The sequence below is a fragment of the Psittacula echo genome, assembly GCF_963264785.1.
Source record: "Psittacula echo genome assembly, chromosome: 1".
In the NCBI taxonomy this organism is placed as follows: Eukaryota; Metazoa; Chordata; class Aves; order Psittaciformes; family Psittacidae; genus Psittacula; species Psittacula echo.
The window spans coordinates 111,666,341-111,782,593 of NC_137735.1; the positions used below are offsets into that span (position 1 = coordinate 111,666,341).

The 116,253-nt window shown below is 44.3% G+C and overlaps 2 protein-coding genes across 2 annotated transcripts; both read left to right on the plus strand.

Annotated features, from left to right (window-relative positions):
* Positions 1–41,538: 41,538 nt before the first annotated feature.
* Positions 41,539–75,475, plus strand: ARHGEF5 (Rho guanine nucleotide exchange factor 5; the record flags this gene model as incomplete). The annotated part of the gene is made up of 15 exons (XM_080609873.1): positions 41,539–42,033; positions 60,474–64,059; positions 65,880–65,961; positions 66,327–66,391; positions 66,696–66,958; positions 67,881–68,041; positions 68,940–69,092; positions 70,411–70,540; positions 71,416–71,490; positions 72,765–72,854; positions 73,156–73,310; positions 73,982–74,143; positions 74,554–74,624; positions 74,945–75,049; positions 75,321–75,475. The coding sequence occupies 15 exons, from the start codon at positions 41,539–41,541 to the stop codon at positions 75,473–75,475; spliced, it is 5,748 nt and encodes a 1,915-aa protein (XP_080465999.1).
* Positions 75,476–80,391: 4,916 nt separating this feature from the next.
* NOBOX (NOBOX oogenesis homeobox) lies at positions 80,392–97,584 on the plus strand (the record flags this gene model as incomplete). Its single annotated transcript, XM_080609896.1, is given in 10 exon segments — positions 80,392–80,437; positions 83,125–83,814; positions 84,229–84,335; positions 84,858–84,946; positions 85,311–85,444; positions 92,764–93,034; positions 93,578–93,833; positions 95,762–96,146; positions 96,854–96,885; positions 96,888–97,584. Coding segments are annotated over 10 exon segments (2,055 nt in total). The 3' UTR covers positions 96,933–97,584.
* Between the last annotated feature and the right edge of the window lie 18,669 nt (positions 97,585–116,253).

Sequence of the window (116,253 nt, forward strand, 5' to 3'; positions counted from 1 at the left end):
TAAACTGACCGATGGGACTGTTAGAAAAATCCTGAATTTTAGCTACTTGCCAGTTGGAAAGCTTAATTGAGAGACCAGTGTGATAAAAAGCACTGTTACCTGACCTCAACCCACCCTGTAACACCAACAAGGTCTGTCTGAGGGCGAAGGTCTTACTCTTTCCTTGGCCTCACCACCTCCCGCTTCTTCCCAATCTCTTCCAAGCAGCACCTCCGCCCGCCATCAATCCCCCCCTTCCCTCCAGAACCGCTCCACCCCTCTCCAAAACCTCGGAGCAGCACCTTCGGGCCTGCTCTCGGGTGGGCCCGTCCCGTCCCTTCCCTGCCGTGGGCTCGCAGGCCGGCTGTTACGACAGACGCCGTGGCTTTGCTCCTCCCCGAGCCCGCTGCTGGCTCTCCCTGGCCTGGGGCAGGCAGTAAGTGGCACCGGGGCAGCACTGCGCCCACCCAGCCCTGCCGCATGGGGCCAGCAGAGCCGGGGCCGCCTCCCTCCCCTGGAGCTTGCCGCCCGGGCAGTACTGCCGATCCCCTGCCCTACCGGCACCCCTCAAAATACGGCGGGGTTTTCGCCTTAATCGTCCCGTGGTGGGAGTTGGGTGACTCTGCGATTCCATTCCCTTGCATTCTGGCCGTGTTCACTCGTTGGGTTCACCCAGCCCTCACCAAGGCGTTGCTGTGAGTGGGGCTGTTTTGCTCATCGCCTGTGTGGCACAGAGTGTAAACAGGGCATCGTGCCGGCTCTGAGAATGGACAGTGCTTCCCTGTAGAAGTGTGAGCTTTTCTTCACAGGCTTTAATGCTCACTGGGGTGCAGCTTGGCAAGGTAAGGAAGGCAGGCAGGCAAAGAGGAAGACCTGCCCTCTTGCAGCAGAGAACATGCAGCAGATACCGCGGCAAAGAGAGGGCGCTGCTCTCAAAGACTCAGAAACGACGGAGAGAGGGAGGTGGTGGTCACCCTTTCACATGGAGCTCCAGCAACTAACCGCCCAGTAGTGCCTCTGCCCCCAAGCTCCCTCGCCGGCAGGCAGGAGCTGTGGTAAGGAAACATGCTGGAAGGGAAACATGCTGTGGGTAAGGAAGCATGCTGGAAGCCTCTACACCCTTTCTCCGAGCTGCATGAATTACACCTCCCTAGCAGCACACATTTCCTCAGAAACATGCCTTGATGGGTGTTGGTTTATGGACTTACATGCACTGCATATGTAATGCTTAAGGCTTGTAGCGAAGCAGGGTAGGAGAACCAACTCCTGGGTTCTGCTCCTTCCTTTCCTGGGTTCCCTGGGTACTGAGGTTCATCCAGTTTTTCCACAAGCTGGACTCCTCCACACCTTAAACTCCCTGTAGTTCTGCTTCCCCATCTTATCCTTGGGATATTGTCAGTTCTTTTTCACTGACCTTCATTTCCATACCATGTGCACACAGATCAAGAGCTCACCCTCCTATTCGAATACGGAAACAAAATATTCTAAACACACACATAATAACAGAATATTCTGTTTGCTTTTGACAGCCACTCTTTTACAAAACATGGTTAAAGTCTGTCAAAACAGGCTGAGAAAGTTGGGGTTGTTCAGCCTGGAGAAAGGAAGGCCTCATGAAGAGCTCATAGCAGCCTTCCAGTATCTGAAGGGGGCCTATGAAGATGCTGGGTTGACTTTTCATCAGGAACTGTAGTGACAGGACAAGTGGTAATGGGTTAAAACTTAAACACGGGAAGTTTAGATTGGATATAAGGAGGAAGTTCTTTACTGTGAGGGTAGTGAGGCACTGGAATGGGTTGCCCAAGGAAGTTGTGAATGCTCCATCCCTGGCAGTGTCTAAGGCCAGGTTGGACAAAGCCTTGAGTGACATGGTTTAGTGTGAGGGGTCCCTGCCCATGGCAGGGGGGTTGGAACTAGATAATCTTAAGGTCCTTGCCAACCCTAACTATTCTATGATTCTAAAACAGATATAATAAAAAGTATTTTGGTTTTGTTGAAACAGATTTTAGAAAAATAAATACTTGCTGTAAACCCCCCTCTTTGTAATTATACCTGAGAGTCAAATATAATTGCCTAACTCAAGAAATTAGGTTAAAACATAAAATATCATTGTATTTGTTTGCAAAGGCCATGACAGTTAAATGCCAATGCCTTCCTACCACATTTCTTAATCCCCTCATTTTCAGTGAAAAAAATTAAGGAATTCTCCCAAGAGGTGGCAGTTCACCTTACTCTCAAGGCAGAGGTTCAGAGGAAGACGAAATCTTGCTCACAATCCTTCTCTCCTCCAGAGAAGCCTTTTTTTCCCTTACAGTTCCTCCTTCTTTCTTTCTGAAAGGCAAACACTGACTGTATAAGAAATAAAGCATCCGCCATGTAAGCAGAGATCATAACTGACCTGTCAGAGAACCAAAAAGTAACCTGCAAATAATTATGGCCATAACAACCACCACAGACTCTCCTGCTGTAACCTACAAACTTTTTTTCTACCAACATAAAGCTTAAAACAATCACAAGGGAAAGATCCATGTATTTGCTCTTTGCTTACACAGAAGTTAAATAGAGAGCAGAATCAAAACTGTGTTGCAACTCATTATCCTACCTGATGAAAAGCCCATCTGGTTGCTTTTCCATCTCGGCAGTGCAGAGCTATTTGGAATGTGCAGGTGCCCAGGATCTCAATGGCACTTGTCAGGTAACCAGAGGATAACACATCTGGCAGCTTGAGTATTATGTACAATTCTTTCTTTCCTTAAATAAAAAAGCAGAAGTTACAGCCCAAATATTTTTTTTCCTCTCGAAATTCAGTGGTTGTCCAATTTTATCTGTAATGTATGAAAAAAACCAGCAGGTGGAGATCTACTATTGCACTCCATTTATACACTAGCTGCTTGGTGACTGTACTGGACCAAGACATGGCTGTACTTTGGTATTTTACAAATGCAAATATTAGTAAAGAATATCAGAACCTTGAATAAAGGCTTGAATAAACTTTAGGAGCAGGAAGAGGGTGAAAATGCAGAAAGATATAAGTTCTGCCTACAAGAAACAAGGAATGAGGCTGGGATATTGTGTGGCTACATGAGGTTCTCATTTAAAAGTCTCAGGGAGCATTCCCAGCACCAGTGGGCAGATAATTCCTTCTAGGAGCAAGTCCTGACCCACCAGAAACTTTAAGAGAAAAAGTCTGTGGGTTTTCTGGGTGGTACAACACATGCAGGAGTTAATTACACATACACTCTGTAAATCGATAGCACTTTAAAAGTTTAAGTAAGTAGATAAATTAATGAAAAGCTCTTTCCCAACAAGTTTAGTCATTAAAACTTTGATTTAGTAGAAATTTAATAAGAACTATTACAGCACGTAACACTTGCGTTAAGGATTAATTATACTCAAAAGCAGAGATTTTTTGGTTTAAATGAAAGGCATTTAAATGGCTTCAGAATATGAAAGTAAAATTTCAGAGAGGGCATCTTTAAACCACATAAGAAACAATTCAGTTCTGTCACAAAGCAGGTTGAAAGGCTGGTTTAATATCCTCCAAATCTGCCACCACCTAGGCAACCTACGAAACATCACTCTCAGTCTTGCTGAGTGTGGCAGGAAAAAAGCCTAACACCAAAGCCATGGGAGAATCCTGAAATGTCCCACCTGAAAGGCCAGAGGCTGAAAACATTGGTAAATTCCGAAAAGCCAGGTAGGATTTCCCCTGTGTTGAAAGCATTAGGTCCACCACTTGAGGTTACTAGAAATCATCCCATGTCTCAGGTAAATCTCAGTGGGACCTAGGAATTTAAAGCCTTCAGAATCCCTTGGCTTCTCAGCAGGGATGCACTAGCATCCTATGCTTATCCCATGTGTCCTGAGACCAGGAATATGAAGACCAGAAAAACTCCTTTGCCAACCTCACAGTGAAGAAGACAATAAATGGATTTAGAGTCCCAAATAAAAGGGCTTCTTCTTTCATGCTTAAAGTAACTGATTGAAAGGAAAATTATTTGAAACTACCACTGATTTTGGTGGAGACATTGTCACGACTCAGGAGACAAAGAATCACAGATGGGGTGGATGATAACACAGTCTTGCAGCCACAGTCTGGCCCTACAAAGTCGCTCTCTGAAATAATGACATCTTCATTTGCACCTGCATACTGAAGCATGCAACTCACTTGCAAATACGTGTTGTGACACACATATATATAAAAAATAACATTGTGCTGTTAGCATTAATAAAACACATGCATTCCCATTTTATGTCTGACGTCCTAAGAAGGTCTGATTCTCCAGATAATGTTTCTCAAAGTCTGCTTATTCCTAGATAATCTATTTCTTCTGGCTGAATTGGGACCAAAATACAGGAGAGAGAGCGAGTTCTGACACTGTGTGAAGCATGACTTTCACCACCCGTTCCTCCTCTTTATTTATTCAACAAAAATGGGGAATAGGATTCAGTCCTGGGTTCTCTAATGAAGACAGAAGCCCATAAATCCAAGTGCCAAAGTGCCAACACACATTTAGAGTAGTTACAGGCAAATGCATTTGAACACACACACCTGCTCACAGACCTGTCAGTATGCCATCTACCTTTGCTCAGCTACATTAGGGTCTACTCACAGTTTAGATAAGAAATAAAGCAAGGCATTTAGCAGTACCTACTGATGGGCAAATGTCAGTGTCACTGCTCTGGGACTCATTCTCCAGGATGTAACTCTGGAGATACTGATACATGGTACAAGTCTCACAGATGGAAAAGACACTTATAGATAAGCTAGTAAGAATTCTATCGTGCCAACATTCAGCTGGCAAGTAAGTACCACGCAGCCGCTCGCTCTCATCCCCTACCCTGGTGGGATGTGGAAATGAATTGGGAAAAAAATGGTAAAACTTGTACATTGAGGTAAGAACAGTTAAACAACTGAAATAAAGTCATAATAATAATACCCCTTCTAGGTAACTCCCCCCATTTCATATACTGGGCATGACGTGCTGTAGTATGGAATACTCCTTTGGCTAGTTTGGGTCAGGTGTCCTGTCTCTGCTCCCTCCTGACTTCTTGTGCCTCTCCTCAGTGGCAGAGCATGAGAGAATGAAAAGTCCTTGATCAGAGTAAGCATTACTTAGCAACAACTAAAACATTGGTGTGCTATCAGCATTGTTCCCACTCTAAAGCCAAAACACAGCACTGTACCAGCTGGGAGGAAAACTAACTCTATCTCAGCTGAAACCAGGACACATTCATATCCACAAATTAAATAAATGTTTTGGGATGTTCTCTTCAGGTTCTGAAGTGCTAGCTTCATTTCCCTGTCCTGCCAGTGGTACTTGCATAAGCTGTGCAGTGCTGGAGCCACTGATATTTAACCATCTGCCATTTGTTTACTGGTGCAACTAGACCTTAGCCTCTGTTCCCCAGTCAGGTATTAGTAAAAATCACATTTCCTTACCTCCCAGAGAAGAGGTAATTTGTCTAAGATTGTGAATGTAACTCATCTAAGACTGTTGAGTGTTTTACCTTATGCACAGTAAGGCTCCAGGTCCATATTCCAGGAGGGAAACAAGGACAAGGACTAACAAAAAAAACATGACCTCATGTATCTGGTGCAAAGTGTTCACTGCCTGTGAGATCAAAATGTAACTGTCATCCTGAGCTACATAAGACATCTATGCAGCTGGTAATCATTTATTGGCTACATCTGTCTGTAATGGTATCAGCTAAACTCTGGATGTCAAAAGCGAACCCAGGCACAAGAAAGACTCTCAATCATCAAGTCTGAAGATGACAAGATTATTATTGTGCGGGAGACCACATTTCAAACAGCATAAGATGATACTGACTAAAATTACACATTTTTCATTCTACCTTATGGTAAGGAGCAAGTGTTCCTGCTCCTCTGTGTGAAGTAAAAGCTGTATGTCCAACATGTGGTTTTGTTTAAAGAGGAGTAATCACTAATCCACACAGATATAAAGGCTAATACCACAAGGTGGATAGGATTTTCTCACTAGGGTGCCTTCTGTAGCAACAGATGCAAAAACACTATGCACAGATGAGCAACATCTGTATATAACCATGAAATAGCTACATTAGTAACCATCAAGCAGCACAGTTTCAGCAAATCAACACAGGGCAAGTGGTGCATATAAATCTGGGACAAAAATAGATAATGGCAAAGTACTAGCAGCAAGCACCTGGGCAGATAGGACCATGCCAAAATAAAACCAAGGGCTGAAAAAGCCTCAACTGTCACCTGACTTCAGAGTCCCAAAGGTGATGAGACATCTAAGTCTACAGGGAACCAACAAGACACTTTCCAATGCAACCAGAAGTGCAGAGGGCAGAAGGAAATTCTCCATCAGCGCAAACCAGAAAAGGGAAAGTGGTTTGCAGACCATTATTCTTCACAGCCTGTGGGACCTGGAGAGCCACATATCAATATTGCTGATGGCCATGAACCTGTAATAGATCATACTCTGGGACCCACGGCAGACCACCTAAGATTGGTACATATGACATGGTATGAACTGCTGAAAGACAGAGGAATCTGCACAGCATTTCAAAGGGAAAGAATGGAAGAACTTGGGGAGCTATCAAGAAGCCAGTGTCTGTGACCCAGTCCTTCAGTAAGAGTTTATCTTAATAAGAGTTTGGTTTGGGAACTAGAAGGATGCATATTATTTGTCAACATATCGGAGGACACACAGCACTTGAAATGGGAGAGAGTCTGGGAAGGGAATGGTGTGAAAGCATAAGCAGCCAGCCAAGTTGATAATAAATATTTTCTCTTGTGGTTCTGTTTGATTTTAAACTAGAAATATTTTAATGGTTTTGGTTGTTTTGGGTTTAGGTTGCCTTTTTTTTTTTTTTTTTTATCTTCAATCTGAGTGTAATTTTTTCCCTGGTTAAACCTATTTAAATTACACATGAAAAGATGACCATCAATTTTAAAGCCCAGATTTACAGTAACCTATAAAAATAATTTGGCTTATAATTAAAAAATAAATTGAAGCACAGTATACCTGTTGCAAAAGTCTTACAAAAGATCATCCGCAAACATACAATATTAAAGCTTAGTTTCCCTTTCCAGCCTGAAAAATCATTAGGTGTGAGACCTATTACAATTACCACCTCAGTTTATTAAGCATTGGTTAATAAATATCACAACTTTAAACATACAGCATTTTGTAGATCTATTCATCATATTTCACTTACAAGACAAATTCAAAATTCTAGTTTTTTTTTCTTCTCAGCTATTCCAATTCCACAACCATCTTGTCAGACCTGCAATAAAAAAATGATTTATTTAATAAATAGGAATTCAACAGTTTGCAATCATGGCACTGAAAATTTATGTGAGTTAAATAAACAAATGCATGTTAACTTATACAACTAATTGTATGTATATGTATCCTCCTCAATTAAAAAAAAAAAAAGGATTTTTTTTTTGTGAAAAGATTACTCTTAGTTTAAGATTTCTGAGTGTTCATCAAACAATAAGAATCAGTGTTTCCTTTAGGGAAGAAAACCCTTTAAAAGTATGCCTACAAAATATGATTAGCATCACTTACTTAATCCAGATTTGCTCACTTGGTGATTTAATGTATGATTAAAATCCATATTATAAATAATTTTGGTATGAATTAAACTACTATAAATTATTCGCAACAAACCATCCTGCTGTCATCCTCCAACATTTTATTGCTGTTATTCTTATGATGCTCACCTCTGTGAGTATTACATTTCAAAGCTTTAGCAATGTGTCCCTGGCCATCTTCCCAGTTTTTCCTTACTCAGTGAGCAACTGGCTCCATTTCCATTATCCTTAGCCATGCCACTTCGAAGATATGGAAGTACTGTGCAACAGAAAACACATTCCCAGACAACTACAGGTCCTCTTTCTTTTTCATACCCACTTCCTTTGTGCCTCCACCCTCTGTGATGTTGATGTTGTCCTGTCCTAGGATCAGCATCTTCTTTTGCACTGGCATGTAAATATGAATGGGACCCTCCTCTGTGCTGTACTCCTAATTGCCTTACTCACAATATGATCCCAGGTTCCATCTTCCCTACCTGTGGTTATTTTCCAGGTATCCATCCCAAGTACCAGATCTCCAGCTTGCAGATAACAGGCTGAACACAATTGCTACATTCTCCCCATTTACCATTTGCTTCTTAAAATTTATTCTTCAAGATTTTAAGCTGGTGCTCCCTTGCAGCCCCTGTGAAAAAGATATTAGCAAATGCTTTCTCTGCCTCCCACTGACTATACCAGGCAGTCTGAGGGTACGTAGTTCACTGATCCTCCCTTTTTCTTTCCATCTCATGAAACACATTATCTTTATATTTTTTTTATATTTTTTTATATTTATTTTATTTATATTTTTTTATATTTTTTTACACAACTTAGTTTCTCTCTTGCAATGGCTAATTCTCCTGGTCAACAACATTTATCTCAGTGGAGCAACATTTGGTATAAGGTCTGTAGAACAATTTCTAGACAGAGCTGTTTAAAAAGGCCTGAGAATAAACCAGAAAATAATTCAGGATATACAGTGGGGACAACAGAGCTGTCTTCCCACCATATTTGGTCAGAAGGTAAAGTTGTGGTAAATTTGTTCAAGGGCAGCAAAGCACAAAAAAGTTTTGTTTCTTCTGTTTTGAGTAACTGTGTATAATAGTAGCATTTAACTCTGATTATTTAACAATTATAGTAAATTTTTAAATGAATATTCCTGTCAATATTTAAGCATACAGAGCATACAAGTGTCAGTTTAGGTTCTGCAAACCTTTGCATCCTGAGCCAAAAGTAGGTGTGTCCTGTTCTCTTGGTTGGCTTGGTCCTTTAAAAAGATGTGACTCAACTGCACGAAAGTCTCATGAAAATGCAGGCTTCTTTCTTACCTTTTGGTAAACCCTTTTTTTGGCCTGTGGGCTCAAAGTTTCCTTTAATCAGAACAACCAACATCCTCATTTATAGAGCAGTTTGGGAACACATAAGGTGCTGAAATTTGGAATCAGAGAATGGTTTGGTTTGGAAGGGACCTTCAAATATCATCTAGTCCTACCATGGGCAGAAGCATCATGCACTGGACTAGGTTGCTCAAAACCCTATCCAATCTGAACACTTCCAGAAATGGGGCAGCCAGAACTTCTCTGGGCAACCTGTTCCAACGCCTCTTCACCCTCATGGCAAAAAAAAATCATTCTTATATCTGATCTAAATCTACCCTCTTTCAGTTTAAAGCCATTGTCCCTTGTCCTGTCACGACAGGCCTTGGTAATAACTGTTCTTTATGCACCCCCTTTATATACTCAAAGGCCCCAATAAGGTCTTCTCAGAGTCTTCTCCTTATTCTATAGCAAGAATAAACAAACATCAGGGAGAAAGTTGAGCCAGGTGTGATACAAGACATGCTGGCGAGTGCCAAGTGAAGAAAACAACCGAGACAACAGAAAAACGTGGTAGTGTGAGGAAGCTTGTGGGGCTGCAGGACAGCACTGAAGGAACTGGAGGTCATGGCACAAGAGGGCAGGACGGATGCCCAACTGAGGAGGCCCATGAAAGCTCAGTCCTTCTTGCTTTCTATTACCCGCTGCCCCCATCTAAGCGCAGATCCTGCGCTTCGAGCGAGCACAGCTGTATCTCTGTACCATGTCCAGGCCCGCTCCAGCCTCTGCCGGTTACACCCGAGTCCCTGAACAGGGCCGGGCACAGGCCAGGTCACACCGCAGGGTGGGCACAGACGAGCAGCAGCCGGAGCTGGGGCGGGTCAGGCCTCGCAGGGTGGCGGCCGCCCCGGGGGGAGCTGCCAGGTGCTCCCCAGCTCGGGAGCGGCCGGCGGCAGACACCCGCCCTGGGAGGGGCTCCACCGGCCAGCAGGCTGGGCCTCGCATGCCGGCGCCTCCTGCAGCCCAGCGCCCGGCCGGGAGTGGGGAATCTCCGACCGCCGCCGTGAGGCGCGGAGGGCAGGGCAGGCCGGGGCCGGAAGGGTTACAACCATAGAGGCCGGCCGGCCTCCTCCCGGGAGCCGCAGGAAGTGCCGGCAGGGCGGGCTCCGCTCGGGGAACTTCCCCTCCCGCGGCCGGTGGCCCCACCGCGCCAGCCGGGGCTGTGCCCGGCGTCCCCCTCCGCCCGCCCGGGCCGGGCTGGGGCCGTACCGCCGGGCGGAGGTGAGGCGGACACGGCGCGTCGATGGCCTCGGGAGCGGGCAGCTGAGGCACCGGGGTCTGAGCTGCGGGGTACGCCCGGGGCGGGGGGTGGTGTTTTCTTAGCGCTGCCGCCTGTGCTGCCCCCCCCGGCGGGTCTCTGGAGAGCTGGTTGGGTGCTGCCGCCAGGCCCCGCCGCTACCTGCCGGCCTCCCCGCTCCCGGCGCCCCTTCCCCTGGCCCAGCGCCTCGGCCTCCAGTGCCCCGACACAGCGTCCTCGGGCGCGCGCGGGGTCACCCCCTTCCCAGCGCCGCGTCGGTCGAGGGTGACGAGTGGCCGCGCAGGCGGGTAACAGCGAGGGAGGATGGAGCCGGTCCCGACACCTTCACCTCTTGCCTGGAAGCGGCGGGGCTGGGCCGGGCCAGGCTAGGCGGGAAGGCACAGGTGTGGGGTGGCCAGGCTGGGTGGAGAAGGGAGGTGTGCAGATTGTGACTAAACGCTTTGGTTGTGTTTGGCTTCTTCTGCCTCTGTAGGTGATGGGAGCATGAGTGAAAATGAGGGGGAGCTCCAGCGAGATGGGCCTGAGGCAGCCGAGCACTGTGGGACCCTTTCAGACTTTTTCATAAGAGAAGTTTCTCCAGGCTGTGAGCAGGAAGTGTCCCATCTGAGGGCAGACCCTCCCTTCCCAGACACGGGGCTGGAGAAGACTTCTCGTGGTGGCTTCCGGAAGCGTAAGGAGACTGTGGTGCACCAGCGGGCATTCATGGGAGAGAAGCCCTACATCTGCGTCGAGTGTGGGCAGAGCTTCAACCGCAGCTCCGACCTGATCCGCCACCAGAGGATCCACACCGGGGAGAAGCCGTACATGTGTGCCGACTGTGGCAAGAGCTTTGGCCGCCGCTCCCACCTCATCCAGCACCAGCGCATCCACACGGGTGAGCGGCCATACCAATGCAAGGACTGTGGGAAGAGCTTCAGCCAGAGCACCCACCTAGTGCAGCACCAGCGCAACCACACTGGCGAGAGGCCTTATGTCTGTGCCAAGTGTGGGAGGAACTTCTACCAGAACTCAGGCCTGCTCCGCCATGCCAACTTCCACACAGGCGAGAAACCCTATAAGTGCTCGCAGTGCGGGAAGCGCTTCAGCGACAGCTCCAACCTTATTGCCCACCAGCGGCTGCACACAGGTGAGAAGCCCTACAAGTGTGCTGACTGCAACAAGTGCTTCAGCGAGAGCTCTAAGCTGGTCATCCACCGGCGTGTCCACACAGGTGAGAAGCCATACTTGTGTCCTGACTGTGGGAAGAGTTTCAGCCAGCGCTCACACCTTGTCCAGCACCGTCGCACCCACACTGGGGAGAAACCCTACAAGTGCGCTGAGTGTGGGACCTGCTTCAGTGACAGCTCTACTCTCATTCGTCATCGTCGTACCCACACTGGGGAGAAACCTTTCCAGTGCTCCCACTGTGGGAAGGGCTTCAGTCGCAACTCCTACTTAGTCTCACACCAGCGAGTACATGTGTGGTAGGCAGCTAGGTGTTGTCTGGGAGCGATCTAGGATGTAGCTCCTGGTCTGGGCCTGTCTGAAATGTGCCTAAGGGGCAAGGGGTGGACAAGGATGTGACTATACCAGGGCCCCTGGATTATAGGCAGCTGGCCAAAGTAATGCCCTTGGCCCATGTTGCTCATCTCAGTCACCTGCTCCTGCCCTCAACACACCTTGGGCATGTAGACATACCTTGAACCAGAGAAGGAAGGCATGCCTGGAAAGGTTTTCTGCAAGATGCTGCTTGGATGGAAGGAATGAGGGGACTGCAGGATAGGTGTATGGCCTGTTCTGGAATCGCAGAACTGGTGGGTAACTGATGTAGAAAACTATCATACCTGAAGACTTTAAAAAACATTAATCAGAATTATACTTGCTGCTGCTGAGATTGCAGTACACAACCCGACAGGCATATGGAGGTTGCCTGTGAGTTTGTACTGGTAGCATCCTCATTCTTCAGAATTTGGGTTCACTTGTATGGTTCAAGTGGGCTGGTGTAAGCTGAGTTGCAAAATGGGACAGAATAATAGTGTACTAGGACTGACATGATTCCATACCAGTATTTCGCAAGTCCTGTTTTGACCAGTGTGTGTGTGCACAAGTGTGTAGATAACATCTATATGTATGTATTCGCATACATAAAAACTAGCTTTCGTACTAAGTGTATCTTCACACTCTCATGTGAGCAATCGTGTGTGCACACACCATGGCAGTAGTAAAAATGACCAGCTATACAACAGTACACCATATCGGTACTTCTCAAAACACAAAGCATACTGTATACACTTACATTTATCAATAAGAAGCTGGGAGATACAGATTTTGTACCAAAACATCTGAATTTTCATATCAGGACATTCAGTTTTACACTGAATACTTTGTGTGTGTGTATAAGATCTGGAATTGAGTTGTTTTATTTATATATCTATAAAAAAAAATTGTGGCTCCTATGGGTGCAAGTAATGACTTCTAAATGTCACTCAGTGTATAGTACTCTTCCTCATTTTACACAGGTACATACTGGTGGCAGTTGTAGGATGTACCCCCCCCCCCCCTGGTTTTGACTACAAGGAATTGCAGTGCAACACTTTACGTTGTTTATATGTTTGACTTTTGCTGCTGATCGTTTTAGTGGTGGTACTGACTGGTGTGCTTACCCAGCATTGCTGGAGCTTAGAAAAAGGTTTCTGGTTTTGTGATGTACATTACTAATCCTGCAACTGGCTTCATGGCTTCAGTAGGTCTCTGGAAAAAGGACTGCAGACTGAAGCCAGTGAAAGGACTGGAGCTGTGGTGGGGAAGAGATGAAGGAAATAGAGATGCTAAGAACATCCATGGATTTGAGCAGCTGTTGGCCAGTGAATGGTTTGCCTTACAGAACTTGCTACTTCCCAGGAGACTGCAGGGATCCTTTCTGTAAGCCCCAAGCCACTTTCTTGACACTCAGCTGCTGATAAAATGTTATTTTCATATAGTTTAATAAAAAGGAGCTGTAGGGGGAGCATGAAATTACTTGCTGCTTCTAGAGGAACAAGGAACCTTTATGTGCAGCTGCTCAGGGAAGTAGAAGGAGCTTTCAGAAATGGGGTGGGCTTTGTTTACACAGGAACCAAAGCCTTCATTTGCAAATGGACATTTTTGCTTTTAGTTTTGTTTGTTGTTGTTTTTCTTGTTCTATGAACAGCTTCAAACCAATGACTTACTGATTTCTGCCCACTGCTGGAAAGTGGTTTGGGAATGTGACTAATGGTCATCTAGTTGGTTCCAGAAGCATCAAGATTTTCATTTGCTAGCAGACTTTCAGAAGGGATACTATAGTTCTCTGTTGGTAGCCTCATTTTTAACTGAATTCAAAGGTTATGCTGCACTCCAGCTGTAGAACTGATCAATTTGTGTGTGTCTGTCCCATTCCATTTTGAGTTTCCTAAAGGAAATCTACAGCACTAAAACCGTTTGGCTGAGAAGTCCTGTTTGCCAGGGAGAAGAATCTTGTGAATGCAGCTTTTCTTCTGGCATCTGAACAGAGTCGCTCTAGCAGATCAATGAAATCATACCCAGGTCTGCACATAGCTGGGCTCAACTCAAAGGGAAACCCTCGCATCAAGACTGATTTGAGAAGGCGAGGCCAGCTGCCCCTGAATATGCCTTCACAGCAGTCTTCAGAGCATTTCTTTTCCTTCTACATGCTTTGTGAAGTGCTGTGTATACTTAACAGTGGTCTGTAAATGAAAGGGTTGAGATGCATTTATTTCTAATCTTTATGAACTTATTTAAAACTGTATGCCAAATCAAAGTGGCCTTAGGGTTCATAGCACATTGCCAGTGCAGTAGTCTTAGTGGCTAGGATGGGATTGCTCACCAGTGTAAGCACATTTCTGGAGTTCCTTTCCACAGCCACTGTTAGTTTTCCCTGTTCAGTGTCACTTGGCTGAAATAATTCACTTCCCCTAGCCTGTGTGCCCTTTACTGTTTGTGATCATCCAGCTGGAGAAGAGAATCTGGGCACCACCCTTCCTTTGCTGTTGCAGAAATTACAGGGTATGTTCCTCTTCTTCCAGGAATTTAGTTGCTTTATAGGCAGCACAAACTCGTGAGCCAAATTCAGAAGGCAGAGGTACGGGCATGTGCAAAAAGTCAAGAACCAGAAGGTTTACTTTCACAGCAGCGAGCTCACTGGCGCTCTACCAGCCATCTCCTCCATTAGGATTATAGTAGGAGGCCACTGGGGCAAAAAAAAAGCTGGAATAAAAAGTTTATTGGCTATTAAAATTCCAGCAGACCATCCCTAGCACACTCCATCCCCCACCCATGGTCACCAGCAGGTGCCCAGGTCCTCCTGCCAGCTGAGGGAGCTCTGTAAAATACTTACTGTAAATTCCTGCTGTGCTAATGGTGCTTAGATAGTGCAGTGAGACTATAGCACTTTAGAAATACCTGAGGCAAATGGATGAATGACATCTCTGAAATAAATTTTTTCACTCTTGTGTTGTCTGTTATCCCATCTTTTTTTCTTTCTTTCTCCCCAGAGTGACCTCTCTGGCATCAGTTTCTTGGCCCCTAGCAGGACCAGATTTGGAAATACATGTGTTGTCCCTCACAGAGGGATGACTATATACTTAGCACAGCTGCTGTGCAATGCCAATGAGAATCTGGAGGTGAGGGGTATTCTCAGAATGGGCTTTCATGTTCATGTAACATTTCTGCATGAACACAGTGCTCACTATTCCTTTATGAGAGAAAGTGACAGAACCTTACTGTGCAGTGACGCACTGTGCTGCTGGTAGATGAACCTGGTTCTATCATTGCTGCAGCTGGTCTGAGATTATCTTACTAGTTCTGTCACCTGGGTTGTATGGGGTCCAGTTTTCCAGTCCCCTGCTGAAAAAAAGATGTTGAATAGTGATGACTGAAATACAACTTCTTTTACATTCCTCTTCACTGTGTATGACTGGGAAACCAAACTGCTTTTGATCTTGGACAAGAGGTGTGTTTTGTGGGCTTAATACAAATAATAGTTTAGGATACATATAATATTTTAGGAGTATTTTATGTGTAATCTCTAAAGCATTTTTGAGATCTATCAAACAACGTGCTCCTGCTTGCACAGCAAACTTCTTTCTGTCCACATTTCCCCTTTACCTCAACAACAGTGATGAATAGCCAGAGACACAACAGCACCAGCCCCCATCTCTGTAAAAAAGGGAAATACAGTATATTTCAGGAGGTGGAGCAAACAGAGGCCCAAAGAGGCATTGCTGGAATAGTCTGCTTTGCTGCTTATGCCTTCGTATTCTGAACTCTGAAGGACCTTTATCCTTTCCGTGCCAAACCTGATATATCTCACAAGTAGGCTGATACACCTCTCAACTGTCCCCTCCCTTTTCTCATTTAAGTCCTTGCTAGCTTGCTTAGTAGAAAATGCATGAATCCAACTGATAACACTGCTTTTGCAGTCCTAATGGACTTTGACATATGTCTAGTTTTCTTCTCAGAGGGCTGGCCTGTCTGGGATGCTCATTCACGTGATAGGGACACTCTCACATGTGAGAGCCTAAGAACCAGAGAGCATCAGAGCCGGACTTCTTAAGGGAAGCGATGAAGAGACTTGCGATGGAGGTATCTGTATGTGAAGGGAGCTAGCTCTACCTGGGAGAGGTACTGGGTTGGGTGGGGCAGTACACAGTAACCCTTCAAGGGTAAGTGAAACCACCCATTGATTAAAGCAGGCCATACCAGGTCCAAACATCTTCATGGATGCAGAGAGTGCAAAGATATGCAAACTCGTTTGTTTCCTTCCCTTTGGCAATTGCTATACAAAGCACAGCCTGATTGGATGTAAGTCAGCATTGCTTACAACAGACTTGTTGAACAGCCATGCTGGACATGCAGCTCGAAATGACTCTGCCACACCACAGCACACGTTGGGTGCACAGCCTCTAAGAATTGACTGAAGTAACCTTCCTCTAACAAAGCAAAGCTACTCACAGAACTTGCAGAAAGTCTCAGGAGGCCAGACGAAGTAAGCTGCTTGGGACTGCAGCTGGTCTCATACCTGACAAAGCTTCCTTGGAGAGGTTTCTCTGGTAATAGTGCAAGCACAATACAAAGTAAAGGTGTTACAAGGCATTTTGCCATCACAAAGGTGAGTGGTTGAACCAGGCCACCATGTAAGGGAAAAGATATGCAGAAGAGATTGAAATGGGATGAAGAGCTAGGAAGAAGGACTGAGGAGTTGGATTTCCTGAAGCTGCTGGGAAGACAAGGTGATTTGGAGATGGTAAAAGCTGCATAGAAGAGTAACCATTCTCCAGGCCCCTTCCCCAAATAATTGGTCCCTCGTATCTGGACTTGGGTTTTTTTTGCCTTCCAGAGCTCTTGCAATTGTGCTGCTGATGGATGGTCATAGGTTGCTTTGGGCCATTGCCTGCTATGTCTCTACCTCAAGCTGACCTTCACCACAATACTGATGAACCCTACTTGGCTATGGTTCAGATGTCATCTTTAGGCACAGAACCACAGAGGAGGCTTCTCTGTGTCCCTATTCTGTCAGTGTTTCCCCTCGCAAAACAGCAGTTTCTCCTTGCTTACCCCACACCAGTCCAAAGCACATATAACATGCATCTGCCTTTACAGAAGGCAGAGCTTTTGACAGGCCTGTGTAATTTGATTTGCCTTTTCCCAGCCTTAGCAGAAGATCTTTCTTAGGATAGGGACTGAGAAGTTCCTTCCCACAACCCTGCACCTCACTGTTCTGCTTAAGAAGATGCCTCTGCTGGTCAACTGCTTCCTTTTCCTGCCTGATTTCTTTAACAGCTGACCTTTGATTTCTGTCTGTGCCTTCAGGCCCACAGAAATACCAAGCAAAACACAAAAAGCAGAGTTTGCATATAGTATGCATTAGAGAAATTGCAATTATCTTCCCAATTCATTCAACATATGATCAAACCTTTATGTGAACCTGGGGTCAAGCAGGAGCCCCAAGCTCTTTTATTAAAAAAAAATAAAAAAATAAAATAAAAGATATTTTAATAGTTATGACAAGAAAAAAGCAGCAACGGGAATGCAGGGGGCAAAGGGGTGGAACATAACATTTTTTCATTGTGTGTACAGAGAAAAGAATTAAAATCACTGAACATGAGTCCTCATATTCTTAGAAAGGTGAAAGAAGGTGGCAAAATACAATCGTACTTGTTCTGGGCCCTTGAAGTCTAAGGAGGAACCTGGTATGGTTGACAGTGATGTTATGTCTCAGGCCTATTCCAAGCTCAGAGGTTGGTGTGGAAGCATTTAGTTTGCCTTAGGGCAGCCACATCCTGCCCTAAGCCTCAGGCACTTGCTTTCATATGGCTAATATGTGATGTAGCTGCTAATGTTAATGTAATTGTGGGTTTCAACTGCATCTTCCACCCCAGTGTGTACAGCGCCACTAACGCATGTGAAGGAAGGGTGACCTCCTTTCTCAAGAAAAGTAACTTCAGAAGATCCTGAAATTCCTCAGGCTCGGAGGCTCTTGATGCTTCACCTTCTTTGCCATAGTGCTCAAGCCAGCCAGCTCCCAGCAGGGGGATTCCTGGAGAGGGAAGCAGTGATGTGCCAAGTCAGAAGTAGGAGGGACGGGAGAAGGAGATGACTGGCATTCAGAAACACTCAACCCAGGAGGCATGAACCAAAAAGAGGAGCCAGAAAAAAAACAGGTATTGGCTTGTAATATGAGAGAATAAATAATTACAGATGCTTCCCTCCAAGCCTATGAGTAGGTGAAAATCATGTCACTGCTGCTGTGCTCATGTAGGTTAGTGCTGGTGCATCACAGCAGTGGTATTGTTTTGCTAGAGTTGCGAAGAGGTGTTCTTCTGGAACACATGTACAGATTGGTACTTCACTTCGTACCATGAAGCTGTTAAATTCATGTCTGTGAAGAATACTCTTCTATTCTCTTCCTTAGTGCTAGCACAGCCCCATAGCTGCAGTACCCTTACAGCACTTAAAAACCATGGTAACTTCCTTCTTAACCCACAGAATAAACAATACACGTCAGCTGAATAGCATACACTGCCATTAGCTCATCATATGAAGAACTGCTGAAGTAAAGCTTGTGTGAAGAGGTTTTCTGCTGGCATCTGTGCACAGTGAGGTTTGCTCTCTCGTTCCTTACGAGCACGAGCAAAGGATTCCTGCCTCATCATTCATAAGGGTCCTTCAGCTGGCTGAAAAGTTCATATTTCTTGTAGCAAATAGGTGTCTCCAAGGCTGGGCTTTCATGTCTTCCTGCAGTTGCAAGCAGCTCTCGCTGACTTGTGACAGCAGATTACATCCGATGGCTGAAGCACTTGCCATCCCCAGCCACCCTGGGCTATTTTTAACTCGGATTGCTTCCCTGATCCAGCGCTCAGCACAGCTCCACAAACAGCAGGGTTGGCACAAGGGAGGGAAAATTGCAGTCTGGGGCTGGTGGTAACAAACATGTAAAGAACTCAGCAGTTCCTCAAATTGGTATTGCCACCATGCAATCCACTTCATGAAACAACAGCTCCAGGGAAGCAGCAAGGAGTTAAGAGAAAGCAGGACAAAAGCATTAAACAGAAATCCACCTTTTTTTGCACACAAGGAGTACTTCCAGAGGAGGACCAGGAAATGAATCTTTTCAACTGTACATTATGCAGCTGGAATCAGTGCTCATCTCCTGCTAAGTATCTTTGAGGAGTGAAGCTGCCAGGTTTGTACTACCCAGCTCATCCCACCAAAGCTATGGTTCCCCCTGCTTTTCTTTCCAAGTCAGCATGACTGTCCCCTCCTCACCTCTTCTGTGTGTCCTCTTGGTCATTTACTCATAGAATCATAGAACCATAGAATGGTTGGATTAGAAGGGACCTTAAAGGTCATCCAGTTCCAAGCCCCTGCCATGAGCAGGGACACCATCCACTAGGTAAGGTCACACCAAGCCCCATCCAACCTGGTCCTGAACACTGCCAGGGATGGGGCAGCCACAGCTTCTCTGGGCAACCTGTGCCAGTGTCTCACCACCTTCATAGTGAAGAATTTCTTCCTAATGTCTAAATCTCCCCTCTTTCAGTTTAAAGCCATTCCCCCGTCTGCTGTCACTACATGCCCTTGTAAAAAGTACTAGTACTTGTACTCCCTTGCTGTGCTCACTGTGATCGTGCAGCTGCGTGTACAACTGCATCATGAGGCGGACTGGAAAGCTTCAGTGGCTAAAGAGTAATAGTTCTCCACTCTATCCTTGGTTATTTTTAGCCAGATCAGTTTGTGATCCAATCCACTGTACAGACACACAAACAGCTGTGTCAGTATGACAGGCACAAAATGTTTGAGGAAAGGGGAGGAGAGGCTTAGATTAGTTGAGTTTAATCATCACTGGTACCAAACGGGAAACTGCAATCATGAGTGATTGCTTTAAATGCCCAGCAGCAATCATTTCAGCTTCTCTACAGCCACCTGCCTTACTCCTTATGCAAAAAATAAGGCCTAGGGAACTTCACAAGTCTGTGCCACGGAAATAAGATGGCATTGTGCCTGGTTTAGCTGCATCTTTCTCAGTGAATCCAGGCAAGCTGAATGCAGGGAGTCTAAACAAGTTTGCTGGTATGTAAGGCAGCAAGGAGTCCTCATACCTTGCTTACCTGCTGCTTGTTTTGCCAGCCTGTGTGCTGAAATGTCAAGTCCTGCAGAGATCAAAGTTTGCCATCTGAGTAGTTTGTTTGGACACCAGCCATGAGCAGTTATCAGGACGTGTGCAAAATGTGTTCAGAAAATGCTCTAGAGATGATCTGCTGGTATTTTAAAGCAACATGTGGCTTGCTTTGAAATGCTAAGTATTGCGGCACAAAACATAAGTGGCACCTTCTCTGCTCTGCAAAACATTGGTGTTTTCAGGTTCATACCCTGGGGCTCAAGGTAATTCTGGCTGCTTCAAGCTCTCTTCCTGCTCCCTTCCTCCATCTAGTATGTACACATTTTAGTAGTACACATTTTAGACACTTGCAGGTTGGGTAAACAAAGAAAAGCCCTTATCAAATGGCAGCTTGGCTTTCTCTCATGTGCTGTTGCCCTAACCTGAAAGTTTGTTTTTCTTGGTGCAAGTGGTTTGATGTAACATAGATTCTGTTTTTTGTTGCCGCCTTCTCTGAGCTTTTTGCTGCCTTCTTCTCTGAGCTTTTTGCTGCTGGGATGCTCTCTCCTACTTCCTTTTGTTTTTCCCCAGTGGCATGCTCTGACAGACAGCACAGGGAAGGGATGGGGAGTCAGGGCTGATGTTCTCCTGTGTTTATGGGGACCGTTGCCCTGGCATTATCTTGCTTGCTTTGGGAAAAGCATCTTCTCTTTGCATTTGGAGTAGCAGGTTAAAACCAGACAGCTGGTACATCCTCCAGCACCTAGAAGTGGGGAGTTAATTAGGTCCTGTGTCTGGAGTACAGTACTGCAGTGCACTCACCTTGGTTGGAGAAGTGACTCAGTGAAAACATGTCAGATGGAGCATATGTGATGGACCATGTGTTTTGATTTGTGGCTTTCATAGAAAGCTCATGAAGGTGACAAAAGCCTTTGTGGTCTTGGAGGCAGGGACTGAAAGAAAAAAGGAGGGAAGTTGTTTGACTGCAAAATGCTGAGGGAAAAATAAAGAGCTGCCAGAACCTCAGCATGGGTCCAGAGTTGGACTCAGTGGACCAAGATGCTAATTTTATACTATGTAGTGATACTATACCGAAATACACACACACACACACTAAGCTTACATTCCAGTTAGCCAGCTCCTGCTGGCACATTATACAGTGGTCAAATAACATGCCTGAGACATATGCTATTTACTGACCACTACCAAAAGACAGTAATTCTGAAGCGTAATTTAAAGATGAAAAGTATAATTAACAATCTAGAGATTAATTCAGAAACAAAAAAAAAAGATGTCTTAGTCAATTAAAATCACTTGATGGGTTATATGACAAGCTTCTCCAATAGAGTGCCTGAGCAATTGCTGATGTGGGCAAAGAATGATGGAGATACTGTTAGATGAAGACTTTGCCCCACTGAAAGGCATAAGTACAGAAAGGATTTACAGAATCATAGAATAGCTAAGGTTGGCAGGACTCTTCAAAGGTCACCTAGTCCAACAATGAGCAGGGACATTTTCAACCAGACCAGGTTGCTCAGAGCCTCATCCAACCTAACCTTCAATGCTTCCAGGGACGGGGCATCCACCATCTCTCTGGGCAACCTGAGAACTGGGAAACCAGTGTTTCACCACCACCTCATGCAACAGGAGTGACTTCTGCCTAGATTCCACTCAAAATATGTCAAGTTGTCAGACAAAGAAGAAATGCCACAGCAATGGTGGCTCAGCAAAACACCGGACCTCCTACAGCATTTGCTTTTGAGACTGCAGAAAAAAAGGATATGCAAACCCCCATGATTTCATCTCCTGTTAAGAAAAAGGTTTCCCAAGAAGATAATGAAAAAATTATGAGGAATACTGACAAGCTATCTCTTTAGAAATGCAGCCTGTCTCTTGGGAGAGAGGTCTTGCAGCAAGCGCAGGAGTAGCTGACAGTGCAAGAATACCACTGTTTGCCTGGCTGCTGGAGGCTTGGTTGGGCAGAGCCAGAAGGAAAATGTCACGCTAAGAGCTTAGGCACAGATGGGTAGGAGAGGCCAGAGCAAAGACAAAGCAGAAAACTGGCATGGCAATTGTTTGGGGGCTGGATTGATTGCAGGCACTAGTGCAGAAGGCATCCAAGGTGATCCCCTGTTCTTTAGGTGATTTATTATGGATTTAGCAGGCACAACATGGGATTGAAAGGGAAAACATGAGGCATCTTTTTATTTAATATGTTGGTGTTTCTGAAGGTGAACTCTATGGCGCAACTGCTCTGGCAGCAAGCTTTCCGTCCTTACCTAACCTCAACTAATCCTTCCTACCTCCAAGCAACAGCACATCAGCATCCATTCTTTCCCTGCGTGGTTCAACAGAGAACTATTTACAACAGGGCAGTTATACTGACCACTGAGTGACTGTAACTAAGACAGCATTCAGCTGTGGAACATGGCAAGGGAATGTGAGGAAAGGGATGAAACTGAAAAGGGAACCTCTTAAACTGCAAAAGAATTTGTAACATGGAGCCACAGCCCCTGTCACAAATACTGAATGGAAAGGGGGTGAAAAATGGTCCCCAAGAAACCAAGTTGACAGAAAAAGGTAAACCAGCCCAGAATTACTTTTAGGCCAGAGGAATAAATTGACTGTGTTCATTCACCTCTATGGAGTGCCAGCAGCACATTTAGGTGCTGCTAAAACCACACAGGAGGATCTACTAGTTCGTTTACCTGCAGGATAAAGCAGGCTGGCCTAATCCTGCATGTTTTCCCCAGTAATGCGCTGAGTCTAATAAAACCCGATTTTGTTTTAACTCTTGATTTATCCTATCAATTGAAAATAGAAGTTGAAAATTTTTACAATGAAGTCAATTCAAACAGAATCATGAGTAGGAGTCACACCTAAAGCATACCTCACTAGCCTAAGGCTCTATCTGTTCTTCCAGCAACAAAAAAGCATTAAACCCAAATGGCTGGTGCCAGAAGTATGTGGCAGCTATTTCCTTGCTGCACAGTGTGTGCTTAGCATTCTGCTCACCATCTTTTCCCATGGTCCATTATCTTCTAGCAGAGACCCTCCCATCAGCCGCAGCACCTATTTTCTTAGTCGAAGAGAAACTGCAGACACCCATGACTTTTCTCAGGAATTCCCAAAGAAAAATGAGTTATTTTCCCACATTCATGCGAAGTTGTTTAGAAATTACTCATGGATGAAGAGTTTTCCCTTCCTTGGGTAAGGTTTTTTGACTCACACAGGTATTTTGTGGCTTCTAATGACTACATGGGGTCATTCTCTAGCTTTATGTGAGCGCTCTGGAGTTATTACAAGAGACCTAATTAAGCCCTCATATAACAAAATTAAAGTCTAATGGGTTAGCTAGAGTTGATACGGACTTGTCAGGACTCTTCCAGACCCAGCGTCAGCCACCAGTACCGCAAAGCTTTCTGATGAAGCACCTCGACGACCTTGGTGCAACATCCCTCCTGTGGCCTTTTCCAGTATTGCACAGGTCGAAAGCTGGGACGTCACCTGGCACCTAGGAGAGGAAATTTAACATTCTGCAGGTTTAGTTTAACAATCCAGTCTCGTCACCAATGCGGAAACCAGAAGTGGAATGGGGAGAATTTGATATTTTAAAACCAAGGGGAAAAAAACAAAACAAAAAACAAAACAAAACCAAACCCCCCAAAAAACCAAGAGAAAACAACAAACAACACCTAACCCATCACAGAATCATTTAGGTTGGAAAGATCTTTAAGATCATAGAATCAAACTGTAAACCATCTTAGTTTGCATGGTGCATTTGGGTCTGTTTCCCATCCTTTATTATGATCCATTTAATTTGTACATCTCACATTTTCCTTTGCAAACAAACAGCAGGTAGATTTTTTTTCTGAAAGCAAGAAAACCTTAAGAACATTGTAATTATAAAGTTGATAGAAGGAGTGAAAGCTCAGCTTTGTATGTTACATATTATTACCATTGCAGGTAACATGTGATCTAAGAAGTTTTTTATCAAACCCAGAGGTCAGATTTAAAATACTTATGACCTATTTTATGCTGCAAAAGTCTCATCCCACCATAATACACGTATTTCATGGCATGAATGCATTAGGCACAATCAACTGAGAAACATACAAAAAGAAAGCATTGTGAATGATCCATAGCATTAAAACACAATATTAAAAATAGAAGAGAGTGTTCCTGCCCCTGCCCTGCAGTATAAACCAAAATGTTGCACATAATATTACTGTAAACTCAGCCACCACAAAACTCAGTTCAGAATACTCCTTCCTCTTACAGAAATAAAACAATTGAGAATAGACCATTACATTGTTTTCTAATTACACATTTATACATTTGTATTTATAATCAAATACATATATTTTCATTGAGAAATTTTATAAAGAAAGCACTTTATTTATGAAATTTTAAAAGTCTTTCAGTTTTTCAAATTATTACACTTACAGGTTTTCTACATAATCAAGAAGAAATACAAGAAAAGGTGTAACCACAAAGACATGTTTTGCCTAGAAGAGCTGCATAGCCCTGGATGAAACACATCATCACAGCAACCTAAAACTCCTGCACAGTCATCTCAAGTTTCACAACTCTACCTCTAATTAAATACCAATGACCTTATTCATTCTTACAATTAATTTCACTGTAAATAATTCTAAAAAGCACATTTTGTACCATGTCTCAGTACGTAAAACATCTGCTCCTCCTGGCCAGAGCTTGCTATGCCCCACACTTACCTTCAGCAAAAGCTAGGCATCAGCACAGCTGATAAATGGCCCCACAGCTTCTTAACCAGGCTTCCAGCACTCACTCTTCCCAAAGGTTAGTGTTTGAACTAGTGAAGGGTCCAGGGTGATTTGCCATCACTAACTGCAAAAAGGAAAGCACCCCCAATTGTATTATGTTTTAAAATTGCATCCTATACCCCTCGAAATAGAAGTCACTTTGACTTTCAGGGGTGTGCGTTAAAACAAGTACTAAGGACTCTACGAAAGGTCACAAGGAAAAGCAAAGATCTATTAATAGGCTTGCATGTACTATACAGCAGTTGACCAATACACTGGAAATGTTCAGGGGGTCTGGAACTGAAAACTACCCATTACAACCACTTTTATAGCACTGAGATCAAAATCAAGGAAGATGACAGATCACGCTGTTATAGACTCTTAATTCCTTGGAGTCCCAAGTGGTCAGCATTACATTAAATATTTATTAAAAATGAATGCCATTCCATGAATAACTTGCATGTATTATGTAAAATATTTATTAAAGATGAATGCATTCCATGAATAGCTTGAATGCTGCTTAGTTTGAGTAACAACAATGCATTTATCTATCGTAAATGAAGTTCTGTCAACTGTCCAAGACTGCCAACCAGTCTTTTGTACTTCAGTCTATAACCCTTTTCATAAGTAAAGTTTATAAACAAGTTTATAAACAGATTTTATACAACCACATTTTAGGTGACATACTTTAAAACACAGCTTTCATACAAACACATATAAGAAAGAACAATCAATGCAGCTCATTGGTAGCTCTTGACAACAGCTCAATGGGAGGCAAAGCAAATACGATAGAGAGAATAAAGCATCTGATGTAGCACCTCTAATCCTGGCCTGTGGCTGCGACACAACCATGTTTACATAGGAACATAAATTAGAGCTCAGGTGTATGTCCCACCTGAGTTAAACCACTTCCCACATTGCTACTTGATTGATCCTATGCTGATTGAATAAGCCAGAAGCAAGAAAAGGCAAGAAGAGAAGAGAAGAGAAAGCAACACCAAACTCTTGACACCTTCAGAGGGGCTGGAGCAATAGCGCATAATCTTTACATGCTGATTTCAAAACACAGCAGCTGCTGATGTCCTGTTGCACATGCTGCCCTGGTGCAGAGGGGATCTAGAGGGAAAATTCAGACAACTGAAAAGAGCCACTGTTAACCTCTGCAGACAAACATCTTTACATTTGAGGACTGTTTCTGAAGCTAGGTCCCATCTTCAAGTGTTTCTTAGATATACTGGAAGGTTGGAAATGCAACTTTAAAACCTGAAGACCTAGAGGATCATTGGAGTTAATGAAAAGATCATTTATTGCATCACTTTCCACTTTCCATACACAGACCCTCCTCTGCCAAGCTCCTCTGCCACCTTATGCAGGGAGAATTGGAGTCTACAACAATACATACACACACAGACACATAAAATCTATCATAGTATATCTCTACATTGTATAGTGTCCAATATAATAATATGATATTGGGTAGTCTATAAAAAAAATACATCTGCCTTTTTGCATATACACAGTGATTCCTACAGTTAATTAAACTGCAGCTACGCATACACAAATTCCCTTCCCCTCTAACTGAACAAACAAGCTTTTTACAGAAACCACATCATCTGTGTTTCCTGACTGTGTTGTTTCAGATTCTGACTTGCTCATCTTTTTCCCCTCTGGGCTTCTATCTTCTTTGGTCTTAATACTTCATCATTTGTATTTCACGCACTCTTTACAGAGACAAGCCACAAAACCACAGGAGTGAAACTGCTGATTTTTTGAAACCCCAGCTCTTGGAGAAAGATGTCTTATCAGCACATCCTCATCTTGAGTAAAAATTAATTCCCTACTAAAAATGAAGAGAATTAAAAAAATATTACTTAAGAGCAAGACATCTTGCATATAACAAACTGAGAATAAGTCACTGAAGAAAACAAGAAAAGCTCCTTGTTCAAATATTCAAGAAGCATTTCTAGGGCATGATTCACCTACTTGTAAGGTGAACATCTAAAATAGGTCAGATGAATCACTGCCCAACAGTGTCCATTTCTCTCCAATGACTGTGAAGGGAGCCCGAACCGTAGAATCATGGAGTCATAGAATCATCTAGGTTGGAAAAGACCTTCAAGATCATCAAGTCCAACCATTACCCCAGGACTGCCAAGTCCACCACTAAACCATGTCACTAAGGGCCTTGTCAACATGGTTTTTGAACGCTTCTAGGTGAGGACACCCATATTGCAGCTGTTAAGAGGTGGGCAAACAAACACCACCCCCAGTCTTCACCCAGACCGCCTGCCTCAAATGCACCCCAGTTTTTGCAGGAACTACCCCAAGGAAGCAGGCCCTTGACAGAAGGAGAGCCATAGCTCTGCCTGGTGCCTTTGGTTGCTTACCTGTCCTTTTCCAGCTTTCTCAAGAGAAGCATTTAATGAGAGCTGCTGCAGCAAGCAGGCAGAGCTCTTCTGTCCCACCCCTCCCCTCAAGAGGTTTTGGATGAAATGAGAAAAAAGAATGAAAAAGTGTTTTCCTACCCCACCTTCCCTGTGAACACAGGGTCAGTCTGCTCATCCTAAATTTGCTTTCCACTTAGATATATTCAGAGTGAGACAGACGTCTCAAAATCAGAAGGCAGTTCAAACGCTCTATCTGATCTTTATTAAAATATGTATTTTCAGACTTGGGGATCAATTTTATGATATACTTTTGACAGGCTCATGGAAGTTTTTTTCTGTAGTTTCTTGAGGAAGTAAGGCTTTTTTATTACACTCTCAGTCCCCCATCAGTCACTTAGGGATGAACTGGCTCATTTCAAAGTTAACATGCACATAGAAGAATCAAAACTGAGCATGTTCCTACAGCCAGAGATCAGCAGATGGATACAGCAAAGAGCTCTCATTGGTACCCCCATGTGAGGATCAGCAGGGAGAGATTGGCCCTTATCCATGTTGTTTGGCAGTTTATGTCATACCTTGTCCAGGCAGCAGATCAAAATATTTGGTTTAGGGACACTGAATCTGTTGGGAATGTGGGAAGGACATAAGGATTACTGGGAGGAACAGAGCTGCTGGGAAGAGGGAGTGCTACTAACCAACAGCAGAATATGCCACTACTCTAATGAAGTATTAATGGGAACATTGGTAATAAAAAGCTAACTATATGCTGCTTGAGGTCTTTAGACAGTAAAGATTTGGTTCTGGAACACTGCACATGACCAGGATTTCCACAGCTGTCTACTGAAGTAGCTGTTATGGGGTTTGTCAAGAGCTAAATGTAGGGCTATGCAACTCCAAATGAACCTGGAAGCTGGTGCTCTTAAGATAGAGAGGATTGGGTTTTGTAGCCCGTTCGCTCTAGGAGTTCCTCAAATGCTTACATACCACAGAACATGGGGAACTCTGCCTCCTAAGAGAATTACCAGAAATTAATCAGAAATTTAATTAGCCTCTCTTGAAGACAGTTTGAGAGAGCTGGTGTTCAGCCTGGAGAAGAAAAGGTTCCGGGAAGACCTTATTGTGGCCCTTCAATATGTAGAGGTGACACATAAGAAAGATGCAGAGACGCTTTTTACAAGGGCCTGTAGTGTAAGCACAAGGGACAATGGCTTTAAACTGACAGACGGTAGATTTAGATTAGACGTGAGCAAGAAATTCTTTACTGAGAAGGTTGTGAGACACTGGCACAGGTTGCCCAGAGAATCTGTGGCTGCCCCATCCCTGGCAGTGTTCAAGGCCAGGTTGGACAGGACTTGGAGCAACCTGGTCTAGTGGAAGGTGTCCCTGCCTGTGGTAGGGGGGTTGGAATTAGATGATCTTTAATGTCCCTTCCAACCCAAACCATTCTGTGCTCCTATGATCTGAGAGCAGCTGAGGAGAGAGCTGGTGACTTTCCTGAACCTCGGAATTCAGGATGAGCCCATAAGCCAAGGAGGCCGCTTCCTGGCAGGGAAGAGGAGTGAAGTGCACATGCCAGTTCCTGCGCTCGGCAGGACCTGGGGGCCTGGCACCCATGCTCCCAGCACTTGGCACAGCAGAGCCCCAGCACCCACGCAGCACCCTCACCCGGCCCCAACAGGCATCCCATCCCATCCCGTCCCATCCCAGCCAGCCCAGCCCCGCTCTGTGGAACAGGGTGACCGGATGGGGGGCTACAGGGTGGAGTGGAGCAGGAAGCCACCACTGAAACCACACAGGGCAACAGCAAGCAGCTCGGCTGGCCCAGGCAGTGAGCACCTCTGCAGAGATAAGAGGTTTGGAAAACAGTCCCTGGGAAGAAGCGGGAGAACTGGGTTTGTTGAGTCTACAGGAAACGGCTGGAAGAAGGGCAGGACGTGATAATGCAGTTGCAGTGCATGAGAGGTTGTTGTGAAGACAGGCAGCGATTGCATTGCTAGAAGGACAAAGATAAGATCTAATCAGTTTAATTTTCAGGAAAGAAAAGAAGAAAGGAAAAAAGAGAAAAATGGCTGGATGTTGCAAAAGCTGTCTCTGAGAAAGGCAGAGCTGCAATAGATTACTAGCTGGGGAGGTTGTGAAACCCACTTCACAGGAACCTGTAAGAAGTTAATCAGACATCACTGTGCTCTTTCAGTAAAGAATGGACTACTGTGCTATTTCTCAGACTTTGGAAAGTAGGAGTCCATCCATACGTATCATGTGGATCATTAAATGTACGGGTGATAAATAAGAAGTTCAGCATTTGGACTTACAAATCCTGAGTTTACTAATACAAATGCAAGCATTTAAATTGAAAATAACATTTGGATAGCAAACTTTGATCTTTCCTCTCAAAGAAACTGCCTTGCAGTTCTAGGGCAGGTAAATACCAGCAAGGTCTTTTAGCACTATTTCTGTCATATGAGTTACCTCATCACACCTCCTTCATGCTACTGACTCTTTTCCTCTGTTATCTCCTGCTCACACATAGCAGCCTGCAGGGTTGTGTCCTGCAGAGAAGCACTGACCACTTTTGTGTTCTTTGGGGCACTTTTATTCATACTGAAATGCCCGCAGTCATCTCTCCACCATCTGAGCTTATGGGGCCATAGGATACCTCAGGCACTGGGATAAACCAGATTTTGTGATTCTTTTGATACCCATCATGGTGCAGAATAATTCCAATATACACAGTATACTGAGGCATGCAGACATTCCCAGTCCATCAGGGGATATTAATCCATTGGGACATCTTAGCTCCATTACCTAAGACACAGAAGTTATAGAGGAGAGTTTCTTGAGATGCTGCATGGGTGTCTAATACTAATTGTCTAATCAGATACTGAGTTCAGTCTGGCCTTTCACCACCAAATGATCCCACTGCCAGTAAATAACTGAAAAGTCTGGCTAGCCAACCAGCTAATGCTAATGGCACACCTGGTTAGGGCTACATGCTGACTGGGCAGCTTGCTGGCAGTCCCTGGACAATACGAGGAGGTGATCTTCAGTCCATCCCATGCAGATAATGTAAACTACCTTGACACTGCCAAGTCATTTCCTCTGCTGGTAAATAAGCTGCAGTGACAATGGAATGACTAAATAGGCTTGGTAGAGTTTGGTGGCTCTGGCTCACAGAGATTTGGGTGATTTGGTGAGACACTTGTCTCACCAGTGCTTTGATATCCACGTATCTTGTGAGCTCAAGCACAGTGCTACATGTATTGGTTCACAGCTTTCATCCTCATAAATGCTGTTCTACATGCAGTGTTTGGGGGAATAATTGTATCTGATGAGTTTTTGCCCCCTCTATTCCAGCTGAAAATAAGGAGACCTATCACCTAAAAATTCATGTGAAAATGAACACACTTTGACCTTTACATTCACCAACACAGGGTCCAGATGGGAGAGAAACCCCTTAGGTGCTGTGACCATGGAAGGGTTTTGATGGGAATTCTGACCTGACAGCATCAGCTGGTTCACACTGGAGAGAAGCCTGATCTGGGTACTCCATGTGGGAAGAGCTGAAGCCAGGGTTCGTCCCTTACTCAGCATCAGTGAACACACCTCAGCAAGAAATCAACACCTGAGTGGAGTGCTGTGAGTCCTGCAAGACAGGCATTCACTCCTGCACCAGAGATGGGATAAAGGTGAAGATACCTAAGCCACTGTTGGGAGTCTTGGAGGGAATATGTGGCACAACACCAGACACTACAGAGAACAATCTGACAGTGCTCCAGTGGAGTAACAGTGGCTGGGTGTGAGTATGCTATTAAGAAGATAGGCCTTGGGAGGTCATGTTGGTTCTGTGAGAATCACTAATGAGGGAGGAGGAGGTCCAGGGAAGGGCAAACCCTGAAGTGGTGATAGAGAAAGAGATAAAAAAAGGAGCAGATTGAGTGAAGTCAGCAGGACAGCAAATGGCATCTTTGGGGTGTTAAGAAAGCTATCTGGGTGCTGGGTAAGCAAAGAAATCACCTGCTTAAAACAGGAAAGGAAGTAACTTTATGCTTGCTCTGTTCTGCAAAAGCATGGTACAACATATTCTGGAGTTATTATGAATCATTATTTGAACTTCATTAGTCACTCTTAGCTGTACCCTGTAAGTACTTCAGATCCTAGGCTACGTAAGACCTTACAAGGATTTGTTTCCCTCAACTTCTGTCCTTTGACAGAAGTCAAATATCTAGATCTCATATCCACCAACTTATATCTCTGACAAGCTAAACCTTAAGCAACTCATTGTCTTTGGTCTTTGATTTTTTATTCTCTTAGATGCTTTAGAATTCATCAGCAGATGTGAAAATTTCAGAAAAGACAGAAGAGACTCTGACTGTGACAAATGCATGGCCAACACAGGACAAGTGTATGGTCTCTGCCTCAGCCAGTTTACAATCTAAACCTCTAAGGTAATGTAGCAAGGGTTTTTTCTAAGGTAAAAACCCCGCTCTTTTTATAGGGTCACTCTGCTTTTATGTTTTACTTTCAGTATTATTCTTGTGCCATTCTTAATTAAATGCAAAGAAAACTAAAAATACCACATAGTGTGAATCACAAAAAAGGCTCTTTTGTGTGTTAAGGACAAAAGCTTACTTCATGAAAAATGTGCTCATAGAAAACAATCCTTCTTCAGTCTGCCCTTCCAACAACAGCATCATAGCTTCAGACAAACAACTCTTCCTCACCCCAATGTGGACTGTTGTATTTTTCTCTGCAAGCTCACATCCATATTTACAACCCATCATATGGGAAAGGTTTAGTTTTCCATGACTGAGGGGAGTGAGGGGCATGGGGAAATCCTCTTCTGGTATAAAATGGTTTTATACCACCTCACCACTGAGGAGGTGATTTCAGTAACCTCATTCTCTGTTATTAAATTTGTGGGCCATTATACGATTCATGTTAAGTTTAGGGCCTTCAGGAAAGCCACCATGGGTGGCCTAGCTGGGTTTTGGTCTTGTGTCACCATGGGCCAAAAAGAACATGCATTTTCAAGGCCTAGCAAGGTCACTGATATTAAGGATCAGAAACTCCATGAGAGCTGGGTTACAGTAAGGGTTTGGTCCCACAGAAAATGAATGTGACCAGGGCAGTGCTCTCCAGGTAGACCCTGAGAAGGGATGTTATCCTGGGCCAACACCATGCAGCTGTTTTGGAGAACCATAGCATTAATCTCACTGCAATTTTTGGAGTAGGGTGAGGGTATGGTTAGAAGTGCATGATGAGGGTGGCAGGATGGGTGGGAGATAAAGGGCCAACCTCGGCCCTGCTTCTGCAGGGTAGGGGAGGAGGAGGGATCAGGCAAAACCCAGAGGAGAGGTTTCTCCTATTGCCATCAGGAATGGGAGAAATAATTGTTGCACTACAGGAGAGGGTATCCCAGGCAGTAGGATTTGCTTCCTGTGCCTGACAATCCCTCTCTGTCCGGGCAAAGACTGAGGACTGTTTCTTTGGGCTAAAGAAACCACCATAGATCCAGAGTAAGCAACCAGTCTGCAGCCTCACGCGCCTCCCTGCTGATGTGAGCCAGTTTGACTGTGTGCCTTGAGCTGAATGAGGGGCTCTCATCTCCTGTGGCTGAAATCACAGAGATTTTGCTTTTAAAAAGCTGAAACTATAATAAACCAGTAGATCTTTCTTGAACACTCTCACAGAAAGCTTTAATAGGCACCCAGTACAACTGCTTGTCTGAGCCCAACGAAAAATATCTGAGGGAGGAAAAGGTAAGAGTGTTTTTAAACCTGTTGGTGTGATGCTGTACAGACTTCATCGGTGTACAGGATCATGTGAAACAGTCTAGTATTTGTAATGTCATCTCACCTGAACACAGCCGGGAGACAGTCAGGAACAGCTTCCCAACAGGGGGCACTACGTTATTACATATAGAGGCTTGGAGATCTCCACCTCAAGGACTCCACGCATGCGAAGACACTGAATGTGGAGCAAGGCACATTTCAGCTTTGTTTGTCCTCCCCTACAAAAAAAAAAATACGCTGATGAAAAATTACTTCGTTTATCTCATTAGATGTTACACTATTATATGTAATTATATCCACCAAAATAGCCAAAACAAAACCCGCAAACCCTATTGTCAAGGTTGCAGGGAGAATTCACAGTTCCTGAACTTTTAAGTGCTTGATTTCACAGGTATTCAAGAGTCTGTTAATACAAGCCAGGGACTTTTGTGTGCAATTTGTTAATTAACAGGGAATCATCTTTATTGGTGCATGGGACAGATTAATTTGTTTGTGGGCTGGATTTTGTGTCTAGCCAACAAGAGGAAGGAAAGTGAAGGGCTGGTCTGAGTCATTACTACTGACCTATACCACAAGCAACAACACACGGACATTATCGTAAGAGGATCTCAGCTAAGAAGAAGTAGCTTCCCAGCACAGTGGTTTCCGAGTGAGCACAGATGGGCAGGATGGGGTTGTGGCAGCGCTGCTGTTTGGAGCACAGGGGAAGGCTTTAGAATGTCATCCTCCCACCTGCACTGCACACACCAAGGTGCTGCAGCTGCCTGCAAGGGTGAAAAGCTGCACATGGGCATGTGCAGTGCTTTCTGTATCCAGCTCCTACACAGCAAGATCCTCCCTTTCAGGTTGAACCAGAAGATTATTTGGCAAGCCCCTCAGAGGCAGCATGCTTCTGCTTTCATTTTCGCTCTCCATGCTGAGGTCCTAACTATAGTTCAGTGTTTGAGCAGCTCTGGACTACAGTAAGATTGCTTGCAGCGGTGTGACTTTGTCTGTATTCCACCTTTCCCTTACAGTGATCTATTTCTGTACTCACAGTTGCACAGAAAGCCTGAAGAAACAACCACAGGATAGCTGTCCTACCTGAACCTGAAGAGAGCAGAATGGAGGAATGGAATTTCCTAGTTGCTCTGATAGCAAATTGATTTATTTGTGGTCAGCAGGGCTGACCACAGAGGGCTTTGAATGTCACATACTCCCTTAACTTATGTTATTGCCATGAAAGCCATAAGAATAGTACAAAGGCTCTGCTTAAGTTCTTGCCTTGGCAAAAGGAGTGGAAGTATCTTAAGAGTCCCAGTAGCCTTTTCCTAGGCTTCTCAAAGGGCGCTGGGGTAAGAGAAATGGGGAAAATAGCCACTGTCACTGATCTTGTCTGTATAGGCCTTTTCTTACTTCTCAGGAAGGAGGAGAAACATCAGTGTGTGAAGTCCAGGTAAAGGCCAAGGCTGATAGGAGACTCCAATCCAGCAATTACTGCATGCGTATGTGAGAGACACATGTATGAAGTGGGCTGGGAAACAATTTACTGCACCAAGACATAGCATTAGGACTTTGATTCAGGTCTGCGCAACGAATTAGCTGTGCCTAATTCCAGCAGTTAACTTCTGCACAGTTGCCCTCTCTGCCCCTCTGCTGCCACCATGCAGGAAGGGTGGCTGGACATGACACTGACAAATTCCCATTTGCCTGTTTGCTGATGCTGATCTCCACTGGTTTCCTCCATCCCAAGTTCACAGGCCATCCATCCTGTCAGTCTACAGGGAGAATCTGATTCTTAGACATAGATCAAGAGTACTGCAGGAGTAAAAAGAGAAAATTACCCCTTTGAAGCATCCAGGCTATGAATTACAGCCATGTAGCCAGAGCTATGGAAGAAAAAACACGTAAGAGCAAAGCTGTTAGCAAATTAGTCTCCTATTCAGGGGAGGCAATAACCAAGATGGGGCTTTTAAGAACTGGATCGCAGTCAGGCAGCTGCAGCCTCACTGTCTGGACCAGACTTTGCAGTATCCTGAGAAAGCTGCTACTCCCCTGCACTGCAGCCTGCAATGTTCTCACAGATCTCTGAAGGCCGAGTGTATTGGAGATCAACATAAGATTTGGGTCAAAACCAGCTTTTTCCTCTTGCAGAATCACACACACAGAAATATAGAGCTGCAGGAAACCGAGAGCTGCCTCCTAAAGCCTCCCTGGGAGATACAACAGAGGATTTCAGGCACAGAGGCACCTGCCAGGAACAAGCAATAACCGGAATATCCTTTGCATAGAGTATCTCAGTGAGGAGGAAGTGTAAGCCGAAAGATTTCCTTAAAACTGTAACTGAGCTAGAAATTTCCTGTGTCAATTGGTGTAAAAGAACAGCTGTTTGGAAATGTTTGCATAACTGACTTTCATTAAGATTTTTCAGAAGTTGTTTGTGGTATTTCTGGATAGCAAGACCAATGTTGTGTGTTCTAGATTAACAGAAATTAACACTTTTGATGACAGAGCAGAGACAAAGCCCATTAAAAGCTTTCCTATCTTTCTCCTTGTCTGACTGCTCATTCCCCAGTACAATTTTTTTTTTCTCCACAATGTGTTTTAGTCCTTTTGGAGACACCTTAATAATATATAGCACCATTTTGGGTTTTTTTTTTTTTAGGATCCTTGTTCACAGATACTGCCTTTGTATTTCTTAGTTCCCTTTTGTAGATCCTCTTTAGGTAGCCCATGGACCTCCTGATGTGTGTGGACAACAGACCAGAAATTAATTGCAGTAGTTCTACTCAGTAAAAGACACGTACACCAACATTCAGCGCAAAGTACCAAGGGATGTTTTCATGGCTGTTCTTTGTCATTAACCATCTTTCCCCTGCACTACTTTAAGCTCTACATTTTGGAAAAAAAGTGTTTCTCAAGCTCATGTTATTTAGCTGCAGGGACACTTCCATATAGATGTCCACATATTAATCAGGTGGGAATAGGGCTTGAAAAGCCATATATTCAACAGGAAGGAATGTGATGTCCTATTGCATTAGGTAAATCAAATGTTAACTTTTGCAATTTTGGCTGAGGAAAATCTTTCTAGAAATGTAAAACCTTTGACCGCGGTACGTATCTTTAAAGGTTGGGTAGTGGCTTCAGAGAATATACCCCATTTCGTTATAGGTCCTTTTTTCCCCCAAAGAATAAAAAGGAGCTATATTTAATTCAAAAAATGAGCTATATAATTTATTCAAAGAAGCTTCCTGCTTTTACAGGAAGTCCATATTTTATTAATCTTGAAAAGAAAAAGGATGTAATATTGAACAGGACTTTAGCTTTAAGCTATTTCCTTCTGTCTTTTCAAATAGCATGCAAGGCAATAAATCTGAAGTTTTAGGTTGTGTTTTGCTGTAGCTAATCATATGAAATCCTGTGCAGAAGCTATGTTGTGTCGATTTTTTTCTTCTTTCTTTGGTTTGTACCTAATGCTGTGAGCCATTCACATTAGTTTGTCCTGCCTTCTGCTCAGTTGACAATATTTGTAACATGTGAAGCTATTTTGCCTCCTTTTGCTGTTGGAGATTTGCCATTCCTAGCTCCAATTCAACCAAAATCAGGGAAGGTCAAGGAAACCAGCATCTGCACTGTGAAGCCCACACCTTTCTGAAGCCCTGGCATGAGCAGTCATTTCCCTTGACATCAGTCCAGATTTCAGTGAAAGAGCTGTGGTTGTAACTGGGAAAACAAAACAGCCTCCACCAGGCACTCATCTTCAAAGAAAGAACTAGTTTCTTGACTTTTAAAACAGGCAGTAGCTTATAATCAAGTGAATTGTTGGGCAGCATCAGGCTAAATGACTGTATGCGAACAAAATACACTTTTACATCTTATGTGGCTGACAGGCAGGGACTCTCCAGACAAGCCCTTACCCTTGTGCCTCTAACAGCAGCCTTTGTCTCTGGCTGTCAGTCTGAAGTCTCATCCATTTGTTGTTTATATTTTCCTGGCAGCACCTGTAAGGAAGGGGGGTTTAGCAAGCAACCCATTTAGAACAATGGCCCTATTTGCACACCAGGCAAGACCACTGCTATTATTTTGGGAGAAATTTGTAAAACACACTAAATGGGCCATTCGTTTTTAATCCATCCTGTCAATGTAGATCTTCATGGTAACTGGCACATAGCTCATGGTGAGGTAAAACTATCACTCCATGGCAAATAGGTATCCATTTGGACAGAGTCCCTGCTGCTTTTTGTATGGAAAAAAAAAAAAAAGGGTGAAGTTGAATAAGGATTATAAAGATATATAATTTAAGTGAATTATTTTTCTCCTGGTTTTATTCTGTAAGAGCAACACAGAGTTGTGTCTAGGTCACTGCAGACTAGTTGGAATTCCCAGGAGAGAAAGCCCATTTCAGTCTGTAAGTGCTCTTCTCAGCATGTATGTGCTCTTCGACACGATGTGTTTTTGTCTTGGAGCTACTGTTATCAACTTAGACTATGTTGTATAAATGTGGGTTTATAACTAGTTTCACATAGGAAAGCATCTCTAGCCATATTACCTGAAGGACTTTCCCAGTTCTGCATTTTCCTAATCCTTTCTGTCATAGCCACCTATCCCTGGACATATGCTGTAACAAATTTCAGGGAAGATTCCAGAAAACAGTACCTGCCTATGTGAAGTCCATGGTCGCTTGAATGCCCTGGGATAAATGCCAGACAGCAACAGAAGTTCACAACTGCATCCACAACTGCCATTGAAGCAGATTCCCAGACTAAGACAGGCCCAAGCTCACTTCCACAAATGAAGAACTACTGTAAGTAAACAAAGCAGCAAAAGCTAAAAATACCGCTCTTTCCTAGCTGCTGTCAAAGGGGAAATCAGAGCATGCACCTTATGGTAAGGATACACCTTAGCCTGAATTGGCAGGCTCAAACTCTTATCTCTGAGAAACGTTTTACACACTGACACACCTTAATATTCCACAGTGTCCTCTGCCTTACCAGACTGAAACCAAAGGGACAGTTAGAGGAACATACAACCACTTTCAATAAGGCTGTATTCAAGATAAAACCAGAAAACGTGAGTGAACTGCGCAAATCTGCCATTTTGTCCCCTCCTTTATTCCAGCATCTGCTGTTGCTCAACAGGTGGCTGCACTTACAAATCCAACAGGAGAATGGGTCCTGTGGTACCAAAGCTGAGCTCTGGGAGAGCCTGCACTTCTCCCAGTGTGCTGGAGAAGGGCATGTGGAAATGCAGTGCTGCATGCTGGGTCTCTGCTAACTGCTGAGAGCAAGCTATAAATAAGGGGCAGGAAAGGAGATGACTGAATTTCAGAAGGACTGTTACTGCTGGGTGTTCACAGCAAGCCTTGGAGGAAATGAAGGAAACAGCCAGGACCTGACTCACTGGGGATGGGTGTTTCACTTGCTGCCTGTATAAACTTAACTTTGGTTCAGCTTCCAAACTCAGCATTGTGTTTCTTGCCATTCTTACGATGTTTTTTCTTGCCATATACGCAGGTTTGCATCTGTTTGGAGTAAGGTATAGCTATTAAACATGCCCAGGGAAGTTATTTGGTTTTCCAAGGAGTGAAGGCTCAAGCAAATGATTTTAGCTAATTTTAGGTAGAACTTCAAATTCCCTTCCCCTTACCCCCCCAATACTTCTGATATGTCAGCATCTTATCTAAGTGTTACTAAAACCTGCCAGATTTTGTCTTGTTGTCTGCCTGGCTTTTTCCATTTACAACCACATTCTTTGCATACAGCACAAGTTAAACTCAGAATAATGTGTGCTATGGAGCGCTGAGGATGGGAAAATGCAGGACTTCAGCTGGATAGGATGCTTACCAGGATGCTGTGTGGGAGGTTAGTGTCTGAACTGCCTCTCAGCCCACTGAGGTTGCAGTGTGCTCAGTCAGTACAGGGGCACTGCAGGAAGAAGGAGCACATCAGGGTACAGCACCCTGCTCCTGGTACTGCCAGGTCTCACTGGAATATGTTTCCTTGGACACAAAGGGACATACCAGGTACTCGCTACAGCTCAGCATTTGGTGGGCTGACAGAGCAGACAATGCAGCCCAACCCATGTGGGACACCTCTGCAGTAATTTTGCACAGTTCCAAACAGAAGTTAGGAGTCTGGCTCCCACCCAGTTAGGGAAGAAGATCTTGGCCCACAGAAGGATTTAGCTATTGTGATACTGAGAGCTGCACATTATGACTTCAGGCACTTCTTCACCCTATGTAATATAAAAAGAAAAGTTAGGCATTCAAACTTCCTATGCAACAGGCAGGGAAAGCAAGGTACCTCAGGATATGATTCATAAAAGCAAATAGAAAATTGCCTCTGCAGCTGCTGGAGGTGCCAAAGGGAGGGTAAAGGTTAAGCCCTTCTTAGACAATGAGTTGTCCTTTTCTGGATGACAGAGGTGCCATTTTCCAGTCAGGATGCCCAACTCCAGCCTGCTGCTAGGAACTTAGAAAATGCAGTAGGAAGAGGCATCACCTGTTTATGTAATGTCCCAGAGGTTTTGAGCACTAACCCAAAAAAGACATGATCCAGAGCTGATTTCCCCAGTCTCTTGACTTACGGGAATTTGAAGCATCCCTTTCCTCTCTGCTGACAGTAAACACAGTGATGTGGAATAGGAATCTCAACTGCATTAGCTGATCTGCTATGATGAAATAATCCATGCACATAAATGAATGAAAGCATTAATTGAATCAGAAAGCAGCAGCAAGCACGAGTACGACTTTGCTGGTGGCTGGGTAGAGCTTTCACTGTGCTGCTTCTTGGGGGAGTTTTCCTGCCTGGGAGACCCCACAGAGATTATGCAGGGAAGGACGGGTTGAGGACTGCTTGGGTGTGGGCTACAGGGCTTCTCCAGTGGTTGGTTCCAGCTCCCTCTCCTCTTCTGCTGAACTCTTCATAGCATGTCCTGGAGGATACGCACCTGCAAGCCTCATTAAATGATTAGGAGAAAAAGGCTCAGCAGAGGTGACACCAGATATCAATTGGAGGAAAAAGAGAATGTAATATAGATAATGCCTGCCTCAGTCACCTGTCTGCGTAATTCTTTGCTCACCTTGCAATCTTTGCAAAGATATATACTGTGGTAAAGTGCATTATCACATAAATTCTGTATTCCTTTAAGCAAATTCATGAATCTGTGCTGCAAAAACAAAACTGAGGCAGCAGACAATGAAGAAACCTACTCTGTTTATTTTGCTATGGAATGCAACCCCCAAAACTTCTGAACTTGCCCCCCCCCCCCTTTTTTTTAATGAGCACAATAATCAGCTGAGTCAAGGCTTCCCTTTTCCTGCTACTCCCAAACACACGTTGTCTTTAATCTACTTGTCCTCCCCTTTCATTTTTTTCCCTTTATTTATGCCTTTCTCTGCCATGGTCTGTTACACAATCACACGTGAGGGAAGTCTCCCTATGGACTGCGTGCCCCTATTGCTACAGTCAAACTGGCAGACAGGGACAGAATTTCCCTTATAGGGAACTGATACGCTGTGCCCTTTTCAGTTCACATCTAAGCACAGTAACCAGAGAAAGCTTTGACGCAGGCAGGGCTCCTCAGAATATTTACTTCTGTGCCTAGGAGACAGAATGCCTGAGAATGGTAGCTGTGGATTCAGGTTTTTAATAGAGTTTTTCTACCCACATTCTGCTCAGTTCCTTCTGAATCCAGGTGTTAAATCCATTTACATTTATCTGACAGATTTCAGATGTGATCTTGGGATCTCTGAGCCCTGCCATGTGTGGCAAAGGGACAGCTTTCCCAACGCCTGGCACTTTTCCTTAAAACCCCGACTGCCTGTTAGGAGGGAATACAAAGCAGGAGGGTACAGGCATGCAAAGTAAAGGAGTGACCTTAAGGAGCAGGAATACAAGAGACTCAGGTAAAGAGAAAGAAAAACAAACAAAACCATCCAAACCCTCTCCTTTCCTCTCGACCCCCTCCAAAAACACCCCAAAAACCAAAACCCCACCAAAAAACCAACAGGAACAAAAATAAAAAAAGAAAAAGAAACAAAAATCCCTCTTTTTCTGGAGCCAATCTGGGGACCTGGGATCAGTAGGTCAGGTGTACCCGCTCTGCTTTTACCCTGGAGGCAAAGCAACCAAGCGGTTAAGTGCCCTATTCCCCGTCCCCAGGGGAAGCACAGTTATTGTCCCCGTTGCAATTAAACATAAATATATAAATTAATTAGTTAATTTTGAAAAAGGAAAGTTACCTAAACACCTTGCGGTGAGACGGGCAGAGGGCGTGGAAGGCTGCGCCCCGCCAGGGACAGAGCCCGGGTACGAGGGGCCGGAGCCACCGCCACGTCCCGCTCTGGTCCTTCGGCGGCGGCGGCTTCGCCCTGCCCCGCGCCGTCGGAGCGCGGCTCGCTGCCGGCCGGGCTCGCCCCGCACGCCAATCAGGGCGGCCCGCCTGCCTTCCTGTAGGTGTGCCCGGCTCACCTGGGAGCCTCGGCACTCATGACATACCTGCGGCCCCGCGGGCGGCGGGGAGACGGCGGCCGGCTGCCGAGGGCAAGGGGGGGCGGCGGAGGCAGCGGCACCAGAACGAGCAGCGCTGGCCCCGGCACGGCGATGTGAGCCCGGCGCAGGTAAGCGCGGCCGCCGGGGGCGGCGCGGCCCGGCCCGGCGGGAGCGGCGCTGCCGTGTCCCCGGGAGAGGCGGGGTGAGGCGCGGGCCTGGCGCCTGATCCCCGCGGAGCCCGGGCCGGGCCGGAGGAGCGGCTGCTCTCCCCCCTAGCCGGGGTGGCGGGCAGGCTTGGGGAGCGGATGGGAGGGCTGCCCACCATTTTAGGACCCGAGGGGGACTGGGCGGAGGGATCTCCGGGGACAGCAGACCTCGCCCGTCCCGCGGCGGGCCTGCTGCGCTCCTCTGCGGGGCCGGGCCCGCGGCGCACAGGTGTGGGTGCGCGGGGGGGGCCGCCGTCGGGTCCCCGGGAGCCGCTCCCGCCGGCGGGGCGCTGCGTGAGCTCCGGTGGGACAGTGCCTCTGGAGGTGGGGGGGGTGGGGGGGTGGGGTGGTGGTGGGGGCGTCTCCCGCCGGCCCCGGCCAGGCCCCGGGGGGGGGCCGCAGCGTTCGCGGAGGCCTGTGCGGGACGGCAGCGCCCGTTCCCCGCCCCGCTCCTCCTGCTGCCGGCAGCAGGTAGGGCCCGGCGCACAGGCCCGGTCCCAGGCGCAGCTGCCAGCAGCCGGGCAGAAATGGTGCCTCCCACGCCGGAGCGAGGTCCCACGGTGCTCGCTGGGGGTTCAGCGCCGGGAGTCCCGGGTCAGAGCTTGAACTCTGGACACCGTGTTGTTTTCTTCCTTGCTCTGCTGGCTGGCGCCTCGTGACTTTTATGGCCTGTCACGGAGGGAAGGCAGGGGAATGAAAAGGAGAGGTGCTCGCTTCCCATCTCCTTCCTGCAGCCTCTTCGGAGCCCTGCCACTGCAGCAGCTCTGGTGGCAACTTCAGCGCTCCAAACAACATGCTGCGGGGACTTCTGAGTTCCCACGGTTCTGGCCTGACCCACCTACCCCCAGCACCTGTGTTGTCCTAGCGCTTGGTGCTTCCTCTATTCCCAGAGGTTGGATAAGACCTGGATCAAACCTGGTAGGGAATACAGGGCCAGGGAAGGCGATCTGAGTTCAACTAAAGTATGTAGACTTGTTGCAGACTTGGCCAAGTCTGGAGCTGCTGGATGGGGATGCTGTTGGCTTCTCCTTGAGCTGCTTGCCTGGTCCTCTGACCAAACCACATCTGTAACATGTTAAAGTTTTGTGACCTGATTCCATGGTGCTTTGGAGTTTCTCGTACCCTAAATGGCTTGGAGATGGCTTGGATAAGGGCAGAGATCCTTTTAAAGGGTTGCATAGGAGGGAGGTGGCTTGGTTTGGAGGAATAATGTATGGGTGACCCAGATTTCAGAACTGCGACTGAATTGGGTGAGGAGGAGGCATCTTCAAATCAGACATGAAGTTGTACCGAATCTGAGTTCTTCTTCTTAGTTATTGTTAATATTGGGAACAGCTCAGCTGGTTCTGTATTTTGCCAACTCTCAGTTGAGGGTAGCACTGAACCATCTGTACAGTAGCCCAGCGATCTTAGTAAGTCTGTGAGTGAGGTTATACAATTGCAAGTGACAACACTCAGCCAGGCTTGAGGCTGGTGCTCTTGCTGAAGCCCCTTGTTCCTGCTGTCTGAAATACTGGGACCCAGATACTTCCTCTGAGAACCTCTTGTGCATCCTGAGAGATTTTGCTGGGAAGACTCTGTTCCCTAGGACCTTTTTTCTTCATTTTTTCATGCTGTTAACTTTAGATAGGCATTCTTAATCTTGTTCAATTGACTCTTAATCTTACAGTTCACTTGTTTCAAGTGCTTTCTAGAGGTAGAGCCAAACTTTTTTTTTTAACATATTCTACTCTGGAGTCTGGTTTAAAGTGGGCTGTTATATTTAATTAGTTTGTATTCATGTAAATTACATTCACTCTCCATGGTTATCCCAGACAAAATTTAAGAAATAGCCTGCAAGAGGTTTCAAATTCATAATTGGAATCAGACTTTTTTCCAAGAATATTTGATTCTAAGGCTTACCATGCTTTCTGGCATCTGGTATCTTTCCAGTTTGATGTTGGCTGCTTGGTTACTGTTTAGCTAAGTTATACATAGCTAGTTTATTTCTGTAGTCATGCCTGGTAAGTTCTGTAATTCCTTTCAGCTTTGCAGCTCCTCTCTGAATTCCTGTTCTATCTTTTAATGAAGTACTTAGAAGTGATTTTAGTGCAAGTGTGGTTGTGCTGTATTGTTTAGGCACTTGGGCTGTACAGAGAGAAATTGTTTCCCTTTTCTGAGAGATGAACAGTTGATGTTCATAGTATCAGGCATTTGGGGACAGATGCCTTATTCTGACCCCTATCAGGTATTTACATTCCCAGCTGGTTATCACTGCATCAAATCCAAAATTCTATTAGAAAAGTACCCAGTCTTGATTTCAAGATATGAAGTGATAGACTGCACTGGTTCCCCAGGTAAATTATTCCAATGGCTGATTACCCTCGCTAATTTCTTATCTCAGTCTTTCCAGCCTGGTTCCTAACCACAAAGTCTTGCTACAAATTTTCATGCCAGATCACAGAGCCTATTGCTGCCAGGATGACACATTCCAGCAAAAAGGTGGCCTATTGTACCGCCAGCTTACGGTTGTTGCCTGTGCTAACCTCTTGCTTCTGGGAACAGCTGTAGTCATAGGGTCACTGGTATGATTTAGAGCACCAGCTAAGTGTACCTGTCTGTGGTGTCTGTGCTCAGACAGGGCTTTCTGAGAAATGTAACTGAATAACTTGTGTTGCTTGGAGTACAGCTTCAGGTGATGGTTGATCCAGTGCAACTATAGGCTGCTGCTGAAGGAACAATCAGTTCTTATCCAGTCCTGACTGCAAGCTCCTGCTGCTTCCCTTGGATCGGATCTAGTGACCGAGTGGCCTCAGATCAGTTCAGTCACTGCTCCAACTGAAAATTAACCCACTTCCTTAAACAAAAACTATGATCTGGAAGTTGGATCAGCCTGATTGGTGGCCAGATAGTGCTAGGTCTGATGCATAAGGGTAGCATGCCACTGGGCATGAGTAACGTGGAGAGGGACTACGTCTTTCAGGTGCAGCCCCATGCCTGTGCAGGATTGGATGCAAGAGGGAGTCACACATTGAGTTCCTACATTTCTGTGCTTGGATAAACAGGCTGTGGTTGCACAAATCCTCTCAGCTGGCACTGCTGTTGAAAGAAGCCGTCATGCCTACCTGTTCTCATCCACATCTGTTACCTGCTCTGGTGCATTGTGAGACCACACACATGCCTATACCGCCAGAAAAGAAAGGGCACTCTTGGACTGGGAATAAGGGCAGAGGATGGAACTCTATTGGCAAGCTGAAGAGCTTGTGAAACTAAGGCTGGGGACACAGGAATTGTCACAAGCATACCTTAGCTTAAATCTTGATGGAAGCTAATGTATTTTTCTCACCTTCCCACTGCAGCAGGTGTGTGAGAATAGCTGTCTTGATGTGCTCAGTAGCCCAGCTTAACTCTTGAGCGACTTGGGAGAACTCAGTTTAACCAAGACTGGGTTTAGGTCAGCTGCATTTATGTCTTTGTCAAGAAGCATGTGTTGGAGTTAGGCTTTGTGTGGGAAAGAGTATTTGACGTACAAAGGAGGTTTGTCCTTTGGCTGTGGCGTACTGATACTTATGAAAGGTTCACCATTGCAGAAAAGATGCAAACTAATGTATTTGTGTGTTCTAGATGTGAGGTTCTTGATGGTTTTCAGTGCCTGAGCAAGGTAGGGTACCCTTTTGGGAAAGCTTTGTTAATCTTGTTGCTCCCATTAACAAGTAACTCCAGATTTCTTGCTCTTCTAGTGGATTTAGTTTGCTGAGACAAAATCCATTCCCCATCTATTATTTTAAACACTGTTCCTTCAAGTGCCATGCTGAACACTTGTGGAGACTCATTTTGAACTTATGGATTGGTGGTTGGATTACAGCTAGGTAAAGTCAAAGAAGAAATTCCCATGACTTCAGTACAAGCTCAGTGCAAGGTCAGGGAATGGGCTATTGGGTTTTGATAGTGGGAAAAATTTAGAAGGGGGGAAGGTGACTACAATTACATGTGTAAAAATGTACATATGTAAATAGATGCATATGTAAATTTATACAAAATAAAGGGTGTTCTGATGCTAGGAGAGGTAGAGGAGTGGCTATAGAAACTGTAATGGGATAGTATACAAGAAGTGAACTGAAGTGGGAGGAAGCATATGAACCTGCTGCTCAGTGAATACTGCATTAAAGCAGAACTGGCCGTAAATTAGCTTCTTGAGAATGTATCCTATTTGCAGTAAGTCGCATAGAGGTATGTGACATTCAGATGTCAAAATACCTTTGTAGTCTCAAACTGAACATCTAGCTGTACGCAGGTGCTCAGTGTGTGAGGTCTGCTGCCTGTGGCCTTGCTGGTGCTCAGAGTGCATTCAGCACTGGAGTTGATGCTGCTGATCATATACAAAACTTCCCAAATCCTCACCAGGTTCATGCTGAGGTGGTGCCCAGTGGGATCCACAAGCTTGGCAGGCTCCTGCACGTGGTACCTGTGGGAAGAACAGAGTCACATGCAGGTGAGCAGACCCAGCCTAGCACAGGTGTGACTGGAGAAGGAGAGGTGAGGAATGGCTACTGCTTCGTTGATGGATTCAAAATACACCTTTGAGAGGGGAGGAGATCAGTATCCTGGTCATGTCGGGGCACAATTCATTTGGATCACAGAAGTCCTGAGATAACTGGGGGGGGACGTGTGGCACAAGGTATGAGTCTTGGTTAAAAGCAGACCTGTGACATGGACGTGGGCGCTCTTCACAGCTGCCACAAGGTGGCTGCGCTGGCTGCACTTGCATATTCATTTATAGAAATAGATGCCCAGATCAGTGTTAAGCCAACACACGCATCACGTGTGGGAGGAGAGGTGGCAAGAAGATGCTTTGCCCACAGCGTTGCTGCACAGCTACAGAAAAATAAGCATGTGTAAGCTTTATGGTATGTGTTCTTTATGCTCATAAAAGCTTACAGGTGTAATGATCAAAAGTGCCTATGTATATTATTTGAATAGCATAAATAGTAACTGGGCCCTTATGACTTTACTACAGGTTCCTGTCCTGTGAGGAGATGCTAGTGGAAACTGTAAAAGTACACCACTAAGAGCATAGCTTTGCTGGTATACGTCATCTTGTAGGAGAAGAAAGGATGCCATAGCCATACCAGTGCCTGGGGATTCTCTGATGCTGTAGCTGTGTCTTTAGTGCATCCAGTCTCTAGGCAAAATCCTTTTGGCATGGATTAACCCTGAGCTTCTGTTCAGATGCAGAAACTTTGTTGTAGGTATTCCATAGTACAGGCATCTGAGGTAACTCTGCCTTTGAAACGTAATCTAGCTGCAGCATTTGAGTTGGTCTCCTTTCTGAAGTACTCTGAGATCACTGTTTTTAGAGGTGAGGACCATCAGGTTGATAGCAATGAAGTTGAGTAGGTGCAGTGTGTATCTATTTCCCTTCTGTTGCTGGATTTATAGGAGAAGAGATGTTCTGAGTATACTGCCAGCCCTGCAGGGCAGAAACAGTGTCTCACCACCCAGTACGTAGGACAGTGAGGATTTGGTCGTGGTTGTTGGTATCGAATATAGCTCACTTAACTCTTCTCATTGTTTGTTGCCTCTCTGCATTCTCTTTCTGTAACTCACTTCGTACATGGAGCTTGATCAGGCTTGAGACTGAGTACAGTATAGCTGATGGATCTTATGAGTGTTTTTTAGAATGATGCAGTTCTTTCTCCCTTCTCTACCTCTTCTCAGGAAAGGTGTTTTTTCTCCTGGAAAGGCATGTTTCGTAGGCAAGAAGAGGCTCAGGATGGGCAGTGAGGGTAGTACTGTGTAGGCTGCAGTACAGCATGCAACCCTGTCAAAGCTCTATGCTGTGCTAAACCTCAGGGCAGAGAAAGGATGGGGAGACAGGTGAAGTAGGAGTATCCCTATTTCTGTAGCAAATTATGGGTCATGGCATGTTTTCCTAAATGTACAAGTGATAGAAAGAGATGAGTTTACCCCTCAAGTCACCCAGTAATTTCTTAACATCTGATGGTATGTTGAATTATGGGAAATGCATCACTGTCACTTCCCTCCTCATCCCTGAGCACCACTGGGAAGAGGGGATGCTTTCTTAGTGCTTGTGAGAAGACTGAAGGGAAACCTATAAGGTGTTCCTGTAGGCACAGGGTCAACACTGCTCATTTGGGTCCAATTCTCGTGCCATCTGGGAAGGCAGTCTTCTGACATTGCTTGGGCAGTCCATCTTATCTTCCTGCCTCTGCACAATGAGTAAACTGAGCTGTTTCACTTCAGAGAGGTGCATAGAAAGGAGGATGAGCAATTTGAACGTATGCTGGAGCAATGAGATGTGCCTTATAATGGAAGAACAAGGCCAGGCATGTCAGTTATGTCACAGTAGTGTTTGCTCTGACCAGTCACAAGGGAGAGTCAGGGCCGTATAAAACAGCCTAAAATTGTAGCTGTGTGTATAGAAAAGTCATGACAGCTGAGTGGCCCAGGGGGTGTTACCAGACATAACAGAGCCATTTTTCCTCCATTCTGTATGCAGCATAATTTTTGCCTATCCAGCTGCTGAGTGTGTAATAACAGTGATATCAAAAGCATGAAAATAGGCATCTGTGTGTGAAAGGGGAAAAATGGATTGACTGCCTCTGACAGTTGTAGCAAAATGACTTCAAAAAAGACCAGAACAAGAAAAGATGAGATGTGCTGCATTGCATTTGCAAAGAGTCTGGCATGATCAGAAATCTCAAGGCAATATGGAAGAAAATCTGCCCTGAAATGTGCTATGTTTTACGTGAATGTCGCTTTGAAAAGTTAATTTAAAAGATGGCTTTGTGCACAGTTTGGTTGTGACAATGGAAAAGACTGGAAGTGTATTTAAATAATGATAAAAAAAAGTACTAACAGATGCAGGAGCCAAATACACAAGTGTTGAGGTAAGAACGCACAAAACCACCAACGTGGTTTTAAAGAATGGTTTGGTAAAGAGATACAGTTTTGTGCTTAGGGGTAGCAAAAACTATCTGATGCTGTATGTCCTAAGCTCATAAAACAGATGGAATTTCAGAAAGAGTCTCACCTGAAGGTGGACACAGTGTGAAATAGACAACTATAAATATCTGACATATGTGAGGTTGTGAGGCGGGGGATTTCTTTGACTGGGCAGTGAGATCCCTATAGTACAAGTATGATCCCAGAGCAACACTGGTCCAGGTGAGCGGAAACAAGTAGTTACAGATACTACTTTGGGTGAAAAACATGTCTGTTGTTTGTACTGAACAACTCCAGCACAAAAGGAAAATATCTTGTGTTCGTCTTTTGTATCTGAGAGAGCTTGGAGGCAAAAAAACATAGAAGCAAAGAACAGACTGAGCAGTCAGTATATTTTTGTTGGGGAAAGGATTGCTTAAATAAGTCTTTGCTTAGGGTTGCAATCAGATACAAAGTTTGTAATAGGGCTTTGCATATTCAGTGTGCTGAGCAGCCACTCCCTGACTAATCCCGGGAGTATGTCTGTGAGGTAGGAGGAGTTAGTATTACCTCAGTTGCACAGATGACCCTCAGACAGGCAGAAACTGCTGGAAACTGCCAGAATTTGGAACTGGCAATTCTGCTGGATGAGATCTGGGGATGAAGGCACAGTTCTCGGTTGCCTTGAAAAACATTAGTTACAGCCTAAGCCTTCTGGAGATCCTTCTTTTAATGAATGACTGAAGTGGGGAATTGAAGGAAGGAGAGCACCTAGTATCATAGCATGTATGTTCCTGTTCCATCCTATATTAGTTACTGATCATGACAGTTTTCTTTGTGGACCCGATAGCTTGAAATCTGTAGGTGATCGTAATCATGTTTAATTGTCCATAAGCTACAGCTGTGAGTAGAGGTAGAGGCAAGACTTAAAGCAGCGGTCCTATGGATGCATCTTTATTGCCTTCTGTTAAAGTAAATGCCAGTAGAGCAGGAACAGCCAAAAGTTTGGAGTGCAGCATGTTTCCCCATGCATACGACAAATGTAGTAATGCTGTGGGTATAGCTGTAATTACACCTTTTTTAATGAGATTGCTTCTTGGGAGCCATCTACTGTCATCTGTGTCATGTGGCCTGTGTAAGGCATGGCCAGGGGTGACAGAGTAGATTTGTCACATCAAGACGTATGTCACTGTTCTTTCCTTCAACAGCCTTGTGGCAATGAGTCGAAGCCAGATACAACTGTGAGCACTGCAGGATCTGCCACCAAGCAAAGGCAGAGCCATTGCTCATAAAGCAGTAGTTGCATTTGTGGTGTTAAACTCTCCTGCTTTGCTGCCCCTCCTGTGCAAGGACCACTGCATCAGCCTGCTGCAAGGGTGGGACCTTACTTGTCTTGTCCTCAGCTCTCTGCTTCACTTGCAGTTCTTCTGTCCTGTTGAGCCAGGGACTTGGAAAAGCTGCTCAGTTTGTGCCTGTGCCTGTCCACTAATGTGCTGACCAGCTGGCTGTCACACATGGAAGAGGCAAGGTGCTGGGTTCAGTAATCAGCATTTGTGACAAAAGCTGGGTTCCTCAAGTGCATCAGTCTGAAAGGGGTAACACTGAGGACCCTTTTCCCTACAGTGGGGGCATTTGGGAAGCAGACTCTAAGAAGAGCTCTCACTGTTTCCTCTGTCTTGGGCATGGTCCACTGACATCTCCACCCACTTTTTTGGTACCTTCCCAACCCTTCCCACTTCAAGCACCTCTGTTGCTCTTAGTTTTCCCAAATTATGGTGATTGTACTCTTTGTTGTCTGTAATGATAATTATTTTTACAGCAGAGCATTTTGCTGTGTGCCAGGTCTGATAAACTTGTTCAGGTGAGTTTGATGGGCAGTTCAGAAGTTATGACTGAGCTGCCTGTGAGGCTGAACTGGGGAAACTCTGCTGTATCTCACTGAACTTGGGAGAGATGGGATGTTTATGTTTGTTTATGCCTCACTGATCAAAGTGTACTGCAGGTAATGGGAAAGACAGTGAGCCGAGTCCTAGATTTCATTAAATGGGTGCCTATAGCTTCTCAGGGGAAGTTTCTCATTCATGCTAAAGTGTGCACAACTTCAATTAGAATATAGCATGCATGCTTGTGTAGGGTGGTGGATGCAAGTGTACCGAGGACTTTGCATTCCTTAGCTAGAGTTGGCATTATTTTGTGATCATGTCATAAAGAGGTAAAGAAAATTGTCTTGGATCTGTATTACATTATTAGTCATGGTGACTATTAGGAGTTAAGTTGCCTCATGTTCTAATTTCTCACTAGCACACTGAAATCATGAGCTTGAGGTGAATTTAAGGTACACATACCTTATTTTGATCCTCTGCATCACCATCTGATAGGGTGGAACCTGGGAGGGTAAAGAGAGTGGTAGTTTTATGTGCCACAAGGTTGAGGAAAAGAAAGCCATAGGTCAGTCAGGAGTCAGCTGATGTCTTCGACGGCTGCCAAAGGACAATCTCAGGACTTAAATTGCTCAGCTAATATCTGAAGAGCCATGGAGCCATCAAGGAGTACTACTGTAGGACATCTTGAAGGGTGATGATGGGAAGCAGACTCTGCCCCCTCATTCATATGCAGAAAAATAAAAGCAGAGGGAGAAAGGATTAAAATATCTGTAATTGTTCCATCTGCATTTGAACTCAGTTATTAACATGGAAAAGATATTGAAATTAGTACATCATGGAATGCTAGTGATATTTCTAAGTTGGCATAAAATCTATAAACTAATACAGACTTAGAGCTGGTACTGTGTGTAAAAATAGGTGGTAGTAATTTTTGCCCATTAGAAATAAGAAGAAATATTGCTGAAATAGGGAATATCAGTATTGTTGATCTGGCTGTGCTAGTCCTTTTTTTGTTTGTTTGTGGGGTTTTTTTTGGCTTTTTTTTTTTTGTTTGTTTGTTTGTTTGTTTTTAAGTTTTACCTGTAGGGTTCTACTTTTTTCTTTTTTTCTCTCTTTATTAATAATTTTTATAATATGCTTGTTAATTACAGTATTAGGAACCAAAACTAAGTCTTAACTACAACATCTATGAGCTGTAATTACTACTGTAAACTGTGAAATAAGGTAGTGGTAATTGGTGAAGCTAGTTATAAAAAGCATTTCATAAGATTGATGTATATCAGTTATACCATTTAAAACCCGGATTTACACAACGTTTCACACTGCTCATTCTGAAAGACAGGGTCACAAAAATGCCTTCCCCTCCCCTTCCATTTGCAGTATTTCCGTGCTAGACTTCACAGATGGTTTGAGGAGGTTTCCAGGGCTTTCCCTAGCAGCTTCTTCATGTTGTTACTTGTTTTCAGAGTTGCTCACAGGGGCTGGCTCCTTTGAGTTTATCTGGCTGCCATGCAGTGTCCTCCTAGGCACCCAGTCCTTTGCTGAGAAGAGAAGTCTGAGTTTGGGTTCACGGGAATGGCAAAATGAGTGGCAATAATGAGAAAAGGAAACATTAAACTGTAAAATAATGGCTCCCTTGGTTGTCAGTCTGATTAGAATATCCCGCTTCCCGTAGTACCTGCTTCTAACCTGGAAGGGCAGCAAGAGGGCTGGTACCATGAAGGTGAATGCTGCGTGGGCTGGTGAGGGTGTACCTGTACCAGCACTTGGCAGTCACACGCGGCAAGACACCTACGCTGGAGCGTCAGGGGCTTGCGTGTAGAGCCTGGGTGTGGTTTCACCAGAGCTTAGGTCCAAGTCCAGGTTTCTGCTTTCCCACTTGTCTCTCATTCCCGTCCACTCCTTGCCCTTGCTGCTATGGCTTGTACTTCTGCACATACAGCTACTTCAGGGAGCACTCCTACTTACCTTTATTTATTCCTTGATTTTTTCCTCCTCTGTCGCGCCTTTCTGGGTGTTCACATCCCTCTGCTGCTGGGTTGTTTCTTTGTCTTGATCACTTCCTGAGCTGGCTCATGTATGGTCACATGGGATAAGATGGCAGCAACCTGGATGCGCATTGCCTTAATCCATTCTGGATTTCAGGGCACCACGTCAAGTCTTGATCAGAATTTATTAGGACCTGGTTCCAGGTGGGTTGAATGTTTTTTACAGTCAGCAGTGGCGGAAGGAATTGAAGGAGCTCCACATCTTTTTTTTAGGGTTGAGCCATGAACAGATGAGGTTTGCAAAATATCTGCAAATACTTAAATTGGGCCTGATAAAATTGATTATTCATCTTTGTTAACCCACTTGCACCACAGCATATTTCTTCACCAGTCTTTTAGTTTCTGGTAGCTCCTGTAGCTGACTGGATGGTTTCTAAATACTCTGCAGACAAGTTCAATATCATCAGTCCCTACTGCTGAAAACCAGTGATCAGGCAGAGGGGGAAAGGGCAGCTGGCCTTGCTCTCGTTGGTCACAAGTTAAGGGTTAACATTTAACATATGCTTAAAAAATTAAGGTAAACCTAGACAACAAGATCTAAGTTTAGAGTCATACTTTGTTTTTCAGGCCTTTTCCACACCCATTAAAGGCCAGACATACATTTTTCTTAATTATAAGCCAAAATTCTCACATAACCACATGATTCTAGGAAGTGGGACTATATGAAAAACAGAAAATATTGTGATGTGCACAATGAACCTATGCCGGTTGGCCATGCAGGCATTACACTGTGAGTAACAACAAGTTTTCCATGTGTTTGCATTAGTACCTTCCTATTCAGCACCCACACAATTCCTGTGGCTTTGGGTGTGTGAAGCTATTTTTCCACGGGGAGAGGGAAGGGGTCCTTGCTGGTGCTTTCCCACATTTACATTTCTTATAACATTTTATTTATATCTAATACTTTTTGTTCCCAATAGCAAACACATCTCATTGTGCTTGTTAACTTCTTCGATCTAAGCACAGCAATTAAATTTCCAAGAAAGAATGGTTTGTTCCCTGAAAAGCTGGGTTAGGGGAGGGTTGTACCAAAATCCTTTTCCCACACACATCCCTGCATCTCTTTTGGATGGATTTTCTTTTTAATTTAGCTGCAGTTTTCAGTACAAAGCTTCATCACTGTTACAGTATTACCCAGTGTTTGTGATTATGATGCAAGTCTTATTTTTTTTTCCAACTTTTTTAATACATCTCATTACCAGAGTCATAAGGCAATTAAAAATGCTATGGGGAGCTAAGGCTGAAAACATGCATTCTAAAAGCACAAAATGTGTTCAAGATTTTTTGTTGCTGCTACGTCATGGCATGTTGATAGCTCAGCAATTTTTTATTGCTATCTCCAGTTGATGGTACTAACAATATTGAAGCCAGATACACAGTACATGCTGTAGGTATAGCTGTTACGGATGATGAAGTTGTGCTGGTAGGAGTCATTAGCACAGTATGATATACAAGTGCAGTTTTGTTGGAATTTTAAGAATTGCTCTGGTTGCACAGGATAATTTTTACACGTTGATACAAAAGCAGCATTTTGCCAGTATATTTATGGCTGGGTATAATTTGATGTTTAGCTTATCAGTCTTCCCATACTGCTGAAAAGTTCTAACTTTATATCTTCTGTCCTGTAACAGGTATTGGTAATGGCAGCAAGAAATCTTACAGATTCCAATGTAGAACTTGATCTGGCTGTGAAAGAGGTCATATTACGTGTTTGCCAAGAATATCAGACAGGATAGCTTTGGAGGCCCTTTCTGCAGGGGAGGACAGCTTGTCCCAGTTCAGTTTGCTGAATATTGTTCATCCTTATCTGTCTGTAGCTTAACTGTGCTCAGGACTGCTACAGGTAACGTGACAACAACTCTGCTCAGCAATGGTTCCACTGTGCAGTCTGGGCAAGGCCAAGCTTTCAAGTGTGTTTCCAAGCCCTTTGATCTTTTAATGGCATTTGCATCTGTCAAAATGGTTTGGTGCAAACATTAGCATTCTTTAATCTGAGACTCAAAAACAGCAGCGTGGGATTCTGGCTAATGCTTCAGTAGCATAGTAAGAGACTATGAAATTTCTCCTGCTAACTAGAGAATGTCTCCAATCTAGGCCCTGAATCACTCTGAAGAGAAACTGGGAACTCTAGTTCATAGCAAACCTGCTCTCTAGGAATGTGTTTAGCTGGTTGCTAGCAGCCAACACAGTCATGGCACACATCTCGGAAGTACTTACCGCTTTTGTGCCCCAGGTGTTATCTGTTGGTCATCTCTCCATCCCCAGGGTTTGTACAGAGGCCTGCACACAGCAACATGCAGTGACTCTGTGTTATTTTCACGGTGGGAATTCTTAGCCTGGCTGCCCAGTAGTGTCAGGGGTCTTTCTACTGAGCTACAACAGTGAGAACTGTACACCATTCTTGTTTGGTCCTATGCTAGAAGACTGCATAATATCAAGGCTTATAATTGCTTTTATAAGTACAAAACTTAAGCTCTGCTTGGAGTATAATACTTAAGCTCTGCTTAAAGTGAACTGGGTTTTCTTCTACATGAATGATCCCATTTTATCTTGACATTGAATCATTTTTACTGCATCTCTTGGAAGTGCAATGTGCAATCCAGACCATGGTCTTCACTTACTGTTTGGCAGATGTTTAGCAGCAATTTCCAAGGTGGTTCAACCCAAAATGATGTTTCTTTGGCACTTTTTTTTTTTTGTTATCATTAAGTATTATAATCTACATAAATGGAAACAAATGCAGGAAACGTATTCTTATTTTCTTTTTCCTCAGTTAGTGAATCATTAGATAATTAATAGGCTCAGTATAGCTTGAGTGTGCCTACTGTGAGTGAAAGCTAATGAGATGCTACTGGGAGTGTTTAAGCAGTCAGGCAAACAGTCTGCACTGGTGTGACCAGCAGGTCTCATTCACTTTTCCCAAGCTTCAGTAGCACCTCAGATGCATTTTCCAGGAGATCAGGTACTATTGACAGGTTTGGGGTTTTTTCTCCTTCCTGAAACACTTGCAGCAGCTCCTAGTTACCAGAATGCTAACAGCATGTAGACAATTTAGCACAGCAGTACATCCTACATTAATTTAGTACATACCTTTTTAGATTGCTTTTCTTACTTTGTATGCTCTTTCCTTCAGCAAGCTCCATCTGCTCTCCATACCCTTGGAGCTGTGGCCACATAACATTATTTCCCTCCTTCATTCTTATCTGTAGCACCCTGTGTAATCTCTTCCTGAGCTCGAGAGTTTTGACCCCACTCCTTCACCTCTCTCAATGGGCTGCACAGTGATAGAGCCGCTCAGGGGTGGTGTGTGAGGATTGGTAATCGTTTCTTTGCAGAGGAATACATGCAGTGGGCATTTCTCATGTGGAGGGAGCATCCAGCTGAGAAAGCAGGTCTAAGCATGGCGTAAGTAGCTCTATCAAAGTAAAATTTAGACTTGTGGTAGGGCAGGCTTTATGTTGAGCAGTTGCACCAACTGCTTTCCTGAGTCTCTCACAAATCAGAAATGGTGTCCTCCCAAGACAGATTGTAACTGTGGTGGCAATTCCCCTGCACAGAGAGCTCTGGATTTTGTATTTAGAAAGGCAGGTTTCTGAGCTAGCCCCACCAACCCAGCTCCTTTTAAAGTGTATCTGAACCGTGTGACTGAGACGTTTAAGCCGAGCTGAAATAGCAGGAAGGGGTTGGGGCAGCCTTGTTGCTCTCTGGGTGGCTGTTACAGCCTATGTGGAGCACTTTCCTGCCAGAGCTGCAGCACTTAAACCTGGCTTTGGCATTTCTGTACTAAGCTGTGCCCACACCAGAAAGGATATAGAATCATAGAATGGTCAGGATTAGAAAGGACCTGAAGATCATATAGTTCCAACCCCCGCTGCCATGGGCAGGGACATCTCACACTAAACCATGTCACCCAAGGCTTTGTCCAGCCGAGCCCTGAACATCGCCAGGGATGGAGCATTCACCACTTCCTTGGGCAATCCATTCCAGTGCCTCACCACCTTTACAGTAAAGAACTTCCTCCTTATATCTAACCTGAACTTCCCCTGTTTAAGTTCAAACCCATTACTCCTTGTCTTATTGCTACAGTCCCTGATGAAAAGTCCCTCTCAAGCATCCTTGTAGGCCCCTTTCAGGTATTGGAAGGCTGCTATGAGGTCTCCATGCAGCTATCTCTTCTCCAGGCCCAAGTGATGGGTTGCTTGGGAAAGCCTTTGTTTTCCTAAGAAAATCAGTGCCCTTGTGCATGCTGCCCAAAGGTTGTGAATGGATTTCTCTCACAGTCAGAAGCCCTTGCTGCTATGTTCGTGAAATGGAGTGTTTGGTGCACTGATGGGCAGCCCAGTGGGCTATGGAGCATCTCTGGCTGCTGTTGCAGCTCCGGTGACATGCAGGGCAGGGTTTTCTCTGCTGGGAATGTGCTCACAGCAGCCTCTGTGTGTGGGCCTCCCCAGTGCCTGGGGCAGGGGTAGCGGGATGGGGAGCACAGCCCAGGCTACCCAGTACTGCATGGGGAGGGTGAAGATGTCACACCGAAAGCTAGGTCTGTCCCCTCTTTTGGAGGAGGAAGATATCGAGACTTCACTTAATTCTGTGCTGCCTTGTTTCCTGGCTAGCTGAAGGGCTTGTCTGTGCTTGATAGCACTTGTTATTTCTCCTTTCTTGTTTGTTGGAGAAGGTGGGGGATGGAAGCTGATGTACTTTCTATTTAAAACCAGAAGTGTTTGTCATCTCCATTCAGGTGAATTAACCCACACTGGAAGGAAGTATGACATTGCTTTTTGTAATCTGGGAAAGCTGTGGATGGATGTGTGCATCACTGCAGGAATTGCTTTGTCCAGTAGTGCTTTGACTGCTGTCCTGTTTTGCTCACCTGGCCACATTCTGTGTCCTTCCCTTCTCAATTCTTGTGCTCCCTGCTGCAGTATGACCAAGCATTGCCCCTTTGTTTTCATTTTGATATGTGGCCAGCTGCACTCTCTCATGTCTCCAGCTTGGAGTGTGTTTGTGCGCCCAGAATCCCCTACAGATTAGGTGTATGTGAGCTGAAGTCCTGGATTTCCAGGCCTTCTTGGGAGAAGAGCATGGCTAACTTCACCTTAACAGAGGACATAGGTCACCTCATTTGACAAATAGTGTCAGCATACAAGGGAGTGATCCAAGCTCAACATCTGATCCAGAGAGATGTGAAAGATCGATAAGCCCCAACAGTGGTCATGGTGAAGTTTCTGGGAGAGTTTGTGTAGCCTGCTAGAGGCTGGCAGTTGACAGATGGGTCCTGTAGGTTGTCTGTCATGTTACTGGTCATACTGCAAATGCTGTTGAAAGCTTACTTTGGCTAACCCAGCTCCTGAGGTCTCCTGGGCCCCCCTGTGTTTGAGCACCAAGCTGACCTGCGGTGGGAACTTAGCATGGCAGTGCTCTACAGGCACTGGTAGCTACTGAGCTCTTGTACATAGCTCCTCTGTATGTGAAGTCATACATAGTCAGTCTTGTTTTACTATTTCCTCTCCCATCTCTATGAAATCCTTATTGCAGAGACATCTGCATCTTTCACTCCTGCAAGCAGGAGCTGAACTGCTTCCCCACTAGATGTGTAAATCTTCCCTCACTGCCTCTGCAGAAAGTTTGCCTGTCCCTGCAAACTTCCCAAAGCTGCTCTCTTGCTCTCCCTGAGGTGTGCAAAACACCTGGCAATAATATGATGAGACAAATCTCACTTGGCAGCTTCCAGTGTTGATCTGCTGTGCACCTCCCTCTGTCTCCCAGGATCATCATGGAATCAATCCAAATGCAGCTTTAAGTTTCTCCTTTCACCTGTCCAAATCCCTTGCAACAGAGCAAGGGAAGTGGAAACTGGGTCTTTGAGCTTAATTAGAGGAAATTTAGTGTTGTGTACATCCGTAACAGCACCGTGAGCAAGAGTTGTTCTTCCTCTCACAGCGTGGGCTTGAGTTTGAGGATCTTGCTGTTCAGACCTTTATAGGCCATCCTGTCTTTAGTACTAGTAAACCTTTCTGAGCCATCAGCGCATGTCCCTAAACAGTCTTTCTGCTCCTGGGGAGCCCGTTTTTGAAAGCTGTCTGTATTAGGTGTGAGAAGTAATATTTTTCTAGTTGGGTAGTATGGGAAGCTCAGGTAGCCAAAAGACCAAAGAGCAGTGTAGCACGAGAGTGATCTGATGTGATCATGGAACCTTTGGTAAAGGAGGGGTCAACATAAGTAAAGTTGATCCTGTCTTGGACAAGGTGTCTGCCTACAAGTTTATGACCCTGCTGCTTTCTGTGCTCTGCCAAGCTCTCCTGTTTCTGTGCTGGAGCTTCTTCCTGACAGTCCTGTGTGTTCCCATGCGCAACAATCTCAGAAGACAGTTTGGCAGCACCAAAGTAGTTTACTATTAGCTGACAGCATAAGATGTGGCAGAAGCCCTGTGGGAGCTTTCTGAATGGACATATCTCTTTGAAACATACTGTTTGTTGAAATTACAACTATTTACAACTGCTCGCTACTTTCTGTGTGGGATCACAAAAAGCTGTGACTATAGAGCCACTTCAGCACAAGGAAATCAGTATTGACCTCAAAGATTTATGTTTCCGTTCACTTTCCTTTCAATGTTTGCGAGACTCCCAAGTTGAAATTGTCACACATGTTCCATAACAGCAAAAACTGAGGAAAAAAGCCATCTTTAAAATCGTAGGGAAATTAGGAGTGCCAGAGGAGGAAAGATTAGGTTGTCTGTTTTGAGCAAGAGAAAGGATATTTTCTTGCACGAGCTTTGTGAAGGGTCCTGAGCCAGGCCTTGAGGCTTTGTTTTTTTAATCCTTTGCTACGAAACAGCTAGCAGGCTTTTACCTCAAGAAATGTGGAATGGTTTCTCTGACCATAAGATGCAGGACTGTGTGTCTGGAGACTTTGACATCTGTAAGAGAGGATGAAGGAGGAGAATGCTGAAGCTTTATCCAAGGGGAAGTCTGACTGTGGCTGCACACTGCAGCAGATTCTTCAGGGCTAAATTACAAGCTCTGGTATGACTGCCACTGTATGTGAAGCAGCCCGAAGCAGCAATTTATGAGCCACTTCTGATAAGCCAGGGGACAAGAAATAGAGAAGACAGACTGGGATACTAGAGAAGGTGTTCCAAAGGCAGAAGAAAAAGGGAGGGGAAGCACTAAGGTTTGTCTCTTTCTCATGTCTTTTAAGGTATGATTTGTTGGCCGTGGTATAGGTAGAAGGCAGAAAGATTAAAGCGATGAATCAGATTCTACCATCCTTTTCACAGACGTTTCCCAAATGTACATTCCCCAGTGCTTTGTCATGTCTGACTTCAAATGCAATAATGGATGGGAAATTCCACTATATCCTTTGGGAAACTGTCCAACAATCCTGAGATGACTTTTTCTGTTTTTTTTTCCCCTTCTTAAAAGAGTGGACTAAAATGATGATGTAGTTTTTCTTTGTAGTCTGTAGATATGTCCACACACCCCCCAGAGGTACCATGTCTTTAACAGCCTTCAAATAACTCATGTTTTGTGATATATCCCAGTTATCTGTTAATCAAATTCTCACATTCCTATGTCTTGTTAATCAATTCTTGTGATCAGTTGCAGTAAAGCCCTGTGTTGCACATACGTACACAGAACGGTAGAGAGAGCCATGGGCTCCAGCTATAAGCTTTTCCCTGTAGAAATCGGAGATCTTTAAGATTCAGCTAGCCACTAGAAGAGTTCATGAGTATTCATCCACCATGCCCCACCAAAATTAATGGAGACTTTGATTTTCTCATTCTCTGAATGCCTTCTAGTATCCCCTTTTGAGTTTGAGATAGCTAGTCATTGCCAACACTTGAATAATTAATAATAATTTAATAATTAAAGTTGCCCTGCAGCTACTTCAGAGAGGTCACCATCTCTGCTCTTTGACCAAAATCACTTTCTGGATTGGCATGTAAAACTAAAAAGACAGTAGTGGTTTTATTTTGTTGTTACTCTGCAAGCTTACATTGGGTGTTTACCTACTCTTGGTCTTGGTATTTGTTTCCCAACTCTTATGACCCACTAAGTATGTTTTCGGTTAGCTGTTTTTCTCTCAGCTGCATCAGTACCTGTTTTTAAAAGTCTCTTTAAGCCAATGGGGTGCACTATATCATTCTGTAGTAGTAACAGAAAAATGTATTTTTCTTCAGGAGGATGTGCCACTGATGGAGTCTGAAGAAACCAGTGAGGGAGGTACCACTCCCCCAGAAACCAGCGGCGCTACTGGGGAAGCGTGGGATTCTACAGCAGTTGAAAGAGAGCATCATGCCCCTTGTGCCTCAGCCAAAATGAACACCAGTGTGTCTGACTCTGTGAAAGGAGCAGAGCTCAGCACTCCCAAAGACTGCCTTGCTGCTCCAGGGAAAGCAGCAGAGATGCTGGGCAGACCCTCTAACCCTGTGCAAAAAATGCCAGCAGGACTGGAACAAGAGCAAGGTGATACAGAGCCTCAAACGGGAGTCTCAGAATTGAAAGAAGAAATGCTTTTAGAGAAGGGTGGACTGCATTGTTCTCTGAAACTTCAGCAAGTAGAGCTGGTTAACCTGGAAAGCAACCAGGACTCTTCCTTTCTCAGCACAGTTCAGGATGGGCTGGCCACTGGCAATGCCATCCTGCAGGCTGTGGACCTCAGCGCTGAGTTTTCTCAATGCCAGGCAGAACTGATTTTTCATGGCTCAGACCCTCAGGCCCAGCATCTGAAATCTCCTTTGGCTGATGCCGCTTCCTCTCAGAGAGAGACATCTAAGTGCTTGTTGGTGTGTAAAACTGTTTCAGAGGGGCATTATAAGGCTGAACCATTTCTGGATAAGATCTCTGTGGATTCTTTGCAGGAGATTGATGCTGGTGCAGAGGAGAAGCAAAACAGCCAAAAATTGGCACCAGCAACTGATGAGCAGCCTACCTCAGAGGAAGCAGTAGAGGACATGGCTAAACCTTACACTTCTGAAGATGCTCAGGAAAGTGTAAGAGCACTCAAGGGTTTGGAAGAGAATATAGAGTCTTCCTCTTCCCATCAGTTGTCTTCCACCTTAAGAGATGACAGTCAAGAAAGTTCACTACAAGCAGAAGGAAACTTCTCAGCTGGTGAAACAAGAAATAGCACTATCATCAGAAACCAGGGAACAGTAATGGTTCCTGAAGAAAACTCATCCACTTCCAAATGCCTTCATCTTGAAAATGATCACAGAAAAACAGAGGGCAGACCAGCCTCTCCAGTGGAGAGTGCCTTCCAAGTAAAGGACATTGCTAAAAAACATGAGGAAGTGAATACTTCACAGGATAAGGACCCAGCACAGGAGGAGGCAGTGTCAGAACTTCAGCAGGAAGAGAAGAAGAAAGAGTGCAAAGAGCAGAATTTGCCAGAAGGAGGAAAATCTTCAGAGTCCAAAGATCAGAAAAACAAGGAACAAAATAAGCAGGAGCAACAGCAGAGGGAAGAGCTCAAGCTGGAGGCTTTATCATCAGCTTTTGGGTCAGAGACATCTTCTGTTCACAGGCGTAATATGGACTTGTGTGGTTTGGAGAATGTTTTTTTGGCTGAGCAAACGGGATCATCATTTCCTCCTGGGGAGCCTGTCTCTGAGGATCAGCATTCTGGTGATGTACTGCTGAAAGCTCGTATTGCAGAAGCTGGTTGTGGATCTCAGCCACCTGCTGTTAGCCCTCTGTCCTCAAATAACCTGAACCCAGTGGGTGAAACTCCAGTGGTGCCTCCACACACATGCTACATCTCTGACCAGGCAGAAGACCTGGAAGATTCTGGCCGCTTTTCCATTGGTGGTCAGGATATTGGAGAAGCTGACTGGGATGACAGGACAAGACTAGGTAAGGAGTATGAATACAGTGATGGACATGGAAAGGGTGTCCATAGGTTTGAGAAAAGAGATGCACCACCCCATGGAGGAGTGGCAGCATCTTGTAGCACAGAGGACCCAGAGGCTTCTGTTACAGTACACCCTTCCTCTGGTACCAAGAATTTAGAGCTACCTGATCCCACGAATCTTCATCCTATTACAGAAAATTTGGGAAAAGCTGAGCTTCAGGGCTTCATTCCAGCTTTACCCTCAGAGCTCACCTCTGTGGTTTCAACATCTGGCCTACAGCAAGAGGGTGGTAGTGGAACAGCCTCTGTGACCACTGAGGACCATCCTGGCTCTAACCTGAACAAACTGCTAGACTCAGTAGAGAAGCCAGATGCCGCTTCTGTACAAGTGCGGGACACAGTATCAGGGGAAGAAACTGGTATTGGGAGTACTGATCCAGGAGAGGCTGATGCTTCACATCAACTCCTTACTTCTGAGGAAAGCTTTCACGAAGACCTTAGTGGCCCATCTTCTTTCTCTGTAATGTGCACGAGCTGCCCCCCTCTAGAGGGGATCCCTCTTGAGGATAGGAGGACTCTGGATATCATTGCAGGGCCTTTGGAACCACTCCAAACACTAGGCAGGACTTCCACTCCCCTGAACCACCCAGGGACAGTTCAGCAAAACCCCCCAGAAAAAAATGCCATTATCCAAGGAAAAGAAATGGGAGCAAATGTGGATCATGAAGCACAACAAATGCCTTTACTTGGTCAGTCTGACTGCAGTGTAAACCAAGAAGAGCCTGGATCCAGAATCTCCAGAGTCCTAAGCAACCTCACTTGGCCTTCTGAAGAAGATACGGTCCATGCCATGAACCAGCCAGAACAACCTCTGTCCCATGTGTCCCACTCAAGCCTACCTCTGGTGTCTGAGACTGATGCCAAACAGCTTGTTCATCCTCCTTCCATTGTCCAAAGACCCCATCAAGCTCAGGCTCCTGCATTTAATGCAGATCACGTTACTCAACCTCCAGCCTTTGAAAGTTACCAGGTGCTGGCTCCTGTAATCTACTCCACGCCACATCTCAGCTGTGGTATGGAGGATAATAAGTTACTATCCATTCACCCTGCTATAAGCCATTCTGTACGGACTGCCACCTCTGTGTCTGATTCTAACACTGTGGCCTCTGCTTCTGATGGAGAACACGTAGCAGAAGATGACCTTGTTCCATTAACTAGAGAGTGGGAGCTTGGTGATTCAGGTACCCGTGATACAGAGACTTCTGATGACTCAGGGGTCAGTTTGTTAGCCAAAAGCTTTTCTGCTGTTGGAAATGAAGCGTTGGCTGGATGCTCTGACACCAGCCCTGAAACAGTGGACCAGCATACGGATATGCAGTGTGGAAAATCCCCACCTGACCACCCTTCATGGCCCTCGCTGGAAGGCCTGGTAACATCCACAGGCTCCAAGAACAGAAACTCTGCACAGCCACTTCCAATGCTAGCATTCACCAATCCAATCCACTTCCTCCAGCTCAGCCCTCCATCACCACCAACCACCAGAAGGACCTGCCAAGAGGAGGACATCTCTGGGGATCTGCGATGGGAACAACAGGCAGGCATCTTTGGTATGGACACAAAGAACATCAAAGCTCCATTAGCAATCACAGAGAAAATGGAAGGTGAGAGGAGGGTCAAGCAAAGGCTAGAAGGAGAAGGGGGAGAACGCCACTTGGTAGCTCAGCCAAAGGAGGAAGTGCCCAGACATTCACCCTTGGAAAAATCATCAAGTTGGCCCAACAAAAAACCGATTGGGGTCGTTGCACACGAGCCAGCAGCCCATCAAGAAAACCCAATTAAACGCCGAGTAAAAAGCAAGGACTGGCACCGTCAAGGCCTGAAGAGGATGTCAGTACCCCCAGACATCTTGCAGGGTGAGTCCTCTCCTCTATTTCCCTCCCCATACTCCCCAGACTTACTGCAGATACCAGAAATTTAGGTTTAAATTAAATAGGCAATTTGATAGAGAGGCATGAGAGCTGAGAGCTCAGCATTGCTCTTGTGCCTTGCTGGTAATACTCCTGTACCTCCCTTGCTGTACTGTCTCAAGCTCCCCCATCCCAGTTCTCCCCTAGCTCCTCTCTGCTATCCTGTAACCAGTGTATCCTCATTGTTCTTGAATAGGGCTGAACTCTGGGGCTCAGTCCCTTCGTTTAGCTCTGACACATGCAACAGAGAGCTTATCACACTTCACCAGTACCTCACCCCTCAATGTCGCATCCAGTTTCTCCTCTTGTCCCATCTCCGTGTGCTGTGATCTGTCACCCTTACCTAGTAACATGGGTTATTTTGGCCTATCTGCAGGAATGAGTTTCTTGGTAGGGCTCGGTTCAGAGTATCTGGTCATCATCTTTGCTGCCATCACATGGCCGTTGCGTTTTGCTGCACTTGTAGCAGCCTGTTTCCAAGCAGTAGGGAAAATGCATGCACACACCCTCAGTAGCCCGTGTCTATTAGCACGTTTTAGTTCCTTGTTTATTTGCTACCTCCCTTTATTTTGCAACGGGCACCTTGAGATTCTAATTTGACCTTCTGAAAGAGATTATCTTCCTGAGAACGTAGGTTTTGAGATTACAGATAAGAACACAAATCTGTCATATCCAAGATCCCAACTTGCATAGAAGCCAAATCACCAACGTCACAAACGGCAACATGCATCTTCTGTAATGCAGCTCATTCAGACAGTACTTGCTGTCGTGATGCGTGTCTGTTCTTTATTATACCTTACAAAAGTTTTAAATGACTTGCTTCTTCTGAGCTCTTACTTAGCTTATTTTCCAAGCTGTACAACATGCTGGATTTTTGGCACAGAGGAAAAGGAGGGAAGCGTGGAGGGGTGTAAAATATTTGGCAGCACTTGAATCAAGATTTGTTCATGTGTTTGACCTGGAAATTTTTAGTGCCAAATTTTAAAATGTTCAAGGCAACATTACTGTCTCTCCCCTCACCCATACTTGCAGCTCAGTCTTTGGGCTTTTTTCCTCCTCCTGCTTCCAACAAATTTTATATAGAATTTCTTCACATCTTATTGATTAAATCCCTCACAAAGCAAAAGAAAAATCCATACTATCCCCATTTTACATAAACAGAAGATCACTCAGGCAGCAGTTTTGAATGCTCACATAGTACATAAACCTGAGAATTGAATTGCAGCATTCATTCTTAGGCTGAATCCTTTGTAAGACTCTTCACAGGAGTGACTTTGTTAGATGTCCAGCATTTCTGCCCCAGAAGTCACTAACAGTTTTTTGGGGGCTCAACATCCACAAAAGAAAGTCCAACACTCAGATATGACTAATGACTTTGGGTCCATTGATTCTCTGATGTGTGGCCAGAAGTATTGAAAGGGGAAAGAAAGGCAGCACCTGATGATAAGGCCTGCAGCAGCATCTTCACTTGGGCAACTGGAGAAGGAAGTTCTTAAGAGTTACTGTCATTGCTCAAAGTGGCAGCCTTTTTATTTATATGCAAAGCAAATGTGGCTAAGTAACAGATGTAAAGTGTAAATAATGTTAGGGATTGTTAAAACTGGAATGTTTCTGACCCAGAAATAAAGTTCAGGAGGGTACAGTACTCCAACCCAAGACCACCACGTAGGTGGTGTATAGATGAGTGGTATCTCTATATCATTTGGGTTGTAGCTTGACTCTAAAAACAAACTTGTGTGTTCTCTTTCTACTTGCCTTATATGCAGAAATTCCTTCTGTTCCTTCAGAGGAAGAAGCTCACAAGTCACACAGGGAGCCACCGGTCAGTTCAGAGACAGTTATATTGCGGTAAGTCTCTCAAGGACCCCTTAGAGTTTGCCCCACCTCTGTGTAGCACAGACACCTAACGCTCTCCATTGTTCCTGAGGGACTGAAGATGATGATAAGGAGTAGAAAACTATAATAAAATGACATAGGCCTGTGTTTCAGTCTGTGCCCTCTGGGTGAGGAACCCATTGCAACAAAAGTATTTCTGTCCCTTTAGGACAGTGTTTCCATTAAGCCAAACTTTGTTAAGTAAAGCATGTGGGGCTTGAGCTTGTTGGAAAGAGAGGTTCTTGCTGTGACAGATGTGTTACTAAGATTTGGATAAGCCATCTCTGGCACTGTGCTCTTCATTCGCTCTTTGCTTCCAAATCCTTATTCTCTCACAGAGAGAAGAAACCTGCAGATGCAATGGAGAACTTCAAACGCCGGCACTCCAAACTGATCAACTCCTGTAAGTACCTTCTGCCTGAAGTGCTGTGGCAGACCCCTTTTCTCCATCAACTCTCACCCTTGGAGTGAGCATAAAGGAGAGGGGCTCCTGCCACGTGGTAGGAAGGAGGGAGTGTTAGTGTGGTGGTCAGTGAAGGCAGTGAAACCAGAGTCCTGCAGTACACTCAGGCAGGTTACAGCAGGTGCATGTGGTCTCATGTATTCAGTTATCCTAATATGAGACAGTAATAGGGTTTTCTCCAGATTGAAGCAGAGGGTTGAGTATCTGCTATAAAAAATATGAACATATATGCCTCTATTCACAGCAAGATTGCTGTACCAGGAGTACAGTGATGTGGTGCTTAACAAGGCCATTCAAAGCCAGAAAAGAGTGGATTCTTTCTCAGAGGATATAGAGTCAAGTTTTCCAAGTTCCCCACGGCTACGGAGGAAAGTGCTGTCTCCCCAGGACTCATATTTGCAACGTCTGTCAGTCTCATCTAACGCGTCCCTCTGGCAGGACATCCCCATGATACGGGGCAGCAGAATGCTTCTCAATATGTCCCGTGATGAGCAGAAGCTGCAAGAGGTAATGGACACATCTCACAAGTTAGATGGGTGGTCTGTAGTGAAGTCTGTAGAGGAGTCCTGGGGTGGGGGGGGGGGGGCACGGTTAAAGTGCAGAGCAAATATTCTGATGTGGGAATGAAGGTGATTGAATGCCGAGGTCACTTCTACCCGTGTAAGCAGCATGAGGATGTGGTACCAGTGTTTGTGGAGTAGTACAGTGCTGAAGTTCAGAATGGTAGAGAAAAGGAGCATTGAAGGACGCTGGACTATATCAGTAATTTCATGAAAACAGACATGGGGAATTGGAATGAGATAAACCAAGGAATGTTGAGCATGTTGAATGCAAAAGAGAATATTAAAGTGGAAGACCTCCATCATTCTCCACATACAAGCTTATGAGAGATGCTAATAAAACCACAGTGTATTGTAGTTTTTGTGGTAGAGTGTGAGTTTACTAATTGACCTGTATGAGCTGCAGGGCTGAGAGAAAACAGGAAGATGATGGGTTCAGCAAAATGATACATATTGAAACTGGGTAAGGAAAATTAGAGGAACTGAGAAGTGGATGGAAGGACCCAGAGAAAGGCAAAAAGCCAGCATGAGAATCATGAGGAAGGAAAAAAATGTGGGTGATGCAGATGATGGAAAATTTGTGGGAACCTAGTAAAGTGGGAAATAAAGGAGGGGGAAATAGAAAGTAAAATGAGAGCAGGTAGCTGTATTTCTTTTAAGTCACACCACAAGTCTATCTTCTAAAGAAAGACAAACAGACTATATATAATGACATGCTTGTCATTCCTAAAGCCTCTCTTCTGTAATTGCTCACTACTTACATCATGCACTGGGAGCTTTTCTTGCTTTGCCCCTGTCTTCTCTGTGTAAGATTCCTCACAGACTGATGTATTCTGCTGATGGTGTGCTCCCTGATTTTCTCTCTCAAGGCCAAGTTTGAGTTGATAATGTCTGAGGCTTCATACCTGCGCAGTTTAAATGTGGCAGTGGACCACTTCCAGCGATCAGCAGAGCTCCAGGCAATGCTCACCAACCAAGAGCGTCAGTGGCTCTTCTCCCGCCTTCAGGATGTACGTGATGTCAGTGCCAGGTGAGATGTGGCCCTTTGCTTCCAGGACTAACACCCTCCATGAAGCACAGACACAGCCTGTCATGTCCATCAATAACATCTCTTGCTTCTGTTCTGCATGTTCACTGGCCTTCAAGGTAGATACACACATGTAACACTTTGTGATTGCGTATCAACGATGCCCTGCAAGGAATGTTCACCTCTTTAGGTGACAGGGCAATGTAAATCTTGGTGTTAAGTTCTGGATATTATGGTGCAATTGTGCACAGAGCTCATTGCAGGAGATCAAAATGCTCAAAATGCTACTGTAGCCGTGTGCTATTGGCTTCAACTACAACTAAACTTGACTTATTCTCAGTCCAAACCAAGTGCAGCTCCTGACAAACACATGACAAAAGAAGCAGCTGCACAAGCCCTGACCAAAGAAAAAAAAAGAGGGGAGAAAAAAAAAGACGTTACAGCCATCACTTGACAGAACCTAATGTGAATCAATTGAGCATAAGTCCTAAAATGTAGACATGACCCCACATGCAAGGAATCCTGTATGTTGTAGGATTCTGTTCTGCTTTTCTCCTGCAGGGCTTGGCTACACATATTGCTAAGCTAGTAAGGTTTGCTGTGTACCTTTTCCATTTCTACTAGTGGGATTATTCTGGTGATATCTTAATTTTCAGTTGTTTCTTGACAACTTCTAAAGAAGTGTGACCTCTTAAGAGCAGAGATCTTTTGCTCTGCTTCTTCCTTGCTATCTAGCCTTAAATTGTCATGGTACAGGCATTATGCTTTCTGTAGAAGTAAAGAGCTGTCTTGTGCTTGTATGTGGGCTGTCAGGATTTTGGAGGACTAAAGCCATTCCTGCTTTACTGAATGACACTGGTATTTTCCTCTCCTTTTATGTCACCGCAACCGTGTGCTGCAGTTTCCTCTTTGACTTGGAGGAGAAATTTGAAGAGGACATGTTCACCTTCCATGTGTGCGATGTGGCTCTGAAGCATGCTCCTGAGTTCCGCAGGGTATATCTACCATATGTAACAAACCAGACATATCAGGAGCAGACCTTCCAGCGGTTACTGTGAGTTTTCTCATTTGTTGCACCTTTCTCCCCTCTTACTTCCTTGCTGCACCTCAAATATCCACTCTTTCAAATGATGGGGAATGCAGGTGACCTCAGGCTGTTGGCCATTGCTTTTACTACACCCCTAGAACAGGCAGGAACCTTCTTCAATTCAGTAGCATTTGGGACAATAGGACAGAGCTGCTGCAGGCTCCTCTCCCTGGCAAAGGAAAGATTAATACCTGATTGTATTGCAGCCTATTCTCTCTGTCTACCTTCTACTGAAGACTGTCTTGGATAATGGTTTTCAGACTAGTAAGAACCAGAAAGTGATAAAATGAAACTTTCAAACTTAACTATCATTAAGAAAAATATGGCTGCTGCCAAAAAGTTTAAAGTGGCTATCCAGGAGTCTTTAAAATGGGGCCAGAGAACACCATCAGTCTGTCTTGCTCTGGATCGTGAAGTGGAACATCTCTTGCCCTCCTCTTCTGTACCCAGTGGCACAACCAAGCATTCGTCAGGCATAGACCCAGCCCTGAAAAAGGTTTCCTTGCGCTGCCTCCCTTCATAACAGCCCGATCCCAAAGAAACTATGGTAATTCTAGGAAGAGACACTGTTCCAAACAGGCTCTTCAGGCAGCATCTCTGGGTGCTGCTGACAGGGGAAGATGTAGTCTCACAAGTTGTTCCCATCATGGAAGGCTTAGTTCCACACAGAAGGGATCTCCAGGATATTGTCTAGGACAACTTCTACTGGGCCTACAAACGTCTTCCCCATCTTTTCAAGGATATGTAGTTGGCTATTCTGGTGGCTGGTGCTACTCTCATATCATTAGCAGATAAAAATGCACTACTGCCCAACATGGAAAACTGGATGGCAGTGGCTGTGTCTAAAGGGGTAAGAGAGGCATTGGGGGAAAGGCAGCTCCTCTCAGGAGTAGCAAGAGAGGGAAAGCAGCTGGTTCCAGACTCTGAACACAGCCCCTGGAGCTGGACTGTTCAGTGTAAGGAAAGAATAGAAACCACCGCTGTCTCTCTGAAAGGTGCCATACTGATACAGGGGAATTGAAATATAGCTGTTACTTCTGGGTCTGATTTCAGAGGGCTATGGCAGAAAGAGGAAAGATATAGTAACAGTTGTACTGCTGTCCTATAGCTGTTAGAAACCCATACTTGCTCTTCACTAGCAGTGTTGCAGCTTCTTAACATCTCTTACCCCAGGGACAAAATCTGACTTGTTGGGAGTACTCCAACACTCACTGAAATATGATAGTAGGAAGACTACTTATTTGCTTTGGTGCCTGGATGTCTTCTTTCTTTACCACTCCCACAGAAATGGAAACGCAGGGTTCCAACAAGTCCTGGAGAGACTGGAGAGTGATCCAGTATGCCAGCGCCTCTCACTGAAATCCTTCCTCATCCTTCCTTTCCAGCGCATCACTCGACTCAAACTCCTCCTACAGGTAACTGTGGTGGTTCTCTGCATTCCTACAGTTTCTCTCAAGATGGCACTTCTTCAAGTTTGAAAGTCCAAGCACGGGGTGTAAGGCCTGCATACAGCCCTTTATGTTGCATCTGTGCAAGTTTGGCAAGATACTGTAAAGCCACTCTATTGTGTATATTGTGAATATGCCTTTGCAAAAACAAACCCATTTATCATCATATTTATGCCTGTTGTGCATTAGACCAGCACCATGAGTTGAATAGGATAGCCTGTGTGAGACAGTGCAGTTTGTATACTGGTTATGACTTTTGTTGCAACACTACATCAGTTGTACTCCAATAAATAATTTATGGAGTCTACTCAGAACATTTGATTTACATTGTATTGAATTGTTTTTCCTTCCTGCTATAAAAACAAAGCAAGGGTTCCTTGGCTGCTCTCTGGAAGGCAGCCTGTCTCTACTTTTTGCCTGCAACATTGACTGATAGGATCCTTCCAGACAGGGAACCTGCAAATCCCTAATGAATTAATTTTGATCTCTTTCTCTGAAATTCTTTTTTGATTATTTGAGCACTATTTTAACAGGAGAAAAGGAGTATCAGGCAAAGAACAATTCTGTTTGTAAGGCTGTTAGTGCTTGGATTAGTGGTTGCTTCCTATGCTATGTAACTTGTACATGATAGTAAATATGATTTAGATTTTTAGGGATGCTGTGTTCAATGCAGCTCATCAGTGACATTCTACATCTCAAATTTCTGGCCTTCCTATCTCCGTATCTCATTACCTACCACTGCTTTAATTTCTTTTGAGGCTGGCATGTTTCTCCTACCCCTCCCAGATACACATGTCCAGCTTTCCCTGTTTGCATTATGAAAAACATCTTTTCTCACACAGAATATCCTGAAGAGAACTCGGCCTGGATCTGAGGAGGAAGTACAAGCAACACAGGCATATGATGCACTTGAAAAGGTAAGGCAGTCAACCCATTTTGCAGCCCAGCAGAAAGGGATCCGGGGGCATTGATTGATGATACCTTCAATATGAGTCACAGCATGCCCTGGTAGCCAAAAGGGCCAATGGTATCCTGTGGTGCATTAAGCACAGTATACCTAACCAGATGAAAGAAGTGATTGTCCCACTATACTCAGTATACACTGGAGTCTGAGATGGGTGGGCAAGATGTCCTATGCTGAAATCCTTAGACTCTGGCTGTGTTCAAGCCAGTGTTATGTCTGTGATACTGTTTTGTAGCTGCCTTGTAACACCTCAGGATGGCTATGTAGACAGCTTCTAGGCTGAAGTACCTCTGTTCCATTCTATTCTGTCCTCACAGGTACTGGCAACAAGCTCTGGGTTATGGAAAATCAGGGCTGATGTCTATCTAACTTGCCTCCTGTTTTTACAGGGGAGCATCTAGTAAGGGCTGCTTCCAAATGACCAGCAATTCGGTCTTTTTCATCTGAGAGATGTCTCTCATATTTCCCCCAGTATCCCAGTGTCGTGGTTTAAGCTCAGTCATAAATCAGCCACACTGTCCTTGCTCATTCCCTGCCTTTTCCTCCCCCAACTCCTGGAGGGATAGGGAAGAGAATCGAAAGAATGTAACTCCCACAGGTTGAGATAAGAACGGTCTAGTAACTAAGGTATAACACAAACCACTACTGCTACTACCAATAATAGTAATAATGATAAAGGAAATAACAAGGAAGAGAATACAATACCACCTGCCAACGGATACCCAGCCCGACTGAGCAGTGAACTAGCCTTTCCGGGTAACTCTCAGTTTACATCCTGGGCATGGCATGCTGTGATACGGAATACCTCTTTGATCAGTTTGGGTCAGGTGCCCTGTCTCTGCTTCCTCCCGGCTTCCCCTCCTCCCTAGAAAGTCCTTGGTCAGACTAAACATTTGAGCAGTAACTAAAAACATCGGTGTTATCAGCGCTGTTCCCAGGCCAAAAGTCAAAACCACAGCACTGCACCAGCTACTAAGAAGGAGAAAAAATGACTGCTACTGCTGAACCCAGGAAACCCAGCTAAAACCACAGAGACTTCATCTGAAGGATGCCTTCCTTAAGAAAGAAGGTGTGAAGAAGTTCAGTGTGCTTGCCTGGAAAAATACTTTTTTGCAAGAGGATGCCTCAGGAATTGTCACTTATGTTGACCCTTGAAGGGCTCCTAGGAGTAGTACTGATCCCACCAGGCAGTTCTGTTCTCACCTCACTGATTGTTTTCCTCTGCAGCTTATCAAGGATTGCAATGAAAATGTCCAGCGCATGAAGAGCACTGAAGAGCTGATCTACCTCAGCCAGAAGATTGAATTTGAGTGCAAGGTGAGCTCATCCATTCCCTGAGCCCTGCTCTATCCTTTTTATTTTCTCTTTCCTCACAAAGTCACTTGCACTGTCTTTTTGTTCTCTTCTCCAGTACACACAGAACTGTTGAACCACAGTATCATACACAGGTCAGCTCTTTACCCAATTGTTCAGAAGGTGACTGCCATGACTTACACCTGTCTAGCTGGAGGGGTGAAAGAACACTTCCTCTAGAGAAAGGCGAAAATGCAAATCCAAAACTCATGGATATGGTCTTCCTTGTACATGCTTGACATAAATGTTTATTGCTGCCTTGCAGATATTTCCACTCATCTCACAGTCCAGGCGGCTTGTGAAGTGTGGTGAGTTGACAGCACTGGACTTCAACACCCTGAGTCCAAAATGGAAAGTCACCACCCGTCCCATCTACCTACATCTTTTCAATGACTGTCTGCTTCTGTCTCGGCCCAAGGAGTGAGTGCTTCAACACAATTCTTGCTGCCCCTTCTAAAATACTTGTCTCTTTCTGGCTCTGTGCTTTGGTGAGAGTCCTTTCCCTCTGCCTGCCAGCAAGTGGCAGCGTTTGTCAACTCACTCTCCTAACCCTACATTATGTGAGTATCACATAAGTATGTGGAAACTGATAGTACCAACTCTTAATTACAACATACTAATAAGATATCTTCTGGTGCCTAGTGCAAGTGCAACACTTATAGGGATGGAAAGGCAGAATATAATATGGAACACTTTAATAATAAACATTATCCTAGTTTTACTTGGTAAAAAATTGCTTCCTAAAGGACAATATGAGGACTAGTGAATGTGCAAATCACTGATTTGTCAAGACAGTAAAAAGAGTGGTTGGTAATGTTGAGTTTTATGGGGGTGGTTTTTATTTTTAAGCTGTAAACTATAAAAAAAAAAAATCTGACAGGACAGAGCTTGGTATTTCTACCCTTTTCATTAAGTTCTCTCTCTCTTCTCTGGCCTTCTGAGACTTCTAGCAAGAACAAAGCTTAAGGCCTGAGCAGATGAAGATTCATTAAAAGCTTTTTGCTTTCCTAACATCAGAAAACAACGTTAACTCACTTTGTAATTCTCATCACTTTAAAACCTCTTGCTTTGTTCCTCTTCTTTACCTGCAGGGGTGGACGTTTCGTTGTGTTTGATCATGCTGCTTTCTCAGATGTGCGTGGGGAGAAGTGTGAGATGAAACTACATGGAACAAACAAAAATGTTTTCCGGCTCTTTCTACTTCAGAATTACCAGGGAAAGAGAGTGGAGTTTTTGTTTCGTACAGAGACACAGTAAGAGCTCAAGTTTACCTTCAGTGTATCCTGTTACCATAGCCAGACACCTCCTAGGAGCCTGATGGTTGTCCCTTAGCTACCCCAATGCTGAAATATCAAACGCAGCTGCTGACCAGAGGACTTGAAAAAACAACCTCTTCCCATAAGAAGACCCTAATGAACCACATTGCTCTTCTCTTATCATAGCTGCTCATGTAGTAGTACCATCTTATGTCATAACATCAGCCTCCAAAAATGGTTTTGCCTTTTCCCATCTCCCTTCTCCACTTCCACTTTCTTGGCTTCCCCTAAGTACCCCCTCCCTGACCCCTCCTGTAAGCAAACCTGTATGCACACACCCCCATTCCAGTCGTCAGACTGTTATCCATCACACTGAATCCTGACACCTCTCTGGTGATGTTTTCCAGCAGTGAGAAGCTGAGGTGGATCTCTGCTTTGGCTCCTCCGCGAGGAGAGCTGGACCTCCTGGAATGCCCTGGTAAGACTGCTCTGCTGCTACAGCAATGGGGGTGGGCTGGAGTCACTGCAGGGTGGAACATCCCAGAATGATTCCAAGGCAGAATACTTGCCTTTTTATAAATAAAGAAGATACTCACGGGCCTTCTCTCAGTGCCAGGTTCTGCCAGTTATTTTACCTGGTTTTACTGTTCCTACTAGGTAGAAGACCTGTAACTTCCCTTTCAGTTCTCTGCTTTTTAGTGTTTGGGCAGTCCTGTATACCCTGCCTGCTCTGGGGCTGATGCACACACGTTTACTGTTGCTTTCTAGTATACAGTTATGATCTTTCTTCCCCTTTAGATGCACCACAGGTTCAATGCATAAAGACTTACAAGGCTCGGGAAAATGATGAGCTGGCTTTGGAGAAAGCAGATATCATCATGGTTATGCAGTACAGCAATGATGGTGAGCAGAATAAACAATGGATATCTTAAATTATGGGTTGGAAGTTACTCTAGTAGTGTAAACCTTTAACAACACAATCAGGTTTCAGAAGAAGCCTCTCCTTCCTGACTGTTAGGTTCAGAAGAAGAAGAAGACAATCTTCATTTTCATTAAGGCACTTTATTTGGAAGGTGAAAGGGGTCTCTTTCTTTGATGTTGGAGGGGGCTCCTTGGGAAGAATGAAAAAAGTGTTAAACTCTTGCCTCATGTTCTGCTTTTCCCCTCACTGTAGGATGGATAGAAGGAGTAAAGCTCTCAGACCGGGAGAGAGGCTGGTTCCCCTCGGAACATGTGGAACTCATCTCCAGCAAACATGCACGACAGAAGAACCTGAAGGAGGAACAACGTGTGAAGAATGCCAAGCAGCAGGTCTTCTGCAAGAAATAAGACTCGTTGGACATGTACAGTCTCCCTGCCATGGGGAAACCATCTTTTTTCTATTGTGCCTCAGAAGAAACGCCTCTGTGAAGAGCATAATACAGCACTTTGACAGAATCAGGTGCTTTTTGCCAAAGAAAGTGGGAATTCAACCAGGGGAAATCTTTCGCTTCTTCTGTGTCACCAGGACTACGGCGACAGCAGTAGGAGGAAAAAAAGTTGCATGTATTGCTTGCTTTGTGATAGCAGGGAGGGACTTCAATTAGACAGAGGTCTGGGATCTGGGCCTCTGGAAATATGTTCCTGGTTTTGCCACTGACAGGTTGCAGGACCTTGGGCAAGTCACTTCAGAATTCTGCGTCATTCTTCCCATCTGTGAAATGGGGGTAAACTTACCTACCTCACTGGATGTTGTGAGGCTAAATTCGCTAGTATTAGCATACTAAGAGCTTTGAGTTCCTGAGAAGGAAGGTGCTAAGTACAGAGCACAGCAAAGTTGAGAGTTTTTCATTTGAAAATCCTCCTGATATCTTGATGGTATTGATCTCCATAGTGTAATTGCCACTCTAGAACAATTTATCTATTTGATCGTGCAAGTCTACTGGTTTTTAGATAGGCAAACATTTCATCTTACCTAAAATTAACTCTGTCTCAGCATACTGGTAAAGAGTCCTTGACAGCACTAGAAAATACACTGGACTTAAGCAAAGTTATTGGAAGCCACTGTGATGACTTCCCCCACCTTAAGAGGTATCAAGCTGAAGAATCTGTTTCACAAAGGCCACCTCTCTTCTGAACAAGTGTCTCAATAAGCCATCTGAAGTGATTCTGTTCTACTCCGTGTCCCACTCAAAGTATAACAGTGACTTTTGACGAAGATTTTTCTATGTGTTGATACATGCCCTGTACAAAATAACCATGACTAGGTATATGCAATGAAGTGGCACTTTCCTGCTGCTCTTAATCTGATAGCTGACATGGTATTGCATGCACCATTTTGCACACTTACAGAAAACACTGAGATATTTAGCCACTGTAGATAAAGTCAAAATATGTACCAGGGGCTTTGTTCTTTTTTAGAACTCTCTGGTTTAAAGTCCAGTTTACATGCAGTCCTGCTTTTGTGCAGAACCTGTCTATTTGAGGATATGCCTTCAACTGTAAAATACTATTTCTTTGTTAAAGTGTTTGCATTCAGTCAATGCAAGATCAAGTGTAAGAATCAATACACCAAAGAAAGCAATGTGTAGCCTTTTTGCATTTAATATATTTGAAGAATTGGTTATCTTCACATCTCCAGCTTTCTTTCTCTGTAACATTCTGCCTTTAATTTCCATTTATGGTGTATCTAGTATAGCTTATTACAGCCTATTTATATCAATTATTTTAGCTGGATTGAAAAACCAGTTGCTTTCAGTCCTAATAAACTCATGCACTTCTCCAGTTAAAATAAACTTGTTACTTAGGTTTTCATGTCAAATGTAAGTAATTCAATATTTACTGAATATATGTTCAGTATTTTCATTATATTTTCCATATAAATTTCATCTCTAAGTGAATATTAAGTACAAATAGCTATATTAGTAGAGGCAGTGAAGAAAGCTTGCTTTAACCATCCATGCCTTAAGTTTCTTTAGGGCATTAACACCAGCCCTGAAGTGGCTGCTGCTACAGGTTTCATAGTGGTGTTAGTTATCATTAGTATATCAAGGATGACCTACAGAAGGATGACCTAAAGGGATTACGTACAGAAGATGGAAGTCCAGTCCACTATACCAGTAAGACAGAATGCAATAATGAGATTTTCTTTTAAATCTATGGTCCAGGCTACGATCTGCCTACACTTTTTTCCCCCTAGACCAACTGAAGCTGGTTCCTACCTAAGAACAAAAGCAAAGGCCTACCTCAAATGAAAACAAGTGATAACTATGAACTGGCAGTGTGCCCTTGCGGTCAGGAGGGCCAAGAGTATCCTGGGGTGCATTGGGAGGAGTGTGGCCAGCAGGTCGAGGTGATCCTCCCCCTCTATTCAACCCTAATGAGGCCACATCTGGAGTACTGTGTCCAGCCCTGGGCTCCTCAGTACAAGGAGCTACTGGAGAGGGTCTGATAGCCCCAAGGATGATTTGGGTCTGGAGCATCTCTCTAATGAGGAGGGATTGTGGCAGCTGGGCTTGTTTAATCTAGAGAAGACTGAGAGGGTATTTCATTAATGCATATCGGTATCTCAGAGGTGAGTGCCAGGAAGATGGTGCCACTCTTTTTGGTGGTGCCCAGTGCCAGTCTGAGGCATCCCATATCCATATCAGTTTCATCTTTGCTATGGGTATCATGAGGAGGCAGGCCATACATACTATTTTCAATCAGAAGTCGTCTTGTTAAAATACTTGAAAGTCAGGAATTCTTTACTCTTTCAACTTCTGCTCTCAAAAGCTAGCTGGCATATTGTTCATTAGAGATTCCCAAGGTGGTTTCTATGTTAAGTTCCATATGTTTCTTGTTAATTGTCTCATCTGTTGAGACGGATGAGAAACTTCAAGGCCACTGTTACGATTGACAGCACTCTATACTGTATAACTAGTCAGCTCCAAGGTTAACTTCTTCCTGTCACAGTCGCAGCCTTTATTTCCCATTGTCAGGTTTTTGTATGCTTAGGAACATTTAAAGATCAGCTTATGCTTCTAAGTGCTTATGCCCTGTCTGCTTTAACTTACATTTCAGATAGGCCTCCATTTTTAACTAGTTTTTGTGCCAGCACCATTCCACCACCAAAATCCATAAACAAATCTCCTGAATTGCTTTGTTTTTTGGAACTGATTAACATCTCCTTGGTTTGTACAAACTTAATAGTACAATATAGCTTACAACTGCACATTCAGGAGGCTAGAATCAAGTTGACAGAGTACCCACTGCATCCTATTAAGGTTTTAATTACGTGTCAGGATCTCTCTGTGCATTATCTAATGTGGATAACCTGACTTCTCAGAAAATCACTATTAAAGCAGAAATACAAGCATAGAGTTTGTCAGCCAAATCCCGTACTTTTCTAGAAAAATCCCCAAAGAAGGTCCAACAGAATAGGACCACTATCTGAGAGTATCTTGATCAGCTGGTATCAAGATACCAGTGTATCTTGAACAGCTGGCTATAAACTGAAGCATGAGGAAAGCATCAGCTTCCACAGGAACCTGTGGAGACTGATATAGTGTATCTGAACAGAAGGAATTCAGTATTTCTATAGAAAAAAAATGAAAGCATTCAGAGGGCAATTACACTCATTTCTTTGTGGTAAGAACAAAGATGAAATACAGCATGAACTACATTTAAAAAGTTCTGTTGAGAGTCTGAAAAAATCAAATGACATTCATAAATATATATGTGGCTCTAAAACAAACCAACCACAAACTCACAGCCCTGGAGACCTCTGTTGGTCCCTCCTAAAGGAAAATAAAGTATTCTCCACAGTTCTTATTCTGTTTCACAAAGCTAGAAAAAGCTGACATTAAGACCAGAGTTCAGTAAATAAACACAACATTGCTCAGAAACAAGAACCTCTAAACCACTTAGTGATTCTTACCTTTGTGCTTTTATCTAATATTGAAGAGGTCCCATCCCCTCTAAGATCAGAGTTGTATTTTGTCAGATGAATGCTGCTAACAAGTTAAATGCCAGTTTAGCCACAATAACATCCCATTGCATGTGGTGCCTGTGCCAGGTGCACTGACAATCATTATACTGCCTCCAAAATGCTGGCACACGTGTTTCAGGTTATACTCATTTAGCACAATGAAACTACTCTCAGGTGAAAGCATTTGTAGAAGCAGCACCTTTGATGCTGGAGCCAACTTTGAAACAACGACAGGATAAATATGTAGAATGGTGCCATGCCAGCAATGAGATACTGAGCCAGCAACAAGACAAGGATGAAGGATGTTCTGTCCTGGTGCAGCAGAACGCAATTAAGCAAATCACATTCTTCCAGCAAGCACTGTCTTTGCCGTTTGCAGACACACGACTTGTATTCACAGCCAGCTGCACTTCACTTGGTGGTTAGGAAAGCTGTACAGAGAGCATGCAAGAGCAGAGGGTCTGGCTTCTGAAATCATCACGACCCAAGCTACAGCATGGGTCTCTCCATCCACTGAGTGTGAGAAGGAAGTCACTAGGCTTGGTTCACACCTGCCCTTCATCTCATGTAGACACCTGCAAGTGCTCAGAGCTGGTTTAAATGTTACCTGGGCAGATGACAACACTTGCAGTAGTGTGAGATCACCAACTGCCTGGTACCACTGTTAGGAACCTTGTTTTCTCTAAGAATTGTTAAGCACTGAAAGGATGCAGAATACAGTACCTGAAAGTCAAGAAGCATTGCTTACTTCTTGCAGCCACTGCTTATGGAGAATGAGAAGCACTGCTAAACAACTGTGGCCAGAGCACATAAAAGAAATAATGAATCTGCCTTCCTGCCAGCCCCCAAGAAAAGATAACAAGGTTCATCTCATTCATATGAAACGCTCCAATTCTGTAGCATCTGGGTTTCTAAGGTGTGCTATTAGCGACGTTTAAGCCCGCTCCTCACGGCAGCTCACGGTGTTTCAGGTGCCCTCAGACGTGCCAGAAGCCCTTCTGTACTCTATATGCGAGGACCAGGTTCCTCCCTCCTCGCTGACCGGCTCCGGCCCCCCTCAGCCGCGCTGCGAATGAAGGCGGGCAGGCGCCATCCAGCACGGCGGCCTGCGGGGGATGGCTCCTCCCGGCCGCAGGTAGGCTCCCAGGCAGCCTTGGCCCCGCTCTCCCGCCAGGGTCGCTGGCGGCCCAGGTGGCCTTGATGAGCCGACCAGGGCCAGCGGCCGCAGCCCGCGCATTGGTCGCGGCTGGGCGGGACATTAACCGGGGTAGGTCGGACGTGCCTCCGCCGAGCCGGCATGGACGGGGTGGGCGCGGACGAGGAGCGGGCGCCCGAAGGGTTGGGTAAGAGCTGAGCCATGGGGCCGGGACGCCGGGTCTCATTAATGACAGGGGGGAGGCACCCGGCAATGAGCATAATGAGCAGCCCCGGTGAAGGATAATGACTGTCGCCTCGTTCAGGCTGTTATCTATGCGGAGGTTAGCAGCCATGAGCCGGGGCTTCGCCTCATCGCCTCAGGCAGGCGGCCCATGGTGTCTTGGCGGGAAGGCGCTGTTTAGCCCGGGGTGCCTTGAGGTGTGGATTGAGGCAATGGCTGCGTGGTCCTGGTGTCCCATGGCTTGTAAAGGCGCCTGAGGAGCCGGTGTGAGGATTGGGTGGTCATCCCTTCATATCCCTTTGTACCATGCAGGGGTTCATGCTGCCTCTGGATTTCCATGCTGCTGGCACTCACCACCTTCACCACTGTCCAGTTTTTCTCCCTCTTGTCTGAGCTTGTGTGAGTGGACCTGTGAAGCTGATGTTTCTCCTTTGTGTGTGTATGTGTGTTCAGGTTGCTTTTATGCTCCAGAAAAAACTTTAAAATCTTGCTGTTGCTGTGCCAAATGGCTTTCTTGCTCCAAGAAACATCTAAAGAGGTGGCAGTGAGAAGAAAAAGAGGACTTTGCTTTCTGTCCGTGCACCTTCAGCAGCTCAGGCATTCCAGACCCTGTGATGTTCCCAGTCAGTTAAAATCCCTTCTATGTATGGATGTGTTTATCAAAAAGTAGAACAAAGTAGGATGTTTGGTCTGGTCTCTTGTCATATGAGTGATGGAAGAAAGGAACGGTTTGGTAACTCCCTATTTGTTACCATGCAGGCCTATCTTCAGACTGTATTTTCATCTCAGTATTGTTTTTTGGCAATCCCAAGATGTTGTCAAGCCTTTGCTATATGCTTTAGAAATAGAGAGAGCAATTTACTTTCTCTCGGAGGAATATTCCTGTAGATGACACAAAACTCCAAGTGTTAATCTCTTTCTCTGCTGCAGATACAAAGTATATACACAAGACTTTGAAATGTATTTTCTGATGTAAGCACACACTGGTGTTTGCATAAAAAGAAGTAAAAAGCCTTCTCAAATCAAAGCACTAAGCTGAAAATGCTGTTCCTGATTTGAGACGGGGTGAGCTGAATGGATGACTGGTGAAAATTTTCCCTTTTTCACATAATGAGATGAGCTCAGAAGCAGTGAGGAGGATGGTAGAAAAATGAATTATGTAGAGCATAGCCAGCTTCTGCCTCACTCAGTTCTTGACCTTCCCCATCAGGATATTTCATCTCATTTAACAGCAGTGGAAACTGTTGCTACTTAACGTGATCAAATTATTACAGTTGCATAGTTTCCTGCTTCTGTCTCTTTCCCCTGCAACTAATTCGGTTCTCTTAATCCTATAAAAAGCAAATTAGAAGGTCTTCGAAGCAGCCTGGCGTCCCCTTGTACTTCCATAAAGATTGTCCCATCTGACTGGTGGTGTGGGGTTCCTTCTTGATAAACAATTATTTCAGAAAGAAACACTAAGGCAGAAAGCAAGTCCTTTATTTTGGCATATATGTATCAAAAGCAGGACAGAGTGAAATGAAATTATTTAAGATACTTTTCTCCCCCAATTAAACAACCGCATTTCTCTGTAGGCACATACAACTCAACTGCTGCCACCAGCCCGCTCAAGCTTTCCTCTTTCCAGAGACAGATACATGGTTTTGGTTTTATTATTCTACTTTCTATTCTTAAGCAATAGTAATTTGTCTTTTTTTAAATTTATTTTTAAGTAGCAGAAATCACAGACTCGCACATTCTAATACAATCAGCAGGTTTTCTTTTGGAAACATACATCCCAGCTGGGAAAGTACAATGCTTCTTTATTATTCTGTTACCTATTTTAATTATTCCTCTTGCAATGTTCTTTCTGACCTGTCTTATACTGTCCAGGCTTTCTTATTTTAATGTAGTTTGTGCTTTTTGTTAAACTTGGTCAGACTTTTTCACCTACTTTTGTCCTCAGCCAGCCTTATAGACTTGTCTGTTATTCTTAAGTTATGCCTGAAGCTGCAGAAAACTAAGTTAAGGCAGTTATGTGAAGTTTCTACAGTTTTGGGGTGTTTTGCTTGGTCAACTTGAGCATGATAGAAACAAAAACCTCTATAAATCAAAAAGTGATGTAATTTGTCAAATAATCACTGTTCATACAGTAGACCATAATTTTGCTTGTATTTTTATTTTGCTCATTTTAATAAGATGACACTTAGTGTCCTGGTAAGTCATTGAATCATTTTCTGTTCCTTATTCCAAAGACCTTTGTTATCCCCAGTGTTGTTTTTCCACTACTGTCGTTATAATACACAACCTTTCATTTATTCTCTGAGCCTGGAATTAATTCTTCCTGTAGTTTAGAGTTGGTTGATTTTGTAGGCATATTCATTCTCAAAATGAGGCTTTTCTTGTCTTAGATGTTTGAATAGCTCCATATTGACCAGATCCTATTCTTTGCTGTTGCTTTCCTAGCAGCATTTGTATGGTGACAGTCTTTATCCTGAACTCTAGTTCTTTCCACTGTTGGGTTTTATTGTGTAGTGTTTCCCTTCTCCCATAACTGGCACCTCCTAACCCAACACACTCTTTTTTCTCATGCCATCCAGGTGTAGCACATCTGGCTTAGACAATATGTGTGTGTGGGGTTGTGGGGTGTTGTTTTTAATTTTTCCCCTGTAGAGTGCAAGGACAAGAAGGAGGATGCATCATTGAATACTGAGCACTTTGTGGTACATGCTGATGCTGCTGGTGGGCATGGTACAGGGAGCAGTATGCTATCTGTGTTCCAAAGCACAGCTATAAAGGAAGTTGAGGATAACTTGGGAACAGAAGATAGAATCAGCCTTATAAAGGAGGTGGAGGAAAATGGAAGATACTGCACCCTGCAGGCAACTGGGTCAGCTTCCCAAGACTCAGTGACCCTTGATGGCCAGCTTGACCTTGCCTCAGTATGTGGGAGGCTGTCAAATTTCTTCAGTGACACAAAGGCTGTGCCTCCACTTTCTGTGGTTGAATTTGCACAGGAGCCCACAGCACAGTCAGGGTCCCAAGAGCAGTGTCAGAGCTATTGCTCTGATGGGACTGAAAAGGAGGTGAAGAAGAAAAGTAAAAGCAGAAGTGGGATGTGCTCCAATAAAGCACCTGGTGGAATCCCTGGAGACCTCTGCAGACAGGATGCGTGTGGCCCAGCTACTCACCGATCATCCAAATGTACTTCAGGCAGCGTTGCAGCTCAGCAATCCTACAACATGTCTTCAGTTCTAGAATGTGGAAGTAGCCATGATGAGACCAAGGGAAAGAAAAAATTATTTGAGAATCCAGTAATTCTGCCACCAGTCAGGAAGAAGTTACGCACCTTCTATAACGCAGGTAGATACTGGGGAACCCACTTGCAGTGACACTTGTAGTGTCAGTGGCGCTGATGTTTCCTTCACCATACTGAAGGCACAGCATGGGGGTGCTGAACTGCTCTAAATGGTATTGCAATGCATTCTACACTTAAGATGTATGAAGACTTCTTCAAATAAAGGTTTCTGAGTACCTGATGCTTGAAGCATCACTAGCAATGCTCTTTTAGGGTAGAAGATTTTTATTTTTGTGGTTTACTTGGAAAAAAAACCCCAAACCAAACAAACTAAAAAATCTCTTACATTGTTGAAGTATTTTAGGTATAGTAAAAAATGTTCTGTTTTGTTTTTTCCTGTCTTGTTTCTTTCTGTTCATTTGTTTTCTTATCACGTACTCCCGATTTCTCTCTCTCTCTGAACAATGTACCGTATCTAGAGCAGTTAAAAGAGTTGGAGAAGATGTTCCATGAAGACCACTACCCCGACAATGAGAAGAGGAAGGAGATTGCAGCTGTGGTTGGTGTAACACCACAGCGTATCATGGTAACATCTGTGTGGGTAACAGTGATGACAGTGCGTGGGTTCTGTGCAGAAAATTGATGGGAGAGGGACTGGGGTAGGGAGGAAGAGCTTGAACAGGAAGCAAAGAGGAGCTCATGAGTAGCAGGATAGAGACTGCACTTGCCACTGGTGACAAGAGAAGGAAAAGACCTCACACGGATGGATACTGCACAACCAACTGCCCCATTCAGAACGGCAGTGGAGGCTGCGGTTGTGTACTCCATCTCCTCCCATTTCCTAAGATGAGACACATGGTAGGTAAAAGAGGCTAAGGAGGTTGGAGTTAATACCTTGAAGATCATGAGCAACAAAGGAAACTGGTGTTCAGGAAGTATTGTTCTGCTGTTATTCTTCTCTTTTATTTGCAATGAATCTTGCAGGTTCTTGCAGGAAGAAAGGTTTCTTACCAGGTTATGTGTGGAGGCAGTCATTGTTGCCTCCTTGCCTGTGTCCCAATGTGTAGATGGTTTCCTCTTTGAATGCGTCCTTTCTTGCATTTATCAGGTCTGGTTTCAGAATCGCAGGGCAAAGTGGCGGAAATCAGAGAAGTTGAGTGTGAAAAGCAACAAAAAGCATCCAACATCCTCAGCACCGTAAGTCCCCCTTGGGTCAGATGGTTATGGCTGAGGGACTTAACTCTGTTTTCTCATTTCTCCACAATAGATACCTAATGAACTAAGTATTTTCCCTTGCCATTTCCCCTTCACTTTTAAGCTATGGAGAACTGACCATTCAGTTAGACCTCAGTAGCATGTTGGATTTATGGGCAAATTGTAGTGGACCCTCTTAAAAGCACTTTTGATTAACCTGGAGCACTGTTTTTGAATAAAATTCTTTAAATGGCTGTGGCTCTAGGATCTGCCCATCGTAGGATAGTTAGAAGAGATTACTTTATTGTAATGTCTTGTCTTGTCTTGTCCTTTGGTCCATGCTTATACACTTTATGTATACCTCCAGTCCACCTGTTCTGCCCATGCCTCCATTGCCTGACATTGCTCATGACCAATCTGCTGTGCTGGACGTTGACACTACAGGTGGGAACTACTCCAGCTTGCTCAGTGGATATCCTGCACCACTTGCCGGCTCCTCAGGTGAGACCCCATATCATCACAGGCATTTTGTGGAGCTGCAGCATTAGCTGGCGGTGCTGATAGGTTCTCAAACACTTTAGGAACAGTCATCTGAGATCCCTATGTTGTCAGTCTAAAAAGTGACACCAGGTTTAACAGCTCTCTGCTGAGTATCGGTTATGTACCAAGTTTGCAGTCTTGTTCATGTTCTAGCACAAACCATTAAGGAATATGAATATGACTTCATAAGCATACATGGCTGGGGCATTCTTCCATAAAAGTTGTTTGACACTAGTACTGCTTCTCTGAATTATGATGAAAGTATTATTCTGGTTATTATGTCCCTCATGGCAGATACACACATCCCATGTTCTGGATTAGTCTATAACATCCTGACTTGAATCTGTAGTCAAGTGAGCTGTTTGAGGAACATGCACTGTATAAAATATAAACTGTTGGGGTTGCAGAGCCTCCCTCAGGTGCTCCAAAGGAAGTTCCTTGACTTCTCCAGCCAGTGCAGTTTTTGTGCAAGACCTTGAGGGAGTGAGACTAGTTGAGTGCTTAAGCATACAGCTTAATTGCTGGTGCAGTGTTGTTGAAAGTCAGTGGGGTGTGCTATTTGACCGTTTTTCTACCTGAGCTTTATTTAGACTTTAAAGATACATGGCAACCAAAGGGAGAGGATTAGTTCAATTGTGTATTCGTGCATGGAGTAGCAGAGCATTCGTTAGAGTCAGGAATGTTCCCTAGAGCATTTCCTATATATGTTTATGTTTCCAAGTTGGCACAACTTGAAAATATTTCCAAAGTGATGAGGACTTCACCACTTCCTTGGGGACAGATATCCCAATCAGTAAATGAGCTGACATCCGGTACTGTTGTACATATTTTCCTGCTTCCCAGTGTAATTAATTCTTCTGAATTTCATGGCATCATTTCTCCCCACTCATTATATTCTAAATATACAGTGTTACCAGTATTAAGGGCAATTCTATGCACGTCATTGTCTAATAATGACTCAAAGACTTTAATGTATTTTTAATAGTGCTGATACCTTAAAAGTATTTGGACACAGTAGAAATCAACTATAAGATTGTACCAATAATCTTAGGATAGCAATAAATAGATACGTATGCTAAAAGTACTTAATTGAGATATTTCCTTGATACCATCATTTAGGACTTGTTTAAATTTGCTTGTCATAGTCACACGGCAAGGACTACTTTAGTCAATCTTATGAGCTGTTTAACCAATATGACTGTAATTCAGTTAGTTCCAGTTTCTCTTTCTTTGTGTAGCAGAATAAATATGGGCAAAATATTTGAATAATTCACTGCTTTCCAGAATGATGAAGTGGTGCAGTCTGTTGAGTCCTGTATTTAATTAGATAAAGACAAAGATTTTGCAAAGTAATTAATTTAAAGGAAACAAACCAAATATCCTCATCTTTCTGCTCTTGTATTCAGAACTTTCCTGCTTCCTAAAGTACATCTGCAGACATACTATTTAGTCAAGAGAGAATATGCTGGAGAGATTCAGGGATGTAATCTTGTCATCTGTCTGTATGGAGAAATTTCTTTCTGGGGAATCTGCACAGTGGGATGCAATTCTCTGTGTGGAAAACACCAACAATCTTTCTGATACAAAAGAAATGTCCTGTGAATTCTTTGTGCAATGTGTAAGGAAGAAAAAGGGCAAGTGAGTGTCCCTAAGAGTGGACTGGGTATGTGAGAAAATAAGCAACAAAGATTGCGGTTTTTTTTACTCCTTGAATCCTTTGAACTTCCAGCTGACTGACATCTATTGCATTTGTGTATGCATCTAGCATTTATGAAACACGTTTCCTTTGCTCATCTGAAACCCCTATATCTTCAGTGTAATGGATCTGTGAAGATGAGAATGCACTTCATTCTGCTACATTTATATGAAGGAACAAGCTTCCCCATGTTCTCTTGAAATCATGCTGGGCAAGGAGTAATGAAATCTAGTTGTGCCATCTAAAGCTGGTAAATACTTTCCAGATACAGATCTGTGTGGAAAAAAAAAAAAAAAGAGTACCTTTTCTAAATCACTTTTCAGAGAAGAGGCATGCTTTGCTGCATGGTGAGGTTTGGTGATTGGTTTTTAACCTCCTTGCCTGAAGGAAGAGAGGAATATGCTGCGTGGATGAGACACACACACTTTGTTTATGAAACCCACCCTGCCCTCCAAATGTGCACCCAGAAGGTGGAAGTCTTAAAAATTACGTTCTTACAAGTCATGGAAGAATTGGTGCCTAGGCAGAGTACAGACCTAAGTTAGTGCTCCCTCTGAGGGAAAAGACTGTTACTAGGTGTAGAGACTCCTCATGGAAGAGAAATCTGCATGGTATAGTTGCTTGAAAAGCTTCAGATGCAATTTTGCCTTACTAGAAGCATAATAACACAGCTGTGGGGAATGGAACTCACTTTTTTTGTTATCTAGCATTGCACAAGCAGACCTTTCTCTTTAAGAATGAAAGCTGAAACTGAAATGGAAAAAAGAAGAAAGACAATCCGACTTCTTAATTCATTCAGCCTCCTTGTTCAGAAAAGGCTTGACAATAAATACAGCCATCTAGGGTCCACCTGCTTTCTGTATTAGAAGATCTCAGAAAATGAAGGAAATAAAACTTGATAGGATAAAATCCAAAGTAACAGAGGCAAAATAAAAGAGGGAACAAATGAATTAAGTCATCAACTTACAAGGCGAAAAACAATTGCTTGGTAGAAGTGACCCTTGTGGAAACAGCTCATGGTGGGTTTCAGCAAAATAATTTATGACCTGTGCATAATGGTGCAGTTATACCTGGAGACTGTGGCCTAATGGCATGGCTATTCAGGTGCTTTCCTTGGTAGCCATGTGTTTAACCACTTTCAGCAGGACAAGGAAATGACTTGCATGCATGAGAACAGTATGATCTGTTACCTGATACCTTTGGAGAGTGTTCAGTCCTGCCTTTTCCATTGTTTTCCCTTGCTCTAGACAGTAGTTCTGACTGTCTGATGTGGGGTCTCTTTTATGTCCCACTCTTCCGTAGAGTTCTCCAAACAAGCTGATTAAAAATGTTGTATTTGAGATGTATTTTACCTTGCTGGCAGTTATGGCTTCTGGTTTTGGTATTAGCCACACTACTTGCCCTAAGAGCCTTTTGTGCTTCAAAAATTCCATCTTGACCTTATTCTGATCTGTGGAATTTTTTTTTTTGCTGCTTTTGCTAGACAGATAGCTTGCTTCATATTAATGTAGGGGTTTTTGACACTGGCAGTTATTTGAAATTTTTCTTATTTTTCTGAGATTTCTTATGGATATATAAATGTGTGTGTGTGTGTGTGTGTGTGTGTGTGAGAAAGAGAGAGAGTCATTGACTTAAAACATTGGCTTATGTTTCTTTAGAGTTAACTTTAGAAATTAAAAATACTTTCTATGCCCCTGGTCTGTGGGAGGAGATTTTTCTGCCCCACTGATGCTTTTGCAAGAACTACTTTGTTTCATATGGCTATTTCAAGGGCCCACAGATAACATCAGGAGCCCAGCCTGTGCTGGTAGCTCTGATGCAAATAGCAAGATGATTATTCAGTGGCAGAGATGGGATTGTAATCTACGTCTTGGGAGCAGTTGGATGAAGTTGGATATTGTCTATCAAAGAATGGTAAATAAATGACAAGCTCTAATGGCTTCACTTAGAGGATTCTGGCTTTTGAACAAGTTACTTTAAAGCTGATGATGTGTAGCAGCCATAGCAAGAAAGAGTCATACCTTTCAAACAAGTGGTAGGTTCCAGAAGAGGATCAGAGTAACATGCTTCTCAAAGCAATGCAGTTAGAGCCTGAAGTTGATTTACTAATCTTCAATCCATTAAATTAAGAACACTCTTGCTTCTGTTTGCTTAATATTTTGCCTACTTTCAAAATGTCATTTACAGAGAAATGCATTTTCTTGTGTTTTCAAGAAGAGGACGTATTGATGAAAAGCTTTGTGATGGCCCTTAATGTTCCTGTAAATGCTGCAATTACACTGGCATGTTTCATTAAAAGAAACTGGATTTGATAGTGTATGATGTAGAGACTCACAGTAATAGAGCCTTTTGCTGTACTTTTGATTTGACGCTTGACAGAGCAGCCATAGCAAGTAGACCATCTGAGATTAGTTAGACAGGTTGTTCAGCCTTTAGTCAATGTCAGCTGCATTGTGCCCAGTACTGGGCTTGTTAAACAGTTAAAGTCATGGTCTCTAGCCTCTCAAACTGCATAGTTAACTGCCAGAATCATTGCAGGCTTCTCATGCCAAAGCCTTTTGGAGTCAGCATAAGTGCTTCACTAAGAAAGGCATGTATGGCTGATGTCAAGAGGAAGGTCTCCAGTGCAGCGAGGTGTTACTCAGGTAACAACTGTTGTGCACATGATCTGTTTGTTAACAACAGTGAAAGGAGCCTTCTCACAGCTGAAATCATCCCGTTGTAAGTTCATGGGCACCTTTCTGGAATAGGCCTTAAGTCTCTTTCAAGACTGGTGAAGAACTTTAATCACATTCATCCTGACAGAAATATACACATCCAGTTTTGTTAATTTAAGGCTCTGTCCCATTCATTAGAAGCTATTTGCATTTCTTTAATGGGTCTTCTAACTGCCAGGATGTTGAGGAAGCAGCTATATAGGGTGAACATGTCTGTGTAGCCAAAGACTTCAAGTACCAATTCTTATGTTAAGACAAGTGTAGCACCAGGACTGGTTCAGAGATTTGAAGCTGCAAATTACTATGTTGCTCTTAAGAAATTCCCGAGGTTATCTTATGGACTGAAAATTCAGAAATAATGGAAGAGATAAACAAAGATCCTACTGTTACATTGTCATGTTCACTGGAAAGCCTCTGAGGTTATTGTATTTCTCTACATCAATGTCAGGAAGAGTAATAGAATTGTAAAATGTAAGTATTATCTCAAGCCAGTGATCAGAATTCATCACTGAACAAGATCTGTAAATATAGATTTAGCAGATATTACTTCTCTGGGAATTATTTATTCCTACTGCATTTGTGACTTTATTCAGAAGATACAAATTTTGTGTCTGTCTTTGAAAGGGCAGAGAAGTAGGGGCAACTTTAGAAAAGGCTGAACCAGCTCTTTGGAGGCCAAGTGTGCTGTCTTCACCATCTTTTTGCCTGTGTGTCCTGTTGCCATGATCCACAAAGATTATCTGTGCTAAGTGTTGAAAATGTTTCAAACCCAGAACTTAATTCTTACTAGGTGTAAAAGTGGGTTTAGAAGCAACTTCCTTATCTCTGGTGTTAATACTGCTTGTATTCATCCTGAGCAAGACCAAGGCCTTCTGCAGAAGAGCTAATCACACTGTCATTATTGAAGTTTTATCTGGATATAGAATCATAGAATAGTTAGGGTTGGAAAGGACCTCAAGATCATCTAGTTCCAACCCCCCTGCCATGGGCAGGGACACCTCACACTAAACCATGCCATCCAAGGCCTCATCCAACCTGGCCTTGAACACCGCCAAGGATGGAGCATTCACAACCTCCCTGGGCAGCCCATTAGACTTTTTCTGGTAAGTTGTCCCTCACATGGCTTCTGCTTCATAATGTTTGTGTGAACTCCTACATTCTGTGACAAAATAGTTAGGAGAACCAGTGCAAATGGAGGTTTAAAAAAAAATCAGAAGAGATCTTCAGCTTCATTTCTGGCTAAGCCATTTTGACTTTTGAGGAAATAAAATGTTGTCTTGACAAGTGCTTTGTTTGTATGGGGAATAGATTTGTGCTCTGTCAAAACCCAGGAATGTGACAGGTACATTGTAAATGCTGCCTGACATAAAGAAGTCGTATGTTCAAATAGAAAACGTAAACCATGCCTGGGCATGTGAATGCTTTAGAGATGCCACCCCAGATCTCGCTCTAGTTTTCTAAGTGAACCTATTCATGTTTTCATTGAAGTGAAAACTCCCTCTCTCCATAGTTGCAGAGAGCTGAAAAAAAAAATGATGTGTGAAGGTGCAATAGGATAGGCAAAATTGCACAGCACACTGGCAAATCTGAGAACTGATGCTGCAAGATGTTGAAGTGGCATCTACTTGTCAGTTCTCTGGGCATGCATTCCAAAATTATCTGAAAGTTGCTCTGCTTGCTGTGACAGCTTTATGTTTAGGTTTTATGTTTAAGGCCTTTGATTCACATCTGGTGGATTGTATTTGATGTTACTCTGTATGGCTGCAAGGGTGAAGTACAGCTGTAAACTACCCATGCTACTAGCTTTCCCTGCATACTTTAGAGTGTGTGGGAGTAGACCAACTTTACCTGAACAGTCAGTGATACTTCCTCATACATACCTCCCTCATCTTTGTGCTGGTTCAGCCTAGCTAGACTTCACAGAATGGTTTAGATTGGAAGGGACCTTAAAGATCATCTAGTTCCAACACCCCTGCCATGGACTTGAAAAACCATTTCAAATTGTGTCATGCACACTTGATCGTTAACACTTCTCAAGAGGGAAATCACTTGCCATTTGGCACAATAAACCAGAATCTTGTTCGCCATGTGCAAGCTTCTTGAACTTCCGTGTATATATGTTACTCTGGATCACCAGCATATATGATTTTGACCTTTTCATTTCCTATATTGTCCTCTTTTCACAGAGGCTGTTCTGTTCCTCTCTCCCTTTTCAGCAGTGACCAAGGAGACAGGTTACCAAACAACATTCTAGCAACCAAATGGTGTTGGTTTTCTTTTCCACCTCACAGCTTCCTTTTCCCAAGGCCCTTCAGCTGACGTATCTGCTTTTTTATTTTTATTTGTTTTTCTAATTATTTTTTTTGGCATGACTCATCAGAGGCTAAACCAGGAGTGAAAATTTGGTTAAAAGATGGCCCAGACAGTGGATCTCTACAGGCACATTTTTGTTTCTTTCAAACAAACAGTTACATTTTTCAAAAGAGTAATCTGGGCAGCACACTCTTCCCAGAGGACAGCAGAGATGGAAGATGGCTGGGGGATTGTTCCTGGCTTTTTTCCAGGAAGTACTCTGCTTCATTTGGCTGCCTTGAGAGCAGAATAAATCTAGTATGGAGAGACTGAAATCATGAAGGTAATTTTATTTAACCAATAAACATCATCCTCTGTTCCAGAGATCTTGCTACTACACCCTTTTGCTTCCCAGCAGCAATGCTGGTGCTTGTTTACTTTTATTCCCATCTGTTAACCTCCAGTCTTTCACTGGCATCTTGTTTTTCTGTTCTGCCACTTTTGTCATTCCCTCTGCTTGCTCCTTTTAATTTTCAGAATGACAGCATAGCATGACAGTCTCTTTTTATTTGCAGTATCGTCAGTGGTAGGAATGGCGACATCCTGTGAAGCAGTTCAGACAAAGGCATTGCCACAGCTCAGCTTCAGTTTCAGCAGAATGGAGTGCTTCCCTAGTCTTCCCAGCCCTCCACCCATCCGCAGGGCCAGCCTGCCCCTCAATTTGTCCGTCAACTTGCACAATCACATCGTTCCCTTGGTGCTCGACACTCCCAACAGTGAATGCTGCTTTCCCTGTCAGCAAAATGGCTCAAGGGAGGCCTTCACATACAGCATCCAGAATCAAGGGTAGGAACAAATGAGATTAAAAAAGTGAACCCTGGGAGAAACATTGGGAAGGTGAAGGTGGGACTTGGGACAAGGAAATAAGTGGGAGCATAAGTTTAAAGTCAGACATGGGAATGAAAATATCCTTTAAATGGAATATGAAAAAAAATATATAATCTGTGTGGTAGGACAGGTCACCTGCTGTTGAAAAAGTGATACCTTTAATAAGAGTGTTTTCAGAACTGCATGCCTGTCAAGTGAAAGTATGGTTCAGAAGCACAGTGAAAAGGAATCCTTGAGTGCAGACATTTTAAGCATTAGAGTGTGCTTTGGAGAGTGGGAAGAACTGCAGGAAAGGTAATCCCCACTAATGCAACTGTTCAAGAATCTTGCTGTGAAAGCCCTTGGCTCAAGTGGTTTCTGTTGCCCTTCTCCCTCCTGGCATTTGAGAGGAAGGGCTGGAGTCATGTCAGCTGTCAGGGGGAAGATGCAATTGTTTACAGGTTGCTGTAGCTGTTGACCCTACTTGAATCTCTGAATTGGCTCTCTCCTTGCTCTTTGCAGCTTGAATTCACCAGTTCCCTTCAATTATCCTGAGGAGCTGCAGTCAGCAGGCAACCTAGAGGACACATACTGTCCATACAGCAGCCAGGATGGAATTTACCAGCTGTCCCAATATCCCCAGCAGCATCAGCTCTCCCAGTTCCACCATCTGCCAGCTCACTTGACCAGCAATGATCTCTCTGGTGTCCACCTCAGTCCTACAACACCCACTGAGTCCCATACAGCTTTCCTTGCCATACCTGGTAACAGTGGAGTTGTAACCCATGGAGCACCAGGAACCACACAAGCATACCTACAAAGCCACGTGGGGGAACAGCTCTTGTTACAGCAGCCAAGTGGAAACTTAGGTAAATTCTGAAATCTTCTGGCATCCTGCTCCTCTGGAGTAACTAAACAGTGCACTGAAACATTCAGGATGACCAGAGGTTTTACTGATGACTGTGACAGAAAGAAGGAATGTGCATATACATGCACAAATATATCTATATTATCTATATATAATATTTTATTTATTTTCTAGTATGTTATTTTTAAAAGTGCTGAGTGACCCATTAATTTGATTCAAAAGTTACTACATAGGCTGCATGTCAGAGAGAGCGTTACCATGTGAGTATCTTGGGTATTGCAATAGTTCTGTCTGGAATGGAAAGCTAACTTTTATTTTTCAGGAGTGTACTGTTGTGCAGACTGACATGCCTTCAGTGTATGTGGGTGGGGGTCAAGGGTGTAAAGTGAGAAACGTGCCACAGCAAATGGAATAGGTGTAGACAGCAAAAAAAACAGGCTTCCAACTGCTGGACTTGTGAAGACACCATTTTGAAAGAATGTTGTGTATGTAAAGGTAGTGCAAAAGGGGAGAGTTAGATGGGATAACAGTATGGATACAGCTTCTTTCTTTTTCTTCCTCTGACATGAATTTGCAATACCACTTAGATTAAAGCATTTCAGGAAATTTGGTAAAAAAGCAACTAGGTAAAAATGGCATTGTCAGTCTCCTTGTTTTATGTCAGGGATTTGTATTTTTGAAGTTGTTCAAGTTGAGATACAACCAAAAGGTGAACTATTGCAGTTTATGGTTTGGACTATCAGGTTTGTTAAATTAAGCTTACAGTCCAAAAAAAAAAATCTCTCTTATCATATAAAAGAGCAAAGAGTTTTCAGACCACAGAGCTACTCCTGTTTTTCCACCGTTTTGTGGACCTTGCTGGGGAGAGAAGTCTGACTCACAGGCTGGTGGTGCAAGCTGGCTCATGTTCACACTGTTCTTGTCTAGCACTTTGCAGAACAGGTTGGCAGCACCCATGCTATCTAGCACAGAAAGGGTTCTCCTTTCTGCTTGTAAGGGATAATAATTATTTTCTGTGGTGTTTCAGTTTGAAGTGCCAGAAGTAATGGGGTGGGCTGTGTCCCAGTGCACCATGTTAATATTTGTATAGTGTGATGCCAGAAGTGGCTTGCATGCCTTAAGGCATGTTCTGTGAGCATAAAGGGATATGTAAAGGTGCAAACCTTGTTAGGACAGGTAAAGCTGGGGGATTGTTGAAGGAACAGAGACAGAGATGATGTTCCCTTATGCTATACTTATGTCCAGAGCACAATTAGCAGTGCCTGGCTCTTCTGTTCAAGGAAGGGATCCTCTGACTGTTATACAGTGTCAACACCCAGGGCCTGGAGTTTCAGAAGTTAAATGGGGAGGGAACCAATCTGTAAATATAGACACACGCCTAATATTTCCTCAGCATGTAAGCAAGTGAACAGTTCAGCTGGATTATACATATTCATTACAAACCATTCCTGCTTCCTGGATGGCAGCTTTTATATGTGAAAGTGAAGATTAAGCATCCAGCTTATGCTTTGCAGAGCTAACTTGGAAGATAGGAGTGGAGGAAAAACAATTGGGATGTGTGTTGCTAATATTATTACATGCGCTCAGGATATATGCTGAAGTGACATAGTTGGGTTGGTTTTTTGGTTTTGGTTTTGTTGTTTGTTTTTTTTTTAGATTATAACAACACTATGAGCTTCCAAAGCTTTTCCTTCTAACAACCATGTTTTGGATAAATACACTGCAATGTATACAACAAAGTTTACCTTCATGTGTGTAATGTCTGCAAAACCATATTTGCATTGAATGTGCTCTCTTAAGCCCAACGTACATACATATTTTTATATACATGATTTTAGTCCTCCTTTCCTTATCTGTCCTTTGTTGCTTTTTCCTCAGCAGGCATCCCTGCCTATCCACCTGTCCCCTGGAATGATTTCTACATGCAGGGAGCTCCATTCTCAAATCAGTTGTGCTCACGAGTGCCATTTTCTAGCACAGCAGGAGGAAAGTACTTCACTGAGCAGACTTCCTATGCTCAGGCACCTTGCCTACCCTCCTCCTCCAGTTTTCAAGTGCCCAATGGAACAACACTGGGATCCATGCCACATGCAGAAAAACAAAAGGGAGGGACACCACCAGACCAGAGTTCATATCAGAATCACCAACAAGAGCCAGAGATGACATCTCTTCCTGAAAGAGAGGAAGTAGAGAGTAGCAGCAAGAAAGAAGAGACTGTTGTTGGTAACTAAAAGGCCAGCTGATTCTGTTTTGTTTTTTTTTTTTTTTTTTGAGAAGGAGGGGATAAAGAAAGTGTTCTAAGACAGCAGTAGCTCCTCTGAATACAGGATTGAAACTATGGCATGAATGGGAATGGAAATTTTTCTTGGGTTGCTGTCCAAGACATATCCTATTATCCTATATCTAGTTCTTACATTCATCTACTTTTAGAATCAGGGACTTATGGGTCAGTAATATAGACTCATAGAATCACAGAATGGTTAGGGTTGGAAAGGACCTTAAGATCATCTAGTTCCAACCCCCCTGCCATGGGCAGGGATGCCTCACGCTAGACCATGTCACCCAAGGCTCTGTCCAACCTATATAGATGGCAAAGTTTTGTCCTCTGTCAGATATTATCTGTTGTGAGCTGAATGATTATACAGGGCCATTTATTTCTAAGATTTCCATAGGCATAGACATCTCTCTTCAAGGCAGAACTTCTGAGTAAGAAGAGAGGAAGGGGAAAGGAAAACTTTGTGTTTGGATTGCCATTTGCAGACTTTTATTTTGGAAACAGAATTACCTTACTCTGGATTAACTGAAAGGTGTCATATGACTTAAATATTCTTTCTTTGTCTAACTTTGAAATACAAAAATTTGTCCAAGCTTAAGGTATTCTGTGTCACGTGAAATCACATTTCTTATGCATCTGCTTGTTTTTTCTTCAGAAATTAAGAAGAAACTAATGACTGATGCTGCACTCTGAGGGGGGAAAAAAAAAGGAAGAGGAAATGTTGCCATTTTTAAAACTCTGCAAAATATGAGACTGAAAACAAGAGACAAGAAAAATATTTTCAACAGAAGCAATATTTTGTTTCTTTCCTGGTGTTTTTTTTTTTTTTTTTTTTTTTTTTTTTTTCTTGTTGCCATGATTATTTTCTTGCTGAGGAAAGCAGCAGGGAAATTTCAGCCAATAAAGGCTTCTGGCCTGTGTTTTTTTGCAAACCTCTTGACTTTTATTCTTAATGAATGAATTCTAATCTTGAGGAGCACACAGACAAGAAAAAGCTGATACAGGCACCACAGCCCCATGAGTAGGTGGAAATTCCAGATCATGCAAGAGTCAGAAGGTATGACTGGTATCCTGGAATACACGGGAAGACAGCCCCAGAAGAATAAGACATTTGCAAAACAGGGAGAGGAGCTCCAGCAACTACACCTAATCTTAGGGACTCCAAACAGTGAAAGAAGTATCATTGGAAGTCTAGCACTGGTTTGGTGTTTACTAGCCTTGAATTACTTTTCTTTAAAAATATTTAATATAAAACTATAACAATAAATGGCAGCAAAACTGGGATTATAAATGCTGGCAGTGCAACCAGATCCTTCTCAGTCATGAATTGATTTAGCATCCCATTTGAATTGTACATGGGTTTGAATGTCTGAGGATTGTGTTAAATTTTTGTTATGAATTAGTTGATAGCTGAAGTATTTGGTGGGTACTGCTTTCTTAAGTTACTTGGTCATCATCTGTGGAACTAACCCAACTGGTTATTGCTGAGGTGGCTTAGTTACCTCAAAAGGGGTTAAGCTCTCTACTGTCTTTGAGTTAAGTGGGTATGCCTTGCATTTATATCTGCATCCTGTTGGATGTTTTGCAGTTTAATCTGATGGGATATTTTATAACTGTGGCTTTTTTTCTTGCATTCCTCGAATCTTACTGTGAGAATATCACACTGCAGTGTCAGCAGGAGTAGTGCAGTAGAGCAAGTAATCTTGGCTTGATAGTCCCAGCTTTTGCTTTACCTGAGGCTGTCATCCTGGGAAACGGGTATGTCTCTGAAATCAGTCATCATCAGCAGTAGCCAAGGACTCAAGTGAAGAGATTGTTTACTCTGGTACATAAACATATGGCTGCAGTCTGCAGGAACTGTGATTCCCAAATGAACTTTAACCACCCAAATGCGTGGGATATATGAGTAGCTATAACAGTATGTCAGGCTTTCACTGTGTCCTTGTGAGGAAAGACCATTGTGTTGTAGGAAGCTGGGGGTGCGTTTCCTTTGATAATTTGTGCTTAACCCAGCATCTTTCTGCTGTCTTTTGGAGGCAGGCAAGGACTGAATAGTTTTCCTGCACTAAGCTTCCCTTCCTCCTGCACCTTCCAGCAGGGCTGAGAAGGCCAGGTCCTGTGGGGATAGCCCCAAGTCCTCAGCATCACCAGTGCCCTACACTGCTGCTTAGCTTTGGAGCTCTCTCCTGATATTTGTAAGACCAGAGGTTAAGACATAGTAACTTACAGTGATTTAATTCCCAAGTAACAGGTGGGATAATTTGGGAGTGTGAAGTTTTCCAAGCTCTTACTTAAAGAAAGAAAAATGTTTTGTTTTCCTCGTACTATGTGCTGAAGAAAATTTTCGTAATTTGGAGCAAATTTTATACAGTCCTTTCTTTACTGAAAAGAATAGCATTTGATTGGTGACTTCTCAACACCTTGCTTGGACTGAGAAGACAGTCCTTGTTTATTGTCAATAAAAAATAGTGATGTTTTGCCACAGAAACTGACTTTGTTTCCGTAAGTGATAATTTTATTTTAAGAAAGCAAGTGCCATCTTCTCTACTACCATAAATTAGAATCAGACTTACAGGATTTCTTAAATGAAGTAGTATATCAAAAAAGTTTATGGTTGTTTACTAATGGCAGTATTAGGAAACTGGCAGATACGTGCATCTTCATCTGTGTACTGGAAGGTGTGCACAGAGCTGGGTCCCACCATCATTACAGCCGTGGGAGAGTAACACTGAAGGGACTAGAAGAGGTTGGGACGCCTTCATGGCTTTTCTTTTTCCCAGTGTAATGCCTTAAACCACCCAATGTGCCACCATGGCTTTCTAATACCTTTCCACATAAACAGTTGTGGGAGTCACCATAATGACTAGGTTAGGTGGTCTATAAGGCTAGACCACCTAGATGGTTAGATGGTCTTGTTTTGCGTTTGGCTTGGGAGTTGTGACCCACACTGTGAAGTTCTTTAAGGCTTCCCAAACCCTATGGACTGCAGCTGGCAGGCTTTGTCAGCAAGAATAGCTCCATTAGAGCATGCTTCTGCCAGCTCCTTTTTGAGAGCAGTTCCCACTGAGGGCTGTTGTTAATTAAGTGAAAACTTTGTATGGCAGGGGGTTAGAACTGGATGATCTTTGAGTTCCCTTCCAACCCAAACCATTCTGTGATTCTATGATTTTTATATTTACAGTGATCTGGGTGCCCCTTTTGTACCTTGTGAAATTAAGCTTTACCAGGTCTTTTATTTCAGTTTCTCCGTAGTGTATTCATAGTGTCTGGCAGGAGCTGAATGCTGCTGGTCCTCTCCTTTTTCTTTCTCCCATGTCTTGTAAAACCCTGTCTGACAATGGCTGAAGACTAAGTAGCATAGTGAAGGACAGATTTATTTCATGAATATACAGATTTGTGTAGAGATTCTGGAATTTCCATTTCCTAGACCAGAAGTTTATTCTTGTCTGTAACAAGCTGAGGATCACTGCGGAATGTGCATTAGTTCACACTTGTTTCACTCACTCACAGCTGAGCAGCCTAAACCAATATTTCCAAGAGGTGTGAATAGGAGTTTGCATTGCAATTACAAGTGCACTCTGAAAACTGCAAGTGGTGCTGACGGCAGAATTCCTAATAGCTCAGGCAGGCTATGAATTTTGCCTGGATCCAAACCCAATTCTTCCAATAGATGAAGAAGGAAAAACCAACAACAGAATGCCAGCTTGTCCACCCCTTCCCAACCCTCCTCTTAAAGAAAAAAACTAATTTGGGGTGGTTTTTGAGAAACTGTAAGAAATATGCCTTTTGGCTGTTGTCTGGTGGCAGAACCATGTAGCTGGCTTTCTTATTCTGCCCATGACATTGCCATGTCATTTGGACATTCAGGATCACTAAGGGCTATGGGACACAATCTTGGGAAGTTTGGAGATTGAATGAGCACAGGCACATTTTTGAAATTGAAAATCTTTTGTGTTCAAGCTTTTGCATAAAATGTAGGCTTCTCTGGGAACAGTTTGAGTGGAATGGTCTGACTGGTTTCCATGCTTGTACCTTAAATTTGCCATGTTCAGTCAGCTTTAAGTTTTGAACTGAGATTTCTTTCCCACCACTGTTAACAGCTGAAGGGTGAGTACCTGAGAGTACACAGAGGGCTGGATTAATCCTTTCTGTGGGTCCACTGAGTTTGCTGGAGCTAAAGCAAGGTTAATCTACTCCAAAGGTATGCAGATTGCTTTTTTCTCCTGGTGCTGACACTGGCAGAGTCAGTGGCAGCCCTTGACATGTGCCAGGTCTCCCACCACGGTGAAGAGGCTTGCACAGTTGTGTTAGCCTTTCTATTACACCTGCAATACACAGTGCACTAGTACCTTGGAATCATATCACTCCTTAGTCTCCTTGTGAAATTTAATTTTAGTGGAATTGCGTACATGTTGCACAGACACCTTGGGTTGAGGCCCCTGTGTGCTTCTATTAGCTATTTCCTTTGCAGCTGAAGTCTCAGGAAGCCTCACTTCCTTAGGGTGGCAGGATCAAAATTCAAAATGCCATGGCTTTCTGACTGTAGCATCTCCTCTTTCAAAGTGAAGAACTGTTTTGTCTCTCTATTGTAATTTTAATTGGAAGTACCAAGCCATGGAGTCAGGATTTTGAAGGGAGTCAGACTTGGTGCAAATGGATATGGCTCTGTGTGTGTAATTGAGTACTGCTGTGGCTTTTCCTAATTAACAAAGAGGTTTACAAGGTGGAAAGCCAAATCGTAGATGCATGTATTTGTTTCAGACTAACTCAGTACCATTGTTTTAAGACTGGAAACAAAACTGAGGATATTGTTGCAAGCACGTTTCCACGGAAGAAAAGCCACTGTAAGGTTTTGTCCGGTTACCAAAGCACAGCTGTTCAGCTGAGCAGTACACACACATACATGTTCATATGCATATCTGTACTCTGTATGGTATATTTTAACATAATTAAAATTGTTATTTTAAAAAAGTCATTTAAATTGTTATTTAAAATTGTTATTAAAATTTTAACATAATAATTAATTTGTTAACCTTCATAGAATCATAGACTGATTTGGGTTGGAAAGGACCTTAAGACCATCTAGTTCCAACCCCCCTGCCATGGGCAGGGACACCTCACACTAGAGCATGTTGCCTAAGGCTCTGTACAACCTGGCCTTGAGCACTGCCAGGGATGGAGCATTCACCACTTCCATCGGCAACCTGTTCCAGTGCCTCACCACCTTCACAGGTAAGAACTTCTTCCTTATATCTAACCTGACCTTCCCCTGTTTAAGTTTAAACCTATTACCTTTTGTCCTACCACTGCAGTCCCTGACGAAGAGTCCCTCTCCGGCATTGTTCAGATACTGGAAGGCTGCTGTGAGGTCTCCATGCAGCTTCTCTTCTCCAGGCTGAACAGCCACAACTTTCTTAGCCTGTCTTCTTATCTTCTGCTACTTCTAAATAGCTGATGTATAAATCGGTAAATTTGTTATATTAACCTTCTTCTGTCTGCCTTAACCAGCAAGGAGACATTATTTTCTACAAACAAATCCTGTTTTATGTGGTGAAAAAATATAAAATCTCATTAACAAACTCTTTGGTTTTAGTCAAAAAGAGAAATATTTTCTTACAGGCTTTTTAGTTTCTCTAAAACTACCAACATTTAGAAAGTATCAACATTTATTCAGTATAGCAGTTGAAATTCCCAAGGTATTTTTTGCATTGCATATTATAAAGATTGCTACAAATAGCATGAGAAAACAATCTATTTCTGAATGGTAAATGATGATTTTTTTTTTTCTCAGTAGCTGTACTAAGCACAAGAACAATAATTTAAAACCCCCAAAAGCACAAACCCAAATCTATTATCTGACTGACAGTGCCATCCATCTTCATAGCTAAATGCTGATGAGCATGGAAACACCTGTGAAACCTCATTTGGTGTAATGATAATCATACCTTCAGAACTAATAACAAAGCTACCCGGTGAGGCTGCACAGCATAAGTCATCGATTCCAACACTGGGGGACTCCAGGACACATCACTCAGTCTTCTTGTACGTCTCATGTGCCCACATTGGAGTGATCCCATCAGACAAGGGTTGGTGAATCTTAAGCCAACAGCTTCACAGAGACCAGGGTTCTGACAGCAGCCTGCTAAAGAAATGAACTGTGGAAAAGTGCTTGATTTTATGGCAAGGTAACTGCAAATAGCCAGGAGCTTAAAGGCTCCAGTTATACAGGCATATAAGCCATCCTCCTGGGATACTTCCTGTGCCCTTGTGCTCACTGTATGTTTTTACAGCACCTAAAACAAGGGGGTGAAATTCCTCCCTTGGTTTCTTTTCAGGAATTATGAGCTAAGTGTGAAAACAGAGAAAGAGCTGCAGCCTGTTTTACCTGCAAAGTACCTCTGAAGTCCACCTCTTCCTCTGGTCCTGGGGCAGAGAGGGAGCCCAGCTCTTCCAGCATTTCTTGCTCCAACAGATGGGCTAAGGAACAAGCACCCACATAGTTTGTGGGAAGGGGAACCATTTTTTCTGTAGGAAGGTGATTCCATCCTTGTCTTTCTCCCTTACTTTTAACAGGGAGATCACACAGCTGCTTCTCCTCAGCCCAGTTGCTTGGAGAAGCTGGGTGGGGCTTTTTGTATGAAGTCCCACCTGGAGGTTTAGGCAAAGGCTGGGCACTCCCTATTTGTGCCCAGGCTCTTCCTTGTGCCACATGCAGCTCCAGGTGTTGTAAATCAAAACATTGTGATCAGTGATGACTGGCCAGAGCCTCTTGTTTTGAACTCCTGTAAGCACTGACGAGTGCAGAAATTGTGCTGGGAGATGGTCAGAGAAAAAAAGACAGCATCAAGGGGAGACAATAAAAAGAAAGAGGGGAAGAAACAGATGTGAGAATGCATGATGTGATTGTGTTCAAGCAGTGGTGGGAATGCTGAGGCCACAAACAGCTCTGGCTCATTACAGATGTGTTTGTGTCCACGCAATCTTGCTGATGCTGATGCTGCTGCCTGGCATCTCCTCCAGCCATGCCCCTGCATTTTTCATTCCATGAGTGACCTGGGGGCTTCAGGCTACCTGGTGGTCCTGCAGCAGTCTGTGCTGGCAGAAAGGTGAGGTGAACCTAGGAGGCTGCCAGCCATCTTTTTAAATCTCTCCTTTGTATTTTCATGCTGGGATCAGCATGCTGTGATATTACACACCCACCCTCTGAGCTCATCTTTGCATCTCGCTGAGGAGCACTTCATCTGACTGAGACCATGTTGATGCCACAGGAGCCCTTCTGGTAAGCCAACAGCCTCTGGGCACCTACTTAATTTGAGCCTTTTTCGGGGAAGAATGAGCCAAAATAAAGGTTACTTGAAGACTGCTATTGAGAGGAGGAACCCCCCAGCATCCAGGCTCTGTGCTCCAGTGTTGGGGTGGTGGGCTGGCTGGAGCTCATCCCTGGGGAGCTGGTGAGGTTGCCACAAGGAGCTGCATCCCAGCATCCACAGCTCCACCTGCCAGGGATGTTGTCCTCTCATCACACCCCTCCAATAATCTGTGAGAGCTGAGGACGCGCGCAGCCAGTGCCGCAGCTTCAGGGCTGCATGGCTCTGTGCAGGGAGGCCACAGGCTGCTGCTCCCCATCCCATATATGCTGGCATCTGGTTCCCGCAGCTGGGTTGTTTACACTCGCACTGCTCGCAGCAACAAAGGCTGAAGATATTTCCCATAATTTTCTGTTTGCTGTTCCCTGCAGAAAAGCCACGGTTATTTTTATACCATTTGGAAAAGCACCTTCCTGTTTGGGCCGTGCTCCTGCAGTGGCAGAGGAATACGTGCCCTCCCAGCCTGCGGAGTACAGCTAAGATGTCTTTCCAGAAACACTGAAGAACAGTGCATCTGGAGGCATGCTCTCTGCTGATTCATTTAGTTAATGGCTCAGGAAGAAAAGCCCTTTGTGTACTCATGACTGAATAGCAGCCAGTGTATCATAAGCAAAAGTCATTGCCTTTTTCTTCTTTTCTTCTTTTCCAAACTAGGCTCCCCACCCTGCCAGAGCTGTTTTACCAAGTCATTCCACTGATTTAAAACAATGGTTTAAACTTTGTCTACAAAGGGAGGAAATGGGAAGGGAATCCCCATCTCCCTGCCTCTCCATAGGGAAAGCTTACCCTGCCGTGCCAGACTGCTTCCAGAGGAGAGCGTCTGCCTGGGGGAAAGAGTGAGTAATACTTACAGGAATATGTGTCTTTCTTGAATGTAGCTACAAAGCAACTGAGTAAACGTGAAAAAGAGAGGGCGAAGTTGGAAGGGGCACAGAAGCATGGTTGGGCAGCAGGAGGGGAGCCAGCACTGCCTAATCCAACCTGTAGCAGGATGCTGTGGGCAGGGAGGGGGAAAGGCTAGTGGGACCCCCAAGTTGTGTTAGGACTGTCAGTGCCCAGCTGCATCCCATCGCAGCACTCGGCCAGTCAAAGTGGCTACAGATTAGGAGTGAAGTGGGAAACAGAATTAATTCCTGCCTGATTTAATTCCTTGTGAAATGAAACAGCTTCTGCCTCTACCCAGAGGCAGCCTGGTTGGGTGGATGGGGCTAGCAGCCTGGAGGTGCGGGTGCACACTTTGAAGGAGATGATGCAGCAGTTTTGTTCCTCTGCCACAGGATGCTTGGCTATTTTAAAGCGGAGGGTCCCCTGCAGTATCTCCGGCATTTTGAGAGGAGGATGATGATATCTGTGATAACCAAGGGGGGGAGAGGTGCTTCCCTCCAGCCTGGAGGAAGGTTGTCAAATCCCATAGGGATTTAAAGCACCCTTTTGCTGACGTTGACAATGAGTGAGCAGGCTTGGCTTTAGTGAAAGCTGGTTTAAGGAGCATTTCCTCTGGAGCCTGACTGGGTTCCAGTCTGGTGGGCAGGACTCCTCCCACAGGCAAGGCTCTTGGTAAATAAATGTGCTGCTGCACAGGCTCTAGACCAACACCCTCCCTTTGCCCTACTCCACTGAGGGACTGGAAGCCCAGAGAAATCAAGAGGAGGAGAGGGAACTCCCTGTTCTGCTCTAAAAAGTGACTGTATAAATGTGATGCTGCTGAATAAAACACTAAACCGAGAATAGTTTCTGTGTAACTTACTGGATGTGCAAACCCCAACCTAGCCAGGGGGAAAAGAGCAAGGCACTCTGAGCCCACACACTACCCAAATTAGGTTCCTGGTTCAGGAGCACCTTTTGCCCTCAAAGGTATTTGCACGAAATTAGCCCCAAAATAACTTCACTAACATGAAAAGGAGCTGCTATCTGGAGGGAGTGAGGAGGCATGCATGGAATTCTCTAGGACTTTCTTACTGGCAATTGCATACAAAATGGAAAATACCCGGCTTGAAACAGAGCTGGCAGGCAGAAAACAAACCCCAGCATTACACAGAGAGTAGCTGATGTGCAGCCAGAGACAGGCCTTGTATAGTCACTATTTAGAGGGTAGAATAGCATATTACAGAGAAGAAATGTAGAAAAACATTTTAGTTATTAGAGCTGAGCATTCATTAGGAAATGCTGCTGTGAAGGTGCAACTTATATTCAGTCTCTTTTGTGCCTATGCATACATGATCTTGTAATTAAGGCCTATTTTTAGCTCAGAACCTCTGTCTCAACCAGTGAGTAGGCAGGTAGTAATTTGGATTTTTTTAGTCTTTTCAGCCAGTGTGTGACCGGGACAACATTTACTTCATGTACTCCTAATTCCTCACAGAGTAGTTAATAATTTCCATGTGGCATTTTGATGATGCTCATCAGTATGGTTTGTCACTGTCCCACAAATATGAAAGTACTCACATAACACCCTGCAGGAATAGGAGGCATTATTACAATTCTCTTCTACACCCTCGCTTTACAGCTTGGGAGCTCAGGCACAGAAATGTTTAAGTTCAGAAATAGGTACCAGCAATCGATTGAGACAGTCGAGGCATAATTGTTCAGGACGAGCAATGTTTTGTAACCCATGGATCTTACAGGCTTCAATTGTTGCCATGTGGGCCCAGGATCCCAGCAAAGCTAAAAGCACTCTACCAAGTGAACTCAGAAAATAGTACAGAAAAAGCCCAACTGTGTGCCTTACCTCACATCACTTTGGGCCCAAATCAAGGTTATCTTCATCACAAGAATGTTCTTTCTCTCCCTTGAGCTCCTTGATTTGTTTATTAGAGCCTCCAAACTTCCACCAAAAGGGAAGGACAAATCTTGTAGATCTATAGTGCAATTGTGCTGGTTTTGGCTGGGACAGAGTTAATTTTCTTTGTTATAGCTTGTATGGGGCTGTGTTTTGATTTGTGCTGGAAACAGTGTTGATAACACAGGGATGTTTTAGTCATTGCTGAGCAGTGCTTGCACAGAGTCAAGGCCTTTCCTGCCTCTCACCCCACCAGTGGGTGTCTGGGGGTGCACAAGAAGCTGTGAGGGGACACGGCCTGGACAACTGACCCCAATTGACCAAAGGGATATCCCACACCGTAACACATCTTGCTCAGCACATAAAGCATGGGTAGATTTAAGGACTAGAGCAAAAGAAGAGGCCACTGGCTGCTCTGGGATTTTTCATTTATCTGTTGGAACAAAACAAAGAAAATCAGAAAGGTCCCAAAGGGAGGATCAAACCCCTGATGTACCATCCTGGGGATGCAGAGGCCTGGCTGTGCTGTTTCCTTATAAAAGAGGTCATTGTGTAAAATGCATAAGTGCTTTTGGAATTGCTGCTTCTCTTCTCCCAGCTCCAGGAAGTGCCACAACCACCAAGCTGTGAATTCACATGTCTCACTGAGCACCAAGCTGTCCTGCATACTGCAACACCACAACAACAATGGAGGCGTGGGCATGAGAAAACCTGCTCTCGTACCTGCAGCACAGCAAGATGTTTCTGCATCACCTGGCATATTTCGCTCTTGTGTCATGTGCAGTTTCTACAGGAGCTTGGCCACACACCCAAGACAGCGAGTTTTACAGTGTGGGCCTGTGAAGCCTGCCATGGAGTCTTTAGCATCAAGCTGAGAGAATTAACATGAACCAGTTAACCAGGAGGGCTGACTAGAGATAAAACTTCAAGGCTGCCTACCAGGGCACCCAGAACCAGATCAGTAGGTTTTACACAGCAGATACCTCCTGAGATGAACAGAGCTGGGCACCTGGGATGCCAGTAAGATCCAAAAAGCCTGGCTCTTTTGATGGGCCTATCTCCAAACCACCACAGAGCAATGCACTCTGGGTTAGAGCAATGCCTGGGCACCAGGCTGGGAGCACTGGGGGAGGATAAGGCAGGTTAACCATCGACCACGACTGCCTTTTATGTCTCCTTTACTGGCACCCTTTTGTTCCACACTCCCCCTAAGGACAAGCCTTGCTAGATACATTCTGTTTGCCTTTCACTGTGAAGCCTGGGGGTGCCAGAGGAAAAGATGAGGTGAACCTGAATGAAACAAGCAGATTTGCAGGGTGTTGTCCAACTAGAGACAGCAGACTGGAGCACAGGGCTATTTGCAGGTGTGCCTGAAAGACTGGTGCCTCAGGACATGTTTCAGTAGCCCAGGTGCCTTGTGGTGGCCTACAGTTGGGCTGCGCCAGGTCTGATGCTTTCAGGTTTCAGTATGTTTTCCTCCTGCACAAAGCTGATGGCAGAGGTGTGCTGTGGGCTCAAGAAGGCTGAGAAAGGTAATTTGGGCCCTGAGAAAGGTAATCTGGGCCCTCACCTAGGGAGATGGGTGTGGAGGATGGCGGGTTGCATTCCTAAGGCTGAGAAGGGGCTCCTGGGGAGTGTGTTGTATAAAGAGCTCTTCCTCCTGCTGTGCCCCTGAAAACATTTGCCTCTGGAGTATTTACACCGCATCCCATCTCCAGGTGTGCCATAGATGTCTGTAGGCATCCAGGAAAGACCTTCCCACACAGGAGAGGCCTTCCCAGCCAGGCAGGTGACGTCATCTTCTCCTGGGGGCAGCCCAAGGCAAGAGCTGCTCAGCTCAGCCCTGACCAGGCTGACAGAGCTGGGTTTGCATTATGGCACAGATCTCATTCCCAGGAGAAACCTGATGGCTATCTATGGATTTTAGCTGTGTGTGAGGCTAAATGTGGGTGAAGCTGTTGAGCTTTGCATTGTCAGTCCCTTAGGGACATGCTTAGGTGCCCAGTTATTTCTGTGGGCTCACCTCCAGCTCTAGCAGGACTACACAGGTGAAGGTGTCTCCCATAAGCTTACACTTTTGTGCTTCTTTCCTTTCTAAAAAGCCATAGGCACATCTCTAACAAAAAGCAAAGGCATCCACAACTCCCAGGCACTACCCCCAGAACAGAGGCTGTGCTTCAGATAACTGGTTGCTATTTTTTCTTAAACAGTGGCAAAACAACATTTTTTCCTCTAAGCTCATTGTTGGCAACGACTCAACTCCGTTTGCTGATACTTCAGTACACACAAAACACCCATTCAACTTGAGACAGGCAGCATAGAAAGTTTTAGCCCAGACACTTGAACTCTGGCAGTGATAAGGTGCTGATAACAGGGTCTGATTGCAAAAAGCATGGAGTAATAGCTAGTACCAGCTGTAGGGCTGATTTTACAGGTAAATGGGGCACACATTGTAAACCAAAATGCTTATAGAAGGGATACCTACACTTTTTAATAGAAATCTTCCCATGGAGTAGGTTGGGACATTTGCCAGAGGAAGGAGAGCTCCTCTCATGGTGTGAGGAGATGCCATCAGCAGTGAGCACAGGGCTCACGGTTCTGGGAAGGGATGTGGTTATTTGCGTCCACATGGCTGGAAAAGCAGAGGAAGTGGCTTGCAAGATACACCAGCAGGCTCAGGAGGGGGAACTGATGGCAGCAAAAGTCAGCTCATTGAAGTACCGAGTCAAGGGTGGAGCCAAGCTGGCCCTCACAAAGAGGGGAAGCTTACATTTACTAGAATGTATCCACTAAGACCTTGGCTTGTGGAATTAGCAGTCCTTGATGGGAGTGACTTGCCAAGTGCCGTGCTTACTGGTTGCTCAGCTTTCTGCCCTATTTCCACCTTGTTTTGTTTCCTTTTCCACAATAAAGTCCTTCAGCATAGACATGCTATCCTTCACAAACCCACAAAGTACTTCACAAAGTACCAAAGAAGCTGGTGATTGCTTTTCATCTGTATAGTTTTTCTAACCTTGGCTACTACCAGGCCAGAGCATCCCAAGGGAGTGCCAAGGGCACAGACCCTTCCGAAAGCAGCAGAACAAAAGCCATGGCTATGATGACATTTTTCAGGCAACCGCCCTATGTGGGAGGCAAGTCTTGAAGATTTCCCCGGAAAAGTGCATTTAGTGTATTTGTTTCTGTCAGAAATGGACCTTTGGGTGTCTCACAACCAGGGCAAGTTTCCAGGTGTGCAAAGAGGCATGAGGTGCCTGCAGGGAACTGTCCTGTTTAACATCTGTATCAAGGAGGGGATGGAGCCCACTCTCCTCCCAGTTGCAGGGAGGCTGGTCAACACACTTGCAATCAGAGCTGTTGTCCAGACAGCTATCCAAGCTGGAGGAATGGGCCAACAGAGGCCTTAGGGAATTCAATTACTACAAAGTCCTGCATCTAGGAAGAAATAACCCCATAGCAACAGTGCAGACTGAGGACTGCCAAGGCTGGGGAGCACCTCTGCTGAAAAGGCCCTTGGTGAGGAGTTGGGTGGCAGCTGCACAGGCAGCAGGCTGAATTATGACCTGGGAGTGTATCCCAGTAGTGATGAAGGCCAGCAGCATCCTGGGTTTCATTAGCAGAAGCAGAATCAGTGGCTCAAGGGAAATGATCACCTCCCACTTCCTGGCACTAATTAGACTGCATCCAGAACATTGTGACCAGTTTTATCCCTCTCCAGTATCAGAAAGGCACTGACAAACTGGAGCAAGCTTGGAGGAGGACAATGAAGATGGTCAGCATGCTGGATAGAGTGTGTACCTTGTGAGAAGATGCTGGGGTTACAGGGCTTGTTTGACCTGGAGAAGAGAAGACTTTGGTGGAGGGCTAATGGCAGCCTTCCAGTGGCTCTGAGGAGATGATGAGAAAGACAGAGCTAGGCTCCTCAACATGGCGAGACAAGCCACATAGGTTGAAACAAGTGTAAGCTCTTAAGGAGAAACTTTCCTGCTAGAAAAGCCAGAGCAAAACCAAGCAGTGGACCAGGCTGCTCAGTTTCCATCCTTGGAGCTTTTCAAGATCAGGTGAGGTGAAGCCCTGAGTAACCTAGTCTGACTTCATGGCTGACCCTGCTCAGAACAGGAGGTTGGACCTCCTGAGGTCACATCTAAATTGGGCAGTTTTATGATCCAAATTCTCTTTAAGCTTTACTGCTTGCCTATTCTAAAGATTATTACAGCCTCTGATGCAAAAATTAAAGCATGCAGACTGTTTCTTAGTACTGTAAAACATGATGAGAAGGTGCCCATAACACTAACATTGCAAGTAAAGCAATTTCTCATCTTAAAACAAAGACAACTATGATAAGAGTGTGACTGGACACAGAAGGTGGCAGCATTTTTTCATCTCAGCTGGTAAACATGACACATCCCTGCTCAGCCTTGTGATATAAAAACTTCTGCAAATACACTGGTAAAGCCCATCAAGGAATGGCACACAGTAGTGGCTAACACGGACTTTGCCCCTTCTCTCCTTTTCCTCCTCATAAGCCTAGCAGAGGCAGCCACCATGCTGCATAGCAACAAACCTGCACCATGGCACAGCACATGGGAGCCATTAAATTCCATCTGAAAAGAGAGACTGACATCCCTGAACAATATAGATTTTTCTGTCTTCACTCTCCTGCAGAATAAAGTCACATAGAACTGCAAAGGAGTAGCCAGTCCTCTTAACATGAGGCAAAACAGTAACTTTATTGAACATCCACTGCCACTTTCAACATGTCTGCATTTACTGTGTGCCCTGAATAGCCTGCAAGTAGACCTAGTCACACATCATTACTTGCTGTACACTAACCCTGTATCTCCTCAGCTCTTGCTGTGCTGCTGATGGTGGTGTGCGACCTGAAATACCACTGTGAGGACAACCATACTTCAGGTTACTGAGGCAAGGAGGGGGACCAAGAAATCGCAGCAACAGAGAACATTTACAGCTATTCTTTTAATTACAAACCTCAACTGAGGTGAGGCTGTGAGTTGGAAAGGGGTGCTGGGTACTCCCCCACCTTCCCACAAGCAGAGGCAGTGCTGGCATAAAATGGAGTTGGCGCTTGCATCAGGCTGCACTAAGGCAGAGCTGAAAAACCTGTCCTGCAGTGCAACTTCCCAGCTCCCCTCCACCCTATTCCTTCCTCATACACAGCCATGAGACAGCATCTTGAGACAAGCTCCTTTTCTTGAGCCGGACCTGCCCTGTTAGTGTTTGTGAGAGAGTGATTTTGCTGATGGGAAAGAGCAGTGAAAGCACAGTGGTCCATTGCGTGGCAAGTCAGGGGCTAAAGGCCAGCATTAAGAACAAGGCATAAAAGGTCACTACTCAGCCACAGCCTGAATAACTATTGAGCATCACGCAGGCAGCCAGAGAAGAGAAGCATTCAAGATGCCATGAATGGGTGCCTTGTGGATTCATTTGGTGGGAGCCACACATGTGGGAGCCTGTGTTCAGCAGTGGAAAAAATCTCACTAACCTATTTTTAACATTGCCAGCAGAGTCTGACAACTGTCTAGATGTTCTAGGTTCATTTTAAAGTGACTTTTGATAGGGTTCAAGATCCTTACTGCTGGCAGTTCAAATTAGGTCATTTCCTCAGAGCTCCCAACAGGCAGAAACTGAAAAGATGGCTATTTTATAATCACCATAATTATACACTGGCCATAGCACCAACCACCCCCTAAACATAGAAACCCAACAAAACCCTGCTTGGGCTGTGCTAGGTTAGTGCTTGCACTGGCATAGTTAAAACAGCAACTCGCACCCAGGGACACCAGCTCTGTCCCTGGATGTCCCTCATGGGTGGTGGCAGCAGCAGCAGTTCCTCCATGGACATGTTTACTCTGCTGCAAGTCTCCTGGGTCAGTTTCCAGTGCTGCACAGCATACCCGTGTCAACCCAAGGTCCTCCGGCCCACACCTACCTTTGTGTTATCAGCCTCAGCACCAGGCTGGCAGTGAAACAATGTAATAAAATAGGATGAAACCAAGAGTGCTGTACTACATAGAGCCCCTGCATTGCTTGTATCACTGCTGACAGCTAGAGGCTTGCAAGTAAGTGCCTGTCTTCAGAGCTTTTAAGAAAACAGGGCAGGGCACAGCCTGAACAACACAGCACCTCCGCCATTGGAAGCTGCATCTGACTCATCACCAGGATTTGGTCCCTGACACTTTATGTTTTCCTCTTCTTCCCTTGGAGCAATTGCAAAGTTTGCTTAGACTTACAAACTCAGCTGAAAAGCAAGAACAACAGAGATGTACAGACAGGTCCTAAAAATCTACCTGCAAGCACTTCATATTCTTTTCTGTGGAGGGGTGGGGAGGGTGTAGTATAACCCTGACTGTGATAGCCTGTAAAATAAGCCCAGGCTTTTTTGTCCACTGGAGCGATTCCTTTAGGAGCTCTTTTTGAACTCACCCTGCAGGGAACTACATCCTCCCCTTTCTGCAAACACATCTTCTCTACACCCTTTATGAGTAAGCCTATTAATTGCTGAAACATACTCAGAAGGTGGTATGATGGATTTAAGTTTTTAATGTGTCTGAGAATATAGTTTTATTCTCCTACAAATCTGTTAGGCTCACACTTTCCACTAATGTCACCTTCTTCCCACATCCCACACCCTTCCCACGGTTCATGGACGTGCTGTCATTTTTTCTCTGTACTCAATTACAGTGCTGGTGTGCTAGGATTCCTGTAAAATGACAATGCTCTACCACAGAAGACCTTTGCAGCTCCACTGTAAAGAAGGAAGCTGTTTTCCAGCAATAAAGCCTGTTCCCGTGAAAAACCAGCCTTGCCCTGCCTTGACGATGCTCTCCTGCCACTGCTACCCGTGCAGCGAGCTTCAAGACTCCACTCCAAGGTAGGCTAGCTCTGATCTTCTGGTCAGTCAACCCCACCTCCCCCCCCCCCCAAAAAAAAGACAAAAAACAAACAAGCAAAAAAAAAAAAAAAAAAAACCAAAAAAACATAACACCCCCCCCAAAAAAAATAAAAATAAAAATCTTTTTTCTGGCATAACTGCCTTATAAATCCCCAAATCCAGCCTTCCTCAGGCTTTTAGCTATAAAGTCCTTGTCCCTTAGTCAAACATTTACTTTATAAGCTTGCAACAGCAGATACACTGTTTCCTGGTTCAAATTGTGATATTCTGCATACGCTATTTTTCCCTTACTGTCCTTGGCTAGCTTACAACATATAAATAGCAATATCCTTTAGTGGTTTGGCTTTATCCTCCCTTGTATTGCTCACAGCAGCAGGCAAGGGGCACAACTGACAGCAGCCTTGGAGCAATCCTGTGAAGAGCCCACCAGTATGTCCCCATCTACACAAGCCAAAACCCAGCAGCAACCTGTGCTCTGCCACTTTGCCACATCCTTCATCACCTCATACCATCTTTGCATAACACAGGTGGTGTTTTATGTTAGTGCCTAACATAGGACTTGCTCCTATTACCAGTCATCTCTACTAGCGCAATCCAAGCAAGGATCTAGACTAGGACTGCTCCAATCATAGAATGTTTTGGGATCCCTTTGCTATCCACAAACAATTCACATAGATGTACAATATATAGTGTCACTTGGGGCATAAAACACAGCTACATTAAGCAAGTTTAGCACAAAGGATTAGCACCACCTGTGCTAAATGAAGAAATCTGCTTGTGCTTGGAAATAAAGCTCCTTAAGCCCCTTTCCTTTCTGGAGTGGTTTCTCACATTCCAGGCAGGCTTTGCAGTCTAACACCACTACACCTTTGTTTACTGATAGCGAAGCTAGGATGGCATAGAAAAGTCAAAGTAGTATTTTATACTATTGTATGCTTTCCTTCCTCCTGTCTATTCCTCCAACAGACATTACATGCCACCTCTAGGATAATTTTTTTCCTACTCTCAAATTTTTATTTTTTTTTTTTCCTAAGCTTCTCTGCTGACTCACTGACCCAGGACAGACCTCTTCCTAACAGGGATCACTGCTGTGTCCTGATTCACTTCACTCACTCTCCCTCTCTTCACCAGCATTACACCACCATTAGTCACTTCTGCCACAGCACACCCATAAGAAAAAACATCCCACATTCCCACTCTGACATTGTCCCAAACACAGCTTTTCCCCTCCTGTATTGTAATTCCTCCATTCTTCCTTCACAGAAAAATCTTATTATTCCTTTTGTACATCTGAGCCTCTATGTATTACTTCACTAAGTCATATTCTGCTACAGCTTCGAGACAATACTGACCTTACTTGAAGATAGGAACTTGCTCCCTGCTCAGATAGGCAGTGCTACAACCACAGACTTAGGGCTGCCATAGCTTAGAACCAAATTCTTCAGGAAATACGGTCACAACCTCTACTTGTAGGAATTCTCCATCATATAATTCAATATTCATTACTGAGAAATATTCATTCCAGGCTCGCCTGCAGATCATAGGATGACTGCAACCATGTTTTGAATCTGTAGTTCATGTACTTGCTAAAAGTAATATACAGTAGCTCTTCTTCAATAAAAAGACAACTTGCTCATCTGCTGGTTACTCAAAACCCACCAACCTACACACATAGGATGTTCAAAGAGAAGGGCTAAAGATTGGGCTGTAGGACTTAGCATATGGGGGAATGGGGTAGGCATCACAAAATTATAAAGTGCTGCAGTAAACACTTTTGTTAAAGCAGCAATATTGCAAGGTAAAAGCTAACTCACTGAAGCCCCCATACAGCTTCTGTAGAAGGCAGCAACAGCAGATGATATAAACTTAAGTCTTCTGTATATTCAGTTGATCTGGATTTCAGTTTGATTGCTTCCTCTATAGCTGTTGTCCAAACCCATCTTGTGAGCTGAGGTGCTGAGCTTATAGCTTAATTCTCACCATAATAATTAGAACCCCTTGCATTTTCTTGGACACTGACACACACTACTAGTTCTGGACTAGAGCCATGTTGGATGCTGGCAACCTGCACACAAGGACCAATCATCATGGAGCAATAAAACCAAGGGTAGTTGAAGTCAGCAGTAAACTTCCATTATGGTTGACAGCAATTCACTCCAGCTTTTTCAGGTGCCAGGTTCAGTTTCACACCCAGAATTGCACAGCTGGAATGAAGCTACTTCTCAGTTCTGCAGCAGCTCAGGGACACGGTAGGTCTCAAAGTCCCATATGAGATTAGATTTTTCCCCTCTGTACTCTCATATATCCAAGGAGGAAAATTCGATCAGCTCCTTTCTGGAGTCATTCCAGTCCAAGACACACAAAAGCATGATTACCATTTGGCTTTTTTGAAATCCAGACTTTAAGGTGGCCTCATTAACACGTAACACTGCAATACATTACAGGAGAGGTGTATGGTTTGCATCAACCCTTAGACAAGTGACAGTGTGTAGCACAAAAGGTGGGCAATACGTTCATGCATTAGTCCAGAGCTGCAACCAGAGTCTGACCCTCAACAATTAAGGCCTCTCATAATAAATATCCACCTAATTTCAAGAGAAAGATGGGAATAAAGACTACTAGTAGACATTTGTAGTACCTAAAGGACAAAGACAAGAAGCTCCTAGGAACACAGCTGAGATATTTCAGTAGGTGAACACCAGATACAGGTATTGCACATCAACTTGCTGGTAAGGGTCAGAGTCCATAGGCAGCCTCCACCAGAAGGTTATTTTAGAGGGGAAAAAACAACACTTACACATTTAGAGTAGAAGTAGAGGACAAATTGGTAATTCTTTAGGCTAAAGATTCCACACTACTTTCTCTGTTACCTCCCATTTCCACTTTTAAACTGAAACAGGATAGTCACAGCTCTAGCTGCTGCAAGCAGCAACTGCAGAGCTGTACTTTTTCATGCAACTCTTTCTTCCACTTGGAAACCTGAGATTTGGCACATG